Source organism: Ammospiza nelsoni, chromosome 17, assembly GCF_027579445.1.
Source record: "Ammospiza nelsoni isolate bAmmNel1 chromosome 17, bAmmNel1.pri, whole genome shotgun sequence".
Taxonomy (NCBI): Eukaryota; Metazoa; Chordata; class Aves; order Passeriformes; family Passerellidae; genus Ammospiza; species Ammospiza nelsoni.
Window position 1 is genome coordinate 1,566,885 of NC_080649.1, and position 143,728 is coordinate 1,710,612.

Here is a 143,728-nt window from a genome sequence, read left to right on the forward strand (position 1 = left end):
GAAATATTCATGGCTCCCCATAAATCTGCTGGGGCTGCACAGACAGGGCTGGGAGGAAAGGAAGGTCTTGGGGCTTGGTCTGCATCCCCCATCCCAACTAGGGTGTCCCTGGGGCAGGGAGAGCAGATCCATGCCCTGGAACCCCTTGGGGTGCTGCCCTGGGCAGGGAGAGGAGCCTGGAGTCACAGCTGGGCTGGGTGGATGGTCCCAGGTCACTGTTCCCACCAAACCAGGGGGCCCTGAATTGCCCCAGGGATGCAGGGATGGATCCTGGAGATGGAAATGAGAGGAACCAACACTGGAATGAACAGCTCTGACTTTCACCTAACCTTGAGCAACCTCCCCTTAACCCCTTCAGATGTCACAGCCCCTCAGGGTTACTTGAGCTCACCAATTAAAGAAGGACCAAGCGACCTCTTAGAATGGAGTTTTTTCCTCCTTTCCATAGTTCTTTTTTTAGCAGAAGAGGAGGAATTAATGGAAAGCCAGAAGTGCTCCATCTCAAGTGAGAAATGGCAGAAAAAGCCTGCTGGCACTCACCAGCCAAGAAGCAGCTGGTGTTGGATGGGAGCTCAGAGCAAGCTGTGATCCACAGGCTCTCCAGAGGGGAGGAGGGAATCACTCCCACTTTGTCACAGCCACTTTGTCACCCCCTGAGGCTGCTCCACACTCACCTGTGTCCCCTGCAGTGGGATGTCTGCTCTCCCACACATCTGTCCTCAGAGAGCCACAGAACCCTTCCTGCTCCAGGGAAGGCACCACCAGCCCTTGCTCAGCTTCAGCACCTGTTTGGAGCAGCATCCCGAAAAACCCTGGAGAGCTCAGACCTGGCTGAGCTGTAGAAAAAGCAGAAATAAACAAATTCTCCTGGCTACCAACAAAATCCAAGCCATGACAACGACAACAAACAACAGCAAAAAAAGTTCCTTCCTAATTTCAGCTTCTGGTCGTAAAATTTTACTTTCATGGAACAGCGTGAAATCTGCACAGCCTGAGCAGGGGTTTTTCATAAAAGGCAGAGCTGGTGGAATATCCCAGCCAAGGTGTTTTTATAAGCCAGAAGAAGAGAGGCAGAAACACAGAAAGAAAATAATTTTCTTGACTTCCTTCCAGAAAGGAATTTTATTTAGATTTCCTTTAGCCAGGCTGAACCTCTCCTGCCTCTCCTTGCATGGGTTTTATCAGAGCCCTCCCAGCGAATCCAAACCCCTCATTCCTCTTTGCATCTGAGCCCCAATGCCTTTAAAATCTTGGAATTTCCAGGACAGAGTGATTTGCAGTGGGAATTTGGCTTCCTCTTAGCCCAAAACACAAACCAGAGTGTGGAAATTCAGCCCTGCACCCAGGGCAATGCTGCTCTTCCAACACCCCGAGGTTGGGGGAAACACTTCCCACCAGCCAAATCTATGAGGTTTGAGGAGAAAATAATGTCTGCTAAAGGGCCAGAAATGCTCTCACCCGGTGAAAAATGACTTCCAAATGCCCCCTGCTCTGGGGATTTCATGAGGGAAGATGGATCTTTCTATCCCTTTTCCTCTCTTCTTCATTTCTCAGCTCTTGACCCCTGAGCTCGCGGGTGAGAGCCCTCCGCAGAGGAAACGCTTCCTCCAGTTCATTTGTCTCCATCTCTGTGCAGCTGAAGATGCTCCTGTGGCCAAGAGGATGCTGTTCCCAGCCCTGCCCATCCCAAATCTGCAGCTCCAAAGAGAAAACCAAAGTCAGAGCAGTTTTGGCCCCGCTTTGGTGCAGATTGGCAGCCCAGGAGTGGGAGAGGCTGATGTGCTGAAGGAAATCAGAGGGGATGGGGTTTGCCTGGCCATGGAGGGCCAGCTGGGATGGATATTGTTGGGAAGGGGCTCCCAGGTGCCTCAGATCCCAGGAAAGCTGCTCTGGATAACCCCAGCTCAGAGAGTGGCACCAACCACAAATCTCAGGCACAGATTTCAAATCCCTTAAAACCCCTGAGAAACGCCCCCCCAGCTCAAGGTGCAAAGGCAAAATATTGCCCAGTGATTCCAGCATAGAATCCTGGCATAGTTTGGATTGGAAGTGACCTTAAAAATCACCCTGTGCCATGGGCAGGACACTTCCACTGCCCCAGGTTACTCAGCATTCCCAAGGTCATTGGAAAGCACCAGGGATCCAACAGGGAAAGGAGGGTGTGGTTTGAAATTTCCTTTTTAGGGGATAATCCAAGCTGGGGCATTGGGAACCAGAGCCCAGAGGTTGAAAGATGGAGAAATTCCTTTCTGAAAGAAATTTCTGCTTAGCACCTTAATTATAATTAGGGTGGGAATCACCAAAATGGGAGGATTTGTGTCATTCCAACCTCTGGAGATTTTTTGAAGCATCTCAGAGAGCCCCAAACACACATTTCCCTGGATATTGTCCACAGAGCTAGGCTGGAACAGGAAAGAAGGGAGAAAGGAGTGAAAAAGGGAATGCTCAGGTGTCTCCCCAGCCTTTCTTCCCTCTTGGTCTGGACATGGGGTCCTGATTTTCCCTGTGTTTTCAGGGAGAGGCAGAACCCACTGGATTTCAGCCTTTTTCTCTTAGATTTGCTGTCCAGTCAAAAACTAGGACATTCAAATCCCAAATTTCCAAGCTCGGCCTTGATCCTTGGCAAAATAAAACTCAGGAGGAGAATTTTTATAGGACAATTTGCTGCTCACCATGAAGGCTTGAAGAGGCCAAAGAGGCTGGGGAAAAGGATCCTCCTGCCCTCCTCCTCCTCAGCTTCCCTTTGGCTTCCAGCAGCCCGAGATCCAGGGAAAACACAGCAAGGGCCACTGTTATTCTTTATGGAGGCAGGAGAGGAAAAGAGGCAGCATCCAAAGCTCAATGTGAGGTGGAAAAGGCGTCCAAGCTCTGCAGCACTGGATGAAACAAAGCACACACAAACCCAGGGAAATGCTGGGAGATGGATTGCTTGGGAGTGGGAATGGAACTGTCTGTGTTTTCCTTGGAGAAGGGGCAAGGAGCCACAGGGTTTCATCTCAGCAGGTGTTGCTTTTCAGCACAGAGATGTGGAGGGAGGCAAAGCCCTCCAGCCAGACTGTTCCTGTGTCCTGAATCCTCAAATCCCAATTCCCATCCCATCCCATGGCCAAGTGGTGCTCACACAGCTCCTGCCAGGCTGTTCCTGTGTCCCAAATCCTCAGATCCCAATCCCATCCCATGGCCAGGTGATATCCACACACCTCAAACAGATTTTTGCAGGAAGAGAAGGCAAAAAAAAAAAAAAAAAAAATCAAGGCATCAGCATTCCATGAGGTTTTTCCAGACTTTGCTCCATTTCCCCCAAACTGGCTCCTCACTGCCCTGGGCTGGGGGCTTTGATCTGGAAGGAAATTATCCTGGTGGGATGGAGAGCACTGGAGCTGGACAGGAAAGAGCCATTGGAGCATCCTGATATCTCCAGGAGTCCCATAATGGACCAGACCTCAAAGCCCATCCAGTGCCACCCCTGCCATGGACAGGGACACCTTCCACTATCCCAAGCTCTGTCCAGCCTGGCCTTGCACAGTTCCAGGGATCCAGGAGCAGCCACAGCTTCTCTGGGAATCTGTGCCAGGGCCTGCCCACCCTCCAGGGAGGAATTCCTGTATCCCAATATCCCACCCATCCCTCCTCTCCGGCAGTTTAAATCCATTCCCCCTCTGCCTGCTGCTCCATGCTCTTGGAACAGCATCTCCCCATTTTTTTGCAGGTTCCCTTCATGTGGATATCTCAAGGGAACAAATATTCCCGGGCTGAGGGCTCTGCTCTTCCCAGGGCGTTCCTTTGTCTCTGGAACGCTGCAAAAGCAGCTGCAGGGTCTTGGCTGGGGGATTTCCCCTGATGTGGAGGCAACAAGAGGAGTTTTCACCTGACCTGAAACAATGCCATGCACAGAGGGCCACATTGTTCCCCTGCCATTTGGAAGCAATTACCTGCATGTTACGTAAAACTTTTATGAAACGCGGGCAGAAATTCGGTAACGTGTTAATCAGGGGCTGAGTGACATCTGCTCGGTGCCCGAGGTTGGGGAGCTGCGGGAGGAGGGCCCGGCCCTTCCCGGTGATTACCAAAACACATTGCTCCTTTTGGTGGCCTCCCACGTGTTAATTTTTCAGATTTATCCTCGCAGGCTCCCGGTGTTCTCCCTGCACTCAACATCTGCTCCGTCCCTGCCTTCCACAGCTCTGCCCTGCCGACATCCCGAGGCTGCGCCGGCTCAGGGCTCAGGCACTTTGCTGAACTAATCCACAGGACAATTCCCAGGGAAACCTGGCTCGTTTCTGCCATCAAAAGGAATTTGCAGATGGATTCAAAGCTAAAAACTCTGCAGGTTTAGGGAAGAACGCGCTCAGGGCAAGGCTTGGTCAGGCTGGGGGGTGAGAAGTGGGGTGGAAAATGTCCTGCAGAGATGCTCAGGGCATTCCTGTTCCTGCAGAGATGCTCAGGGCATTCCTGTTCCTGCAGAGATGCTCAGGGCATTCCCGTTCCTGCAGAGATGCTCAGGGCATTCCTGCTCCTGCAGAGATGCTCAGGGCATTCCCGTTCCTGGCTGCTCCTGCACACCTGGAGTCACTCCCTGCCCACAGAGAGCCATGAAATCCTCTGGGAATGCTCATCCTCAGGGCAGGGAATGGTGTGGGATGGGAGGGAGCCTGGAGCTCGTCTCATTCCTGCCCCTTCCACTCCCCCAGGCTGCTCCAAGCTGTTTGAACAGCCAGGTGTCTGCTAAGGAAGGCAGGAGCCTCCTGTGAAATGGAAAATGTAAACCCTCTCCCTCCGAATTATTACAATTTTGAAATTAAGGGGCTCTCAGGCAAAGATATGGGAGTAGGAATAACAGTTCTTTACTAGGAAAATTAAAAATGCAAATGCAATAATGCCAGCTGTGGCTCTGCTGCACAAGGGGGGAGTTTTCCTCTGCAGCTCCAGGGCTGCTGCAGATGGGCCTGGGCTCCCTCTGGCCATGCAGGGCAGCACAAAGCTGCTCCTCTGGGAGTGCAGGGGGCAAAGGCTGCTGTGCTGTGCCAGGCTCAGATTGGATCCAGGTAGGAATGTTCCAAACCTCAGATTGTATCCAGGTAGGAATGTTCCAAACCTCAGATTGTATCCAGGTAGGAATGTTCCAAACCTCAGATTGTATCCAGGTAGGAATGTTCCAACCTCAGATTGGATCCAGGTAGGAATGTTCCAAACCTCAGATTGTATCCAGGTAGGAATGTTCCAAACCTCAGATTGTATCCAGGTAGGAATGTTCCAAACCTCAGATTGGATCCAGGGAGGAATGCTTGGCTCCTCCCCTGGGCGGAGCATCTCCCCATGGGATGATGGAATTTGATCAACCATGCAGGGACACTCACTGGCCATGGACAGAAGACAATTATTAATTATCTTCTCTTAATGTTAATTATCTGTTAACAGAATTAATAATGGCCCATTAACAGCAGATGTCTCCTGGGGGAAGGATTGGTTGTGGAAGAGGTAAAGAAAGCTGCCCAATGAACAGAAGATAACTGCCCCACCTCTAACAGGTGGAAATAGAATACACATCCCAATTTCCAGCCTAAGACACAAGCCCTGCCCAGCCTGGCTGCAGGATGGGTTTGGGAGCACTGGGAATGCCCATGGAACCATGACAGAGAATTTCACCCCAAAGTGACTTCCCAGAAAAGCTTCCTGCAGGTAATTCCTGTGCATTTCCCTGGGTTTTACTCCAGGAGAAACTCCCCCCATCCACAAGCCAAAAGCTTTGTGTGCTCCTGTCAGACTCCATTTCTAATTTATGCTTTTTTGATTATTCTGCTCCCTCACCCGTGCTCTGCTCCCCTTTCCCAATAAAAATTACAGCTTCCATTTATCATTTTTCCAAAGGCTGCCATAAATTCTGTTTGTTCCATCCCTCCCTCACCTCACACCAGCTCTGTCCTCCTCCCTCTGGGGTTGTGGCATTGCTGTCACCTCACACATCTCCTTCCTTCCTTTTTGGAGAGGGAGACAGAAACAAAAAATAAAGAAATAAGAAATAAAAAATTAAGAAATAAGAAACAAAAAAACCCAAAAGCAAATACTAGAATCAAACCAAACAAACCAATCCCCCAATCCTGAAATCTTTCCAGGTCATCCACAGAAATAAAACTCGCTGTGTTTTATAGCAGAATTTCCTGATTTTTCCCTTTTTTTCCCCCAGGAATTAGCACCAGTTTGGTTGCCCTCAGAGCCTCAAAGTGGAATTTTTTTTGGGAGTCTCTACTTTAATCTTTCTTTTTTAAACCCAGCCCTTAAAGAAGCTGCTCTGACTCAAACATGATTTGAAAGCACCGAGCTCTGGCTGCACTTCCAGCGCCCAAATGTGTGACCTTGGATGACACCAATCTGCCAGAAAAGCAGAAAAAAGAAAAGGTGTTGCTGATATTTATTTATTTTCTGCTCTGATTCCTCATCCATCATCGGGGAAATTCACTCTTGGCAGCGCCGGCCACTTCCTCAAGCACAGCCAAGGTGACCACGAAAATTAGCATCAAACCCCACAAGGTTTTCCATCATGGACACGTTGTTTTTCACTGGACACAAATCCTGAGGTGTTTCCCTTTTATTCTGCACCCACAGGGATCAGGTTGTTACTCCAGGCATTGCTCCATGCACTGACGGATTCTCCAAATGGGAAAGTGAAATTTTCATGTTTCACCAGAGAAATTCCCCCCCATCCTCCCCAGCTGAACGGCTCAAAACGGCTTCACTGCCCCAGGGCTCAGACACAGAACTTCACTTTCACCCTCCCTCAACAATTTTTTGCTTAATGAAAAGTTCTGGAGGAGCAGATTTCCCTGGGAGAGCCAAGGAACACAAACGTGCAGGCGGGAGCAGCAGTGGGGTCATGGTGTTAGAGCTGCACCCAGGGCCCTGCTGGAGCTCCCAGCTCTGCCATTCCCAGGTGGGGAGTGCAGGGAAGCTCTGGGAAAAGGAGATTTCATCCCAAAATTGCTGAGGTTGGAAAGAACTCCAAGCTGGGCCTGATCCCCACCTTGTCCCCAGCCCAGAGCACTGAGTGCCACCTCCAGGAATTCCTGGGACGCCTCCAGGGTGGGGACTCCAACCCTCCCTGGGCAATTCCAAGGCCTGAGCACCCATCAGGTGAGGAGCCCCTGATGGTCCCTGAGCTGGAAAAGGCACTCAGGATGTGCTCCATAGCTCTGTAGGATCCTCATCCTCCAGGAATAATAATAAAAAATAATATATATATATATATATATATAAATAGATATATAGATATATTATATAATGTATATAATATATATATTATATTATACATTATATGCATATTTTATATATATAATACATAATATATGTTATATTATATATATAAATATATGCATTATATATATAAATATATGCATTATATATATATATAAATATATGCATTATATATATATATAAATATATGCATTATATATATATATTCAAGGAATAAAATAGAATAAAAGTGGGAAAAATCCCAATCAACAACAGGAAGATGGAAATTCCCTGCAGGGATAACCTTGACTGCCCCAACATCCCCAGGCACTGCCTGAATGGTGAATTGGGATGGAATCACAGCCAGAAACCCGAAAAAATTTGGGGATTCGAGCGGTTCCTGTGCCAGGGGCTGGGCAGGGGTGGGGGGCACTAGAGGGCACTGTCGCCCGCAGATCGGGACAGGGAAAGAAATCCCGAGATCCCAGCTCTGCATCCCGACCTCTGGAGTGACAGACTGGGCCAAAAACCCATTTATTAAAAAATAAAAATACAAAAAATTTCTAAAAAATATATTAAATAACAATAATAACGATGATATTAATAGTAACAACAATAATTATTATTTCAATTAATACCTCCTAATATCAGGTATTTAATACCACAGTATCATATATTTAAAAATAAAACTATCTCAGGCTGCTGGGAGATCTGTGGGGGATCTGTGGGTGCAATACAAACCTTTTCTCCCTGAATATTGCAATAAATGGGATTTTTAACATCTTCCAACTCGCTCAGCCTTGGGCCAGCTCCAAAAGTAGCCAGGGAATTTCCTGGGCTGGAGAGGGTCAGACCTTGGCAGGGTGTTTGCCTCTGGGTTCCTCCTTCCAGGAGGGATTTTCTGTGGGATTTTGCACTGGAGCAGTGGGAGGGGAGGAAGGCACAGGGGCTGCCTGTGGAAAAGTCATGGAGCGAGTGCTCACAGGTAAAAATTCACTTATTAAAGTAAAGAAATGAGGGAAAAGGGGAATTCTGCCCCTGCAGCAGATCCTTCCCAGGGCAGGGAGCAGCTCTGATTTCCAGGGTGAAGCTGTGGGGATGTGGAGACAGAACAGAAATTCCTCACCTGGAGTTCAGCCCGGAGCCCAGGACTGGGCAGGATTTGGGGATCCATCATCTCTGCTTGGAGAGGGAAGGGTTAAAGCCTTGAGGGCTCCCATGACATCCCAGGTACAGTGGCTGGAGTTGATTCCAGACTGAAACCAACCACAAGCAGGCACCTTTAGGGAAAAAAAAAGGGGAGGAAAATACTTCCTTTCCCTGAAAGAGCAACTCCTAAATTCCCCTGGTGAGGCTGGAGAGGGCTCTGGGCTCACATTCCTGGGTGACCTCAGGTTTCTGGGTGACCTCACTCCTGCTCCACACCTGCCCAGGAGCAGCCAGGAGTGCCAGAGATGCAGGGAAATTCCTGCTGTGGATCCCAAAGATCCCATCCCATCCCAGCTCCAGCTCTGGATGCAGAGCCCCGGGAGAGCTGGGGGTGTGGGGCAGGCCCTGCATCCATCAGCAGCCCCCATCCTGCTGGAGCCCATCCCAACCTTCCCAGCTTTTGTTCTGCTGGAATCACCTGGCAGGAAATGAGCTCCCCCACCTGGGGCTGCCTTGGGAACGGCTTTTCCCAGGTGAGCAGGAGCACAGGAACAGGTGGGAGCTTCCACAGGCTCCTGCTGCTGCTCTGAGACCCAGGAGAAGTGGGAAAAAGAACTTTATGGGGACCCCCCCGTGCCTGGGTCATCCTGGTGCACCTCCACTCCCCCAGGCAGATCTTATCTCACAGAGATTTATTTCCAGTCTTCTTTTCAAGACATGATGTCAGGATTCTAATAACCTGACTGAGGCAAATCCTGGCTGCAATTCCCGTTGTGTTTATCAATTTCCTCCTCTCTTTTCTTTGCTTGTCTCGGTTAATCATGGAACAGCCCCATGGAAAAGCGCTGTTAGCCCGGCCTCCCAGCCAAGGCAGGCCCGCTCCTGCTCCAGCCAGGTTATTTTTAACAATTCCCCAGGGATCAGGACTGTTGAATCACAGGAGTGAGGAGTGGAGAGGAGCTGTGAGCTCATGGGCTCTGTCTGCTCGTGGGGCCAGGGCAGCTCCCCCAGCCCAGCTCCTCCTTGGGCTCCCTTGGGCCTTTTCCTGCTGGGCACCAGAGCTCACACCCAGCTCTCTGTGGAAGGGAAGGAGAAAGGTCCAGAGCTGGCTGAGGGGTCTGAGGCTGATCTGTGGGATGGGATAAAGGATTGGGAACTGCCCTGCCTGCTCCATGGGGACACAGGACCTGGGGTGCTGCTCCATGAGCCCAGGAATTGCCAGGAAAGGATTTGTTCTGTTCAAACCTCTCATCTTCCCTGACCCAAACCTGTTCCAGCCTTGGGGCTTGTGAGCAAGATGGGCAGCCCAAAAATGGACAGGCTAATTAGCTGTTAATTGAATTTGGGGCAGAAATGTCTCAGATCTCCTGCAGACAGGAACACACGAGTTCCTCCTGGACATCCACAGGGCCCAAACCTGCTCTGCTTCCCCCTGGCACTGTGCAGGGGCTGGGATGGCTGCTGGGGGCTCCCCTGGCCGCTGGCCCTGCCCAGTCAAGGTGCCCAAAGCCTGAGGTGCCCTCGATCCCTGGCAGCGCTCAGCTCTGCCCCAGCCTTATCTGCCTGCAGTAATCACAAATAATTGGTGGCTCCCGAGTGGCCTGATCTAATAGCAGCACGAATAAAGTTATTTTGAACAGTTGTTCATGAGTTCATCTCCTGGAAAGCCTCAGCCCCAGCTGTTGCTGTGCTTTTGATTAAAAATAAAAAAAAAAAAATTAAACTCAAACTGGGGATTAGCGGGGCTAAGCACGTCTCAGCCCTCCCGCCTCCCCGTGTCAGGTGCCCGGCGGGCCATAAACGCCTCTTTGTGTGCGGGGCCTCGGCCCTTTCTGCCGGAGCTGGCACGGGCACCGCGGCGCCTTGGCAGCGATCAGGGCTGCGGGCAGGGAGGGATGGAGGGCAGGGATGGAGGGCAGGGCAGGGATGGAGGGCAGGGATGGTGGGCAGGGATGGAGGGCAGGGCAGGGATGGAGGGCAGGGATGCTGGGCAGGGATGGATGCAGGGCAGGGATGCTGGCAGCGCCAGTGCCCAGCCCGGCTGGCAGCGGTGCCCGGAGCAGCCTCAGCATCCAAGTGGTCGCCCAGGCCTCCGGCCAAGTCCATTTGTTAATGGTCAAGCTCTGGGGAGCTGCGCGGGGAGAGGAGAATCGAATTAGGCACGAGCAGGGAGGAGCGAGGGAGGGCGGCAGCGGGGATGGGGGGGTCTCAGTCCTTAGGAGGGCGGGTGGCACTGCAGGGGCTTGGGGACAGTGCGATGGCCAGGGTCCAGCGGCACAAAGTGTCCCCAAAGTGTCCCCGCGGGCACCGCGCTGCCCCCGGTGTGGAGCGGCCGGACAGGGGAGGGATCCCTGGAATCCCGGCCCCAGCCCGGCCCGGCGATGTCACCGCGCGGGTCACCCCGCACAGGTGCCCGGGGACCTCCCCAGGACATTCCCGGGTCCGGCTGCTGCTCCTGGAGCTGCTCCGGGGGGCGCAGAGCGGCTCAGTCCCGGGGCTGCGGCTCCGCAAGGTCCGGGGGCTCCGGGCTCCGCTTTCCCCTCGCTCCGGTCCCTGCTCGGACCAGCCCGGCAGGGCTCAGGATGGGAATGTCCCCTCCGTCCTGCGAGGTGGCTGCGGACCCGAAAAATCCGCACTGATGTCCCGAAAAACCCGCGCTGATACCCCGAAAAATCCGCGCCGCAGCAGCCGGGCTGAGCCGAGCCGGAGCCGGAGCAGGGCCGATCCAGCTCCCATCCCCAAATCCCAGATTTGGCCCGAGATTTGACCCGGGCTTTGGCCGGGCCCGGCCGCGCTCTGGGCTGGGGGCAGCGGTGCCCTGACCCCCCCTCATGCCCGGCACAGCTGTGGGCACGCGGGGCCAGCGGTGCCGCCACATCTGGCTGCGCTCAGCACGAGGCATCCCCGCAGCTGGACGGGAGCGACGGGGGCAGCTCCGCCCGCACCTGCGGCGCTTTGCGGGGCTCTGGATGCCGGCAAAGCCGTGCCCGGAGCCCTCTGCCCGTCAGGAGGCTCGGGGGAGGGAGCGGGCCCTGCACATTCGGGGATGTAATTAGGGAGAGGATACGGACGATAAGGAGGAGTTTCACACTTAACTTCCCTTGTCCAATCAATTAGGTAGGAACAGAGTCACTCCATCCATCCCTCCTCCCAAGGAGGTGCCCCCTCCTCCTGAATAAAGAGAATTTTAAAAGCAGAGCGATTAACTTGCACCAATAATTACCCAAATATTAGGAAGAATTAGGAGAAATGCAGTGAAAAAAGGGAAAATTGGGTCAAAAAGCAGAAAAAAAAGGATGGCACCAAATCCTTGATACACCCCAGGCTGAACACGCAGAATATTGCCTTAAAGCTCAAGCTGATAAGGAAATTATAACAACTAAATGGACTTAATTAAGATATTATTCCCAATCTCTGAATCCCCTTCTCCAACCCTTTCCCTGTTTCAAAAATAAAGACACAAACCAGCGCAGGTTTCCCTGGGCCAGTTCCACCCAGCATTTCTTGCCCTGCCTCTCATTTCCCTGCTCGTCACAGCCCCCAAACATCTGGGTGGTGATGGAGCTGGGAGCTGGAAGCACCACAATCCAGTGAGAAAGGATGTTTGTGTGCTATTTCCAACCTTCCCAGAACAGAGACCTTCAGAGAGCCCCTCACAAAGGCTGCTTTCTTCCTCCCCACCACTTTGGGAAGCCGGGTGAGATCCTCCCTTATCTGCCCTCTGCAGCCTCGTACGAGACAGAGACGATCAGAAGGGAGGGGGAAGGGGTGGCAGAATCCTCAGCCAACTCTGGCTTTTTTTTTTTTTTTTTTTTTTTTTTTGTGGTTTTGTTTGTTTCTTTTTTAGCTTCTTTCGGTTCAAACTGGAGTTTTGGAGCCCCTCCAGCCTCCTCCGTGCTGGGGGAGGATGTGGGACCACAAAGATTTGCTGGAGACCCCCACTGATTACAATTCTGCTTTCTCCCATATTAATTTAATTTTTGGTGAAATATTGAATCAGAGTAAATTTGGGGGTAAGTTTAAAGAAGCTGCACTGCTGAGCACACCTCATCCGTCCCCATAGGATCCAGCTCCTCACTCCCTCAGTGCTTGGACTGAGCTCCTCATGTCCCCACAGCCTGGGGAAGCCTCCCAGCTGTGTCCCCACCCCACATCTCCTTTGGGGTGCAATCCCCTGTCAGGAGGGCCTGGAAGCACCAGGATTTGTTGTGCTGCAGAGCTGCATCCCTCAGAGCTGCCTGAAGAGCAGAGCAGGAGCCCAGGAGGAAGGGACAACAGGGATGAAGCTGCTCTGGGGGAGCTTCCTGCTCTTCAGAGCATCCTCATGGAAAATCCCACCCCGTGGGACAATCCCTGAGGGGTCAGAACACTGACACATCCCTGGAGAACAGCACAGGGGCTCAGGGAACCCAAACAGGGCGTTTTGGACCCCATTTGGCAGCACCACTGAGTGGGCAGGGACAGGGAATAACCCCAGCCCAGCCCCACACTGAGCTCCCATTCCCAAATCCTGGAAAACCAGGACATCCCTTCCTGCAGCACATCCCTGCTCGCAGGCAGCCTGAGAACATATTTTATCTTCTACATAATCACAAGGAGGAGGAGGAGAAAAAAAAAATTATTAAAAAAAAAAAAAAATCCCCTCGCCTTCGAGATTCCCAGACAGTTCCCTCAGCATCCTCATGCTACTGATGTAATCCTGGAGGAAAATCCCCTGGGCCTGGGGCTGGAGCTGCTCCCAGCCCATTCCTGCTCTGGGGGTGGGCAGCCCCAGAGCCCCCCGAGCTGCAGCACCATGGGCACGTTCCTACGGCCCCATTTGTGCACTTGTTGAGTGCCTGAATTCCCCCTGCCCCCGCGGGGAACATTAATAGCTCAGCAGAGCTCTTTGCTAATTCCATTTTCTGTCCTTTGTGCTCAGCTGCAAGAAGAATTAGCCAGGAATAAAAAATGACCTCATGATAAACAGCACTAAAACCCAGCAGTGCTGGTTCCTGAGCAGGTACTGCCTCCAGCCCCAAAACCTCACCCTGCACTGGAAACAGCCCCAGGGCTGAGGGGGAATGGTGGAGCAGGAGATGAGGCCGTGGCACAGGGCCAGGGGCAGATCTGACCCAAATTGCTCCATCTCCAGCTGGTTGAGTGATTCACTCATGCAGGGCCGGGCCTGGCTGCCAGGTTGGGGCTGCTCTGAGGGAAGGGAGGAGGGAAGGAGGGAAAGGGGGGCTGTGTTCTGTTTGTCCCAGCGCCTGGGTTATCCAGGGCAGCGTGACACACGTGTGGGAGCGCCCGGAGCTGCTGCCCAGCCCCCTGGGACCTCCCTGCTCTGCTCTGACATCAGGCATGGTGGGACCCATAACTCTTGTCTTGATGCCATAAGTCTGTCCTGGTCCCATAACTCTGTCGTGATCCTATAACTCTGACCTGGTCCCATAGCTCTGTCCTAGTCTTGGAGCTCTGTCCTGATCCTTTAACCCTGTCCTGATCCTGTAACTCTGTCCTGATCCCATTGCACTGTTGTGGTCTCCATAACCTTCTCCTGATCCTATAACCCTGTCCTGATCCTATAACCATGTCCTGGTCACCATAACCCAGTCCTGGTCCCAGAGCTCTGTCCTGATCCTATAACTCCGACCTGGATCCCATAGCTCTGTCTAGTCCCCATAACCCTGTCCTGATCCCATAACCCTGTCCTGGTCCCCAGAGCTCCATCCTGGTCCCCATAACCCTGTCCTGATCCCATAACCCTGTCCTGGTCCCCAGAGCTCCATCCTGGTCCCCATAACCCTGTCCTGATCCTATAACCCTGTCCCAGTCCCATAATCCTGCCCAGACCCCAGGTGTGACAGCCAGGGCAGCACCAGGGTTTGCAGGATCCCGAGCCCCCTCCAGCCCAGGGGCTGCTTCCAGGGATGGGTGCAGACCCCAGGAGCAGCAGGAACCCTCCCATGGTTTGGGGCTGTTTGGGCTTTGCCATGACCATGGATATCGGGTGGGGATGGAGGGGATCCAGCCCTGAGTGGGGTTTTCAGGCTGAGCAGGGTTTGAGGAATCAGGAATTATAGAATCAGGGAACCATTCAGGCTGCAGAAGAGCTCTGGCATCACTGAGCCCAGCCATTCCCCGTGGGGCCACCACTGCCCCATGTCCCCAAGTGCCACATCCACAGGGATTTAAACCCCTCCAGGGCTGGGGATCCCTGCCCTGTGCCTGGATTTGTGCCTTTCCACCAAGGAATTCCCCAAATATCCAACTTGGACTTGCCCTGGGGCAGCTGGATGGGCAGAGGGACCCCGGGGACCCTCAGCATCCAGCCCAGCTCCATCCCAGTGATGTTTGGGATGCACACACAAACCCTGCAGGGCTCAGGGCTTGGCCAGACAGCTGCTGGCACAGTGACCTGAAACAAACGCTGAAATAGAAAATGCAACAAATCCTGCAGTTTCCTGTCCCTCCCCACCCGGGTTTTGCTGGGCTAAATCATTCCTGAATCAGCCAGGCTGGGTCAGAAATGTCCTTTCATGGTGCAGCAGGGCTCTGCCATTATTTCCCAAGCTCCAGCAAGGTTTAATCCCTGCCTCTCTAAGCCACACGTGCTTTAAGGAGGATGTTTTCTACTCCCATGTGTGTTGTGCTTTAAAGGCTGTTGCCAGCTCAGTTTAGACCCCCAAAAGTTGGTGGAACTGCAGAGGATTAAAAATAAGCTCAGAGCAGGCCTGAGTCTCCTGCCTTCTCCTAGAAGGGCTGGAGATGTCCCAAAAAATTTGGGAAGGGTCTGGAAACACCCTGGGGGTGATGAGCACCCTCAGCTTCACCCCCAGCCCCAGGGGTGATCCCAGGGCATGCACAGCACCAGGAATGGACTCTGCTCATTAGGCCTGGCTTAACTCTGGGCTCTGTTTGGTCAAACCCGGCCTGGGCTGAGCCAATCTGCAGCAGGGAGGGAGGAAAAGCCCTCGTGGCCTCTCTGCTCTTCCCTGGGACAGCCCCATCGGGGGACATTAAAGGCTTTTGTTTCCAGGAGCTGTCAAAGCCCTCACCTTTCACAAGCACTAAAACAGCCCGGGGAAAAAGAAAAAAAAAAAAAAAGAAAAAAAATATCTGTGAGTGGAATAATAATTCTGGAGCCATAAATCTGAGCCTGTAAATCAGGGATTGACGGGGTGGCTGCTGCAATGCCTTGGGAGTTCAACTTCCAGGGTTTCTTTCACCTGAGGAAAAGGGAAAAAAAAAAATCCCAGAGTCTGTGCCCTGCCACTCCAGGGGTGCTGTAAATCACATTAATGTTCCAGCCTGGCTCTCAAACGGCCCCAAAAGAGCAGAGAGGGAAAGTGGCTGAGTGGAAAAGGAGAAAGGACAGGGAGAGAGCTTTGATTTCATCACAACAACCCCAGGGAGCCTTCACAGCATTCACAGCATTCCCTTCAGAGGCAGAGGGCAAATCCTTCCCTTCCCTTCCCTTCCCTTCCCTTCCCTTCCCTTCCCTTCCCTTCCCTTCCCTTCCCTTCCCTTCCCTTCCCTTCCCTTCCCTTCCCTTCCCTTCCCTTCCCTTCCCTTCCCTTCCCTTCCCTTCCCTTCCCTTCCCTTCCCTTCCCTTCCCTTCCCTTCCCTTCCCTCCCTGAGGCTGAGCCCTGCTGGGCCCAGGGCCTGGGGACACCTTGGGGACACCTTGGGGACAGCCTGGGACAGCCTGGGGACACCCTGGGGACAGCCAGGAGCTCGGAGCTCTTTCAGGAGGATTTTGCACACCGTGTTTCCCCCATCCCTGCCGTGTCTATCCCCGGGATCGGGCAGGGGCACACAGGAGGAGCCCCCAGGGCCGGGTTTTTATTTCAGCATTAGGGACACAAACAGGGCCAGCAGCCAGGCACAGGGACGGGCAGGGCACGCGGAGCATCCCGGCCCAAATCCACACCCCACTGATGGTAAAAGGTTTTAAAAATCATAAAATTCGGGGAGTTAGAAAGAAGTTAAGACTTAGTGAGGCCCTGGAAAAATGGTAAAAATAGATTCTGAAAATGTCAGGCTTTGTGTTTGCCAGATCATGTGAAATTTTACTTGCATGAGCAGTATATGATAAATGATGTAATTGTTGGATGTGATGATTGTTTAGTAATTAAATATAATTATTGTTTAATTGTAAGAAGAATTATGAGAAACCATGTTAGGAGTTTGAGGGGGACCACGAGGAGCCCATGCCTGGGTGAAACCTATGTATACAATAGGACAATATAAATTTAATAATTAACATGAAAGCTATATAATTTTAGAATATAAAAACATGTTCACCCCGAACCCACGTTGGGGTCAGATTTGGGTTTGTACCCTTGACACCTGGAGCTCTTCAATACAAGCACCTGCATGGATTCATTCTGTGATTATGTGTTTGTGACACCGCTGTCAGCAGGGGCTGGGACAGTGACAGTGACAGTGACAGTGGCACAGCCCGAGGGGCTCCGGGTCCACCCCTGCTCTCAGGAGATCCCCAGTGATCCCATCCCCAAAGGGATTCCCGCATTTCCCATATTTCCCACATTTCTGTACAAAAACAACACAGCGTGACCTGAAATCACCGCCCCCAGCTGCAGCTCGGATAAACAACCCCTCACCTCCACACCCCCCAAAACTCCCCTTAAACCCCAAAAAGTGCAGCTGTGGGGCAGCCCCGCGCCCCCATCCCCAGAGCCGCTCATTAAGGCCCGGTGCTGTCTGAGCACCATTATCTGAGCATTCCCTTCCCCACCGGTCACTTCTCCTTATCTGCATATTTTATTGAAAATTAAAATCCCTTCGCGTTTTTCCCAGGGCTGGCGCGGGCAGGATCTTTTCTCGCAGCCCTACTTGACTCCAATTAGTTGGGATAACAAAGCTGCCGCTGTCGGGGGATTATTGACAAATGCTCCAGGGGAAAAATAAAAGAAAAAAAAAGAAAAAAAAAAAGGGAAAAGGGGTAGGAGAACGGTCTGTTAAAATGACAGCTCTTAGGGCTGGAAAATAAAACCTCCGGGCCATGAACAGCGCTGGGGAGGCAAGGAAAATGCCAATTCCTGGGTTTTTTTGGATGGCATTTCCATTGATCAGTCCCCTCGATTTGAGGAATCGACACGAAATCCCCTCCAGGATTTTGTGTCGTGCTTCCCCTGGGTCAGCAGCAGCATCCCCCTGGAACAGCAGGCATGCAGGGAGCTGCGAGGATGAGAATCCATCCCATCCCATCCCATCCCATTATCCCATCCCATCCCATCCCATTATCCCATCCCATCCCATCCCATCCCATCCCATCCCATGGATCCCATCCCATCCCATTATCCCATCCCATGATCCCATCCCAGTTTCCCCGTGCTCCATTCCCAGTTCCCATGGGCGCTCCTGCCCCTCCTGCAGCTGCGCCCCTGCACAAAGGGACTGAGGAGCATTGAGAGCAGCACAACTCCTTCACTGATAACTCCTTCATATTTTTCCCTGACTTTTTTTCCCCCCCCTCTCTTAATTTCAACCAAAAGAATAGAAGGGGTAAAAAATGAAGCACGCTCCTTAAAGGGCAGTGAGTGTTATCCCCGAAAAAAAAAAAAAAAAAAAAAAGGAGAAATCAATAAAAACCGCACAGAGCTTTTTTTCTTCCCTAGGTGGCTCGGACAGCTGGCTCTTTAAATATTAATCAGGGGCTCATTGATATGCAAATGGAGCCAGGGGAATAATGCTGCCGCAGCTGCGCAGCCCCGGCTCCGCGGGATGAATGGGGATGCTGAGGACACAGGTGCAGGGAGCGGGATGGGGCAGCCATGCCCGGAGCCCGAGCGGGGCAATCTTCTCCCTCTCGAGGCTCCCCAGTGCAGAACAAGGTGTTAATCTCGTGATTGTGCCGCTCTGCTCCCTCCTGGCCTTTTGCCCCGACACTTGGCCGCTTCAGCTCGGCCCCGCGCCAGCCCAGGGCCCGGGGATTATTTATTGTTCCCTTCCCAGAACCAGCAGTAAACAGGAAAAATGGAGCATCCCACGGAGCCCTCGGGATGTGCAGTGTCCCCGTCCCCCCTGGCTGTCAGCTCCTTGAGCGGGCGGTGGCACCCGTGGCACCTGCAGGTGTTGGGGTGGCACCTGCTGCTCCTCCTGCCCCATTCCCACCCGGCTGTGGGGCCAGGAGAGCACAGCAAGGGGAGCCCCTGCTGGGTGTCACTGCTGGGTGTCACTGCTGGGTGTCCTGGGCAGGTGGGACAGGTGGGGTGGCCAAGCTGGGGAACCTCGGCCAGCACTGAGTTCCTGCTCTGTGATCCGGCACGCCCGTGGTGGCACCAGGGGGGACAGGGGGAAGGTGGAACAGAGCCCTCAGGTAACCAGGGCGGAGTCAGACACCCCAAAAACACCCAGAAGGCTCCACTGGCACAGGCTGGTGTCCCCTGCCATTTGTCACTGGTCACAGAATTACAGAACCATGGGAAGCCCTCAGCTGATCCACAGGGATCATCCAAATCCTGCCTGGGAAATCCATAAAGACACCAAGAAAGGTCCCTGCACCACCTCCCAACAAACCCCACTGCTGATTTAAACACTCAGCCCTTGGGAAGGGTCACTCCTGTCCCCTGCTGCTCCCATCCCTTGAACCTGGATCATTCCCTGCTCCCTTTCTTTGGAACCTGGATCATTCCCTGCTCCCACTCTTTGGAACCTGGATCATTCCCTGCTCCCTCTCTTTGGAGCCTGGATCATTCCCTGCTCCCACCCTTTGGAACCTGGATCATTCCCTGCTCCCTTTCTTTGGAACCTGGATCATTCCCTGCTCCCACCCTTTGGAGCCTGGATCATTCCCTGCTCCCACTCTTTGGAACCTGGATCATTCCCTGCTCCCTCTCTTTGGAACCTGGATCATTCCCTGCTCCCACTCTTTGGAACCTGGATCATTCCCTGCTCCCACCCTTTGGAACCTGGATCATTCCCTGCTCCCACCCTTTGGAACCTGGATCATTCCCTGCTCCCACCCTTTGGAACCTGGATCATTCCCTGCTCCCACCCCTCCACCCCATGGGCTCATCCTGCCCTTCTCCTCAGATGCTGCACATACAGCCCCAACCCTGCTGTGCCAGAGGATTTCCAAGCTGTGCCCAGCCCCGTGCCCTGGGGGATGGATGGATGGATGGATGGATGGATGGATGGATGGATGGATGGATGGATGGATGGATGGATGGATGGATGGATGAATGAGCCCACAGATACCAGGCACCCACAGCTGCTCCTGGTGGGCAGATGGAGCTCCAGGCACAGCTGCAGCAGCTGGAAATGGCCACAAAGGCACAGAAATCCTCTGGGAGGGTGGGAAGGAGCCAGCCACGGCTCCAGGATGGGCACCAGGGAAAGCTCAGCTGTGCCAGCCTGGCCTGGCTTGGAGGGGCAGGGTGGGATCAAGGCAGGGTTGGCCTTGAAAAGATTCCCAAGCCCATTTTTCCAACCAGGGAATGATGCTCCTCAAGTCCCTTCAGCCCTAAACCGTGGCATGTCCCCACATTTGTCAGTGAGCACCAGAATTTCCTCCTCTATAAAGCTGCAAAAACACCCAGTCTGGGCTGTTCCATGCTCTGTAAGGAGCAACTATTCCTTTCCAAAGCCTGATGAAATCAAAGCCCTTCCCATAATCACCTACTGGATTTTATCAGCGTGTTTGGGTTAGGCTTTGCCCCTTTGGCTAATTCCTAATTGATTCTTTAATCCTGACAAGTTTTTTATTGCCTGATACAAGAGGGATTTAGCCCAGGAGCAGCAGGAAAGCAGCTCCCAAACGCTGGGAGAGGCAGGACACGGGGCAGGGATGACCTCATCCCGAGCCAGGGCTTTATTTGATAATCTATCAGTTATTTATTATTCTAAGTAACCACTTGCAGGTGCTGTGATTTCAGTGGAATTGTCCCAGCACACGGGGAAAGCTCAGCCCTGTGCAACCCTACCCAGAGCTGCTACTGCAGAGGGAGCGGGATCCAGCCTGGGCTGGGGAATGGGGCAAGGTGGGGATGGGCATGGCAAAGAAAACGTGGAAAAATGGGGGAAAATACGTGGAAAAATGGGGAAAAAAAATCTGTGTAAGAATGGGGCAAAATCTGTGGAAAAATGGGGGAAGATCCATGGAAGAACAGGGAAAAATCTGTGGGAAAATGAAGAAAAATCTGTGGAAGAATGGGGAAAAATCTGTGGAAGAATGAGGAAAAATCTGTAGAAAAACGGGGGGAAATATGTGGAAAGATGAGCAGGATCTGTGGAAAAATGGGGAAAAATCTGTGGAAGAATGGGGAAAAATCTGTGGGAAAATGGGGAAAAATCCGTGGAAAAACGAGGCAAAATGGGGAAAAATCAGTAGGAAAAAATGTGGTAAAATCTGTGGGAAAATGGGGGAAAATCTGTGGGAAAATAGGACAGGAGTTTGTCCCTCACACAGGGACAATTCCAGAGCTCAGCTTCCTCCTCCTCACCTGCCTGCCTGGAGAACGTGGCCAAGCTGAGGATCTGGGGCTGTGACGTGGCCGCAGCTGAGAGGAGGTGACAGCAACGAGCCCTGCAGTGACAGCACAGCAAAGGGCTTCCAGCATCAAAGAATCCTGATTTGTCTGCAGACTCTGGAGCTGGAATTCCCCTGGGATTAGGGGCACTGGAATGTTCTCCCAGTGAGCAATAGCTGGGCCGCAGGCAGAGCACAGAAGGTGCCTTCCCAAGTTATCTGCCCCTTGCTGTCTGCCCAAGCAACACCCTGAGGAAAGCTGGAAAATGGGATTTTGAGTGGCAAGACCCCGTCGTGGCTTCAATTTTAACCCCAAGGGGGGGGGGGGGGGGGAAGAATAAAGCAGGGAGTTGGGAGAATAATTTTTTCATTAAAATCAAAATCGATCCATAATGAAAATAGACTTGGAATGGGAAAAGCTGAGTGCAAATGGAAGCTTTTAAAGATTCTTTTGACTGACAATAACCTGAAGACCCTCCAGGAACTCCAGCCTGGAATAATCAGATTAAATGGAAACTAATACATGATCCTGAAATTCATCCCATGCTGCTCTAAACTTGGAGCAGCTGCATAATTTTGCCTACAGGTTTGTGCCTCCTGCCCAGCAGTTCACAAGGAATTGTTTGGCCAAACTCAATCTACCAGGAAGGAAAAAAACAAAAAAGGCTTTTCCCTTTCATATGTGCTAAAGCAAAGCCAGCTTTTCCAAGCAGCTGGGAGCAGGGAATGGATATGACTGCAGGGATTTCCTATGGGAATTCCCAGCCTGGAGTTTGGCTGCTTTAAAAATCAATGCCTCTGATTTATAAAAGATGCAGGAATAAGGAATTCTCTGGGTTGGTGGGGGTAATTTCTGCATGGACACAAACTCATCTCCAGCAGCTCCTCACCACTGACCCCTCCACATTCCCAAAACACAAAGCAAATTCGGGTTATTAGAGGAATGTTTGAAAATGGAACCTGGGTGGACACTGGGGCTTGGAGCACCCTGGGACAGTGGGAGGTGTCCCTGCCATGGCAGGGGTGGGATGGGATGGGATTTCAGGTCCTTTCCAGCCCCTCTGGAATGTCTGGATGCCCCATCCAGCCTCCCACAGCCCCATCCCTTCGCCATGGGATCATCCCTTGCTGCTGGTTCTTCCCAAATTCCCCAAGCACAAATCATCTCCTCATTCCCTACATCCAGGGGATGAGTTAAACCCCTCTGTCCATTCACATTCACCTTCTGCTCTCCTCAGGAACAGACCTGGATGTGGGATTAAAAAAAAAAAAAGGGAGAATTCCTTCTTTTTTAGGGGGGAAATCAGCTGGGATGAGCTGCATCCACCTCACCACAGCCAGTGGCCAATGGGCAGACATGCAAACCCAGCTGGGCTTGTGAAGGGACCTCATGCTTCCAAATGCTGGAATCTTGAGAAAAAAGGGGGAAAATAACTTCTACCTCAGTTACACTAAGTGTAAACACTTGGGGTACCCCAAGGGTCAGTAAATTCCATGTAGGAAAAGAAAATAAAAAAATTAAAATGGATTATTTCTGATTCAGGAACAGCCCTAGGATGTCTCCAGCCATGGTGGAGCTGGAGCTGCTCAGGATGGACATGGGGTGACCACCTGGCCACGTCCTGCCTGTCTCAGCTCTGGAATTTCCCTGGACCTGACAGAGAACCAGGAGGAGGGAGCGGGATGAGATCGGGTTTGGGATTGGGATGAGCCAGGAAGGGCATCACCCCATGGGGCTCAGCCCAACCCTGCCCTCCAGAACCTCTGCAGAGGCTGGTGGCACCTCAGGGACATCAGAGCTGGCAGGAGCAGCTCCCAGGTGGATTTTCCTCCCCTGGTGCTGCTGTAGAATTTGCCTTTCAGTGCTGAACTCTGGGATAAAAATCCTCTCCACAAAACCCTTCCCAGTGAGCAGATAACTGAATGTGGTTCTGATTTCCTCCCACCTCAGAATAATTGTTCCTTTTCTTTTCTAAATTCTTGTCCCAGGTATACATTTCCAATGGAATCTCCTCCTGCCCCTTTGGATGGGTTTTATCTTCCAGGCACTGCTCTGAAACAGAGTGGGGAGCTTGCATTGAAAAAAGAAAAAGGGGAAAAAAAAGCTTAACAAGCAGCAAACAGGAATGGGAATGCTGGTCTGGGATCCATTATCCCTGACCCAGAGGTTGGAAAGCAAAAGAAATTCATTAAATTGGGGAGGGGGAGGCCAGGGCTGGGGTGCCCAGTGCATGGGGGTGCCCGGGGGGTGTCACTGTCACCCATCCCCTGTCACCCCTCTCCCATCCACGGCTGCACCCACTGCAGAAGGAGCAGCTTGGATGGAAAATCCACTGAAACCACGAGGAACCCTGAGCAGAGGCACCCTGGAAGCCAGGGGAGAAGGAGAGGGGGAATTCTCCTCTCCCAGCCCTGGATCCCCAGGATGGGGACAGACATTTGGACACAACACCAAATTTTGGATTCTCCCCAAAACACAAGTCAGGACTCACCTCATTGCTCACCTGCCACCCCACTCCCATGGGAGCTGCCTTGTCCCTTGGGCTCCTTTTTTTCCCTTTTTAGCACTTCCAGGAAATACAAAAACCCAGTGAGGCTCCTGCTGGTTATTCAAGGATTGTTTCTTTAATTCCTTTCCAGGAACACGTTCCCAGTGGTGCCCAATTGGTGTATGTGGTTAAAAAGGTGCAAGAGAACATGGAAAAGGGCCATTCCTGTGCCTGCCTGCACAGCCCACACCACCACAGAGATCCCTCCTGGTTTGTTTTCCCCATTTTTGGTTCAAACCCACATTCAGCTGCTTTTGGCAGCACCAACACGTCCCCCAAAACCAGTCTTGGTTATTTGCTTGCCTTTTCCCAGTTCCAGAGGAATTCCTGAATGGAGCAGCCTGGCAAAAGAAATCACCCACTGAGGTGAGAAAAAAAAGCAGCTTACAAAGCAAGTGGGCAAATTGGCTGGGAATCTTCTGGAAGAATCTTCTGGAAAAGAGCCGTGAACAAGGACACGGATAAAAACCAGAGATGTTTGGAAGGAGCTGCCCATTCTCCATCTTCCCAGCTGGTCCCTCTTGTCCTGGCCATCCTCTTCCCTCAGCCCTGCACGGGATAAGGCCAATTCCTGTCCTCAAAGAACTTCCTGAGGCCCTGCAGGTTGACGGGGGGGAAATAGGGGCCGATCCTTTTCCGGATCCACCACTTCCCATCGCGGGCGTGCTTCCCCCCGGGCTGGCTGAACTTGTACCTGAAGTGTTCCCCCCGGATCCACCTGTGGGAGACAGAACAGCAGCTCAGGCCTTGCCAGGGCTCCTGGGGAGAGGCTTGGACTGTGGTTTGTTCCTTTGGATTGGTGTTTTGGAGCCTTTCTGAATGGAGAAATCGGCTTGAGGGTGCTCAGGGTGGCTCCGCATCCTGGTACTCCATCCTTCCATCCAATTATCCATCCATCCATCCATCCATCCATCCATCCATCCATCCATCCATCCATCCATCCATCATCTATCTGTGCATCCATCCATTATCCCTATATCCATCCCTCATTCATCCATTCATCCCTCATTCATCCATTTATCCGTCCATCCTTGGGATGCCCACAGCCAGCAGCAGTGACTTTGGGAAGGCTTTGGGAAGCTCCCAAGCTCCTCTTGATGCCATTCAGGAATCCAGCTGTGCCTCGGGAATGATGCATGAGCAGAGGAGCTTTAACATCCCTTGCTCTGAGCACTCCCCACACCTTTCCACAGATAAATATGAAATAATGATAATAATAATAATAGTAGTAGCAGGAATAATAAGATTTTTTCCTTTCTCAGAGCCATCCTGGAGTGTTTGTGCCTGGGATATTTGGGAGCAGGGAGTGTGAGCCCCCAGCACGCCCTGCCCAGGCAGCGGCGGCGCGGCTCTGAGCGCATCTGTTCTCCGGCTGCTGTGGGAGCTGACAGCAGAGGACTTTGAAAGCAGTGCAGAAAGGAACATTCATCAGTGTCAGGAAACACCCTGGGAGCTGCCCATGCCGCTGGATCCGGGGGGTTTGTCCCCCTTGATGTAGGACATGCTGACAAGGGCCGCAGCGGCGCCCGCGCCAGGAGCATCGCCGGCGTCGCCGGGCGAGTCCATAAAACACCCACAAAATAAAACTGTCAAAGTCGTGTCAGTGCTCATTTAAACCTGCTCTGCTCCACTAGGAAAATACAGACCCTGCTACTGAGCAGGGCACTGCAGCTGGGGGATCCCTGGAGTGCTGGGAAGGTCCTTCCTGCTGCTGAAATAATGAGGGACGGCTCCGATGGGTTTGCCATCAGCGCTGGGCTTTGGGGAGCAGGGCAGGGTGAGGGGATTTGGGAAAGCTGCACCCAGCCCAGGGGTGGCTCCAAGCCCAACAGCTCTGCTCCAGTCCCGCTGGGACCCAGGAGAGCAGCACAGGAAGGATTCTCCTACGAAACCATGGGAATATGGGATGCACAGGGAGGTTTGGAGTCCCCATCCCTGGAGGCGTCCAAGGAATTCCTGGAGGTGGCACTCAGAGCTCTGGGCTGGGGACAAGGTGGGCAGTGGGCACAGGTGGGGCTTGCTGCACCTAAAGGCCTTTTCCAGCCTCAGTGATCTGGGATTCTGTGTCCATCACACCCATCATGTTTTCCAGAGCAGCTGTGGCTGCCCCTGGATCCCTGGCAGTGCCCAAGGCCAGGCTGGGCAGGGCTGGGAGCACCTGGGACAGCGAAGGTGTCCCGGCCATGGCAGGGGTGGCACTGCGTGGGTTTTAAGGTCCCTTCCATCCCAAACCATTCCATGACTCAATGACTCTGACGATGAAGGAAGATAAACAGGCAAAGGGGCCCTGAGTGGAATTTGGGGAGCACAAACCTGCACCTCACCCCCACAAACCCTGCCCTGCAGCTGCTGCCTTCATTCCAGCCTGGCCCATTCCTCACTCCCTCTCTTCACTCTTTCTGAGGCTGGGAAAAGCCAAACAGGGGCTGGAGCTATTCCCACAGGGTTTCCTTTGCAGGAACAAAAAATTCCTGTTAATAACTGAGTGTTACTGAACAGCCTCATCCCTGAGGGTCCAGGGAGCCCCTCCAGGATGATGGGAGATTTCCAATTGCTGCCTGACTGCTTCCTGGAATTGCCAAACCATCTCCACCTCCAATCCCAGATCCACCTCCCAAAAATGCTTCAGAGCTGATTTTATGGGAATCTCCTGCTCCCAGCATCCTCCACCTGCCCCTCTGATGCTTGGAGGTTTTTCCTTCACTGAGTGGCTGCAGAGCACTTCCCAAGCTGGACCCATCTCCAAATATTCCCAAAATAAATGTGAGAAAACCTGGAGCCAGGAGGGAATATTTCCTAGCCAGGCTCAGGATGTAAAAGCTGCAGTGTTTAATACCCACTGGAGCCCCTCATTTCAGGGCTCACAGAGTTTACAAGCTCTGCCAGTGTTTATAACCTGCCTGGGTGCCTCAATCCTGGAATTATGGGGTTTTCCAGCTCCTCCAGTGCTGGTCCTGCTCCCTCTTCCTGGGATTCAGGGAGGGAAGGTGCTACAAACTCCCATCCTTCCAGAGTTTGTGAAGTTTTGGGGCTTCCAAAAAATCTCCTGGCAGCTGGAAGGGATCCACAGGTCTTGGAGACTGAGCCTGCAGGAGATTCCCTGATTCCTGCTCTGGAGAAACACCCACAGCTTCTGGAAGGTCAGCAAGGAGCTGCCTGACCTCACCAGCGTGTCCCAGGTACTCAGAGAAGGATGAGAAGCACTTGTGGGGATTTACCGAGCAAACACAGGCTGGCAGCTCCTCCTGGATCCCTGGCACCAGCTCCTGTTAGAAATGGCTTTAAACTGAAGGATTTGCTGGGACATTGGGAAGGAATTCCTCCCTGTGAGGGTGGGCAGGCCCTGGCACAGCTCCTCAGGGAAGCTGAGGCTGCTCCACCCTGGAAGTGTCCACGGATGGGGTCTGGTGGATGATATCCCTGCCCATGGCAAGGGCTGGATGGCATTCCAAGGACTCTCCTAGGAGAGGGAAAACCCTCTCTGCTGTGAGAGAACCAAAAGCCTCCTTTGGGCAACTCCTGCTCCAACAGCGGTGCCAGGAGAGCGACAACACCGATAGAGGAGGAGCAACTGAACCACCCGAAAAACCCTTCTGCCACCACCTTTGGGGGCATCCCCAGCAGCCCCTGGCCTCGGGGAGAGGCCAGAACAGCTAAAACTAACCAGAATTATTTTTTACAGCAGTGTTTGCCCTCAGCACATGCCCAGAGCAGCAGCAGCTGCCCCGCAGCACCCTCGGGTATCAGCCCCAGGGGGATGTGTTAAAAATTAGCAGCAATATTGGACTTGCTGGGATGGGGGCCTAAATCTCCCAGACAGCTGTAATTAGTTCCAGAGGGTGCAGCTGTCTCCCTGCAACAGCTGAGGGGTTCCAGGGAAAAAAAAACAAAACCAACAACCCAGTGGTGGTTTCTGTTAGAATTAATGGCCTGCCAAGGCAAGGAGGGGTGGGAGAGGGAAAGCAAGCAAGCAAAACATGGGGTGACTTTTTGGGGATTTTTTAGGGGTGTTTTGTGTTGAGGTTCTCTGCTCTGCTGTAAATCAGGTGGTGGGAAGCCCAAATTCATCAAGGTGATATTGCTCCAGCATTGCTGCTCTTGCCCTGGTGGTGGAGGGAGCAGAAATTAATTATCTTGGCCTAAATTGAGGGAATCAGGGCAGTTTTGGGGTTGTTTTTTAGTGCTGCTGATTCTGGTCTGGTCCCACAGAGATGGAATATCCCATGGGCAGCTGATCCTCAAAATCCCCTTGGGAAGAGGCACAGTGGGGTTTTCCTCTGGTTTTTCCTCTCTGGATGGGGTAGGATGGGTGAGACAACACCAAGGGCAGAGAAAACTGAGTGGAAAAAAAAACCCCAAAAACTGTCTCCAGATGGATCCAAGACTGGAATTCACCCTGCCCTGGATGAGAGATCCCATGGCCACCAGATTTCCCAGCCTGGGGGAAATCCTGCCAGCTTGGGATGAGCTCTGCCTTCCCTGAAATACTGAGGGTTTTTTTCCCCCAAAGAAAACCCCTTAAACTTCCCTTCAGGGCTGTGGGATTTAATTCTGGTAATCGCTGAGGGATTCTTTTCCACCTCATCCCAGTGAGGCCTGGATTTTGCAGGAATTCCCAGTCCCTGCCTGCTCTCAGCACTGCCCCAGAGTCACCTTTATCTCTTTGGGGAAGGTTCAAACCCCAAATTGGCTTCTACAAAATGCAAATACAACCAAGCTCTTCCCATGGCTTGGGCTGATTCCACACATCCCAGCCCAGATAGCAACTCCAGTCACTTTTAAATGGGAAATATAATAAAATCCCATAAAAAAGGATCCCAAATGCCCCATTCCCCTGTGCTCCAAAGCATCCAAAGGGAAGCTCCCTCACAAACACCACCACTGCAAATCCAGCTCTTCACACCCATGGTGGGGCTTTTCCAATGAAGTGCTACTTTAATTGGAATAAAAATCCTGAAGTGACCATGATTTAATATCAGAGACACCAAACAGACCCCAAAACCTGGGTTTTTTTTTCCCCTCCTGTGGGCTAAATCTGATTTTTGTTTCCTTTGATTGTCGCAGCCTTTCCCATGGTGTGTTCAACACTTTGAATTTCTCAGCCCAAGCCCTCCTGCTCAGATTTATGAGGGCTGGGCTTTTATGAACTATCCACTGCCCCAGAATATTTGGGAAATCCGCATTCCCCAAACATCACCAGCCTCGAGGTCCAAGCTTCCCACTCAGCCAGGCCCTCAACAATGCCCTCATTTTTAATCAGTCACCTGTTTCTCATTTGAAGTTTATCACACTTGAAAAAATACTATAATTTCTTGAGTTGTAAAGAACCCTCCAAACTTTGGTCTCCGAAATTTCATTTCGAAGGCATTAACTCATTCTGAAAGTCCCTTGGCTATTGAAGGTGTAGAATTTCCATTAGCAGAACAAACCCCGTGGAGGATGGAGTGCAAGGTTCTTATGGAAAACAGCCCCTTCCCCTAATTATTTAGTCTAGCAGGGAATGAAAATAATTAAGTCTCAGAACTCCCTTTGGAGTGGAGGGAGGGGGGAATAAGGGTAGGAAAATTAGGAGTTTTTTCCACCCAGCTACTGTGGTGGGAATGGAGGGATCCCTAAGGTTGGGCAGCAAATTTTCCCCTCAATTCTGGATAAAAGTGCAGGATCAGGGAATTACATGGTCAGGGATGGTTCGGGATGGAAGGGAGGTTAAAAATCATCCAGTACCATTGCGCCAGGCCACAGAGGGCAGGATTATGGGATTTTGGGAAGGAATTCCTCCCTGGGAGGGTGGCACAGATTCTCAGAGCAGCTGTGGCTGCCCCTGGATCCCTGGAATTGTCCAAGGCCAGGCTGGACAGGGCTTGGAGCACCCTGGGACGGTGGAAGGTGTTGGAGCTAGAACTGGATGAGCTTTAAGCTCCTTCCCAACCCAAACCATTCCAGGATTTGGGGATTTTTACCATCTTGGGCTTTTCAAAGCATCTCAGAGGAACCATTTTGGTAAAAGTGGGAAGTTTTCTGTGCCTCAGCTGGAGAAAGAGTCTCTCTCCTGAGGAGCTTTGGGGATGCAGTGCCCTAAAGCTGGAAAACATCATTGGGATCCAAGGGGAATTTCATTCCACACAGAGCCCTGGACCTGCATCCCTGTTTGCAGTGCATCCTCAGAGCCTCAAATGGAAAACATTAGCAGCAGCATAACATGGCTTGAGTTGATCCAAAATGCCCCAAAAATGTTTTCTCAGCTAAATATAACTCCATCAACAAAACAGATGCTTTTGGGACAAAATTCCTTTTGTGTAAAACCTCAGAGTTTTCCTCTGTGCCTTTCCCTGGCTGATGTTGGCTTTGTCTCTTCCTTGAAAACACAAACAATTCCAAGAGCAGTGTCCACAAACTCAGTAATTCCTGCAGGGCTGTTTTGCCTTTGAAACACCTCAGGAGGTCCATGGAAATGGTGGGGTTTGACAAAGAGAACGTGGCAAAAGCCCCAGAGCTGAGGGGCAGGAAACCACAGCAGGAGGGACCATTCCTGGCCAGGAGCAGCAGCAGCACCGAGCCCTGCATGGATCTGCTGGGAATGGGCTCATCCCAAGGCTCCCTGTGGCCCTTCCAGGAGGGAAATGAGGTGCTGGCAGCACTGTGGTGTCCATCAAAGCCACCCTAAATCCCACACATCCAGGATGGGAACAAAGTGGATCAAGTTCTCCCTTGGGATAACTCCAGGCTCACCTTGGAGGGTCTCTGCCTGCAAAGGGGTTTGTGGCCAGCAGGGACAAGGTCTCCTCCTCCTGGGCCAGCAGCTTCCCAGCCAGGTGGATGATCCATTCGTTCTGCTCGTAGGTCTTGGGAAGGAAGGAGAAATGGAAATGTCAGGAGCTGCTGGGTTATTCCTGGATTAAAGATGGCCTTGGGGAGGGATTTTGGTGGATTTGGGTGGGAAATGGTGAATTTACCAGTGTTTCAGCACATGTCCCGTGGGATCCTTGAGGTCCACACAGAGACTGGCACCCTCAGGGAGCAGGGAGAGCTTCCCTGGGTTTGTCTCATCTGCCAATTCTGCCCCCAAAATATTTGATTTAAATCACTGATTTAGCAGCAAACCCCAGAGGGGAACCATAACAGCACATTTTCTATGGATAACCCATCCACCCTTTTAACCCAGATTGCTTTCCCCTAGGAGAAGGGTTTGGGTTGGCTCCCTTGTGTTATCCAAAGGAAAATAAAGAAAGTGGCTTCTCTATTCCCAGTTCCTGTCTCCTCTACTTCCTGCTGTGTGATCCATCCCCTTTAAACTCCTTCCTCCCAGAGCCCCTTCTGGAGCAGCACAGTGGCAGAGTTTGACTGAATCCAGCTCATCCCGAGGAAGCAGGGATCGGTCTGGATGATCCTTATGGATCCCTTCCAGCTCCAGACATTCCCTGATTGTGTGATTTCCCTCCCTGCAGGAATCCTGCTCTCCTTCAGCCTGCCTAGCAGCATTTCCCCACGGTGATTTTCTGAGATTTTCTGCTTTTTCCTGGGTGGATTCTGGAGCGCAGGCAGTAGGGGACACTGTGGGAAAGGGAAAGGCAGGAGCTGTACCTGCAGGGCTCTCAGCCAGCCCAGCCCCGAGGCAGAGCTGTGCCAGAGCTCCCTCCCCTCCTGGCCCGCTTTGTTATTGCTGTCACCAAGGGAAACGGGAGAGAAACCGTGGAAAACACCCCGGCCCATCGGGGCAGCTCTACCTCGCGGGGTTTCTGACCCCAGCTCATCACGATGGAGAGGAAAACCACAGATATTTCAGCCAAAAAACCTTCTCACAGTGATGGCTCTGCCCCTCCTGCTTCTGTCCTGCTCCTTCCATCTGCTCTCATCCATCCGGGGTGGATGATGGGGGACGGGGATGGAAGATGGGGACAGGGAGGGATGATGGGGACCAAAAGGTGCCACAGCAGGGATCAAACACCACAAGCGACACCTTCAGCATCCTGAGATGTCCCAGTGCTGTGGATGATGTTAAACATCATCTCCAGGAGAGCCTGGGAGGTTTGGGAGCTCCTGTGTGCCAGCTGGGAAGCAGCAGCAGGAGGATGTGAACAGGAACCACCAGAGATCCCCAGCTGGAGCTGGAGGAGGCCCCCAAACCCTGCAAGCCTGACTGGGAACCAGGAGGCTCCAGGAAGGTGGGATCGGCTCCCGTGGCCTCCAAACTGTTAATTAGCAGCTCTGTGCTCAGCAGAGTTGGACTTCTGGTCTGTAAAGTGTTTTTCTTGTAAAATTTACAACATGTCTGGCCCCAGTGAAGTCTGCGGTGAGAAATTTCCAGGCGGTGCAGCCCCCACCCCCCTGCCCGGGCTGTGCTAACGACCCTGCTCAACTCATTACCTGCAAAGTGATAGCCTGGAAAAGGGGGGGAAAGAGTGCAGGGGATGCCCTGGAAAAGGGGGAAAAGAGTGCAGGAGATGCCCTGGAAAAGGGGGGACAAAAAGAGTCCAGGAGATCTGGGCTGCACCCAGGGAAAAGTCACCATGAGGAGTTCCTCTCTCTGTGGATCTAGTGCAATCCAGATGGATCTGCATGGTCACCATAGAGGGATCTGAGTGTGCAACACAGAGCCTGAACCACCCAGGGCATTCATGACAGGAGAAAAAATAATCCAGGATAGAGGCACACAGTGATGGGAGGTGGGCTGGCCTGTTTTGGGGTCAGATTTAGGGTTGGGATCTTCAATGAACAGGAGAAGCAGCCGGGACTGATCCGGCACAGCAATGATCCCTGGGCTGCTCCATCTCCATCCGTCCATCCATCCATCCATGGACCACACCTCCCTCAGCTGCTCCTGCCCTCCCTGGGGCCGCAGAGCCTGGGCTGGATCCATACTGGGCTTACTGGGAGCCAGTGAGTGCACAGCCATGCAGGGAGCACCATCCCTGTCCTGAGCACTCCTGGGGAGCTGCAGCCCCCCGGGGCAGGGACACACTTCCCTTGGACATCTGTGGAGAGTTTTCACTCTGTTCTAGCACAGAAAGCCATGCAGGGAGCTGAGCACACACCAAGCCCATGGCCAACCCCAGCAGAGCCAAAGCCTGTCTGCGTTCATGGACACCCTGTGCAGATCCATGGGGATGTCAGGGGCAGCTCTCCAGCCAGATGAGCTGGGACCAGCACCCAGAACCTCCAAAAATCCTGTTTCAGGTACAACAGAGGAGACTAACCAAGAACTTGGGGCACTTTTTTGCTAAGCTTTGAATTCCTGATAGGTTTCAGCCTCAGGCAGACACTTCCCTCCATCTTTCCATGCCAGTCTCACCCCAAATGCCACTTGGGGAAGGGGTTTGCTCCTTGTCCCAGCCACACCTGAGGAGCTGAGCATCACTGCCCATCTCCCCAGGGGCTGCTGCAGCTGCTGGCCCTCCCTGACCTCCCCACCCCGACACCTTCCCAGGGAATAAACACAATGTTCTCACCTTGAACAATCTCACCTCAATGTTCTCCTGGTGTCCAGGAGAGTTTAATAATGCACGGAACTGAAACCCACAGCTCTGCTAAGGAGCCAGAGCAAAGCAGCCACAGTAGCAACCAAACCCTGCTGATAACAAAGCCAAGGGAACGTTATCATCCCAAAAAAAAACCCCCAAAAAACTCCGGGAGCTACAGGGAACATGTTCCCAACTGAAATAATAATAATAAGGAGGCTTTTCCTTGAGCTTTAATTGGTCATTTAATGAAAAAGGGCTGGGGATTAGTGTGGTGTTTTATGGAATCTCGGGGCTGGCACGGGCACAGGAGGAGGTCAGGATGAGATGCACATGTGGGAACAGCTGGAGACTTGGCACAGGAGCCCAGGGTTATTATTTCACGTGGTTGGGAGCCCTGAGGGCTTTCAGGTCGGAGTCAGTGGCTGCCAGAGGGGCAGGGCAGGTTCCACTTCCCCTGCTGGGTTGTGAGGGGCTGTCTGTGTGTCACAGCTGAGCCACCAGGAATTCCACCATGGAATTCCACCATCCTGGGCATTCCCACCCCATAGCCACCCTGCTGTAGTTAAACACCTCCAGCATTGCTGTTTAGGGAGTGGGAGCTGTCAGGAGGGATAATCCCTGTCAGAAAGGAGCTCACAGCTAATGGCACCCTTTGTTTTATGGAATTCCAGCTCACCATCACTTGTTCCCATCCTGCTGTCCAAGGAAGGTCCCTTCCATCATCTCCAATAACCCCATGGAATGGTTTGGGCTGGAAGGGACCCAAAACCTATCCAGTGCCAACCCCTGCCATGGGGAGACACCTTCCACTAAAGGAAAAAAAGGAAGGAAAAAAAGGAAGGAAAAAAAGGAAGGAAAAAAAGAGGAAGGAAAAAAAGGAAGGAAAAAAAGGAAGGAAAAAAAGGAAGGAAAAAAAGGAAGGAAAAAAAAGGAAGGAAAAAAAGGAAGGAAAAAAGGAAGGAAAAGGAAAGGAAAAAAAAGGGGAAAAAAAAAGGGAGGAGAAGAAGGAGAAGGAAAAAAAGGAAGGAAAAAAAGGAAGGAAAAAAAAGGAAGGAAAAAAAGGAAGGAAAAAAAAGGAAGGAAAAAAAGGAAGGAAAAAAAGGAAGGAAAAAAAGGAAGGAAAAAAAAGGAAGGAAAAAAAGGAAGGAAAAAAAGGAAGGAAAAAAAGGAAGGAAAAAAAGGAAGGAAAAAAAGGAAGGAAAAAAAGGAAGGAAAAAAAAGGAAGGAAAAAAGGAAGGAAAAAAAGGAAGGAAAAAAAGGAAGGAAAAAAAGGAAGGAAAAAAAAGGAAGGAAAAAAAGGAAGGAAAAAAAGGAAGGAAAAAAAGGAAGGAAAAAAAGGAAGGAAAAAAAGGAAGGAAAAAAAAGGAAGGAAAAAAAGGAAGGAAAAAAAGGAAGGAAAAAAAGGAAGGAAAAAAAGGAAGGAAAAAAAGGAAGGAAAAGCTGAGCTGGCTGCAGGGAGCACTGAGGGATGATGGTGACATCCACACCTCCTCCCCCAGGCAGATTTTCCCTCTGAACACATTCTGGCTGCAAGGCTGAGACAACAGCAGGCTCAAATCAAATATCTGACAGGAACATGCACCTGCCTGCTTGGTTACTTTGGGGTTACTTTGCCTCAGCTCTTCCAGCCCATGCATAACCTGAATCCTCCATCACATCCTTTTACCACCCAGAGCACCAGCCCTGCTGCTGGAGGCTCTCTCTGCTCTAAGGAAAGCCGCTGAAGGTTTTTTATAAATATCTTCATCTCTGGAAAACACACATTGCATCCCAAGCTCTGTTCCACTGTGAGTTTTTACATCCCCAGACTTTTGGAGCAGCTTTAAGGAACGATCCAACAAACGCTGGGCTTTAAATCCAATCTGAGGACAGCAATATTTTGTTATTTTGGAGCAGTTATTCTTTGATGAGCACCAAGAGGGTGCCTTTGTGTTGGCCATGCAGTCCCCAAACAGAATAAACACCCCTCATGCCACAAGAAGGAAGGGAAAAGCTTTTCCCTTGGATTTTTCCTTTTCCACTGGTGGACAACAACCCTTTGGAGCAATAAACATCCGACTTCTGTAGAATCCACAACAGCAGCAGAGCCGACCAGCTCAAAGCCCCAGAAGTATGAGCAGTATTTGTTTTCTGGTTGTTATTGATCAGTAATGCTGAATCCAGGAACTGGAATGATTTTTGTGCCAGCCCAGCTCAGTGTTGGGCTATTCCTGAAATTCCACCATAAACCAGAAGTCAAATAATTACAGGAGGGTTGGCACCAGTAGCTGGAGCACAGATAAGCCTTTAACAATAACCCAGCATGTTTGTGCACTAACACATGGAAGTGTCAAGGGGGGGGAGAGTTATTCCTAATGCTTCACCTCAATTTTGTGGGATTAAATAATATTCTGCCATTTCTGAGGGTGGGGATGTGCTGGCACAGGTGCCCAGAGCAGCTCTGGCTGCCCCTGGATCCCTGGCAGTGCCCAAGGCCAGGCTGGAGGCAATTTCCCAGTGAATCCTGCAGGAAGCTCCTGGGGGATCCCGGTGCTGATGAGGTGCAAAGAGGAGCCTGTCAGGAGCAGCACGAGGGATGGGAAATCTCTTTCCCCCAAATCCGGGGCTTTTGCACAGCCTGTCAGAGCTGGGAGCGTCAGCCCTGGTGCAGACAGCCCTGGAGCCAGGGGAGAGCGGTGCCAGAGAAACATCCCAGAACTTCTGGGAATAAATTCAGTCTAATCCAGAGGCTGAACCCGCTCGTCTTTATGGGCTCTGTGAGCTCCCACACGGGTTTTGCACAGCTCCTCTGGTTCACAGGGGCTCCTCCTGGGCTTTCAGCTCCTGCTTCTCCTCCTCTCTGCTGCTCTGGGGGGCTGCAGGTGCAAACAGCACCCGGGGATCTCTGTGCCTGTGCAGGACAGGCAGCCCAGGGAGGCAGCTGGCAGCAGGTCTGCAGCTCCCGGTGCTCCAGCCGAGCTGTGGCCATTCCAAACGGGATTTGCTTCCCTGCTTAAGCAGGTATTTACATGCCTGAGCATCCCAGCTCACTGCCCTGCCCGGGCAACTGCCTTCCCACTGCTTTCCACAACAGTTATCCCCATTTCCCACTGCTTTCCACAACAGTTATCCCCATTTCCACTGCTTTCCACAACAGTTATCCCCATTTCCACTGCTTTCCACAACAGTTATCCCCATTTCCACTGCTTTCCACAACAGTTATCCCCATTCCCACTGTTCTCCACAACAAATTTCTCTATTCCCACTGTATTCCACAAGTTATCCTCATTCCCCGTTTTCCAAAAGTTATCCCCATTCCCACTGATCTCCACAAGAGTTACCCCAATTCCCACTGCTTCCCACAACAATTATCCCCATTCCTCCATTTTCCACAACAATTATCCTCATTCCCCCTTTTTTCCAAAAGTTAACCTCATTCCCACTGCTTTTCACAACAATTTTCTCCATTCCCACTGCTTTCCACTATTTTCTCTATTCCCACTGTTCTCCACAACAGTTATCTCCATTCCCACTCTCCAGCCTGCCACAGCAAAGGGACCTCCAACACTAATTGCTGCTAATTAGCTGCTGTGGAGAGACACACCTGGAGAGACCAACGCTCCCAACAGGTGAATGGGAACACGTGGGGGAAACTTTCAGTGAATTAAACACTAAAAATAATGAATAAATACTAATAATAATGAAATAAACACTAACAATAGTGAATTGCACACTAGTAAGAATGAATTAAGCACTACAAATAATGAATTAAACACTACAAATGATGAATTCAGAATGAATAATATGAAATCTAACAGTAAGGATGCAAACAGGCTGAGTTATTGTGCCTGGGGGAGCTGATTTCTCCCCAAAACACTTCCTGACTTCAGCCCCCAGCTCCATCCACGCCCTGCACCTTTCCCTAATTCCAGGCACCGTTCCTGGCTGCACTTTGGACCTTGGCTGAGCTTTTCCTGAGGGATAAGCAGCCCTAATGCAGATTAAATGAAATTCCAGCACACACAAACCAGCGGGGTAAACATCAAACCACGGCCTGATGTCAGGGCCCAGGAATCCCAAAGGCTCCAGAATGAAAATACCACAGGGACAGCAAACCCAGGGGCTTGAAGATATTCCAGGAGAGGATGCAGGGACAAAGAGAAAAGTTTGGGGTATAATCTGAGATGGGTTTTCCTCGTGCCACTGCTGTCAGTCAGTCCTGGAAACCCCAGCCCATGTCATGTGGGTAAGATTTGCAAAATAAGCTAAACAATAATTAATGTTCAACTTTCCCCCTTATTTAATTTCTGGCTGTCACCTGTTTGCTACTATCACGTGGGGACAATATTTGGAGGGACCAATGTCCATGTGTGGGCAGGTGAGGAATGGGAGCTGCTGTCTCCAACAGGGATTCCTGGAATTGCTAAGAAACCCTTAAAAAAAACCCCATCACATAAAATTGCCAAGAGTTTCATTACAGTAGCACAGTCCTTTAGGAACACAACCTTTGTTCTTGCCTTTTTTTTTTTTTTTTTTTTAACATAATTAACTCAGCCACTGCTTCCAACATTCCCCTGCGATCCCAACACATAGTAAATCCATGTAATTGCTTTTTCCTGGTCAAGGAAGGCCCTTCCAGGCTTCCAGAGGCACCTACCTGGAAGGCAGCAAACCACATGAGCCAGTCGAGGCGATAGTGGTAGGGGGAGATGAGGCAGGGCCTCCTCCTCAGGTCCCCAGGCTTGCACTTGAACTCAAACTCCTCCCAGACTGCTGTGGGGTCATTGGGATCCAGGCTGGAGGTTCCCTGAAGGATCACCTCTGTCCTCTCCTTGGTGATGCTGTGGGGTACAGCAGGATGTTGTTGTTACTTGGCTCAGATAATGGAAAATCAAAAAATCACAGGAAGGTTTGGGTGGGAAAAGCCCATCCAGTTCCAACCCCAACACTTTCCACTGTCCCAAGCTGCTCCAAGCCCTGTCCAGCCTGGCCTTGGGCACTGCCAGGGATGGGAATCTGTGCCAGGAAGAAAGGAGAAGGATTTCTCCCCAGTCTCAGCTAAAAGTTCTGGTCCATGAGAGCCCACATGGAACACTGGCCTGGAGGCACAGTTGGACCCAGAGCTTCTCTGGATCCTGGGACCTTCCTCTCTGCAGCACCAGAGCCAAACTCCATCCTCTTCCCTTTACCAGCTGCAGCTGTCCCAGCCCCAGGGCCAGCTGGGATCCATCAGGATGGTTCCTGCAGTACAGGTGGGGCTGTGGTTCTGGATCAGAGCAGAGCAGCTCATGAGTGGCTCAGCTGCAATCCCAGCACGGAGCACTGGGAATGGCCATGGAAACACCACCCTGGAGTCCTGGATGGAGTGCCAGGGACACCCACCTGCCCCAGGAGCTGCTTTTTATACTGAACACAGAGCCACAGAAACCTGCCTGGCAAAGCTCTGCAGCCACAACACCCTTTGGGTTTTTTTCCTACTTTGATTTTGCCTCCTCCAGCCCAAGAAACTGAAAATTTGGGAACACACAAGCTCCACCTTCCTCCCTGACGGCTCCCAGGGACAGATGCTCCCAACCTAAGGAATGCTGAGCATCTCCTCTTATAATTGTTGCCTCCATTGAGGAGATGTGTGGGTTCTCCAGCCAAGTTCCATTTCATCCCCCGGGCTGAGCTCTGAGCCATGGCCAGCTGCCCAAGGCTCAGGAACACCCTGTAAATCAGGGACACCAAATTACCAATAAAAGCCTGCTCCTACTGTGTGATCCCAAACCTGTCAGCTTTCACATCATCCCACATTCATTATAAGCTGCAATCCTCTTTTTATTGGTTTACATAGGCTGGAATTACCAACATATTACAGCAGCATTTCAGCACATGCTCTGTAGGGTCTGGTAACTGCTCAAACAGAAACCAAGGGCTGGAGAAGAAAAAGGACAACAGCCCAAAGAAAACAATCTCCTGGAGCTTCACCACTCCAGCCTTCAGAGAGCTTCAGGGCTTATTTCTCTCTCTCTAAAAAGGAGGAAATTTTGGCATTTTCCACAAGTGTTGATGTTTTAAATATTATTTTAGGTTTTTTTCTGTCCACAGAAATTTCTGCTATTTGAAAAACTGAGGAAAAATGATGTTAATTTGATGTGTCCTCAGCATCTCCAGTGCTTATGGTGGGACTCGTTCCTCCCCTTCACTGGGGAGGCCAAACCTTTAACAGCCAAACTGCTTCACCTTCTGCAAAATACATTTATATTTATATCTACATTTATATCTACATTTATATCTACATTTATATCTACATTTATATCTACATTTATATTTATATTTATATTTATATTTATATTTATATTTATATTTATATTTATATTTATATTTATATTTATATTTATATTTATATTATGACTTTAGCAAGTCACTCACTGGAAAAATCTGCTACCAAGAGCTGCTATGGATGTTTCCAGGAGGGAGAGCAAAAGAAGTGCAGGAGAAGAGAAGCTCACCAGAAATAAAGAGGGCTGGGGATGGTGAAGATATCCTGGATGAACTCTCCTATGGATATTTTCATCCTGCTCCAATGGATATTTTCATCCTGCTCTTACGTTTGCTATGTCGATGGAATGAGCTGACTCACAGACAGCTCAGAGAAATAAATTCAGTGGGAAAGAAACCTGCTCCTTTTCTACATATTTATCATAAACAGATAATCCATACATTGGAATTCAGTGGGAAAGAAACCTGCACCTTTTCTTCTTATTTCTCATAAACAGATAATCCATAAATTGGAATTTAGTGGGAAAGAAACCTGTTCTTTTTCTCCTTATTTCTAATAAACAGATAATCCATAAATTGGAATTTAGTGGGAAAGAAACCTGCCCCTTTTTTCCACCTCTCTCATAAACAGCTATATCATACACTGTATTTCACAGGGAAAGAAACCTGCTTCTTTTCTCCATCCCTTTCACAATCCAGGCCTGCTGGAAGGGTTTCTCTTTAGGCTGAAGGCACAGAGCAGGTCTGGCTCTGGAATAGCCTGGAGGGAGCTCTGGGATGTGCCAGAAAGGCCCAAAGGTACCTCCCGAAGGCTCCGTAGGTGTTGACGATCCTGAGGGAGTTGAAGGAGGTGTTCATGACCTGTCTGGAGCTGAGCAGGTTCAGCACCACCGGGATGCTCAGGTAGGTGATGAGGAGGCCCAAGGAGACGTTCAGCACGCTGCGGACACAGGAGCCTGTGGGGGACACCAAACCAGGGCACAGGGAGCTGATGCCACTGTTCTGCTCCCATTCCCATCCCCATCCCCGTTCCCCATTTCCCCATTCCCATTCCCAATTTCCCCATCCCCACTGCCATCCCCATTCCCCATTCCCATTCCCATCTCCATTCCCATTCCCCATTCCCATCCCCATTCCCATTCCCAATTTCCCCATTCCCATTCCTATATTCCCATTCCCATATTCCCATTTCACATCCCCATCCCCATTCCCCCTGTTTCCACCCTGCCCTTGCCACAGGCTGCTATCTCTGCTGGCATCTCCCTTTCTCCAAACAGTCTGAGCAAGGGCTAAAAGCAAAAATGTCTGAAATGTGACATCAATCATGGCTTTAATACAGGGGAAAAACCACAGCTGGCACCTGCACCTTGCTGGGGATCAGCCTCCTGCTCTGGGAGCCTGGGGCTGCTCCTGCCTCCTGCTCTCCCCACCCTCAGGGCTTTTCCTTCTGCAAAATCCCAATTCCCAGGGCTCCTGGAGGAGATGAGTGTTGCTGTGCCAGCATCTGGGATGGGGTTTGCAGGAGCAGCAGCACCAGGGGCTGGGCTGGATCCCAGGCCACGATCAGACAAATAAGCAGAGGTGACCCCCGAGGGGCTCCTTCCCTCATGGCCCTTTTCAATTTATTTAACATTAACAGCCAAAGGATCAGATTCAAAGCAATTGTGTGGAGCTTTCCCCTTATCTCTGCAGGAGAGGGATGTTTATTTGAACCTCTCTCAGAAGCTATTAATAATTGTTTAGTCTGAGAACATTTCTGGAGTACTGTTTGAATCAGGCCTTCCCTCACCCCCTGTGCTGCTGGGTACGAGGATTTGGGGCATTTTTGGTTTTTTTTTAGTTGGGTTGAACTTCTTCCCCTGTAATTCAAGAGCTGGTACAGGCACAGAGCCCCCCCTGGCTCCTCAGCACTCTGTGGCCATGCAGGGACTGCTCATCCTTCAGCAGGAGGGATTCTCCTCCTGTCTCCAGGCCCTTGGGAGCCACTCAATCAGAGAGAAAAATGGGTTAATTCAGGGGAAAAAATAACCTAGATGGGGCAAAACGTGGGGATAGGAACCAGTGGGATCTGGATGGGAAGTGGAGACCTCAGTAGGAATCAAACACTTAAAGGATTTCTAACACAATCAGGATATGGCTGAGGGCTCTCCTGTCCTCTGCTCTGGTGCCCAGGACTGGGGGTTCCCCTGAGCCTCTTGGCACCCATCTGTTGCTATATTGGTATTTAATTCCAACACCCATCAGCACCAGCTCAACAGCCCCAGCCTCCTGAGCAGAGAAAACACTCAGGAATTCCAATTGCCATGAATTACAGACACCCCACACCTCCAGAGTGGGATGGACATTCTCCTTGCTTGGACACCCTGCCTCAGCCAGCTTTTCTGGAGAACATCACAGAAAAGGTGCAAGTTCCTCCAAACAGGATCTGCCTCCCCCTCACAGTGACTCCCTCTGGCTTCTCCTCCCAAAAACAAGGTGCAGCCTCGGTGTTGTTAGGGATTGGAGGCGTAAATGGAGTTGGGAGGAAAGTTTGAGACTTTCACAGCCTCTAAAGCAAAGCTCCAGGAGGGGAAAAGCTGATAAAGATTTATCCCAGCAAAATCTGTGAAATAAAAGACAAAACTTAACGAAACTGCATTGCTGGACCTCCCATTTTTGGTTAATGAGCTGCTTCTTGGTAGAAAAGACTGGAGACAGATGCTGCCTCTTGTTGACATTTTTCCTTCCTCTGACAGATGTTTGGGATATTTAACCCCAGCAGCTGTGATTGTTGTTGATATTACAGGCAATTTGTTGCTTATATGCGGTTTATAAAAATGCTGCACACACCACTCTCCATCTGTTCCGCAGCCTCATGAGAAACATCCCAGGGCTGCTTCTCCTGGATCAGGGCAGCTTGGAAAGCGCCTCTGGAAGGGGAAATCAGCCACCTCGAGCCCTTTTCTCCAGTTACAACCCCCCCGTGTTTGTTTTTTCACATCCATGGGATGAGCAGGAGATCTGCTCCTCCCTGGTTTGGGGAATTCTCTCCCCACCACCATGGTGGCCACGCTACCAGTGGTGGCCACCAGCAGCTGCTCCTTCCACCATCCCAGGGTGCTCCAAGCCCTGTCCAGCCTGGCTTTGGACATTTCCAGGGATCGAGGGGCAGCCACAGCTGCTCTGGGAATCCGTGCCAGGGCCTGCCCACCCTCCCAGCCAGGAATTCCTGCCCAATATCCCACCCAGCCCTGGCAGTTTGAAGCCATTCCCTGTGTCCTGTCCCTCCGTCCTTTGTCCCCAGTCCCCCTCCAGCTCTCCCCTTTAGGCCCTGAGAGGGGCTCTGAGCTCTCTCTGGAACCTTCTCTTCACCATGCCCTGAAGGACAGCAAGTGAGGAGAGCAAATGTGAGAGCCAAGCTTCTCACCCCACCTCAAGTCCCACTGGGTGTTTTATCCTTGACTCTAAACAGTCAAAATTTAAAAAAATAATTAAAAAGAAAAAGTAAGTTAAATCATGCAGCTCCACGTTCTTATTTTGAGTTTGAGTCACTGAGGGCAGAGCAAGGATTGACTTAAGAGCTGCAGCTGCCTGGACTTGCTGTGACAATGATCCTGCAGAGGACATGTCCCAGAAATTATGTCCCCATGGCAATGTCCTCAATGTCTCACCTGATACCATCATATTTTCTGAAAAATCCCTTTGCCAGGATTTTCTCCTGGGAGGCTGAGAAGCCTCAGAGAAAAATGAAAACAATAATTATCTGATTTGCTTCTCCTGTGTTTTGCTGCTTTGGAATGTGGTTTGGACATTCTTTACCAGCTGGTGGCTGTTTCATTGGTTTCATGTGAATTGTTTTGACTTAATGACCAATCATGATCCAACTGTGTTGAGGCTCTGGGAAGAGTCACGAGTTTTTCATTATTATCTTTCAGCCTTCTGTCTGTACCCTTTCTGTATCCTTTCTGTATTCTTTAGTATAGTTTAGTAATGTTTTAGGAGATTAATATGAAATAATATGAAATAATATGAAATAATATAATATGAAATAATACGAAATAATATGAAATAATATAATATGAAATAATATAATATAATATGAAATAATATGAAATAATATAATATGAAATAATATAATATAATATAATATAATATGAAATAATATAATATAATATAATATAATATAATATAATATAATATAATATAATATAATATAATTAATATAGACAATGAAATTAAAATAACATTAATATATTGAATAATATTGTTATAGTTATATATAATATTATATAACAATACTATATTATAATAATATATAATATTATATGTAACAAGATTAAAACAATATTAATAAGTATTGATATTAATATAAATTATATAAAATATAATTATATAAATATAATTTTCCTATAATATATATATAAAATTATATAAAATCTATTAATATGATAAAATAATAAATTATCCTTCTTAGAAGGATGGAATCAGATTCATCATTTCCCTCCTGCCATGAGAAACCCCAACAATACCACTACCACCAACCAACCACCAGCGCCACATTGTGAGGTCCAGGCACTCTCTGCCCAGGAGGAGCAGAGCTTTGCTCTGAAGACAAGACCTTTATGGCCAAGCAGACCCAAATCCCGGCGCTCCCCTGTCTGGGGTGACTCACCCAGGGCAGGGCTCTGTCCCTGTGTCCCCGGGCGCTGCAGCCGCGCCGCTCGCTCCCGCAGCCGCGACCCGAAGAGCAGCCCCAGGCTGGCGTCGTCAAAGCAGGCCAGGCTGGGCACCATGGTCAGCCAGTTGAGGAAACTCAGGTTCCCGCTGATGATCAGGAGCACCTGCATGGGGAACAAGGAGGCAGAGAGCGTTGGGTGTCCCGAAATGTCGGCCAAAACGTGAGGTGGGGGATTGGAGCATCCCAGTGAGGACATTCCGGGATGGCAAAGCCGTCCTGGAGCCCAGCCCTAATGGGACCCTGGGGTCAAATGGGAGCTGTGCCTGTGCCTGTGCTTCCAGCAGGAGGGATCAGCCAGGGCACGGAGTGACTCCATTTCCAAAGTGATCTGATTTTCAGAGTGCCTTAATTTAATTTCCAAAGTGCCTTGATTTCCAACGTGACTTGATTCCAAAGTGACTTGATTTCCAAAGTGACTCAATTTCCACAGTACCTTGATTTCCACAGTGACTTGAGTTCTAGTGACTTGATTTCTAAAGTGACTCGATTTCCAAAGTACCTTGGTTTTCAAAGTGACTTGATTCCAAAGTGACTTGGTTTCCAAAGTACCTTTATTTCCAAAGTGACTTGATTTCCATAGTGACTTGATTTCCATAGTGATTTGATTTCCACAGTGATTTGATTTCCACAGTGACTCCATTTCCAAAGTTCCTTGATTTCCAAAGTGCCTTGATTTCCACAGTGCCTTAATTTCCAAAATGACTTGATTTCCACAGTGACTTGATTTCCACAGGACCTCGATTTCCAAAGTGCCTTGATTTCAAGCGCCTTGATTTCCAAAGTGCCTTGATTTCCTATGGGAATCACCCACTTTCTGCTTATTCCAAGGGATCCGTGACAGCAACGCTCCTGAAACCCTTCAGGAGGAAACCTTGGAACTTCTAATTAAAGAGCAGCATCAAATAGAGAAGTGTGCATTTTAAGAGGCGCTATTTTGTTTTAATTTTAGCTTTTATTGGCTGTTTAGGAGAATATCTTGCATGTGGTCTCCCAAAATACCACTCCACAGTATGAACATCAAGAACTCAGGGACAGTTTCAGCCCGAGGACTTTCAGCCACCGTTCTGTTGAAAAAATCCATGTTTTCTCATTAAAAATGACAACAAATAAATGCTAAGAACGTGTGATTTCATATTTTATATGATTGGCACCATGGTTTCTGACATGGTGATTTGCAAGTTACAAGTTTTAAAACCCCAGCAGGACTCTTCAGAAAGTCACAGATTGTTAAAAAAAGGAGAGCTCTGACCAATCACAGCTAGGAACAAAAATCCTAACTATTATTTAGTTAAAAAAATAATAATTTATGCTGACTTGGATAATTATGAGGGGGAAATAAAAGCGATTTCTATCTGAATTCCAGACACATGTTGGGTCCTGGAAGGGAACATGTTACAGCTAAGGTTTGGGGCTTGCTCTGTGACCTGAATGTGATTTAGCTCGATGCATATTAATCAGCCTAGCTCCATTATCACACCTCTCACACTGCTCCTGTTCCGAGGTGATTTTGCCTCGTGCAGTTGCAGTCGTGTTAAGAAAATCCTTCTGTGCTTTGCCACCTCTGGTTCCCAGCTCTGCAGGAGCCCCTGGGTGGTCCATGGAAGGGGTTTTTTTTCAGCAGTGATTCACCTCTCTTTATTGCTTGGAAGTCAGGAGCAGCAGCTCTTATTTCCAGCAGCCCTGAAAAATCAGGGGATTCAAAAATAACACGAGTTTGGCGTTCTCTGGGCTGGGGTGGAACTGCGGAGCCGACACATTTTTAATTTCAGTGCTTCTGGCTGAGGCTCGGAGCTCACACCAGCTCCTGCTCACCCAGGGCTGATGGAACCATGGACCCCTTGGATCTGCAAGGATAAACCTTAAAGGAATCCCTGCTGCAAAGCCGAAAATTGGGATTTGTCAAACGTGCTGAGGGGTGGTGTCCCAGCAAGTGTCTTCGTGGCCATTGAGAGAGTGAGTTTTATGTTATTTCATCATCATCATCATCATCATCATGGAGTGGTGTGGGTGGGAAGGGACCTTAAACTCCTCCAGTTCCATCCCCAACACCTTCCACTGTGCTCCAAATCCCATCCAGCCTGGCCTTGGGCACTGCCAGGGATCCAGGGGCAGCCACAGCTGCTCTGGGAATCTGTGCCACCCTCACAGGGAACAATTCTTTCCCAACATCCCACTAGCCCTGATCTCTGTAATGTGAAGCCATTCCCTGTGTCCTGTCCCTCCATCCCTTGTCTGCAGTCCCTCTGCAGCTCTCCTGGAGCCCCTGGAAGGGCTCTGAGCCCTCCCTGGAGCTTCTCCTCTCCAGGTGAGCACCCCCAGCTCTGCCAGCCTGGCTCCAGCTCTGTGTCCTCCTCTGGATGTGCTGCAGCAGCTCCACCTCCTCATGCTGGTGGCAGTGCTCCAGGTGACAGTCACCAGAGCAGAGGGTCCATGGCACCAAAGGTGAAGCTGAACCCTGGTGTCCCCCAGGATCCCACAGGAGCAGCACCTCCCAGGATTTAGGGATCCACTGCCATCCAAACCCCAGCAGGCAGCACGTGTTTCTCCCCAAATCCTGCCTTTCCTCTGGAGCTCCCATGTGCTGCTCCCTCAGAGCAGAATTGTGCTGGCTCCAGCTGGGATGTTCACTTTAGGATGGATTCCCCAAATCCTGCCTTTCCTCTGCTGCTCCCTCAGAGCAGAACTGTGCTGGCTCCAGCTGGGATGTTCACTTTAGGATGGATTCCTCTTTCAGATTCCCGCTGGAAGAGCACAGGGAGCTCCCCTGATCCTTCATCAGAGGGAGAATTCATCCACACTTCCCCCAGCAATCCCAGCCTCTGGCTCACATCACCTGGACTTTTCCATGCTCCAAAACCACCACCAAACCCAGCTGGATCTCCAGACCTCCATCCTCATCCATCCTCATCCATCCTCAGCCTTGATTTGTGCTCCCGGAGCGTCCTCCCCTTGCTGGACAATATTGAAACTCCCAATTACACCAACCAGATGGGATCAACCCCTGTGGTGACTGGGAGAAATTTTTTATTAAAGCCCAGTATTAATCATGGTAATTGGGGAGGAACTTTGAGGTTATAAAACTACAGCATGTCTAATGAGCGAGCTCCTTCTAGGAGGAACTGAGGGTTTTAATCTAATAATGTCACTTTTATGGATTATGACTGGAGTTTTATGAAGTGTGATATGAAATACAGTGGATTCATGGCTCTCGCTGGATTAATTTGGAAAAGTAGTTTTCCTGGTTCTAGGCCCAAAACCAATTATTGCTCCCATTTCTGTCCCCTGCCCCGTTACCAAACCCCTCTGTCAGAAAATGGGCACCTCCAGCCGTAACTTTTTACAGGTTGGGCTTCTTTGTTTGGCTGGGGTTTGGTTTTTGGTTTTTTTTTTTTTTTTTTTTTTTTTTTTTAAATCCCACATTGTTACAAACATCCAGTAGGCAGAGGAAGCTCAAATTCCATGGCACAGCCTGGATATTTATCCAGGAGAGACAAAAACAAGCTGGCAACTCTTAAACACAGGTGAGGGCTACCTGGAGCATGTCCACATGGTGGGGTCAGGATCACCTCACTGGGGCTCCCTGATATGGAACCATTGGCACAGAAAAGCCAAAACTGGGATGTGTGGAAGGATTATAAATCATTTAAAGGGAAAAGGAAACCTCAAGAACCATGCAGTCCTTGAAGTAGAGTCTAAAAGTAGAGTCTCTGCCCCGAAGTAGAGTCTGAAAGTCAGAGTCTCTGTCTGCACTAGAGTGTATTTCTTAAACTATCCCTAGAAAAATACTCATATTTGTAGTTTTCCCCAAAAATTTATCATAGGCACAGACACAAACATTCCCATGTAGGGAGGCACAGACTGCACCTGGAAAAGTGTCCATGGATGTTTTTTAAGGAGCTTTGGGATCCAGCACCTCGGGAACAGCCAGGGCACATCCGTGGCAAAGACCAACCCTGTGGGAAACCACATGGATGGCAAGAGGGGCTGGGGGATTGTCCCTGTGACCCCCCTGGGGTGGGTGTTCTTTGGAATCATGGAATTATTGAGGTTGGAATCGTGGAATCACTGAGATTGAATCATGGAATCACTGAGGTTGGAATCATGGAGTCATTGAGATTGGAATAATGGAATTATTGAGGTTGGAATCATGGGATTATTAAGGTTGGAATAATGGAATTATTAAGGTTGGAATAATGGAATTATTAAGGTTGAATCATGGAATCACTGAGGTTAGAATCATGGAATCACTGAGATTGCAATCATGGAATCATTCAGGTTGGTATCATGGAATCATTGAAATTGGAATCACAGAATTATTGAGGCTGGAATAATGGAATCACTGAGATTGGAATCATGGAATCATTGAGGTTGGTATCATGGAATAATTGAGATTGGAATCACCGAATCATTGAGGTTGGTATAATGGAATCATTGAGATTGAAATCACAGAATTATTGAGATTGGAATCATGGAATCACTGAGGTTGCAATCATGGAATTATTGAGGTTGGAATAATGGAATTACTGAGGTTGGAATAATGGAATCATTGAGATTGAAATCACAGAATTATTGAGATTGGAATAATGGAATCACTGAGGTTGGAATCATGGAATCACTGATTCTTGGATCATTGAGTATAACTGTTCCCCCACCACAGCCAAGGTCATCACTGATCCCAAGTGTCCCCAAGTGCCACATCCACACGAAATCCCTCCAGGCATGGGGGTTCCACCCTGGACAGCCCTTTCCATAAAGGAATTCCTCCCTGATTTCCAGCCATGTGCAAACCCAAAAAAAAAGCTGAGTGTCACTCACTCCAGCCATGAAATGAGGGCTCTTTAGCTCTAGACAGCGGCCAGGATGAGGAATCCCACAATCCCACCCCAGGCATTCCCAGCACCTTGTCCTTCCCAAAAGGCTCCAGGCATGCAGGTTTTGGAGGGTGGGACCAGCCCTCAGCTCCTTTCCCACCAGCTGCAGCAGGATCAAGGAGCAGCTCTGCGCTTGGTGGAACCACAAACACCATTTTCATTTGCCATTTGTGCCTCAGAGCCAGGATTAGCCCCTAATACCAACACACAGGAAAAGAAGGCTTCAGGAAAAGCATTTTCCAGGCCTGTAGGAATAATGCTGGTTTGAGGTTTAATTACAGCCTGCAATGGGCTGTCAATAGGCACCAATCAATAACTCAGTTACACAGAACTCCCCTGTAATTAATGCTGGATGGTTATTGAGTGATCAGTAATAAAGTGGAACACCACCAAGAGTAGAAAGTGAAAGCCTTTCCCAGAATATCCTCCTCCCTACTAATTAGGACATTTTTAGGAGATATGTGGGTTCAAAATTCCCTCTGTGAGAAATGATGTGAATTAAACCCTGCTCTCAAATCCTGGATCAGCCCAAAGTCACATGGAACTGTTTATATTCCTTGATTGAAGGAATGCTAAAACACTTCTGGCAAAAATGCTTCTATTCCCTTTCACCATCCAGGCACTGCAGGCTCCTTTGAAAATCACTTTTTCTGCAATATTTAGAGGTATTTAACAATTGCCAAAGTCAGAGCAAACCCAATTTTTTGGGAAGGAGAGAAGGAGAACACATCAGAAAAAATCTATGCTGACAGTGAACATCTTCTCTAGTCCAGGTCTTGGTAAAATTTGGATGAAATTGGTATTAAAGACAGAGTATGGGGAAAACAATGTTCTTGGAAATAAATATTGATGGGAATGCTGCGCATGGCCAATGTCAGACAGCCCTGGCACAGGGAAAAGGGATCTGTGTCACAATCCCCTTCCAAAAGAATTCAAATCCAAGGTTTTGGTTTCACCAATTCACAAATGGAGACATCTGCAACAGCTGGATTGGGACTCTGCTCCCCAGATTCAAGCCCAGCACGGATTCAAACCCATCTCTGCCTTCTCAGGCTAAAAGGAAAGGACGTGACCACATCCGCAGGCCCGGGGAAAACGCAAGGAGAAAGTCAAGGATGTCACATCTGATCAGCCTGACACCAGCCTCGAAAGCACTGGTGGCTTCCCTGATTTGGATCTTTCTGCAGCTCCTTTCCTTGCCTCGTTAAATCCATAATTTTGGGTAACTTTAAGCTCTCAGCAACATCTGCAGTGAAATATTTAACTTGGGTTGGCTACTCGGTGTCACTGGAAGCCAAGGCTGGGGGAGTTCCCAGCTCTGGGATGACCTGGATTTTTCCAGCAAACCAAGAGCACATTTTGGGGGGGAACACACGGAGCTGATCCCTGGTCCCTGAGCCCGTGGGCTCCTGAGAGCCCAGCAGAAATGGGAAACAGTTGTGGCTGAAAACACCCCAGGAAAACCCAGCCCCGTGCTGTGTTTGGGGCTGGGCAGCATTTGATTTTAATAAAGGCAGGCTGCAAAAGCCTGGAGGATAAAAAAAAAGTGAAGGACTGGATGTAAAAATTTTATGGAAATGCTAAAAAAAAAGAGGAGAAATGTGAAGGAAGGGCAGAGCAGCCACTGTGCCTTGGCATCTCCATCGGTGCCTCTGCAGCAAGGCTCTGCCCCAAATCCTCCCCTCAGCTCTGCTGGAAATGGCTTCAAACTGGGATAAATATGGAATCAAGGAATATCCTGAGTTTGGGAGGCACCCACAAGGATCACTGAGGTCCTTGGTGAGGATCTGCCACAGCTTTCCCAGAGCTGCTGTGGCTGCTCCATCCCTGGCAGTGCCCAAGGCCAGGCTGGACAGGGCTTGGAGCACCCTGGGACAGGGGAAATGTCCCACCCATGGCAGGGTTGGGAATGATCACGGAGGTCCCTTCCAGCCCAAACCACTCCAGGATTCTGGGATTCTAAGCCCAGCTCCTGGTTGTAACCATGCAGCTCACTGACACATTTAAATTTTATTAAATTTTGTTAAATTTTCTGAGGTCAAAAGAAGAAAAAGCAGAGAAAATAAGCATTTTCCCATTTTCCTTCCATTCCAGATGGCAGCATAGCAATCCCTGAGCTGTCAGAGGTGGGGACTAAATAAATAGCAAATGAAATGTACCCTGGGCAAAACCAGAGATGCTTAAGAAAACACAAAATGTGTTAAAAAACACATTTTTATGCTGCCATCTGCAGCAGTTTCTTTTCAGCCTTACTCATAATTCCAATTACAATGGGAGCGAGGTGTAAATGATGAAATAATTCTTTAAAAAATAGGTTTTTCAGCTCTTTCCTTCCCTGAGCAGTTCGTTCCATGTGGGACAAAACGATGCTGGGATGGAGGCAGGGAGGATCGTGAGAGATGGGGATGCTCATTGCTCCAGCCCTGCTGGGCTGGCTTTTATTTTATCTATATGGATTTATTTACTTGTAGGAAACTGAAAGAAACCTCCAATACAGGGATTGATGGAGTCTGTTCAGCCCTAGAGAAGGCAAAAGAAGCCCAAATTCTGCTTTTAGCTCTGCAGAGGAAGACAAGGTGCTGCAAAGGGATGGGATTTAATAACCCTGGAGCCATTTATCCCTGCACTAATGGCAAAGGAGGATTTCAGGGCTAGCCTGGCTGCTCGTGGGGGCTCTGAAGACCCCAGCCCTGAGGAGATGAGGGCAGTGGGTATTTCCTGGAGGCCTCATCCTGCTTTTCCCAGCCTGGATTTGGCCCGTGGCAGATGGGATCACATGAGCTGTGCATCCCTGAGGATGCTGAGGAGGAAGCAGAAAATGCCACCCACTTGCAAGGTCACAGCTGCAAGATCCCCGCTCAGGCTGCTGCACTGATGGCTTACATATGAGAGGAACCCTTGGAAGAGGAATGAGAATATCCCAGGCTGGATATTCCCCCTCACCACAGGGGGAACGCTGCCCTGCAAACACCCAGGGGCTGCCGGGCTGCTCTCAGGGAGAGCTGCTCCCCTGGAATCCTGGGCTTGAGGCTTTCCAGCCCCAAGGAATCTGCAGCAGAGGATGAAATGCAGCTGCCTGTCTGTGAGGAAGTTCCTGCTCCCCACAGTGACTCATCCCACAAACCCCAAGGGCATCCATCCCCATCAGCCACGGGGCTCGCTTTCAAGGGTTGCTCATTATTCACCCACAAACTGGGTTTGTCAACACAGGGGAAGAGCAAAAATGCATCATTGCCTCATCCTGTGAGTCCAGCAGCCTCATCCAGCAGCGGGGAGAAGGAGCCAGGTGGCAGAGTGACACTGGGACAGAGATGGGAGCGAGACACCAGTGCCAGGCACTGCCTGGTGCTGCTGGAGGAGCACTGGGAAGGGATTGATAAGAAGGAGCAAGGATCTGAATGCTCCCAGGCTGCTGAGCTGGGAAAAGAGGCAGAAAACTCTGGGGGAAAAAATGCAAGGAGCTGGGGAAAGATGTAAAGAACTGAGGAAAAAAAATGCAGGGAGCTGGGAAAAATGAGGGGAACCAGGAGAAGATGCAGGGAGCTGGGGAAAGATGCAGAAATCTTGTCTGTCCCAGTTTTCCTGCACCATCCCCATGGTGCTCAGAGCTTTGGCAATGTGTGCACGGCCAGTGCCAGGTCGGGACATGGATCAGGAGCAGACAGAGGCACCTGGAGAGGTGAGAGTGGATCTGCCCAGGTGTCCTGGATGGATTCTGCAGGGGGAACCTGCTCAGCAGCCCTGGAAGGCCCTGTTGGGTGGGCATCTCCATCCTGGACCTTCAGGCCATGGACTTGGTATGGAGAGTTTCTGTCTGGCTTTGGAGATTAATTCCTCCTGACAGTGAGGAAGGTTTATGCAAACCAAACTGTTTGGGAGCCCAAATCCCTGCCAAAGGCAGGGCTGGGGCCAGAGTAGGCTGGGAGCAGCAATGCCAGAGCTGCAGAATTCCCTGCTGGAGCACAGGCTGTGCCACAAGGCGTTCTTGTCCCACTTGGGCCTGGAAATGCCAGAGCTGTGAGCAGTGAGACAGCACCGAGGGAAGGGAAAGGAGCAGTGAATGACAGCTCTGGGCAGGATTCACCAGGGCAGCCCAGGGAGGTGTCCCCAGCCCTCCCAGCTGTGGTCACTGCTGCTCCTTTCGGGCGTCTTGCAGTGGCAGCGCCGCTGTCACTGTGCTGGAGGAGCTGGTGACATCGGGCACTGCCACCAGGGAACACAAAGGGGACTGGCAGGGGTGCAGTGAGAGCCTCTGGAACCTGCCCAAGGTGTGTCCTGGTCCTGAAGACCTTCCTGTCCTGGATATGGGAATGGTTTGGGAGCGTTGATAGGAGAATTGTGACACTGGCACTTCTCCAGTGCAGGATCACCACGGGCTTTGATGGCAGGAGAGGGACAAGAGGAGCAGCAGGGTGACACAGAGATGGGTCCTGAAGACCCTCCTGGTTTCAGCCTTGTTCTGGACAGGGAATGGCCAGGGAGTGTTGATGAGGGAATTGTGACACTGACGCTTCTCCAGCGCAGGATCACCACGGGCTTTGCCAGCTCAGGATGGCAGGAGAGGGACAGGAAGAGCAGCAGAGTGACACAGAGATGGCAGCAGAGCCACCTGAGCCCCACCAGCCACTCATCTGCAGGCACCTGAGCTTTGGGACAGGGTGAACCCCTGGTTTGGGACACATAACCCCATCACAGAAACCCCTCCACGCCCCCATACACAATCACTGCTCCCAGCTTGCCCACATTTGCAATAGAAGTACAATTTACAATAAAAGTACAGGTTCTTGGCTGGCACACACTGGAGGTTTGCACTCAGAAACTGCTGTGAGGGAGGAGAAGCACCAGGAGAAGCAGCAGAACCACAAGAACATCCCTGAACAAGTTCCAGCCAGGACATCTCCAGCACAGTGTGGCCAAGGGCAGCCCTGGAAGCCACACAAGGACTCTTATCACAGCAGTGGCTGAGTGTGGAGTATTTCATTTGGCACCCTCTGGAGCCCTCATAATCTTTTCCTTTATGATTAATATTAAACAAGTCATATTCCTTATGGAATTTCCTAACCCTGTCTGTTTATATTTTTCTCTACATCAGAGTTAATATTTTAAGATCGCCCCTCTCTTTTTTTTTCTCTTTTATTTCACGTTCATCTGTTTTTCCTCATTTTATAAATCAGGTTTCTTGTTTAGTAGCCATGACAACATCTGCCTGTGGTGGTTACACCACAGCCTGGGGCTTTTTATTTTCTTTTCTCCCCCCAAAGCTGCCTAAGAATAAAAAAAATAAAAAAAATCCTTTAAATAAATAAAAGCACAAAATGAAAGGGGCAAGTTGGGAAGAGCCTCCTCCTCCTTTCCCTCCAATGACCCACTTCAACAAGACTTCCCAGCATGGTGGGTGAGGACTCATTTGGCTTTAATCCTGCAAAGTCTTATCCACTTAGTTCACTTCAATGGGAATACTTGGAGCACATCGAGTCAGGCACATATGAAAGTCTTTAAAACCTTGAGGTCTGGGCCTGAGAGGCACAGAAATGAAAAGCTGGAGCTGCATTTTCCTTCTGGGCGTTGAGCTCTGCACAACAGCACAAGGGCTGGGGTGGGATGGGGATGTGCTGCTCCCAGGGGGAGGATGGGGTCACTTCCAGGAGATGCTGGAGTTCAACATCATCTTCTCAGCATGGACCACCACGAATCCAGCCACCACAGCCACCCCATGGCTTTGGCACCTCCCTTCTCTGGATTCCCAAAAAACCCCAGTGGCTCCTGGAGGCAGCAGGACCCACCTTGACACCCCTATTTCAATGAAACCCTGTCAGGACAACGTGGAGATCAGGCACAGGAATCCCAAAGCAAAGCAGCATCACATCACCAAATGCCTTCCTAGGATCTAGGGAATATTAAGGAATGCATTTTTCCCCTAAATTCAGTCTTTCAGGATGCCTGGAACAAGGAGCTTAGAGGGAATTCAGTAAAGCACAGCCACCCCATGGCTTTGGGCGCCAAAGGGTGTGGAATTAACCCCCCAGCTACTGAACCAGTAGCTTAGAGGGAATTCAGGCTTTTGGAAGAACAGGAGTGAGTTCTGCACAAGCACAGCAAATGGAGCTGTGGCTCTGTGCTTGCCCATGGAAAGCCACCACTCAAACTCCATGGGCTGTTTCACCCAGGGCACCAGGAGATGGCCAGGAACGCTGAGAGCAGCCCTGGATGCAGAGGGGGCAAGGAGGGAGGGAAAGGCCAGGAGCTGAACGAAGCAGATGAACCTTGCAAGCAGCAGAACCTCGGGGAGCCCTGGGACACGGTGTCCAGATGTTCGAGGTCGCTGTAACCTGACTCCGAGAAGGAAGAGGATGTGCTCCTCCAAACTCCCCCTGGTGCCTTAATTCACTGCAGCCTGCCTGAGCCTGCCTGTGGTGATCACAGGTGGGGCTTCACACTGACCAGAAACGTGGAGCTGGGGGCAAAAGACTCCAATCCTTTCAGCTTTGGCTGCCAGGACGGTTGAGGAGCAGATTTCCATGGAAACATCTCCTTTTCCTGGCTTTCAGGGGCCAGAGGAAATCCCTCCAGCAGAGATTCTGCAGCACCAAGGAACCCCTCACTGATGGCCACCAGCACCTGAGACTGCCCACCAGGGCTTTGCTGCTGACCCCTTCCTGCCTGGGTGGTGGAGAAGGGGAATTGGGAAGGAACACAACATTCTGAAGCTCCAGTTCTTATCTGTGGTCACATTTTTTTCCAAATAACCTCAGGAAAATGATCTCTCTCCATCTTCAGGACCCCACTGTCCCTGCAGTGTCTCCAGTGTCTCCATCCCTCTGGCCCTGGAAGCTCAGAGGTGGAGCTGATTTGGGTGCATTGGGGTTTCAGGGTGTCCCCCTGACCCTGTTCCCTTGGCTCTGCTCCCTCTGAGGTTTCTGGCTGCAGGGATGATCCGTGTTGGATGAGGAGAACTGGCAGATTTGCCCCAGAGGGATCTGTGTGGGGAGTACAGCTGCTTTTCAAGGGCTGCCTATGGAATAAATGACATTAATGATGCCATAAACACGATCCCTGCCTCTCCCACTCCCCACTCCTGCCATTCCCAACCCCATCCAAACAACCAATGCTATCTGATTTGGTTTTCCAGAGGAAATTTTGAAATTTCTGTTGACTGAGGCATCCTGAGCTTTCTACAGCTCCTGGATTTTGGCACTTCAGAGGAGCTGGCAGCTTCTCTGAGGGTGACACTGATGTAGAAGCTGGTCCAGTGAGAGGTGTCCCTGCCCAAAATGAGCTTTAAGGTCCTTTCCAACCCAAACCATTCCAGGATTCTACTGAATACCTGTCCCTTTTTTGTTTCTTTGCTCACAAAGTGCAGGGAATCCATCCATGAGCCATCACTGCCACACCACAGTGGCCAAAATTTGGGACAAAACATTCCCAAACTGCTCTCCTGGTGCGTTTTTCTCCCAGACTTCCTCCGCCTTTCCAAAACTGGCCTGATCTGGGATTTCTCCCTGCTTCCAAGTTCTCCTGCCCGGCGCAGGGTGTAAATTCAAAGTGCCCCTTCTGTCCCTGAGCAGCTCCACGTGTGGACACCAAGGCCAGACCAAGCCCACGTGGTTCCTGCAGAGCTTAACCCGGCCCCAGAGGGAGTTTCAGGTGTGGAAAAAGTGACTCAGGAACGTGGAGAAAGCAGCTCCTGGCAGAGATGGAATTAAAATCCAAGAGGAAAGCAGGAGAGGTGAGACCTCGTGCTGCAAACACCTGCCTGGATTGAGGGTTTCTGGGGCTCAGCTCAGGGTTTAGAGCAGCAGCAGAAATCCAGGATGCTCTGCACAATGTCAGCATAAATCATGGGATCTTTCCCATGGACCAGTCAAAACCATGGAATGGTTTGGGTTGGAAGGAAGCTCAAAGCTCATTTCCAGCCCCTTTCCATGGGCAGGGACTCCTTCCACTGTCCCAGGCTGCTCCAACCTGGCCTGGGACACTTCCAGGGATAGGAGGCCACAACCTGCTGGGAAATATCCCCAACAAAAAGGAAAGTGAGATTGGGGTTTGCAAACAATTCTCCAGGGAAGGATCAGCACTGCCCAGAGCCCAGCATCTCCACCCCACAGCCAGGGCAGCACCAAACAAACCCCAGCTGCTCCAGGAGGATCCTGAGTCACAGCTCCCAAATTCCCAGTTTTTATAGGAAGATGAAAGCCATGAGTGACACAGGTTTCCAAGAGGATCCTGCACTCCTCCCTGAGTCACAGCTCCCAAATTCCCAGTTTTTATAGGAAGATGAAAGCCATGAGTGACACAGGTTTCCTGCCATTTCTGGCTGTTGCATCAGCGTGGAGATAAGAGCCCTGCTGGAGCTGGGGCAGGGGATGGTGCAGCTGTGTAAACTGCGTGTGGGCTGGAGCATCCCAGGGCTGCAGCCTCATCCCAGCACTGCCAAAGCAAAATCAAACCTCTCTGGGGGCTGCAGCCTCATCCCAGCACTGCCAAAGCAAAATCCAACCTCTCTGGGGGCTGCAGCCTCATCCCAACATTGCCAGAGCAAAGCCAAACCTCTCTGGGGCTGCAGCCTCATCCCAACACTGCCAAAGCAAAATCCAACCTCTCTGGGGGCTGCAGCCTCACCCCAACGCTCTCAAAGCAAAATCCAACCTCTCTGGGGGCTGCAGCCTCATCCCAACACTGCCAAAACAAAGCCAAACCTCTCTGGGGGCTGCAGCCTCATCCCAACATTGCCAAAACAAAGCCAAACCTCTCTGGGGCTGCAGCCTCATCCCAACACTGCCAAAGCAAAATCCAACCTCTCTGGGGGCTGCAGCCTCACCCCAACGCTCTCAAAGCAAAATCCAACCTCTCTGGGGGCTGCAGCCTCATCCCAACATTGCCAGAGCAAAGCCAAACCTCTCTGGGGCTGCAGCCTCATCCCAATGCTCTCAAAGCAAAGTCAAACCTCTCTGGGGGCAGTGGTGTTTCACAGCAACACTGAACCCACAACAGGCCAAGGAGTTGTGCTCATCAAAGCAGGTAAAGGGAAAATCCACCTTCACCTCCATCCCTGAGCAGCCCAGACACCGAGATCCATCGCTCTGAAATGGTGTGAGGTTTGTTTAAATGGTTTTATTTAATGCTGGCCAGTCATTGTGTGGGGGGGACTGGGGAAAGTGACACCTCTGTCTGGGCATGGTTTCACACATAAAAACACACACACATTTAACTTGACAGGACAGAACTGACTGGAATATGCAAATTGTTAAAAAACCCCCTAAGCTGACCCAGTCACAGGGAAGCTGTGGCTGCTCCATCCCTGCAAGTGCCCAAGACCAGGTCTGGAGCAACCTGGGACAGTGGAAGGTGTTGGGGTTGGAATTGGATGGGCTCTAAAGTCCCTTCCCACCCAAATCATTGCAGGAAAACCCTGCCAGGAACCCACAGAAAAAGCATAATCGAAACTGCTCTGACAGCCAGAGATCCCAGGGGGAAGCTGAGGGAGCAGGGATGGGAAGGAGCCTCTCTGCAGCCAGGAAAGTCACTTCACCAGCAGCAAAATCCTCCCCTCGCTCCAAGAACACCACACCAAAGGCACCATCCCACTGCAGCCCCTTCCACGCCTGGAATGGGCACATTCTGCCTTCACACATCCATCTCTGACACCAATAAATGATTTTCTTCATAATAAATGTATTAAAAATCCTCTTTAAAAGGAGTTTCTCATCTGCCATCTGTTTCCAGTTAGGCCGTTCTGATTTCATCTTCTTTTTATTTTTTTTTTTTTGAAATGGAATAGAAAACATTATTTAAAGGCCCTGTCATCTTGCTGGTGGGAGGAGAGATCCCAAATCCCAAATCCCAACATGTCCCCCTGCCGAACAGCAAAGGCTTGGTGGGAGCCAAGAGCTGGGAAACTGCAAAGGAACCAGTTCAGATAAGGACTAAGGGACAGAAAATGGGATTAAACTTGGGAAACCTTCACCATCTCTTCAAACCATTGCACTGAAACTGGAGAAATTCACAGATATTTAAAGATATTTGACACATTTCAGTGGGCGCAGGAACAGGTTGTGATGGTTTCACTCCTAAACATAAATAAAAAATTATCCCTGGTAATATGGTGCCAGAACACGGTGAAGATCATGTCATGGACACCAGGAGCATCTCTGCTTTGCAGCTGCTCTGGCTCTCACCAGACAGAAATGTTTTATGCCCTCACTCACATGTGCAACCCATCCTTTATCTCCCAGCCTGGAGCTGAATCCTGATCCCATCTGGGAGATGCAGATGTTGGAAGCTCCAGCTTGGATCATTTCAGCATCCTCAGCATCCATTTCCCCCATCCTGCCCCAGCACCTGGAAATTCTGCTGCAGGACCAAAGGCTCTGGAGCACGGAGGGATTCTGAAAATCAGGGGCCAAATCCAAACAGGGAGAAAACCCAAGCACCCTGAGGTGCCCAAGAGCCCAGAGGTGAAGCCTCCCTGCAGCCACATCATTCCAGGAGCTCTGGGAGCTGCTCCTGGGGTGGGGAGAGCAGCACAGGGAGAGGCACCTGAGAGCCCCTGGACAGCTCTAACACGGCCAAAACACCAGAACTGGGTGAGTTCCCACCCCATTTCAGCAAATCTTGCAATTTAAGGATGCAGCTGGTGATTCTGGAGCCAGTGCTCAGCAATATTCCCAAGGATGGCACAGAGGTGACACCAAACTGTGCCACCAGCACTGGGCACAGTTCAGACACGTGGCAGCTTCCAGAATTCTGGAACTCTGCTGGAACTCATCCCTGGATGGCCAAAAAGCTCCTGCTGGCCCCAGACCCAGGAGCCCCAGTGAATGAAAACCAACCCTGACCTTCCTGCTGTGTTTTTCCAGCCATGGCAGCACTGCCCACCCTGGGGTCTCCTGTGTGTGGGGGTGTTCACGGGGGTCCGAGGATGAGGGAAGAGATGAGAATGTTGACTCCATGTTTCAGGAGGCTTGATTTATTATTTTATTACATATATAACATTAAAACTATACTAAAAGAATAGAAGAAAGGATTTCATCAGAAGGCTGGCTAAGAATAGAAAAGGAATGATAATAAAATCTTGTGACTGACCAGAGAGTCTGGACAGCCGACTGTGATTGGCAATTAACTAGAAACAACCACATGAGACCAATCCCAGATGCACCTGTTGCATTCCACAGCAGCAGATAATCAATGTTTACATTTTGTTCCTGAGGCCTCTCAGCTTCTCAGCAGGAAAACTCCTAAGGAAAGGATTTTTCAGAAAATATCATGGCTACACCTGTGCAAGTCTGATCCCATGGCTGGGCATCCAAACTCCCTCTCAGGTTCAGCAGCAGAGCCAGCAAAGCTGAGCTGGCAGGGACAGGGCAAGCAGAGGCACTGCAAACCCTGCTCCATGGGAAAGCAGCTCCTGAGCCCAGCACCAGCACAGACACAGAACCCCAACCCTCCAAAGCCCAGCCAGGGCTGTGGGATGCCCTCCAAGCCCCCGTGGTGCCAGCAGGACGAGGGGTGGCTGCTGCTGCAGTCACTGCTGCTCCCCTCTCCAATTAATCAAGTTCCCATACTGATTAACAGCGTGATTCATGGCTCTCGTTAGGAGCCTTCTGGAACAAACAAGGCTGTATTTCAAGGCCACTGGCTTAATGGTTAAAATAAATACCTTCCAAATTTCTATTTTCAAGTAGCTGAACCTTTTCCACCTTTACAACTAATTCAGACTTCCTTCAAATTATTTTTCTAAGTAATATAACAATTTGTTTTTCATTAGAGCTTGTCAAAGCCGGACTTGGGTTTATTTTGAGAGAAACCAGCGCTCTCCAGAAACTGTTTAGTACAATCTGAACGACGCCCAAAGGGGTTATTGCAGCCACAATCAAAATAGAGTTTACAGCACTGGCTTGGGGTGACACTTTATTTAATGATTTCAAAAAAAAAAAAAAAAAAAAAGAAAAAGAGAAGAGAAAAAAAACCCCAGTGCCCTGAATCAGGAGCTAATTAAATGCACTCCTATGGCTCCCAGGGAGTGTTTCTCAGTGCCTCTGACTACTGCAGAATGCAAGGACTTAACTTGTTGCTAACTAATCCCAGAGCCCATTATGGGAGCAGTGTTATTTACTGGTTTGGGGTGGTATGTGCTGCTATTCCCGTGTCTGGCACAGCAGATCCTATCGAGCTGGATGTGAAATCAAATATCAGAGTGATTAAACAGTTTGGGTTCTGCCTGCTTAACTCACAACGTTTCTTGTTGGGGGGTGCAGAGCTCAAGGTTTAATTTAAGGGGGCTTAAATGTAACAGAAAATCTGCACTCTAAGTGCTTTGATTTCACATTCCTGCTGTTTTGCTGTGGGGAAAGCTGAGCTGGAGCAGTGCCAGGGTGAGGGAGGGGATGTGGCATCCAGGAGGGCCTGAGGGGCAGGGACAGCCCAGGCACCCTCACCTGGACCAGGATGGGTGCACAGGGCTGGGATCGACCTCCATAATCCCAGCCCGAGCTCCAGCATTCCCAAAGAACCTCGGAATCTCTCTGCCTGCACCTTCCATCTCACACCCCACAAGATTTACAAATCCAAAGAGGATTTTTGAACAACTGCACTGCAAAACTCTTTTCCACAGGCCCATTCCTGCAGTCCTGCTCTGTTCATTTTCCTGGGACTCTCTGTTTGTTGTTCCTTTCTAAACCACAACAAAATCAACACGATTTGGACTTTGGGGAAGGCTGAATTTCCTCTGTTCCGGCAGGGGAGCCCAGCCCAGCCCAGGCAGTGACACCCACCCAGAGCTGCAGGGCTGGGGGACCACACTCCCCAGCATCCTTAGGGAGTTATAAAAAAGCAGGAAAGGGATTTTTTTTACAGGGATATGAAGCAATAGAATGAGGGGGAATGGATTTCAACTGAAAGAAAAGAGATTTACAGTGGATATCAGGAAGAAATTCTGTGGCTGTGGCTGCCCCTGGATCCCTGGCAGTGCCCAGGCCAGGCTGGACAGGGCTTGGAGCAGCTGGAACAGTGGGAGGTGTCCCTGCCATGGCAGGGGTGGCACTGGATGGGCTTTAAGGTATTTTCCAACCCAAACCATTCTGGGATTGTGTGAAGGGCAGAACAACTCCTGAATTTTCTGGCTGCTCCATCCTCCACCGCACTGGGCTTTATTCTCACACACATTACCACCAGCATTCTGCACCCACACAGGAAAACACCTCCTCGAGCAGTGCCCGTGCCCGTGGGTGCCCAATTAAAGCCCCAACGAGGGCCCTGATGCTCCTGGCACGAGCCTGGCACCGGGGTCACCCCGCTAATCCTGCTGGAGACACCCCTGATTTACACCAGCCCGGCCACGAGCGCAAAGCCAGCCCGGCTCTGACAAGTGAAAACAAACACTGGATTCAGACACTTTCTGCAGGGAGGGGGGGCTGCTTAATTTCTGTTCCCTCTCTCCAGGCTGCTGCTGTGACCTCTGCTACCTCCTAAGTCAGCAACACAATCTCTTGCAGCTGTGGCACTGCAGCAGCCTGATTTAATTTGTGTGTGTGTGGCTGCAGGGGCAGCTCATCCCTCCAGCATCTCGTGGTGAGGCAGAGGCAGCGCTGGGACAACGGGGGGCTCGGTGCTCCCCTCCCAAAGAAAAAGAGGGGGGAAACCTCCACTTGGCCTCCCCTGCCTTCCTGGAGAGATGGGAACAAAATCAACCAGAGGGAAACGTCCTTTTCCATCAAAATTTTTAAGAGGTTGGGGTTTGGCCAAGCCAAGGAGGAAAAAAAAAAAATAAAAAAGCCAGAAAATATCTGTTCAACAACTGTTTTATGCCTGAAAAGAAAAAAAAAATAGGAGGAAAATGACTTTGCTGCTGCTGTCCTGCCCATGGCCAGCTCCCAGGGGCTGCCTGTCCCTGGTGCAGTGCCCAGCTGGGCAAGGGTGGTGCTGGCAGCTGTTTTCCATAACAGAGCTGGAGATTTCTGCCACATCCCCCTCAGGGTCCCTCTCCCAGCAGGTCCCTCTGTCCCTCTCCAGCTCCCAAAGTCCCCCTGTGCTCCTGGGCTGGATTCTGCCTCCTCTGGGGGCTCCTCTGCAGGGCTCTGAACCTTGAGGGGCCCTGGAGCTTTCACCTCTGCCCTCTGCAGGGCTGGAACTGTGCCTGGCCCCTGGCACTGCCACCCCACTGCCATCCCTGTGCTCCTGGCACTGGCACCCCTGTGCTCTGGAACTGTCACCTCTCTGCTCCTTGGCACTGCCATCCCTCCGCCCCTGGCACTGTCACCCCTGTGCTTCTGGAATTGCCATCCCCGTGCTCCTGGCACTGCCATCCCTCTGCTCCTGACATTGCCACCTCTCTGCTCCTGGCACTGCCATCCCTGTGTGCCTGGCATTGTCACCTCTGTGCTCCTGGCACTGTCACCTCTCTGCCCCTGACATTGTCACCCCTGTGTTCCTGGCATTGTCATCCCTGTGCTCTGAGATGGCTCCTGCTGAAAGCCACCCCAGGACTGCCTCGGTGGGAGCAGGGAGAGCCTCCACCATCCCCCTCAGGATCTGGAGATGTTCCCCAGCCCAGCCCCTCCAGGATCTGGAGATGTTCCTCAGCCCAGCCCCTCCAGGATCTGCAGATGTTCCTCAGCCCAGCTCCTCCAGGATCTGGAGATGTTCCTCAGCCCCTCCAGGAGCTCTGTCCTGGTGTGGGACCAGGGGCTGAGCCCATGCAGGACCCTGCAGTGTGATCCCCGTGCTGGAGGACACGCCAGGAGCCTCCAGGGGCCAGGCAGGGACTCAGCCTGCACAGATCCATCACATCCAAAGGGATCTGAAAGCTTCAAAGCCTCCCCACGTTCCCAGCTCCCCAGACTGGGCCTTTCTGGCTCTGACTGGCAATGAAGCAGTGTCCCTGCCTTTCCAACAGCACCACTCTGCACTTTCCATGCTATTAATTCATTTATGGATTTCACCTTTCTGGTCCTGAAGCTCCTTCCCCACCTGGCACTGCCAAATCCACCCTGGCCCCTGCCCAGCCCCACTGCCAGCTCTGAGGGGCAAGGTGGCTTTTTCCTGCCTCTTTTTCTGGCTTCCCTCTCGCTTCCCCTCATCAGCCCCTCTGCCAAGCTGTGTGATTTTACTGCTTGCCTTCCAAGGAGCCAAGAAATACGTTTGGTGTGAGCTGGGAGTTGGACAGCGTGAAAAACACACGGATCCAGGGCTGGGGGAGGCAGATCCAGGGTTTGAGGAGGGAGATTCAGGGTTTGAGGAGGGAGATTCAGGGTTTGAGGAGGGAAATCCAAGATTTGAGGAGGCAGATCCAGGGTTTGAAGAAGCAGATCCAGGGTTGGAGGAGATTCAGGGTTGGAGAAAGGAGATCCAGAGTTTCAGGAGGCAGATCTGGGGTTTTGAAGAGGTAAATCCAGGGTTTGAGGAGGCAGATCCAGGTTTGACAAGGCAGATCCAGGGTTTGAGGAGGGAGATCCACGTTTGAGGGGGCAGATCCAGGGTTTAAGGAAGGAGATCCAGGTTTGAGGAGGGAGATCCAAGGTTTTTGAGGAGGCAGCTCCAGGGAGCAGTGAAATCCCCACCAAGCTGAAGGATTTGCCTTCCCCAACAGCCCTTCCAACCTCCCACACCCCACAAACTCCTCAGGGAATGGGCAAGCTCTGCCCTGGTACATCTACAGAACCAAGGATAAGAGTCCAAACCTCACCTGGGGTCTCCAAGACCCTCCAAGATATCTTTTGTTCCCCTCCAGGTAATGACAGCCGTGTTTTTAATTTGATTTCTCCTGAATATTGAGGTGTTTCAGGTCCAGGTGTGCATTTCTCAGGCCCACACCCCACCTCTGCTACAAAACCCAATCACTGAATTGTTAAGGTTGGAAAAGCTCTTTAGCATCATCAAATCCACCCATCAACCACCAGATTCACCATAAACCACGTCCTGAAGTGTCACATCCCCGTTTTCTGAACACTCCCAGGGACAATTCATTCCTGGCAGACACAGCTGGCAGCAGTGCCCAGGAGCTCCATGGGAATGGTGGGGTTTGAGCTGAGCTCACAAAGAGAACGTGGCAAAAGCCCCAGAGCTGAGGGGCAGGAAACCACAGCAGGAGGGACCATTCCTGGCCAGGAGCAGCAGCAGCACCGAGCCCTGCATGGATCTGCTGGGAATGGGCTCATCCCAAGGCTCCCTGTGGCCCTTCCAGGAGGGAAATGAGGTGCTGGCAGCACTGTGGTGTCCATCAAAGCCACCCTAAATCCCACCCCAAATCCCACCAAACACAAACCCCAACAGGAGCCTCCTGTGCACATCCAGGATGGGAACAAGGTGGAGCTTCCAGCTCCCTTGGGATAACTCCAGGCTGGAATCCCAACCCCACAGGAATCCCCTGGTGGACACTCATCCATGCTCAGGCTGCTGAGCGCCTCCTCTCTGATGTTTCCACCCTCTCTAAGCTTTTTTCCTTACAAATGTGAAGCAGGCAAGAAGAATAAGTTCACACTTGGAAAAAAACCCCACTTTCCTCTTTTAAAGCCCAACTTTTTTTGGGTTCCTGACAAAGCAATATTCTCCAGGCCAGTTGAAATCTGGAAAAATACACTCAACTCAAGCTCGCCACCATGACTCCAATAACAATTATAAAATGTCCAATAAAACTTGTCTGTAATGTCAATTCAAATCTTGAAAAGCAGAATTAAGTGGTATATCAACATTAAACTTTATTGCTTCCTTTGCAGAGCACAGGGATTGTCAATAAAAGTCATTCTGAATGAAGAAAAAGGGCAGTAAATATTAAATAAACAGGTTTTTGTTGAAATGCTGTAAAGGCACCAGAGCTGCCTCTGACACTGGGACCCTTTCTGGCTGCTCAGACTCCCCTCGTGATCCAAACAAGGCAGTAATTGCCAGCTATCAATAAAGGGCCAATTAAAGGGGGTTGATGCCTGCCCTGCCTGGCTGTCATTAGGACATTTATGGGGTGGGCTCGGCTCTGTCTGAGGTGCCCCAGCCCCCCCAGGGCCCTGCTCCTGGTTAGGGGCCCTGCAGGTTCCTGCTGGGAGTGACAGGGATGGAGCAGCCCCGAGGGGAGCACTGGGCATGGGATGGGCTGGGCTGGGAGGGACCTTAAGGATCACCTTGTTCCAACCCCATTAAAGATCACCTTGTTCCAACCCCTTAAGGATCACCTTGTTCCAACCCCATTAAAAATCACCTTGTTCCAACCCCTTAAGGATCACCTTGTTCCAACCCCCTAAAGATCACCTTGTTCCAACCCCCTAAAGATCACCTTGTTCCAACCCCCTAAAGATCACCTTATTTCATCGCCCTTAAAGATCACCTTGTTCCAACCCTCCTGGGGACACTTTCCACTGTCCCAGGTGCTCCAGCCTGGCCTGGGACACTGCCAGGGATCCAGAGTGCTCTGGGCACCCTGTCACCCTCACAGAGATGAATTTAGTCACCCTCACAGAGATGAATTTAATCTAACCCTGCCTTCCTTCATCCTAACCAGAAGAGATGGTAGGTTTTGCTTTGTGGAGATTTTTTAGGGCTGGGCTGAATAAAATCCTCCAACAACCTCAGGGATGTCACAATCACAGCTGGCACCTCTGGAGTGACACCCCAGGAATTCCCTCTCCCTCCATGTGCCCAAATCCATCCCAACCCAACCAAACTGCCCCAAAAAAGGTAAAAGGTGATGTTCAGTGGCACCAGACACAACAGGAAGGGTTTGGGCAGAAGGAGCCAGGAGGGCACAAACCTGCCAGGGTTTCTGTCAGACCTTTAAAACCTGAGCAGCATTTTTGTGGTTTACCAGGGGGCTTTATGAGCTGTTCTCCAGTTTAATCATCACACGAACTCACAGGAAGCAGTAACAGCTCCTGAATATGAATTTCATGCTGCTGAGATGATGCTGAACAAAGGCAGGGTAGCAGGGGCTGGAAATGGAGGTTCATGAGCTCTTTGAACGCTGCCAGGACAGACAGGAGAGGAATCAGATGGGATCTAGGGAAGTATATATGCAGCAGCTTCTGTCCTCTGGGTTTTGAAGAGGTACAAAAAAAATCCACTCATAAAATCAACTGGAATGTGAATCCATTAAATTTCCAAGCAATTATTTTGATTTTAATCCTCAGCACAGTCAATCTAGTATTTGTGGAGAGCAGCTCAGCAGCTCAACCCTTTCCAGAGATAAAGAACAATCCTCAAATGATAAATACAGAAGAAGAATCTCTTCAGAGAGGGACAGATGTCTATAAAAATTAACTTTTGGGGGAATCACAAGGATTCCCCACAGGGCTTTGCACTGATCCTGGGCTGCCATTCCTCTGGCACACAGAAACCAAAGCTCCAGCAGTGGAAAACACCCAGGAATTCCTGGCTGGGAATCATCCTCACTCCCTGGAGCCTGAATTCCCAGAGCCAGCTTCTCCTGGGAGGAGTGGGGAAGCCCAGGAGAGGAGGGGACCCTCAGGATGATGCCTTGAGGAGGCTGAGCTAGAACAGAGGCTGGACTGAGCTAAAGAATAAAGCAGGGATTTATTAGGAGGCCTCAATGGATCCACCTTGGGCAGCACAAGAGCCCAGCCAGGGCTGCACTCAAGATGAACCACAATGGTCACAAAAATGGATGCCCAGTTATGAGGTATCTCACTTTTATAAGTTCTGCTCCATTTGCATATTGGAGTTCATTGTCCAATTCCAGCTTTAGGTTATGCAGTTCCACCCTGCTTATTTTTCTCTCTCCAGCCCACGTTGTTTGTGCTCTTGGGCCTGAGATTTGGATCATTTGTCCTTGGTCCCCAGCTGGAGGAGGAATTGTTTTATCCCCCTACTCTGTGCAGAGAGCTCACCATCCCATAATGTGAATCTCAGAATTACAGCCTAAAGCAGCAGAGAATGTGAAAATATAAAAGCCAAAACCTGATGCACCGTAACATAAATCTCAGAACTATGGCCTAAAGCAGCAGAGAATTTGAAAACTATAAAAGCCAAAACCTGAGGCGCCATAACCTGAATCTCAGAATCACAGCCTAAAGCAGCACGGGATCTGAAAACTAGAAAAGCCAAAGCCTCAAGGACAGGAATGAGGAGCAGCTCACCTGGAAGAGGATCTGCAGCAGCCCGTGCAGGATGACCATCCTCCTGCCCAGCAGCAGGAAGAAGGGCACCAGCAGCTCGATGAAGTGGTTGACCAAGGTCTCGAAGCGGTGGAACCACCAGGGCGAGCGGTGCATGAAGTACGAGATGGGGTTGGGCACTGGCTGCGTCTGCAATATCAGAGGAAAAAAGGAGTTAATCCCCTCCAAAATCAGAGGAAAAAAGGAATTAATCCCCTCCAAATCTTGGTATGAAGTGCTGCTACAAAGTTCTGGCCTTATTCCTTGTTTCTCTCCCCAAATTTGCCATCCTGCACCTCCGGGAACTTGTTTCATTGCAGACAAAATGACTTCATTCCACGTCTTTAAACAAATTCATGTCTTAAAAACCAAGCTTTTTAATTTTCCCTTTTGTCATCACAACCAAACCCCATCTAAAATTAAGCCCACTATCATTCAACACTGAAATCTTACACTTAGATCAGCACTGAGGGATGTTAAAGCGAGTGAGGATCCTCAGAGCAGATCCAGAAACTGAGCCTAAGATTTGCTTGGGGTCAGGCCTTGGGTCAAACAGAGCCAGGAATGGAAACCAGATTTCAAAACCTCGGAGATCTGCTTTCAAAATGTTTAAAATTCAAATAAATGTGCTGGTGGAGCTGCTTTCCAAGATGGTAATTGGGGAGAGGAAAGTGTAATTCCTCTAAACATGCTCTACTGGTTAAGGTATTTACATACTGGCCTTGGGACAATATTATTCTTTTGTCAGCCTGAAATTTTTTGACACTGAGAGATTTTTCTGTCCAGGACAAGAAAATAGCAAATTTTTCAAAGGCAACCACCCCAAGTTCTGATACGTTAATAAAAGCTACCCTAAGAAATCCCACAACTGGAGCAAAAAATAAATGAGAATTTATCTTAACGTATCTGACAGGCTCAAATTCCCTGGTATTGTTTTAAAACTTCAACAACAACAACAACAAAAGAGAGAGGTCGAAAACACAAATGATAATTGAAGGAGACACAACACATCTTTAAATTATTTGTAGTTAAATCCAAAATACAAACAAAACAGGGCAAATCCTGCAGGATGCATGGCAGCCAAGCACGCTCCCGCTGCCAAATCCCACAACTATTGTAATTCCTTATTAGCAAAGCTGGGATTAATAAAGCCTGGCCTGGGCTGGAGGCCCCTGAGGACAGGAGACCGCATCCTTCCTTCCCGGATGGAGCCGGGCCGGGGTCAGGGAGCTCTGCCAGGGCCTCTCTGGCCAAACTGGGGGGTCAGGGCAGCCCCAGGGGGGTCAGGGCAGCCCCAGGTGTCCCCGGCGTCCCTCCCCTCCACCAGGACCTGCTCCCACTTAATCCCTGATGGGCTCCTCCAGCATTCCCAGCGAGGCTCCCTAAGGGATTGTTTGGTCCCAGATTGCTGGGAAATGGTTTTAGCCTTCCAAACAGGCAGGTTGTTCCTTGGCTCTTTTAAATTTATAATTATATTATATATATATATATATATATATAAATATATATAAAAAATATATAAAATATATATAAAATATATATATAAATATATATAATAATGTTGTTATTCTTATTATAATATTAATTTATTATGATCACAATTATAAACTTATTATTATCATCATAAAAACAAAGTATCACATTAGCACCATTTACTGTTATCATCATTATTACAATAAATATAATGATAATTATTTATTATTTATAATAATGACAAATATTAAATAGTAATAATTACTATTTTATTATTTTAATCCACATTATTATTATTATATATTAAATATAATTATTATAATTATAATATTATTAATTTATTATTATAATCACAATTATAAACTTATTACTATCATTACCACAATTAGTATCACATCACCCTAATTTATTATTATCGTCACTATTACCACAAAAATAATTATCATTATTATTTATTATAATAAATATTAAATAGTAATAATTATTTTTTATTTTCATCCACATTAGTCTTATTGTTATAATTCTTATTATATTATTAATTTATTATCATAATCACAATTATAAACTTATCATTATCATCACCACAATTAGTATCACATTACCACAATTTCTTATTGTTATCATTATTACCACAATAATCATTATTAATTATTTATTATAATTAGAAATGGTAAATAATAATAATAACAACAATAATAATAACAAAACCAACAACAATTGTTGTTGTTGTTGTCATTATTATTATTTTTAAGTGCTTTAACCAACCCTGGCCCAGCTGAGGCACCGATCTAATGGGTCGGAATGTTTGGCACTCATGGATGAGGACCAGGGAGAGCAGGCAGGGTTACCAATGTCACACCTACTTATAATTGTAATTAATACATTAATGTGCATTGTTCCCACTTGTTGCTTGAGCTGGGACTAGAGATTTTGCCATCCCAAATTGTTTAAGGGCAGGAAGAGAAAACTCCAGCCTCAAATCCCACTGCAGTGGAAGTTCCAGGCCAGCTTGGAGGGTGTGAGTGTGGGGAGGTCCCAGACTCCCAGAGCAGCTGTGGCTGCCCCTGGATCCTTGGAATCGTCCCTGGATGGGGTTTGGGGCACCCTGGCACAGTGAAGGTGTCCCTGCCACGGCAGGGGTGGGATGGGATGAGCTTTCAGCTCCTTTCCAGCCCAACCCAGTGTGGGATTTGAGGATCAAGCACAGCCCAGTGACAGCACAGTGATTCACACGTCCCAGAAATCCTTTAAAAGCTGCTGGGGGAGGAGATGTGTGTGTGTGTGTGTGTTCCTGCAATGCCTTCCAGATGCTGCACAGCACAGGTTCCCCAGGAAGGGAGCTGAGTTCCTTGGGATGGGGCAGGAGGCAGGAGCAGCCTGGGAATCACCAGGAGCTTGGATGCTGGAAAACCTCCTGGATTCTTTTTGGGCCTGAGCCCACCAGAGGTACCCACAGCTGGGGAAAGCACCCTTCTTTTGTCAGCCTGACATTTTTTGACACTGGTAGATTTTTCCATCCAGGACAAGAAAACGGCAAAATTTTCAAAGGGAACAACCCCAAATTCTGATATGTTAATAAGAAATCCTTAAGAAATCCCACAACTGGAGAAATCTTCCTTTGGAGAGGGAAGATTTCCTTCCTTCCTTTGCCCCACACCTGCTGTTCCAGAGAAATGCTAATCCCATGGGGACATCCCAGTGGTGTTGGTGTCAGAGAGGATGGAAAAGCTTTCCAGGCTCTCTTGTTCCTGGGATTTGGAGCTTTGCACTTTGCTTTGTGGCTGTGCTGTGAGGAAATTATGGAACCCCAGAATGGTTTGGCTTGGAAAGAACCTGGAGGATTATTTAATTTCCATCCCCTTCCACAATCCCAGGCTGCATCCAGCCTGGCCTTGGGCACTGCCAGGGATCCAGGAGCAGCCACAGCTTCTCTGAGCACCCTGTGCCAGGGCCTCCCACCCTCCCAGGAAAGGATTTTATCCCAATATTCCCCCTTATTCCATCTTCCATCATAAACCCGCTCTTTTACAGTTTGAGACCATTCCCCCATGTCCCATCACCACACTGCCTGATGAAAATTCCCTCTCCATCTCTTTATCCTGGGAGCAGCTGGGAGTTCTCCTGCACCCAGAACTGTGATGTCCCGACACACAGACAGAGGAATTGCAGCTCCAGGGCAGATGGAGCTCAGCAAACCCAAGGTGGATGCACACAGAGAGGGAGCAGAGCCCTGGGCTTGGAGCAGCCCCCTTTCTGGGCACCTCTGTGAGACTGAAAATGTTTTTAAATTATAAAAAAAAAACAATTAGCAAACGCTGGCTTTGTGTGTCAGCACAACATCATAACCCTGGTGCCTCCCTCTCCCCGCCAGCAGCCGGGGAGGAACGGCTGCTGCAAACGCCTTTGGAAATGGGAGCAGGAAAATGAATCCTGTAATTCACAGGGCAGATTTGTAAGGTGTGAGTGCTGCTGCAGGAATTCTGGGTCGCCAGCTCGGGCCTGTTCCCTGGCTTGAATCGAGCAGCTTTTATGAGGGCTGGTAACACAGTCTAAAAATACGCACAATAAACTGGTTTTTTTCTCCCTACGGGGTCTATGGTTTAATTATGTTCTTAGTGAGAACCATTAAAGTGCTAAGTACCTGAAGACTCCTAATTTACTAAACTGCACCCCACTAAAAGCCAACAGAAGGCCATTATACAGAGGAGTGAAGGCTCTTCTTGGGGGCTGTGAATGCCCATGGTCCCTCCTCCCAGCCCCGTTATTGCCACAACTTCCCAGAAACTCCAAGGGAGGATTTAATCCCGGCCTTGGAGAGCCCAGCCCAGCCCAGTCCAGCCCAGCCCAGCCCAGCCTGGGGAAAGCTCCAGGCTCTCCTACAGGGAAACAAATCCCACATTGTCCTCAAACAACCCAGTGCTCAGACAGGGCTGGGACTGGGCAGACTGGGATGGGGAAGGTGTCCCAGCCCATGGGATGGGATGGGCTTTAAGGTCCATCCAACCCAAACCTGCCTGGGATTCTTTACTGGGCTCACAGCACTGCTGCCATGCAAGGAGCTGAGCAGGGGAGTGTGGAGAAAAGGAATCAGGGGATCATGGAATGGTTTAGGTTGGGAAAGGCCTCTTAGATCAACAAATCCAACCAAGTGCACTCCATGGCAGAGAAAGCCTGAAAAACAGAAGGAAAGAGAATAACAGCAAATAGGAATAAATAATGAGAAAGAAACAACTGTTTGGTCAAAAAAAGCAGAATTCCAGAATGAGCTGGGCTGGAAGGGATCTGAAATCTCATCCAGTGCCACCCCCTGCCATGGGCAGGAACACTTTCCACTATCCCAGACTAATCCAAGCCTGGCCTTGGACACTTCCAGGGATCCAGGGGCAGCCCCAGCTGCTCTGGGCACCCTGTGCCAGTGTCCCACCATCCCCACAGGGAACAATTCCTCCCCAGTATCCCATCCAACCCTTCCCCCTGGCAGTCTGAAGCCATTCCTTGTCCTGTGGAATGATGGACAATCCTCCACGCTGACCCCACAGAGGTACAGTGAACACGTCAGGAGCAGCTCTGCAAGCTCCCACAGCCAGGAGAGAGGGAAAGCCTTTGGCACAGCCAGCCGAGCGTGAGGAGCAGCAGTGCCCTGGAAAAGCAGCCTGAGAGCTTTATTAAATGCTTTCTGGAGAGCTGTGGAAGATCCAGATGAACTGCAAAGCTCGGCTCTCCAGCTTCCCAAGCACTCAGGCATGAACTCATCTCCTCGGCTTCAAAGCAACAGCCCTCACTTCTCTTGTGCTTTGGACCAAAAAATAAAAAGGATTCTCCATAGTGGAGCCTAATTGGATCAGTGTGGTCCAACAGGCTGCTCCCTGCCAGTCCATCCTGCCTCAGATGCTGACCTGGCTCCTCAGGCATCTGCAGATCAAAGCTCCACGCTCCCAGGGCTGGTGGGAACTTCTCCCCAGCCCCGTGCCAGGAGGCAGAGAGAGGAGACGAGAGCAGGGAGGTCACTCCCAGCTGCTGGGAAGTGTGGGCAGATGAGGGTCCTGCCCCAAGTCAGCCTGTCTCGGGTTCTGCAGCATCCAAGGATTCCTAAAAACCACCCTGCTTGGAGCAGGGGGAGATCCCAGAGCTTCCTCACCGTGGAAAGGCTCCACTCGAGCAGAGACCTTGAGTGATGAGCAGCAGAGGGATTTTGCACAAGGATTCTCATGTTGGGAAGGAAATGGAGCAGGGAACTGCTCAGGCTGGGTTTAAACCCAGCAGCACCTTGTGCTGGGTGTATTTATCTGTATACACTCAAAGCTCCACGTCCACGCTACTGAAATACTCCCGACAGCTAAGCGGTTAAAAATAGCCCCTTCAAAACTTTCCAGTTATTAATAAGATTCCAATCCAAATAAAATCAGAAGGGAAAGAAAAAAAAAATAAAAAGGAAAAAGCTGGATCTGGCTTGAAATGCACACTGCTCTGACATCCAGTGGGTCACAAGGGGTCGGCTCTTCAGCAGCGCAATATCAAAATAATCAAGGCTCGATAAAGTAATAAAAAGAGAAGTTGCCTGTAGGTTCTTGCTGGGCAGAGCTCTCCTCGCCCAGTCAATAGGAATATTCAGTCCATAGAAAAACAGACTGGAATCTGCCTGTTTAAGACAGCAGAGCAAGCCAAGGAGATGTGTGTTTGACACGGTGCCAGCACGGCCATAAAATGTTGGCAATTTAGTAGAGACGTGGTGCCGCGCCACTCTCCCAAAGGACCTAAATAAACTTCAGATGGAGAACATATATTTTTACTTTTTATATATATAAAAATCTGCTGGTTCATTTTTAACTCCTTTCCCCAGCCAGCCCGTGCTCGGGGGTTTTTCAGAGCTCCAGCAGGTCCCTGCTCCTCCCAGCCGAGCCAAGGAAAAGTTAAAAGCCTCAAAAATCCCAGCAGTGCTTCACGTCTGGAGGTTGGGTTTCTGAGGGAATGGTGGCTGCAGCTGCCAGAGGGGAAAGGGGGCTTGGGGAGAAGATTCTGCTCTGCAATTTCATGCCTCAGCACTGTAAAATATCCCGGGGAATTTGTTGTTTTCCTGTTGACAACGCTGTAAAGTCGCGGGTGGAGGTGAAACCTCCCTGCTACGTTCAGTTCTGGTCAGGGTGAATCACCCCAGGAGGATCTGGGGGACACTGAATGGTGGGGGCTGGAATCCCAACCACCTGGGTGGGGGCAGAAGGCTCCTTTCTGTTTGCTTTTCCAGCCTGCACCCAGCTCCTGGTCTGAGCCTTCCCCCTCCAGGAACAGAGCCCACATTTCCAGGGCCCACAGCATCCCTGTTTATTGACACTGCTCCTCCGTAACGCGCTCCGAGCTGCTCCCGGAATATCCACTTAATTGGGGATGGATTGCAGATTCACCTATTTATTCTGGACATTCTTGGAGAGGTCCTGAGCTAAAATTACACAAGGAACCACTGAGCTGTTGAGGCTATTTATTTGTTCAAAAACCCGTTCAAATAGCTGGCGGGGCCTGGGGCAGACATTTGGGCTCTGGTGGGGCCAGCAGGAGCTGGTGGAACCAGCTGTGGGTCCTTTGGGGTTTGTCAAGAGCAGCAGAGATGGGGCAAATTGGGTTTAGGTAATGGAAGGTCCATCCATAAGAATGAGAGAGTGGGAAGAACCTCCAGGATGGTCAAATCCAACATTTGACCCAACACCATCATATAGTGAAGAAAAACCAAGATTTACGGGAAACACAAGAAGGTTTCGTCGCAAAGGCAAGGGGGGAGCTGAAATCCCTCTCCAGGTTTGCTGTTTCCATCAGATGGTGCTGTTCTGTCTCACACTCCAGGATTTTCCAACTCAGGTCCCTGGCCTGGAGCTCCCTTTCCCCACGGATCACTCACCAATATTTTAAATTGCCATTTAAGAGCATATTGCAAATGTGATCCTTTAATTGGTCACTGTTATGACTCTCTATTAGAGAAGACAAGTTTTTCCACACAAGGTAAGCCCTGAAAATGTTTAAAAACAACCCAGAGCTGATGTATTTATTATGCATTTCTCCATATATAAATAATTCCATGAAAAGGGGACGTAGTGAGTGGAAACTCCATTTAAAATGTGATCCCAGATGGTGGCAAAGCTCTAAAATTGCAAGGCAACATGTAAAGAAAGATTAACGACCTCAAACAGGCCCAAATTTATGAGGTGAAAGCCCCTGTAATCCTGGAGAAAAATGATACCAAACCTTCGACCAGACAGCCAGAAAATACCTCTGCTTACTCCATGTGCCCTCTGCCATTTTACATTTTCCTTTAATACTCATTATTTGGGGTTCAGTTGGTGTTTTCTCCTGCAGGCCAGAGGTTTTGCTTGGGTTCATGAGCACGGTGAGGGATTTGCCAGCTCCCACCAGGCCCCACTGATAAATCAAGGAACAGGAAAGTGATGGGAATGAGCAGTGGAAAGGGGGAAAAACAGAGCCAGGACATCACAAGAAGCCTTGAGCATCACAGCAGGACCCAGAGCTCCCCCATGGAGTGGAATGAGGGGACAGAGCTTAACAATTCCAACATTAACCCCTTGTTGCGCCCAAGTGGGAAACGTTCCAAAGGGAAGGATGTCAACATTTCTTCCCAAGGAACGTGGGTCACCCCAGGCCAGCAGCATCTTCTGTGCTCTGAACTCCACCAGGAGCAGACTGGCTGGCGCAGCCCATTGCCCTGGGCACCTCCAGCATCCCCTGACCAGGCTCCTGCTCAGCCCCCTCGCCATTCCCACCTCAGCAAGGTCACCTGGGCTATTTTACTACAACATTTTTCAAGAATTTTCCAACTTTCTCCACAGAGTTCCTTGCACACTCTGATGCCTTGAAGGGCAAACCTATGGCTTTGGAGAGTGGAAGAACATCTTCCTGAACATCTTTCTGAACATCCTTCTGAACATCTTCCTGAACATCTTTCTGAATATCTTTCCAATGGCTTCACTCAGAGGACCCAGAGCTTTACCCTTCCACTCACAACCCCAAAACCACCCCATGGCTGCTCTCCCACAGCCCCTCATTCCCTCATTTTTTTCCCCTTTAAAATGCCCAGTGCTAAACCCAGGCCCAGACTCCTTCAGAGGGCTTTTTTTTGGTGTGTGCTCATAAACACGAGCTCAGCACCAGGCCAAGGAACACACGGAGCCCCGGCTCGTGCCTGTGTTTGGATTAGGCCGCTCCGTGGCCTGGACGTTTACAGTTGGGTTGGGTTTTTTTTTTTCTCTCCCCCCCTCCACAACTCGAGACAAACAGTGAGAGCTTTCATAAAATGTGCTCACAAAGGGTAAATTGTGCCACGAGGAGCCGACTACCTGGTTGGTCACTGGAATTCTCCGAACTGGAACGCCACCGCACTCCGAGCCAAAGCCAGCGCCGGCGGCGGGAGGGGGAACTCGTTTAACTCTGCCACTGCCCAGGAGACAGAGCACACCCAGCACAGAACTGCACAATCAGCCAGCTTTAGACACCTCTGAGATCATTGAGTCCATGGCCACCACCAACCCATGTCCCCATGTGTCACATCCACATGGTTTTAAATCCAGAGCTGGCTCCACAGGAACCATCGTGCCTGATCCAGCTCTGAACCTCCCGTCCATCCATTTCTAGAGCAGGATGGGATAAGAATAAGACAAGAGGAAAATCCATGTTGCTGTCCCAAAGATGGAGACAAAAGCTTGGGAGAGTTTGTTTCTGTTTTAGGCTTTCTTCTGAGTAACAAAGGATGGAGCTGGGAAGAATTTAGGACAAGCAAAACAAGGCACAAGAAAACTCTTGGCCATGAGGAGCTGATCTCCAAACTCTGTTGGGTGAATCCAGCAGCCAATTCTGCTCCTCCTCAGCAAAGAACGAGGGCCTGGAGTGGCAGGACAGGGGGGAACAGCTTCAAACTGAAAGAAGGGGGAATTAAATTGGGGATTAGGGACAAATCCTTCCCTGTGAGGGTGGGCAGGCCCTGGCACAGGGTGCCCAGAGAAGCTGTGGCTGTCTCTGGATCCCTGGAAGTGTCCAAGGCCAGGGTGGATGGGGATTGGAGGAACCTGGGACAGTGGAAGGTGTTGGAGTTGGAACTGGATGGGTTTTAAGATCCTTCCCAACCCAAACCCAAGTGATTGTGTGATTCCACAAGCTGCACCTCTCCAGCAGTGACAAAGGCACTGCATCTCCTCCTGTGGCCATCATTCCAACAATCTTCTTTTAAACAATTCAGGGGTTAAATTAGTGACTTCTTACAAAAACATAACAATACTGCAGGACATAATACACACAAAGATATAAAACTTTAAATCCTACTAATGTTAGGAAACAGGCTCGGGCATCTTTGGACTCCTGAACACAAACCGCGCTTGTTAGAAATATCCTCGTCCCCCTAAAGGCCTTCCTTGGGTAAAACCAATAATTAACTACATTTTAAAGGACACAGTTTCAGGGAAGTTCTCCAGCACACCCTTAACAACTCCACTGGTTTCCCTTCTGACACAAAAACGTGACGGATTTCAAGCAGCACGTGCCAGAGTTGTGCTGCTATCCAGGAGGGAAGAAGCCTCTCCTAGCAGCACCAAAGTCCAAATCCTCTTGCCTCGAGCTCTGGCAAGTTCTGCCCTTGTGTAATCGCTTGTTTTGTAAGTGTTGCTTTTCTTATAAAAAGAAATCAAGAAATTCTCCAGGCAGATAAATTCCACCCAATAAATGTGTCACTCCTCTACCCCCGTGGACATAATAATGCCCTCACTCTTGTCCCAACTTGGAGCACTCACAAATCACCATTATAAATAAATCTGCTAATCTAAGGCAAGCAGCTCATTTTTAATAAAGCCTTTTACCTCCTTTCCTAATGCCAGACAAGATCCTGGAGCAGCTCAGTGCCCGAGGGATGGCAGCTCCCATCCTCTGCGCCAGCCCATCCTGATGCTGCCATGGGGCTCCTGCCCTGTGTTATCCTGGGACAGGTTTGGGGCTGGATTTCTCCATCCTGCTGCTGTAATAACAGGGCTGATGCCTTGTCTTTACCTGGGATCAGTTTTGGGCTGGATTTCTTCATTCCAGTGCTGCTGTGGGGTTCACGTCCTCTGTTTACCTGAGATGTGTTTTGGGCTGGATTTCTTGGTCCTGGTGCCACCCTGGGGTTGTGCCTTGTATTTTCCTGGGATATATTTGGGGCTGGATTTCTCAGTCCCAATGTCACTGTGGGGTTTGTGCCTTGTCTTTTCCCAGGATCAGTTTTGGGCTGGATTTCATCATCCCGGTGCTGCCATGGGACTCATGTCCTCAGTTTACCTGGGATATATTTGGGGCTGTATTTCTCCATCCCAGCGCTGTCACAGGGCTGGTTTGTGCCTTGTTTTCCTGGGATATGTTTGAGGCTGGATTTCTTGGTGCCGCTGTTGCTGCGAGTCTCGCACCCTGCGTTTCCTGGCACAGCTTTTGGGCTGCATTTCTCAGTCCTGGTGCCACCCTGGGGCTCATGCCCTGTGTTTACCCAGGCTGTGTTTTGGGCTGGACTTCTCCCACCTCCCACACCCCACCACCCCTGGGAGCAGGTCCCAAACACTGCTCCCATTGATGCTGCAGGGCCGGGGCGATGCCGGGGCGGGTTTGGGGGGGGGGGTTTGCTGCCGAAATTCGGTTCTGGCTGGGTGTTTAATATTCCCCATCATGCTGGGCTGTTTCTGCTCGCTGCTGCCTGTCAGTTAAGCCCGGGGATGTTTATTTTAACGGCCACTTGTGGTCAAGGCTGGTGCCAGTTGTACGGCATCGGTTACGCAGATTTAGCGCTGGGGACTCGGCCCCGGCTCCCCGAGCACGGAAGGCAGCCAGGGCTGCCCAGCCTAATGTGAAACAACTGAACTCTTCCAGCAGTCCCTGCTCCACATTTAACCCTTGCTGAGCAGGAGCTGGCTGATTCCACAGCTCAGCCTTCCCACATCATCCCATATCCTGGCCCTTGTCCCATCTGCTGCTTCCCAAACTCCCCCGGCAGCAAAACGTCTCGGGGTGATGATCTGAGAGCACCACGAGGAGCAGGGAATGTCCTCCCTTGTTTAAGGAAGCAGTTTTTAGGGGAAGGAGAGGATTTTTAAGGATTTATCATTACTCCAAGCACACTACTAGGGGTGATCACAAATTAATTGAATTAATTGGAAAAGCTCTCCAAGATCATCGAGTCCAAGCTGTGACTGATCAGCACCTGATCAACCAGACCAGAGCACTGAGTGCTAAAGGATGCTCCACATCCCTGCCTGGTGGGCTGACCTGTGCTTGGGACACAAAGCCAGGCCAGCCCAGCTCCCTGACAGGAGCCTGGCCTTGGCACTGCCCCCTCCCCAACCCCAACCCTGTGCAGAGCAATCAGGCAAGCCCCTGCTGCTGCTCCAGAGCCGGGCCAGGCTCAAATGTGCAATAACCCAGGGCCTGCAGCAGAACTGTGCATCATTTCTGATCTCCTGGACGGGCTCCAAGATGCTAATCAGCCCCAGATTAAGTCATCAAGCAAACTGATGAGCAATCACATTCTGTCAGTGCAGCTGCACGGCATTACCCGGCGGATCCGAGGGAAGGGGGCAGGAGGGCTTGGAGGGGCTGGGCTGAGCTGCCACGGCTCCTGGCCCTATTTCTGCTCCCAAAATCTGCCAAAATCACGCCAAGATGATCAGTGTGGCCATGCCCAGCCTGATTTGGTGGCACACAGCTGCTCCCATAGCATCCCAGGGTTTTCCTGGATCAGCTCTGTTTTCCATGGAGAAACCCTGTGGAAGTGCTTGAACTGGACCATCAAAGATGCTGCTAATGAGGGACAATAATTAACAGAAACCTGTTAATGGTGAAGCACATGGAAAATTGATGCTCAAATCCCAACTCCATTTGGTGGGAATCTGTGAGGAGATTCCAGGCTTGCTCCCAACATAACCCCACTAGGTTTGCAGAGTTCTCACCCAGAGAGAGAGCTTCTTCCTAAAACATGCCCAGGAAATAAATCAAAACAGGAGGAGAAGCAGCCTGAATGTCCAATAAAGAGATGCAAGAAAAACCTCTGGAAGTATCAGCATAAAATACTAATTCTGAATTTTTCTGTTCTAAAAGGAAACCTGATAAAAATAGATAAATGCTGGCAATATTATTAAGAGAATGGTTTCTACTCATATTTTAACACTGCTTGAGAGGAAATTAATTAACTGGAGTTGCTATCAGGGAATTGACTCTTTTTACAGATCTTGGACATGGATACACAGCACCACAGCTCCAGTCAACCCTTCCCTGTGGTTTTATCATCACTTTTTTCGGCTCCATTGGGAGCTCCCCTCCTAAGATGATTACCTGGATGTGAACACCTGGAAAGTCACAGAATGGAGGGGTCAGGCTGAAGGACCCACAATGGGAATATTCTCCCACCTCCCTGCTCAAGCAGGGTCATCCCAGAGCACATGATTGTGCCCAGACAGCTCTGGAATATCTCCAGTGAGGGAGATTCCACAACCTCTCTGCAGGCACACAGGGAAGGGGAATAATGACATTTAAACCAGGACAATGACCCACAGCCTCTAAAAATAAAAATTAAAAATAAAAAATAATTTTAAAAATAAAAACGAAAGAAAAGAGAAGAAACTCTGCATTTCAGGGCAGGTGATGGAGATGCAACCAGGACACAACGTCAGACCCTTCATAGTAAAACCCTGGGAATAGCAAGGCCAAGCTGCACCGTGTTAAAATTCAAGGCTAATTTAAAATCTTGTTCCTTAGTGCAAAAGCTGGAAAGACGCCCAAGCAGAGGGAGGAGGGAAAAAATAATAACCAAGCCAATTGTATATTTCTCCTAGAAATTCCATGTCAGGAGGTACCTCAGGACTGCACCCGCGGGCTCCAATTTCAATAAATCAACACAGCGTGCGGGGCAACGGTAGCACAAAGTCCTGCTCTCCCTGCAGCAGCCAGCCAGGTAAAATCACCAGGAACAAAATGCCCATTCTTCCTGCTCCTTGGCAAGGGGACAAATTACTTTCTGCACCTCTCTGTGCTGAAGGAGTGGTTATTAAATGCAGTCGGGGCTGCCTCTCCAGCTGAAACCCGGGGCGGAACGGAGCGAGCGCCACCGGCCGCGAGGGATCCAGGGAGCAGCGAGGGATGAGGCCACCCCCGTGTGCATCCCTGCCCATCCATGGTTTACATAATTCAGATTTGGGGTCAGGATGGAGCTGGATGTGCGGTGGGCTATGGGTTTTGGTGATAATTTATGGATTATCCCGACGGTCGCAGCCTGGCCGGGAGAGAGCAAACGGGGAGGTGAGAGCAGCTCTGAGCTCCCCTGCTCATCCCAAATGTGTCTGCACACAACGAATCCTGGTGGCTTTGGTTGAACAGCAGCTTGCCCATGTCTGGGACACAGTTATGTGAGAACTGTGAAAATTGCAAGGAAGGGAGGGATCAGAAAGAGTTATGGGAGGGAAGGAGAAAAAAATAAAGGGCCTAAAACCCAACATTAAATCAGAAATTTGAAGAGGAGTGTCTCCATATCTTGATTCACCACCTCCACTGTCCCCCCACAAGGACATTTCACACCATTTCTACTACAAATCATTTCACATTTCCTTTACGATCAACCTCTCTCTCTTTGTTACTGGATGGGACAAGGAGCTCCAACTCCAGACATTATCCCAAAGGATAATGGGAATAGCCAGGGGTTGGAGCACTTCTAACTCAGTGCTGAGAAGGAAACAGTTGGTGGGAACAGAAAAAAAATATATACAGAGATTTCTATAAGAGATTTACCTTTTTTTACCCCTGAAATTTGAATTTTCACTGAGTCTCCCAGCATGTGGGATGTTGGAATGTTCTGATTGAGAGAAATGGGATTTATTCCAGTCACAACCAGCACGTCCAAGCAGTCACTGGGTCCAACCCCTCCTGGAAGCCACAGGCCAGTGGGAGATGTCCCACAGCCTGAGTGCTCCAGAAACGCAGCAGGGAAAAGTAAAGCCCTCAGGATCCAATAATTCCATAAAAAACCAGTCAGCCCAAATATAGCCACGGGCTCATCCTTCAGGAAATCACTGCACGTGGCACTCAGTGTCCAGCTCGGTGACAAGCTGATGCTCCAGGCTCCAAAGTTGGATTGATGATCTTGGATTCTGGGATTCAGTGATTTTGGGGAGCAACAGAATTCAATTCATAAGAAGTTTGGGTTTTCTGTGCAGACACAAACTCTCCCTGGATAACCCCTCAGCTGTTTTGTTGGGATTAAATTCCATCTTCAGCTTGCCACGTAAAACACCTCAGAGATTTTGTGCCCTCCATAAAATATTCCAAAAAGCAGCTTCTCTCCCACACAGCCTTCAAAGTGCATCCCAACCCCAAAAGAGAGCTGCTAGAACCTCTCTAGTAGTGATTAACTTGTTTCCAAGTCCATGCATTAATTAAAATAAAATTAACACGCCGGGAAATAAAACTCCTGAACAGAACTGGCCATTAAAACATGTTTAGTTCAGCACAGCCAGCAATTTCCTCCTATTTTTAGGGAAAAAATAGTTATGGGGCTGACCATTGCTTCGTGTTAACAGCAACATTCCCAAATTTGGCCTTTGCTCCCAAATTTACCCTAAACCAAGATAAATACAGAACAAAATGACAAATTTGGGAAGCCCCTTGGGGTTGGATGGGCAGGAGAGTCTGTGGCTTCTCCCTGGATGGAGGAGCCAGTGCAGAAAACCATGGAGAGGGATAATTTTAATGGGATTTAAGAACTACCTCAGCTGCCTGAAATGCAGATCTCAGGAATGCCACCCAGAGCCGACGAAGCAGTAATTTTTTCCCAAAACCAAGGAACATTGGGAATGCTGGTGTGAGGGGCTGCTGGAGAGCAAGGCCAAAGGCACAGAACCCCTCTTTGCTTTGTCCAACTGCAATTCTGAACATCATCCCTCATGGCTTCAACCTAAAACCACAGCTCACGTGGAAAACAGCAGCTGATGAAGGGGAGGAGGAATTGCTGCAAGGAATTCAGGAGAAGTTGCCATGGTCAGTGGAGAGGGAAGTGCCCAGAGCGTGGAATCTATTGGTTTGTGATCAATAAAAAATACCCCACAATGATTCTGTCCCACTGCACCAAAACAGCTTTTCCTAATATCGCTGGTGGAAAATTTTAACCATAAATTTTAGGCTGAAATCCTCAAAAATCATCACACTGAACACTGAATTCTAAAAAGTGACAACTTGGATGATTTAAAAAATTTTTTTAAACAAAACCTTCCTGCTGTGTTTTACCCAGGAACTCCCAAAAAGAGAGAGAATTCCTCAGGGATCACTGCCATGAATAAAACAGTGTACAAATATTGATCATTCCCTCCCAGCCAGCAGGGGAAGGGTTAACCCTGGGAACACTGGAGCTTTATGGTGTGCACGGCCCAGAATGAGCTCCCAGCCCAAAATGAAACACTGCCAAAGCTGTCCTGCATTAAGGGCACTGGAACTCCATAATAATTTATGAACTGGACTCTGGTTTTTTACACCCCTGCAAACAATGGCGAGGCAGGAGGTCTGAGGAAGCCGAGGGTTAAAGGTGATTTTGTAGTACCTGAATTCCCTTCAATAACTCAACACATGACCATTAGCCTGCTTTATCTGCCTCTATTAGGAAGAGCTGATGAAAACTTTTAATCTGCTTCCCAATGGCTCCAAGCACTGGGGGGACAGGAGATTGTTTTGTTGGGAGCATGGGGATATAAAAATAAAATTAAAATACATGTGGGGAGTGGGGTTGGCCTGGCCTAGGCCAGGGAAGGATGGGATATCAGGGAGGAATTAATCCCTGGGAGGGTGGGCAGGCCCTGGCCCAGGGTGCCCAGAGAAGCTGTGGCTGCCCCTGGATCCATGGAGTGTCCAAGACTTGGAGCCCCCTGGGACAGTGGAAGGTGTCCCTGCCCAGCACTGAATGATCCCTAAATTCCCTTCCAACCCAACCCATTCCAAGATTTCTGGCAGAAAACACCAATCACAAATCACCACTGACTCACTAGAGGTGATAAATCACATTTTCCCCTACATCAGGATGATTTCCTGAACATTCATTTATTTATTTATTCATTTGGAAGTGGATTATTTATTTATTTATTTATTTATTTATCTATCTATCCATTCATTTGGAAGTGGATTATTTATTTATAAGTGGATTATTCATTTATTTATTTATCTATCCATTAATTTGGATGTGGATTATTCATTTATTTATTTATTTGGAAGTGGATTATTTATTTATTTATTTGGAGGTGGATTATTTATTTATTTAGTTAGTTATCCATTCGTTTGGAAGTGGATTATTTATTTATCTATTTATTTATCCATCCATTTGGAAGTGGATAATTTATTTATCTATTTATTCATTTGGACGTAGATCATTTATTTATTTTGAGGTGGATCATTCATTTATTTATTCACTCATTTGGAAGTGGGTTATTCATTTATTTGCAGAGCCAAGCCAGAGGCATCTACTGCCTTAAAGCCTCTGCAGACTTGAGCCACTGCTTAAGGAGAACAAATTGGGGATGATTCCAATAAACAGCACAGGCCCAGAGCAGAGGGAAAACACTGAGCAATCCCCAAAACCTGTCCAGGCCAAGGTGACAAATGCAAGGACACCCAGAGCACATGGCCAGGCTGTCCTGGAGGTGATTTCCCTCTGCAGGAACATCCATCACCCCCTGGCACCCCCAGCCAACATCTGGGGCTGGGTTTGGGGAGAGCAGAGGCAAGGCTGCCTCATCCAGGGGGAGATGGATATCTGGGATTTACCCTCAAGATTAAAGATCATCCTTAAATCCCACCCAGTGCCACCCCTGCCATGGCAGGGACACCTCCACTGTCCCAGCTGCTCCCAGCCCTGCCCAGCCTGGCCTGGGACATTCCCATGGATGGGGCACCCACGGCTGCTCTGGGCACCCTGTGCCATTTATATTCTTATTTCAGCTGAAATATTCTTATTCTGTGCCATTTATATTCTTATTTCAGCTGAAACCAGAGAATCCTGGAGTGGTTTGGGCTGGGAGGGACTTTTAAAGGCCAGATTACTTTTTGTTTTAATGATGGACAGGAATTCCTGCCCAATCTCCCATCCATCCCTGATCTCTGTTAATGTGAAGCCATTCCCTGTGTCCTGTCCCTCCATCCCTTGTCCCCAGTCCCTCTCCAGCTCTCCTGGAGCCCCTTTAGGTCCTGGAAGGGCTCTGAGCTCTCCCTGGAGCTTTCCCTTCTCCAGGTGAACAATTCCAGCTCGCCCAGAGCAGAGGGGAGGAGCAGCCCCCACACCCAGAATGGCAATGCCAGCCTGGGACAAGCAGAATCCACTAAAAACAAACAATCAGGAATAAACCAATTATTTCATTGGCCATTTCTCCTGCCCCTGTAACCTTCACAGACAGAAAGAGGAACTGCAAGTTGACCAGTTTGGGGTTTTAAATCCCCAAGGAGTCAAACCCAGCCCTTTCTCTCCCTCCTTCCCTAAAGCCCCGTGGAATCTCCAAGCAGGTAAGAAAGTAAAAGCCCAATTAGAGCTACTGTAACTCCCCACTTGTTTAGACATAATTGTCTAAATAAAATAAAGGGCTTAATTAGCAAGATCATCAACATAAAGGCAGATTTGAATAAACATTCACTTCGTCAGTCAGAAGCAATTAAGGTTTCTCTTGATAAGAGCAATCTCAGCTGGATGCAGATGTTTTTAATAATGCAAATATTTTCCCTACTTGGAATAATTAAGCCCAGTATTTTTTAAAAGAAACTCTGCAAAGGTTGGTGCTGGGAATAATCAATATTTCCCTTTCTCCCCCAAGAACCACATCATGAATGCTTGATAAGGGAATTTTCAACAGCAAGGGAAGTGTCCTCACACTGAGGATTTACAAGAAATACTTTTGTGTCCCACTTCAGTCAAACAAAAAATATCTGGCCTTTAAAAGTCCCTCCCAGCCCAAACCATTCCAGGATTCTCTGATTTCAGCTGAAATAAGAATATAAATGGAAGCAACTTCTAGCCAGTGAGAGTGGGTTTCTATGCATTAATACAAATGGAAAACACCCAGTGGGATATTTTTAGGGGCAGATGAAGGAAGGACTGACAGAAACAACCTCCTGTGACAGATCTGATGGAGCTCCAACCCAGCTGAATGCTCCTGGCCCTGCAGAGACCCCAGAATGGAAAGTTCTGATTGAGAGAAATGGGATTTATTTCCACTCCCTGAGCCCTGTCCCAAGGCTGAGCTCCATCATCTTGGGGGTCCTTCCCAACCTGAATGATTCCATCCCTGCCTCTGTCCCAGCCAGGACAGGTTTGGGAGATTTCACCCACTCAGGAATATGAAAACCCACTAATTCAATGCCCTCAGAATGGGCTTTGCTCCTTGCTGGAGATCAAGGGGAAGAACTCAATGGTAAAAATAAATAAATCACCCCACAAGTTAATGCTGGTGGTGTCCAGGGCAGCTCCTGTCAGTGCTGAATTCCTCCTCCTGTGCCTGATCCATCTGCACACGCTGCTAATCAGCTCAGGCCTCCCTCCCCTCTGCCTCAAATTGCATTTAAAACACAAATAATAATAATAAAACATCATAAAAACGTCACCAGACAAAGCAAATACACCAGAACCCCGAACCTGCTCTCGCTCATATTTTGTCCCAGCCCCTATAAAATTAACTTTTACAACTTTTACTGGCAACTCCAACCTGGGTCGAAATTATTCTCTGATTACTGTGCCCATATATCTCAGGGCAGGCAGTGACCCTCATCCAATTACCTTCAGGAACACTTTGCACACACCCAGGCTCCACAATTAAATCTGGGATAACACACACCCTGCTCCTGGGGTGGAAAAGTCTCCCTGGATGATTTGAAATGTGGCAAAAATGGAAAAAAAAAAGAAAATTTAAAAAAAATTGCTATTTTAATCCCAAAATCAATCATGCACAAACTTTAACAGCCTGGGAGGGTTGCGAGGGGTTTTTTTTTTTTGTTGTTTTTCAAACACAAAAACCAAATAAAAGCCCCCTCAGCATGCACGGTGCTGGCTTTAATTTCCTTGAGTGAACAGTGTGTTTGCAGGGAAGAGGAATACCTGGAATTTGGGCTCGTTACTGCCCCATGAAATATGTCCCCAATGGTTGGGGGATGGATTTAAGCCTGGCTTAGTGCAGTTCCTCCAGCCCAAGTGCCAGGAGGTGCAGTTTAATTAGCCAGGGCTGTGCTGGGCACTGGAATCAGGCTCTGCTCACACTGAGCACCTCTGGCTTCCAGGGCCCCAAAAGCACCAAAAGGGAAGGAGGGAGAGGAATGGGGTGGGAATTCCAACTGGAGCAGATCAGAGACAGCTCCCAGATTGCTCCAGGTTTGGGGGGATGGCTCCCATTGGATTTATCCCACTAAATTTATCCCACTGGATTTATCCTATTGGATTTATCCCACTGGATTTATCCCACTAGATTTATCCCACTGAATTTATCCCATTGGATTTACCCTACAGGATTTATCCCATTGGATTTACCCCACTAGATTTATCCCATTGGATTTACCCCACTAGATTTATCCCACTAGATTTATCACACTGGATTTATCACACTGGATTTATCCCATTGGATTTATCACAAAAGGCCTGGAATCTGCTGCTGATTATTTGAAATTCCAATTTAAAGATATGAATTGCAATATAAATGCTCTAATTCTGTATACAAAAATATGAATTGCAATATAAGTTCTCTAATTCTGTATACAAAAATATGAATTGCAATATAAATGCTCTAATTCTATTTTTGTATATAATTTTATATACAAAAATATGAATTGCAGTATAAATTCTCTAATTCTGTATACAAAAATATGAATTGCAATATAAATGCTCTAATTCTGTATACAAAAATATAAATTGCAATATAAATTCTCTAATTATATATAAATAAATATGAATTGCAATATAAATTCTCTTAATTCTATATACAAAAATATGAATTGCAATATAAATTCTCTAATTCTATATAACAAAATATGAATTGCAATATCAATGTTCTAATTCTATATACAAAAATATAAATTGCAATATAAATTCTCTAATTCTATATACAAAAATATGAATTGCAGTATAAATTCTATATACTACTGTGTGTAACAGCCACTGTCTGTAAGCTTGAATTTGCCATGCAAAAAAACCAAAAAAAATGGAAGACACTCAATGATAAAAAGGCAGAAAATCCCAACTCTAGGGACATCCAGAGCTGCTCCAGCAGCACCCCAAAGGCCGGAGCTCAGTCAGCAGATAAAGAGAAGAACAATATAAATCCTTACAGAAAAAAGGACTGAACTGACTACAAAAAACAAATCTAAAGAAAAACCAATAAACCCCAAATTAAGCAGCACAAGAGAGAAGCACAAACATAATCCTAAAATCTCCTGAGCTGGAAGGAACCCACGAGAATCATCAAATGCAGGTGCGGGTCCTGCCCAGGACAATGCCAACGATGCCACCCTGTGCTGGGAGCACCCAGCTCCACCTGAGCCTGCCAAAAACCTTTTTTTGGCACATCCCTGGAGTTCAAACCCTACAAGAGGTGACCCCAGCACTGGGGAGGGCTGGGAGGGAGCTGGAGAGGAAGCCAGGCTGAAAAGAGCTGTCAGGAAATCCTGACAAAGCCAGAGAATCTGAAAGGACAGGCAGGGGATGGGGAGGAGGAGTGTGAAAAGGAGAGGGAGGAGAAGGCCCCGCGATGCCCTCAGGTACTCCATGTGCAGCTCCTGCCTTTGCCTGGGATGCACAAAGGGCTCCTTCTTCCGAGGGAGAGGGAGCCATGCAGAACATTCACCATGGCTAATTAATTTCGGCCCCTCAATTACCAGGGGGATCTCGTGACACAGCTTTATTTGTAGCCTCTCTCTTTTTTTTCTTTTTTTTTTTCTTTTTTATTTTTAATAAACAAAAAGCAGATAAGAAGCGTGACACCTTTAATGGCTTTACAATGGCTTTACAATGGCTTTACAACGGCTTTACAATGGCTTTCCTGCCAGCTCAGCCCACGTGGAAAGGCTTGTCCTGCCTTTGGGAGTCCCAGCACTGATCCCTAATCGGATCATCCCTGTGCCAGCCACAGGGACATCACACAAACCATGGCATGGTTGGGTTGGACTGGTTAAAGCTCATCCCACTCCAACCCCCTTCCACACTTTCCACTGGAATATCCATCCAAATCCTCCAGGCAACGGAAATGCAAGTGGAAAATGGAAAAGCGCTAAAAATGGAGTTAATTCAGATAACAAAGCAGAAAAAATCCTGTTTTATTACAAAAGATTTGCTGCCTCAGCCGCTGCATTTGGGCAGGAGATGCCCAGAGTTCCTGGACAAAAACCACAGAAATAAACAACACTGTGGGTTGTCTCTTTTTTTAACTGGAAAGGGAAAAGCTGTTGTTTCTACACCCCAACAGAGATTTGCACATGAAAATAATTCACCAAACCCACTATGGCCAGAGCTGCTGCCAGCCTGCCCATGGGGAGCTGGGGACTGTCACAGCAGAGCCAAACTCCCCAAAAATGTGACAGCACCTCGGTAACTTTGGGGTGAAGGCCTCGTTCCCTCCTCCTCCTGTCCCTGCAAAGGACAGGGAGCAGCCAGAGGGCCAGGGAATAATGGGGACATTCTTCCACCCACCCCAAACCTCCCACGGCAGGGCCCAGGGCCTGCCACAGAAACGGCCCCATTTAATTTAAAGGAACAAAGGACATTCCCTGAGCACCCTGGGGCTGGAAATCAACCCTAAAGGCAAGAGTTTGTGTCCACAGCTTTTATATCCAGGGAGTGGTGTCTAAAAGACCAGGATCAAGCATGTTGGATAATATAACATAAATTCACGGTTTGAGTTGCCGGAGCAGAGTTTATCTCTCACAAACCAATTCCGGCAATCCAGAAGATATTTGCAAGGAGAAGACCAACGTGAAGCCTCCAAAGAAACTGAGAAGCAGCCAGTTTTCCACAAATCCCTGGTTTAGCTGAACAAAAGCCAGCAGAGGCCTGTCCCTGTCCCAGAGGGAGGGTTTGGGTGCTCCAGGGCTGGGATGGCTCCGCTGCAGCTCCAGGCTCAGAAAGTGCAAACAGCAGGGAATGGAGGAGAGCAGTCTGGGAGGGTGGGACTGCACAACCTGGGCTGGAACTGGACAATGAACCCAACATGGAAATGGACCAAAACTTATCAAAGTGTGAAAACTCCTGACCCATTGTCCATCTTGGGTGTAGCCACAGCCAGGCCCTTGCACTGCCCAAGGTGAATCCTTTGAGGCCTTTTAATAAATCCCTGCTTTATTCCTTAACACTGCCCAGACTCAGTTCCAGGCAGCCTCTCAAGGCATCAAGGATCCTCTGGGATCTGATCCCACCCAGGAGGAGCTCCTGGGGCAGCTCCTGAAGGCTCTGACAGCCCCAAAACCTTCCCAGCTCTCTCTCCCTCATTGACACACCGTGCCAAAGCCACGAGAGATGAAATTCCTGGTTCCTCCAGCTCTGTATCCTCATCCTCTTCCTCATCCCACATCACCATCCTTGCCCCACCATGAGAGATGGAATTCCTGGTTCCTCCAGCTCTGCATCCTCCTCCTCATCCCACATCACCATCCTTGCCCCACCCTGCTTCCATTGGCACCACAGCATTTCTGGGGTTTCAGCCACCCCACAGCCCCTCCAAGCCCTGTCCTCTCCCTCCTGTGCCAGGTTTTCCCTCTCCAGCAGCACAGATTTTGTTTTAACCTCACGATCCTGAGATTTTGTGCACCAACATCCACAAAACCCCTGTCCTGGACTGTCACAGCTCTCCCACATGGGAGGGTTTATGGCACCAGAGCTGCAGATGGAATTCCTGTCACTGGAAAAGGGGGAATACCCCAAACCCACTGCAGAGCAGAGGGAATGCTCAGCTGGGAACCACAAAGAGCCTCAAAATTCTTTTATTCCCATAAAGATAAGCCTTGGATCCCCATGGAATGAGCAGATCCTGCTGCAAGCTCAGCCTGGAATTTGGGGAGAGGAGCAATTCCTGATGGTTTTGAGCTCTCCAAAAGCTGCTTTAAACGAAAACTGGAAAAGGAGAGGCCTCTCCTGCCAGACAACTCAACATAAAGCACATTTTTGGGCAAACTTCAAAAGTTTAAACCATCCTGCAACTCGGGCACGGAGCAACTTCAATTTGGCAAAAGATCAGCCGTGCTTGGAACCCCAAATCCAGCCAGAGGAATGCTGGGCCTGGGAGGGATGCTTCACAAGGAGATAAAGTATTAAATTTCTGCTAAATCTCAAGCAATAAAATCAAATTTGAGCTTGGAGGGAAGGGAAGGGAATGAAAAGGCTGATGTGGAATTGCTTGGTGAAATTTGTGTTTCTTTTACTTGAGAGGGACATTTTGGAGTTTATCAAAACCAGCTGCTGTCACAGCCCCACATCCGTGGTCCTGGAACATGGATGTGATTTATCCCAAGAAATCTGTAAACCAAACAGGACAAAGCTCTCAATATCTTCTACAATAAATTCTTTCAACAGGTAAAGCCAATCCTGCAGCAAGTTTTCCTAATGGGTTACGATGACAAAAATCAGGAATCCAGGAGCTCTGGGTGTTTTCTAATTTTTAGTGGTTTTGGGCTCTCCAAAGCCATAAAACCATTAAAAATATGGAATATTAAATGATTAATTAATTACTGCCCACTGACACCTGTAACTCTGACACACCCATGGCATGCTCAGGACTGGGATGAAGAAAATCCCCAGCAAGGAATTCTTCCCAACATGTTTTTAGGAGTGCAAATTTTGGCTAAAAGTCAAATATTTGGATAAAAATCCGATATTCCCATGGGCTGGCTCCTTCATGACCACATTAGGCATTGTGGAAACTCCTGGTTCCACATCCAACACCAGCTCCTGGAATTTGATTTTATTTATTCCCCTTGCCCAAGCCATGGCACAAACTGCAGGGCAGAAACCCAAGGTCAGGCATCACCTTGGGCTCAAATCTGCCAGCTGGAAAAATGGGGATCATCTTCAGAAAACCAGGACTTGGGAAGTGGCAACAAGATCCATGAATGAAGGAAGGACCAGAGTAAGAGAAGGAGGAGATCTAAAAAAGTCAATTCTCTGTTTTTTGGGATCAAAGGCAGCTCTTTGTTACAGCAGGAGAAACAAATAATTTCATCCACTACAAAAATTCCTGCCTGGAATCTCCAGCACGCTCTAAATAAGGAGGTGAACTAAAAATCTCCAGGGAAATACATCAGAGTATGGATAAATAGGGGTTTAGTCTGGGAATGTCACAGCACACCCTACAAAGGGCTCTCCTGCCACAAAAACCACAGGGATTGGTGCCAAAAATGCAATAAAAGGCTCCTGGATGTGCCAAGGAGCTCCTGGGACAACTCAGGGAAAGGCAAGCCTAAAATTCTCCATGAGGATCTGGCTGAATTTGAATTAAAAACCGAAGGGATTTCACCCTGTTTTGGTCACCGCCTTTAACCAGCAGCACCAAAAATTCCTGAATCTGGTACAGGGATGTGAGTGAAGATCAGCAGTGAGAGGTTCTATGGAAATGGAGAATCCATGCAGCCTCCGGAGCAGGGGCAGAGCTGCTGGCACAGCCCCGGGGCAGCAGTGACCCCCTGACCCCACTGCAGCCACATTCCTGGGATTTATCACCCCATTTATCCCTGTTTCCAGTATTTCAGGAGTTTTTGTCCTGTTTTATTGCAATGTTTTCCCTAAAATGTGAAACGGATCCTTAAATGCACCCCAAAATTCCCCTGTCTGCAGCATCACCTCCCAACCTTTATCCATGTAAAGGCAGCCCTTTGTTCCTCCGTGGAGGAGAGTGTGAAACCCATCCTGTCCTATCCTAAAGGGAATTTTTCCTTCAGTCCAGGGTGCAAATGGAACCAAAGTGCCAGAGGAACAGCCAGGAATTCCAGAGGGCTCCCCCAGAAACCTCCAGCCCTGTGTAGGTGACAGGTAAATCCTGGAGGGGAGGAAACATCAGACAGCCAGGAGAAGTCAGGAACATCCTGACTGGAAGTTAAACCCACTCCATGGGTGATGTTGAGGCAATTCCAATAAAATCCTGAATTCTTGCCCAAAATAGGGCTCTGGGGGGGAGATGCTGCAGCCTGGCAGGAGCACAGAACAGGAAACCTGGATTCATCCCTGGAGGATAAACAGGAGATGGAGCAGAGCCAGGAGTGAAAGGAATCCCTGCTCCTCTGGGTCACTCTTCAGCTCTTCCAGCTTGGAAGGAGAGCGAGACCCAAAAATTCCTACAGGATACAAATACAGACACCAAACAGGGCAAAGCCAGGGATAAATGGGTTTAACCTTCCAGAGGGCAGGGATGGGTGGGATATTGGGCAGGAATTGCTGGCTGGGACGGTGGGCAGGCCCTGGCACAGGGTGCCCAGAGCAGCTGTGGCTGCCCCTGGATCCCTGGCACTGCCCAGGGCCAGGCTGGATGGGGCTTGGAGCCACCTGGGGACAGCGGAGGGTGTCCCTGAATGTGGGGTGCAGGAGTCTGGAGAGGCACCAGCACCTGAACTTTAATCCCTGCACATCCCAAATCCAGTTCCTGTCTGCAGCACAACCCCAAAGTTTCATGAGGAAAGTCAGGTTTGACCAGCTCTGAGACCTGCCTTTGATGGCTGTGCCTGAATTCCCCTTCCCCTTCTCCTGGCACAGCACAGAGTTCCTGGAGCTCCCCTGTCAGTCCCTGTGCACTCAGGGAGTTCAGGTTCAGTGCTCAAAGGGAGGGAAGTGTCCATCAGCCCTGTTTACCAACACAAGAGCTGAGGGAGAGGGGAGGGAAGGCACCTGGAGAGCTCAGGATCCACCCTACTCCCTGCCCACGGGGAACTCCTGCTGGAAAAACCCTTTGTGATGATTTTTAGCAACTTAAAAGTGTGGCACCTACACTACAAATCTTTAAAGAGCAACACAAAGAGCCCAGAAACATTCCCAGGCCGTTCCTGCTGCTGTTGGATTCCCACATCTGTGCTGCTGTTCCCAATCCTTCAGCTGAGATCAGAGCAGGACGGGGTCTCACATCACGTGCCAAGCTCCCACAGGCTGCTCAAATTGTAATTAACTCCTGCAATTAAAATATTCCCCTCTTTGCCTCGGGGCCAAGGATAACACATCCCATGATTTCCACTGTGGGCTGCTCACAAACTGCTCGTGGCAACTCCTGCCCTAAGGATTTACCAACCCTGAGGGATCCCACGTGGAGCGGGGCCACCTCCATGGGGTGGCCTGACACCCTCGAGTTATAAAAGCAGAAATATTCCTGAGGGAGAAGAGGGGTGGAGAAGGGATTTTGGTCCCAACTCCCCAGCAGTGTGGAATATTGCACTGGGAAAAGAGCAGAACCAGCAGCAGGACCCCAGGAATTCTCTTTTCTTAGGGAAGGGGAGCTCATGGAACATAATGGCTCTGGGATAAGAAATCCTGCTCCCACCAAGTCCCACCAAGCTTTAATTCCAAGTCTCACCAAGCTTTAACTCCAAATCCCACCAAGCTTTAATTCCAAGTCTCACCAAGCTTTAACTCCAAATCCCACCAAGCTTTGATTCCCTGCCCTCAGCAGCTGATGGGAAGCCCCAGCACGGCCCAGGGCAGCTCTGGGGAAAGATGGGCACTCCCTCACCTCATCCCAGAACCCACAAATCCATGGATGGACTGCAGACCCTGCCCAGGTGTGCTCCAGCAGAGGGACACACCATGGCAGTGGGAAGTCCAGTCTTGTCCTGCTGAGGCCAGAAAAGCCCTTCCACTGAGACAGAGAGGGAACAGGAATGATCTGATCCTTGGAAAACACAGATCAGTGAATTCCTGTGCAGGAGGAAGACAAATGCCATTTTTAATAGAGATATTTCCACGATCTTGGCAAGGGCAGCAAGTCACAATCCCTATTTTCCGTGTAAATTGGTCAAGAGGGAAAAGCCTCTGGAGAGAGCTTGGAGGAGTCAAAGATTTTCCCCTGGAATGGGGAATGACAGCAGGGTTAGGAAAAAGTTTCATTTCTTTGTCTTGAGCTATCTGGAGGCAGACTAGAAAACTTGCTTATAAAATTCCATAACTAGAAATCCCAGGAAGTGGAAGAAATTGGTCTGAAAATGGGAATACTCCTAAGGCTGGGAAGAGAAACCAATGTGACTCCACACAGGGATTTCTTAGATTCAAAATAATTAAAAAATCCAAATTAAAAAAACAAAACAAAACCAAACCAGGAAAGGGTGTCCTGTTTTAAGCTGGTAGGAAAAGGCTCCCTCCTCTTTTATGTGAATTTTATCCCCAGAGTGGCTGGGTTTTGTTGCAGCACAAATGACATCATACAGGAGATGACTGGATGGCTCCACACACGATTTTACTGATCTGGGGAGTTTTTAGGCCTGAAAGAGCTAATCCACCCTGAGATCCCTCCCATCTTTTCTGGAGAATGCATTCCAAAAACGATAAGCAAATTATCTGACATTATATCTAATTACAGAAGCTCCTAATTACACATCCCTGTTTGGAGGCAGCGGAGCAATCGCTGCGCTTCCCAGAACAGCAATTCCTGCAGTGCACAGTAAATCAGCTTGTGCTTGCCACTGATTTGAAACTTTAACCTATAAATTAAATTAATAAGAGACAAAGGCTTCTTTTGTGCATTCGCAAGCCTGTAGGATTTTAGAAATAATAGGACTGGAAAGTGATTTATATTCCAAGATTAAAGGTCAGTTTGGCGCACACGACTTTGGAGCAAAACACCACGGCAGAGACTTCAAATTAACTCATTCCTGCACCTCCCAGCCCTGGACTGTTCTTTTTCCAGAGCTACAAGGGCTTGCTGTGAGAGCTGGAGTACTCAGAAGATGGAAAAAAACTGGAGAAATGTGGAATTCTTGCTGATCTCTGGGAAGGAAGGAGACATGCCTGGGAATTGGCTCAGGCCATCTGAGCTGATCACTGAAGTGGCACAAGCTGTGAGCTGCACTTCCAGTCAATGTATATCCAACATGGAGAGGCTGAAACCACAGGGAATTGTATGGAGAAATATGGGAATTGTGTGGCAGAAATCACCTGGAAATTGGAGCCAGGCAAATAAAGGGAAGGGCTCAGCTAAAAAACTCATTTTTAAAGTTCTGCCCATGGTGGGATTTTCTCCTGGCCTGGCTCTGTTTTATTCTGGGGGAATAAAAATTCCAGCTGAGCTTAAAACCTTTGATGAACAACAAAAAATATTATCATGGAATGGTTTGGGCTGGAAGGGGCCTTAAATTCATCCATTTCCAACCCCAACACCTTCCACTATCCCAGGCTGTTCCAAGCTCCAGCCAGCCTGGCCTTGGACACTTCCAAGGATGGGACAGCCACAAATTCTCTGGAATCTGTGCCAGGAATGTTACCCAGAGAACTGGGATTAGTCATCACATTTACTCCCAAAAGAAAATCCCCCAAAAAAAAAAAGACTGGAGGAGGAAAAGGAGGGATGTGCACCCCTGCCCACCACTGGGAATGCAGCTCCTCCAGCAGAACTGAGGCCAGGGACCTGGGATGGGGGAAAATTCCCTACAAACACTGAGAAAGGTGAGAATGGATGGGAAAAACAACTTTCCTTAAACTGCAGCTGCTGAGGAGGAGACCAGGAAAGAGACTATTTAATATCCCTAAAGAGATTATCTAATGTCCCTAAGTGCCAGGAAGAATGAGGGGAAATGACTCTACTCATGGGGCTTAGTTCTGTCCATTGGGAGAATCCAGAGGTGGATCCAGAGGTTCTCCTTGGGAGAAACAGGATGAGGGCTCTGGGCAAGGTCTTGGAGGTCCCAAGGCTCCAGACTGGAGGATGAGGACCAAGACACCTTTGTAGACATCAAGGAGCTGCCAACACCACCCAAGGAGGCCCCTGGGCCTTTCTGCTCCTTAAAGCACCAGGAAAACCAGACCTGGTGAAAAGCCCTTCCCTGAGAGGGCGGGGAGATCCCAGATTCCCAGAGAAGCTGTGGCTGCCCCTGGCAGTGTCCAAGGCCAGGTTGGAGCACCCTGGGATGGTGGAAGGGGTTTGGAACTGAATGGGCTTTAATGTCCCTTCCAACCCAAACCATTCCATGTTACTTCTAAAGACTGGAAATTGCTCTTCTGCCACTTCCCCCTCTCATTTCTGCCTTCCAGAAAGCATCAAAATTTGTCACCTTCCTTCTCTCTGTGCATTTCTTAAAACACCCCATTAACAGGCTCAGAAATCCATCATTTAAATAATTACCAGAGCCTTGCCTGTGTTATCTTCTGAGCTGCCAAACCCCCTGGGCCCTGCACGTTCCAGGAGCAGTGCACTATTCCCCACAGGCTGGGAGCTCAGGGATGTGATGGGATCCAACATTCCAACCCCTGGAGGAGCCCAGGGAGCCAGGAGCCACTGCAGGGGCAGAGCTGCTGGAGTGGCTGCGGTGAGGATTAATCTGATTAGGATTGAATGAGACCAAATGCGTGGAGGGGGGAGGAAAAAGGAATATTTAAGGGAAGCGAGGAGGGTCCTGGGTGGTCTGCAAACGAGTTGGGAACAGTGGGAGAGTGTGAGGAAGAGATGAAATCCAATAGGTGTACAGGAAGCTTTCACCAGGCTTAAAACAAATCCGTAAGAAAAACAGCAAAGAATCCAGGAAGAGGAATTGTGTTACTGCTGGAAAGGGGATTGGCATATTCCCAATGCAGGGTGACTGACAGCTCTGCTGCTGATCCCACACCCCAAACCCTCCCCACACAAACATCCCCAGGGGGGAAATGTCCATGAAACCTTCCCTGGTTTATCCCGGCATTGCTGGGAATTGTGGAGAGTTGAGGGAACCAGGGGCAGATGCCACCCACCTGCTCCAGTGGCAAAGGGGGGAACCCAGAAGGTGTTTTTGGGTAAATACAGATACTTTTGGTGAAGAATCACAGGGAGAAAAGCAGATCTGAAGTTCAGCAAAGAGAGAAATGAAATCCTGCCCAAATCCTGGTGCTCTACTGCCCGTGGAAGCCGTGTCTGGGTGGGATCATCACTGGAACTTAGAACTGACTTGGAATTCTGGAATAGTTTGGGTTGGAAGGGACCTTAAAGCTCCTCCAATGCCACCCCTGCCATGGCAGGGGCACCTTCCACTGTCCCAGGGTGCTCCAGTCTGGCCTGGGACACTCCAAGGATGCAGGGGCAGCCACAGCTTCTCAGGGAATCCCATGCCAGCTCCTCCTGACCCTCACAGCCAGGAATTCCTTCCCAATTTCCATCCAGCCCTGCCCTCTGGCAGTGGGCAGCCATTCCCTGTGCCCTGGCACTCCATGTAGAAGTTCCTGCATGATTTTCCTTTGGGAAGTTTCTCTCCCTCAGCACTGCCTCTATCCCATCTCCTCCAGCAGGCCGTGGCCTCCTCAATCCGGAGAATCTGGGGCTGTTTTCTGATGCTGATTGGCAGCTCCACCTTTAATTTTGATAATTCCCTGACCAGACACTCCTCCCCCTTTCTCCTGAACTCCCTGCCAGGATCCTGGTCCCCCTGGCCACAGAACTGATGCTGATTTTGGGGTGTTGGGACTCCACTTCCCACCTGTGTGCCACATTCAGACCACGAGGCAGATCCTGCTCCAGCCCTGCCTGCCAGCAAAGCCCTGCTCCCACCAGGACCTGCCTCTGGAAAGCTGCTCCCTGCCTGCTCTGCTGGGAATAAAACATCCCCCAGCACATCCCTGCATCAATCTGCTTTTGTTCTGCCTCAGGCCAGGGTTGTAAATCACCTTCATCCTTCCAGCACATCCTGTGAGGGCACAAACCCCGGAATTCCTTCCCACTTTTTAAGCGTGCCCTAACTGGGCATCACTGTCGGTGTTTATCATTCTGTCTCCTCAGACTGCAGCTCCACCAGGATGGTTTCACTTCTGGGAGTTCAGGGCTCGGAGAGCTCAGCCCTCGTTTTCTGCAGCACTTTCAAACCCTGGGAATCCAGGGCTCCTTCCCAGAAGGGCTCAGCTGGAAGTGAATTCCCTGAATCTCTGCCAGCAAACCCAACCTGTGCAAACCCAGCAAGGCAGATCCTGCAAGCCAGGCCCAAACCCCACTCCTAAAGCATTTGCTCCCCGTTTTTTCAAGTGATGGGCACCTCCAGGAGAGCAGAGCCAGCCCAGCCTTGGGAATAACAAACCTTTCCAAACTGCACTCAAAGATCCCTTGAACCCATGTCAGAGACCTGGGACTCATCTGGAAAGCTCTCTGAGATCAAGCTCTCCTTGCAGAGCCCATACAAAGTCCAGACACAGCCTAATAAGCTTTTGATGTCCTGCTGACATTTATCTGCCAATATTATTGCTCCAAGCACTTACCCTATGATGGATCTCATTATTTCCTTGATCCCAGGCCAGCTCAGCCCTTAGCCCTTCCTCCAACCTCATGGAACTCCCCAAAACCCAGCAGAGAGCCCCAAATCCTCAGCTTCCAATCCCCCCAGAGCAGCCCTTTGAGACATGGGAATAAAGACAAGTGGTTTTGCAATTCTGCCTCTGGAAAGGTCAGTTCTCAAAACTGCTGACCAAATGGGAAGGGAAAAAATAAACCAGCCGAGCACCAGAGTGTTCTTCCTTTGGTATCAGTCACCTGGACTCAAAGAGCAGTTTGCTTTCACCCCAGGAGATGGAAATAAATTGCATTTACAGCCACCCATGGGCAGAGCTCTGTTCCCTCCTTGCTCTCCTTACCCAGAACTCATCAACAGCAGCTTTGGTTCCTGCACAGAGCTGTCCCACGAGGGCACAGATGGAGCACAGCTCATCTCCCTCCTGTTTTCATGGAAACACAGCTTCCAGAGGATGAATTTTCCTGTTCCAGGCTCCAAACCCCAGGGTCAGTTCTCAGAAGTGGCCCTGAGCTCACCCTGAGCCCTGCAGAACCTCCACAAACCCTTCAAATCACTTCTGGGGAAATCTGGGAAATCTCCTCACATCCAGGCTGCCTCCTGTGCCAGATCAGACACAGCCCTGGGCTGGAACCAGCAAAATCCACCAGCAAACCCTCCAAGTTCACACCCTGCGCAAGGCAAGGAGCAGACACAAATTATTCTGCATTTAATTACATTTAGGAAGGAATCCTTCCCTCTGAGGGTGCTGAGGCCCTGGCACAGATCCAAGCACCGTAAACTTAGGATGCTCCATAAATATTTCATAATATAATTATTAATGTCACCAACAAAAAGGATCCCCAAAATTATTTACACGGTGACTTCCTTTAATAATTACTGTTTTCTGTTTCATTCAGCACCACTTCCCTCGTCTGAATTCGCAACTTTAGGATTTCCAGCACGAAATCTGAGCACCTGCTCTCCCTGCTAGGAACATTTTCCCTTCCAGCCATGCAAACTGTTGGAACGAAGCCCACCCCGAGCCATCCGGGCTCATAAAAGCAGCTCATTTTCTGATTCATCCCAACAGATTGCTAAATATTATTTACTTTTCGTTTCATAATGGCTCGGAAAAAAAGCTGGATGAAAAGCTTAACGAGTTCTAATCCAGGGGAGAGGAGGGAGAAAAGGAATGAAGAGGCAGTTAAGGAGCAGTTTGAGCTTCCTTATCGCCCTTATCAGCTCAGCTATCAGTCAGCAAGGGCTAATTAGGCACAAAAGCCATTGTGCTCCATCCAGAGCTGCTCCAGGAGCTGGGGCTGGAGCTCTGCCTGACAGCCTCTGCTTGGAACAGCACTTCCACAGCAATTAGGGACAATTTGTCCTGTCAGGAGCGGCCTCTGTGGCTGTGCAGGGTCCTGGGGACAGAGTGAAGCAGCAGTGACACTTTTGGAGCTAAACTGGGCTGGGATTCAGCAGAGTTCAGTGAAACCCTCCAGACTTTGCTGCTCTGAGGTGACCAACCCATCCCGAGCTCCTGCAGGGATGCAAATCCTGGATCTCACTTCAAGCTCTGACCAGGATTTGATGCTCCATGAGTGGGGTTTAGTTTAGTTCCCCTTTATCCTTTTGCCTCAACATCAATTCAGGTTGGAAAGACCTTTAAGGAAATCAAGTCCAACCATTCCCAGCAGCACCAGAGTCACCACTGGCCCATGTGCCCAAGTGCCACATCCACGTGGGTTTGGTCACCTCCAGCTGCATTTTCCCCAAGTGCTGCCAGGTGCCTGCAAAGGGGATAATTTACTGCAGCCACCCCATGCTCAGGATGACAAGGAGAGCACTGAAGGGTTTTTTTATCCCAGGTTTTGCTGGGCGTGAAGGTGGATCCTTGGTGCTGTGGGAGAGCCAAGGAGCAGCAGCTTTGGGACAGGCCCAGCCCCACAGTGAGGGAAAACCCCAGTGAAAGTAAATGAGAGAGACACAGAAAAGGAGATTTAAAGCAAACAAGAGCTTTTTGGACCTGCAAAATCTTATTTCATAAAGTCATGGGATTGTTACAGTTGGGAAAGTCCTTTGAGATCATCAACAACAGCGACACCAGCCATGCTCATCACCATGTCCTCAAGTGCCACATCCATGTGGGTTTTGGTCACCTCCAGGGATGGAAACTCCATCTCTCCCCTGAGCAGCCCTTCCAATGCCTGACCACCCTTTTAGGGAAGGAATTTTCCCTAAATATCCAATCTAAACTTTCCCTTAGGCCATTCCCTCTGCTCCTGTCCCTGTTCCCTGGGAGCACAGCCTGATCCCCCTGGCTGTCCCCTCCTGTCAGGGACTTGTGCAGAGCCAAATATTCCCCTTGATCCCCCATTTCTCCAGGCTGAGCCCCTTCCTGGGGGTGCATTCCCCTCCCTGGCCAGGCTCCAGCCCCTCCATGTCCCCCTTTCCCTGGCCAGGTCAGTGAGGTCCCTCAGGAGGGACCATGGCTGTGTCCAGCACTTGCCCTGGATTCGGTGCCCAGCAGGGCTCCTGCCCCAGCAGCTGCTCCCACAGCTGTTCCCTCCAGTTGGTGGCTGAATTTTCCAAGATATCTGTCTGGAATTAAAAAGCAGCAGCAGCAGTTTGGCAGCCAGCAGGAAAAATGCATCAGTGGATTGCATCCCAACCTGACACATCCATGCTGGGACAGGAGAGAGCAGACCATGCAGGACCTGCCCGGCCCAAAATCCCTGTGATTATCAGAACTGCTCTGCCAAACGCTCCACCAGCATCCAGAGGCTTCTTCTGGAGTGTTTTGGATTGGAAATGTCCATGTTTGGTGTTCTGAGCTGCTCTGTGCCAGGAGATCTGGGCACAGGGGGCTCTGCAGGGCTCTGGGATTTTCCAGCCTGGGATTTGCTCTGCTGTGCCTGTGCCAGGCTGCACTCCCAGATAAATCCTGGAACAAGGCAATGCTGAGGCCATGGGTGCTCCCCATCCCCATCCCAACCCTGGCTCAGACCTGGTGCCTCCTGAGGGAAAACTGCTTTTTCCTGGCATTCCTTGCAGGGCAAAGAGTCCTCCAATCACAGTGAAACAACAGCAACCCCAAAAAGGGATAAATAAACCCATGGATGGCAGATTCCAGGACTTCTCCTGCCAGGTGCCACCCAGGTGTGTCCATTTGGATGTGGTGATGTGGACACAGGAAGCTCCAGGACACCACAGGGATTGGGATCCCATCCCACAGCCACTCCAAGTGCAACCCAGGTGCTCACCTTGGCCTGGACAGCACAGAAATCAAGGAGGAGGAGCTGAAATTCCCTGTTTGTGGTGTCTTGCCAAGCTGGGATTAGAGTTTGGGGCTCCTGGCACCCACAGGCACCATTAATCCTCAGCCCAGAGAGAACCCAGAATTGCTGGAGCCCATCTCCCCCTGAGGGGCCCAGGAGGGTCAGGCTGGTAGGAAAATCCCTCTCCTGCACCAAGCATGCCATTGCCCTCTCCAAATCTCACAGAGAGCTCCAGCAAGGCTGGGATGGAGGCCCTGCACACCAGAAGGGAAGGAGGAAGGGAAAATGTCCCATTTAACCATAACACCACTGGGCTGTCCCATCCACAGCTCCTGACAAAAGTGGAAATGTTCTTTTCCACGGGCAGAGCTGCAGGTCCTACTACAAATAAACAGTCCAGGCGGGGATGGAGGCCATGTGTTTCCATTAATTCTCTTGGCACAGGAGCCCATGTAGATCTTGGATGCAGCTTGTGCTGGAGCAGGAGAGCTGGGGTGGCCAACATACATCTCAGCACAACCCATCTGGCCCAAATCCATCCCCAGCCTGCTCCAATCCCCACTTTTATCATCCTAATTATGAGCAGATTCCCAGCTCCCTCCCTCCCTCTTCACTGCCCCCTTTTCTCCCTCCCTCTGGCAGGAATGAGCAGGTGAATCCCAGCTTTAGGTATTTTTGTTCCATTATTGCTGGTGGACAAAGTTTGGCCTCTTTCATTTTCCTTTTCTCGCAGCCTCTTTTGTGGGGATTAAAATAATTGATATTGATAACGAGATCTGCCCCCTGCCCCTGGTCCCAATTACTCGCACAGGCTGGGGATCCTGCCTTATGGATCTGATAGGAATGGTCTCAATTATCCCTCTGGGCTCCAGGACTGATGCTGGGATTGATTTGGGATTATTGGGGCTGATTGTTGTGGGTTGGGGTCAGTGCTGGAGCTGGCCCGGGCTGGCTCAGAGCTGCATTTTCCCCAAGTGCTGCCAGGTGCCTGCAAAGGGGATAATTTACTGCAGCCACGCATGCTCAGGATGACAAGGAGAGCACTGAAGGGGTTTTTCATCCCAGGTTTTGCTGGGGGTGAAGGTGGATCCTTGGTGCTGTGGGAGAGCCAAGGAGCAGCAGCTTTGGGACAGGCCCAGCCCCACAGTGAGGGAAAACCCCAGTGAAAGTAAATGAGAGAGACACAGAAAAGGAGATTTAAAGCTGAGAAGGCAAACAAGAGCTTTTTGGGCATGCAAAATCTTATTTCATAAAGTCATGGGATTGTTACAGTTGGGAAAGTCCTTTGAGATCATCAACAACAGCAACACCAGCCATGCTCATCACCATGTCCTCAAGTGCCACATCCATGTGGGTTTTGGTCACCTCCAGGGATGGAAACTCCATCTCTGCCCTGGGCAGCCCTTCCAATGCCTGACCACCCTTTTAGGGAAGGAATTTTCCCTAAATACCCAATCTAAACTTTCCCTTAGGCCATTCCCTCTGCTCCTGTCCCTGTTCCCTGGGAGCACAGCCCAACATCCCTGGCTGCCCCTGGCTATCAGGGACTGTGCAGAGCCAGAAATTCCTCCTGATCCCCCTTTTCTCCAGGCTGAGCCCCTTCCCAGCTCCTCCTCATCAGACTTGTATTCCCAAATATTTGATGGCCACAGATTCCAGGGCAGAGACATTATAACTGCAGTGGCTGTGAGGTGAATCCAGGGAAGGAAATATTCCTTCAGGATTATTCCCTTCACCAACCCAGAGCTTCTCACCCTGGGATCATCACTGGATGCAGCATTTTCCTCTTTACCACCATTTATATAAAACTCAAATGCAAAAACAGAGGTGAGGAGAGAAGAGGAGCCAATTTTGCCTCTGGAACCAGAGAGGAGACGAACCCAGAGCCAGCAAAAAGCCCCAATTTATAATCAAAATGCAACATAATCACTGCAACAGATGTCAAAAAGATAAACCCACAGAGTTCTGAACTGCCAAGGATCTGCTGTGCATGTTGGAGAGCACAGGGATGCTCTGATTCTGTCAGATGGCCACTTTTTGGGGGTGCAAGCACAAACAGCACCACAAAAACCTCCTCTCTTCTCCTTTCCCTGCCCTGCAGCAGATTTACAGTGCAAGTTCTCAGAAAATCTCAGGTTTGCTCCTGGATCCACGATGGGGAGGGGAGGGAAGGAGAGAAATTGGTCTTTTAGGAGTGTGGTTGGGAAAAAACAGCATCACCCAGCTGGCACAGGGACATGGCCTGAGTGCCAGAGGCTGGGATAAAGAGGGAAAACACGGAGGGCTGCCTGGCAGGAGAGGAAAGGTTGGGGGAAATGATTTTACAAAAGCAAAGCAGACAAGAGAAATGAGGTTTTGTGTGCACATCACTCACCTCGTAGTGATAATCCATGCAAGTTAACTCTCTCCAGCAGCGATCTCCTCGGATTTTAATCAGCCCCTGAGGGAAAAAAGGGCAAAAATATTGTCACAATTAGTTTATTTTATTTTTCTTTGTGTCTCAAGGTGCCAACTTCTGTGGTTAAACTGCAGGGGTTGAATGAGACCCACGGCACATCCACAGCCTGGGTCCAGTTGTGGTTCCCAAGGGAACACAATGACTCTGACTCATTCCACTGCCTGGTTACTGAAAATCTGACATAAATCCTTATGGAATATGCCAAATTCCCCTTCCAGGAAGAAGCCTCAGCTACAGCTGAGCCTTTGCTCAGGTCTGAGCAGCCCAGGGCTCCTGGCATCGCTCCCAGCATCCCTGGGAAGCAGCAATAGGAAAAACCAGGCTCTGTCCCTGGGATAACACACAAAAGCCAGCAAGATTCACAATTTGAACATCCAAACCCAACAGCTTCCCTCGGGCAAAGCCACCTCTGCTGCCTGTGGAAAAGGGAGCAGAGCCACCGAGCTGGAGATGGAGACACAGAGATGCAATTAAAATAATTAGAGAGACAAAAGAGGAGCAGGGGAAGGAAGCTGCCAGCCCCAAACACAGCTGGCTGCAGTGCTGACAGCTCTGCCCCACCTCAGGTTAGAGGCTGGGCCAGCAGGTATCCCCTGCCCTGGGACCTCAGAACAACGAGAGGGGACATTTCCAAATCACTGGGTCCATTCCAGGGCTGGCAGCAATATTGGGATTGAATTTCTCTGCCTCGGAGATGAAGAGCAGAAAGGAATCAGTGGGCCAGAGCAGGAAAGACACCTGGGCAGGGATGGGCTGGAGCAGGAAGCCGAGCAATCACGGCTGGCTTTGATGTCCGGGAGAGGTCCCTGATTAGGATCACAATATCCCAAATTGAGGAAAGCTTCACTAGTCAAAAGGCCGAAGCAGCTCTGTCATCTGCATACAATTAGGGGGTATTTGCCTGCCTCTGACATTGCCCTGATTGTGATGGTCCTGCCTTCCCCAGGAGGAAAACCCTGGGAGATTCTGGGAGCATCCTGAGGCTTCCTGGCATTTGCAGCAGGGAAGGGATCAGTGACCTTCCAGAGACAAAATCTGAGCTCAGAGGAGGAGATTCCAGCATTTATGAATTCCATCTAAATGCCCAGAACTGGAACAGGTTGGAAGAGACCACAGTGGCTCCTCTGCTCCAACCTCCCTGCTCACGCTAAAACAAATCTTCACTTGCAGCATTAAACAAAGTTTAACACATTTGCAGCTCAAAATAAATTCAAAATTCCAATTAAAGACCCTCCAAAACTGTCCAGACCTTGGAAATATCCAGGAATATCCAGTCCCCAGGGCTGCATATCTGTCTGTCTGTCTGTCTGACAGCTGAAAGCACCGGGCGGAGCTGAGTTTCTGAACTCCTGCCTGGCAGAAAAGGGATGCAAAGCGAGATCACCCAGGATTTCAAGGATGGCAAAGCAGTTCTGTCTCCAGGGATTTACTCAGCAAGTAAATCTGAAGCAGGGACAAGACACCCTGACTGTCAGCAGCCACTCCATCCTCCCCTCCCCAGGCTGTCCTGCCCTCCCAGCTTTTCTAAAATTACAGGATCTGGCGATAGCATCTCCCAGGATGTGCTGCAGCTCCAGCCCTGGCAGGGCCAGCACACACTGAGGAAGCTCTGTGCAGGAATGTTCCAATATTAAAACAGGACAGTTATCTTGATGACCTTCCCTCCTCCTCCCTTCCCCGGGCTGTTATCAAACTCTATTATCCAGCAGGGATAATTAAAACTCCAATTAAAACAAGGATGGGGAAAAGCAGCGCTCTGAAAATCCTGATTTTCCCTGCAATGACTCACTCAGGCAGTTCATCCCTTTTTGTTTACTAGAAAGCTTTCAAACAGGAAAGTATTCATATCAAAGATGTTTTGCAGCATAAAAAACTCCCACTCTCATCATGAAGGGGCTTCAAGTCAGCTTTACCCCGAGCTGTCTTCGAGGCCCCTTCACTCCCACACTGGCACCTGAGTTTTCCAGCTTTCCCAACGATTTGGACCAAGAAATTGCACAGAAAAACCTCTGTGTGCTGAGGCTTCAGCTCTGCTGAGGAGAGGCAGGAAAGGAGCAGGAGAATCACAGAACCCTCGAGCTGCAAGGCAGCTCTGCCCATCCCGGGGCTGCCGGAAATCGGGAAGTTTTCAGGAATACAAATTAAATCCGAGCTCAAGGCAAGCGACCAGGTGGCCAAGTGAACCAGCAGAGGCCCTTTCACCTCTGTGGCCTCGCCCTGAATCCAGGATTATTAAATTCCCACTGCTGGTGGTGGCTGCAGGGACACGGGGTCGGGCACTGGTGGCACTCCTCGGGATAATGAGAGCTCCTGGCCTGGGGAGGGGAATTGGGGTCCCTGTCACAGGAATTTACAGCAGGAGCAGTATAAAATGTTGCCCCTGGATTGAATTAAGGTCCAGAATGAATTATGGGCTCAATTCCTCCTGCCCTGCCAGGTTTGGTCCCTGCAGGGCATGGCCAAGGAGCACGGGGCAGGCTGGAGATGCAGCACCTGCTTGGACCTGGAAAACCCCAAACTCCCCTAATTAATTAAAGGCAATTAAATCCAGCAGCATTTCTCAGAGGGCAAGGAAAATTACAGTTAGGATTTTTTTTTTTAGATTTACCTTAATGGTGGATAATAAAATCCCTGGCTTTAATCACTTTGCCCCCACACCAGCCCTGCTCTGAAGATGAAATAAAACATTCCCAAAGGAGGGGAAATGTTCCCATATTTACAGGATGCCAGCAAACAGGATCCAGGGGGATCCATCAGAGATCCAGGAGGATCCAGCGCCCACCTGAGGGGAGGGAAGGGCTCAGCTCCAACACCAAATCCCCAAATCCTGCCCTTCCATCCTCCCCTGATGGCTGTGCCCAACTGTGCCCCTTCCAGCCTGCTGTACTTGGGTGATTCAAAGCAAAAAAAAAAAAGCCAGAATAATTAAAATGTCATTCAAGCCCTAAGCCCATATGAGTCACTGTTCCAAAAAATATCTGAAAAATTCCTTCAGGAGTGGGGGATAATTATATTCCTCCCTATCTATTGATTTTTCTCTACAATGCAGATGTCAGATTTTCCACGGCTTTTTTTTTTCCTTTTTCTCCTCTTTTTTTTTTTCTTTTTTTTTCCTTTTTTCCCTGGAGTGAGTGTCAAGGAGGAACAAAGCACTTCTTTGAGACTTTTTCAGCCCAAAATTAATTCTGAAAAAAATGGTACAGACAGGCCAATAGCACGGGAAGCTGAGCAAAAGCTTGGTGACTCAAGCTATGTCTGCAAAATTCCCTATTGATCCCAGCTCCAGAGGGAAGGGTGGGGAATGGGGCACCCACGTTACAAATTTAGAGTCAATTTAAAGACCTTTCTGTGTCTTTGCTGTAGAAAAGATGGGCAAAAACCCACCCAAAGTTCCCAACTAAATTCTAGATTTTCATTTTGCTCCTGCTATAAATAAGGGAAGCTTCCAGGGAAAATCCCAGCTCCGTGCACTTCCCACCTCTGCTACCCACAGGAAAAGTGGTTTCACCATCTCTGTGAAAGCCAAACCCTCACCAGGGTATTCTGAGACAAATTTAGACCCCAGTGTGCGGGAGAGGAAGGAGCTTCCCAAGGTGACATCTAAAAATAAAACCATTTCAGGATTATAGGCTGGGCTGGAAGAGGCTCCTGGAGAACTTAAATCTGAGGAATCCAATGAGACCAACTTCAGCTGGGGGTCTAAAGCCCCTCAGAGCCCCAGACCTTCCCCATCTCCCTCCCTGCTGATGGATCAGGGTCTATGGTACAGGAAGGATGAGCTGGATCCCAGGTGTTCTGCTCTGCAGGGAATGTCCCACAGGGAACAGGTGACACAGGTACAGCCTCTGCTGTGACAGCAGCAAGCCAAAGGTGAGCACCAGAGCAGCACCTGATGTTCCCACCAACCTCACTGAACTCAGGTTCCTGCTGCTCCCTCCATGAGGAGAGAGGAATAACGGGATGCTCCATGCCTGGAAGGGTTTGAGGCCAGGCTGGATGGGCTGGGAGCAGTCTGGGATGGTGGGAGGTGTCCCTGCCCACGGCAGGACGGGCTTTAGGGTCTGTTCCAACCCAAACCACCCCATGCTTTACAATTCCTCCACCAGCTGTGTGCTCCTCAGCTGGTTCTGCTCTGCACCTTGCCCAGCCCTGTTCAGCTCCAAGCCTGGCACCTCCACACCATCCTGAGAACGTTGTGAGTGTCCAAGGCCAGGCTGGATGGAGCTTGGAGTAACCTGGGACAGCAGGAGGTGTCCCTGGCCATGAGGGACCTTTCCAGGATCCTGCCATGATCCAGGTGAGCAAACCCCACCTGCCTGCTCCCTCCTGCACACAGGGGCTCTGAGTGGCCCCAGGAGCTCAGGAGAACCTGAAGGAGCTCAGGAGAGCCTGCAGGAGCTCAGGAGAACCTGCAGGAGCTCAGGAGAACCTGAAAGAGCACAGGAGAACCTGCCCAGAGCCAAACCAGAGCCACCACAACCACAAAGCCCCGCATGGGCGGAAACCTCGCAGGAGAACTCCCTGGGGCTGACTTTGCCTCCTTTGATTTGCTGCTGTTTCCCTCCATCAAATCCCCCCAAAAGCCCCTCCGAGAAGCCCCCAGCAGCATCTGGGGGGCTCTGGTGGCAGCGCTGGGTGAAAGGGATCCTGCAAAACCCTTGGCACCGGCGGCTCCTGCCTTTTCCAGCCACCAAGGAACAACAAGTCCCGCTGCCAAGGGCTATTACAGACGAGTGGAGAGAGATCAGAGGCACAAAGGAGGTTGCTAAGGAGTCAAGTGTGGGATCCCTGCAGAGAGGAGGAGGCTGCAGCTGGGACGGCAAAGGTCAGAACATTGCAGACATCATTTTCCAAAAATTCCCATGAAGGGCCGGCGCGGGAGCCGGGAGCTGGCCCCGCCGTGCTCGCCCAGGAATAATGAGCGAGGCAGCGAAGAAAGCTCCCTTTCTTCCCTCCTACCCACGCTAATGTAATAAAACAAATTAGAATAATTATTCTCCATTGCAGGGCCATAATGCCCGGGATCAGGGCACGCCTGTCACCGAGCTGACATCTACATCCGCTGGGTTCTGCTGCTGCTCCCCCCTCTGCACCTCGGGATCGCCCCAATTTCATCTTTTATTCGATTCCATTTTCCTGCAGGCATCCAGATTCTGTTTGCTTCAAAGTCTTCCTTATTTTTGCCAGAAAGTTCATCTCCCTTCTTAGCTAATCACAGCCCCACCCTTTCCAGTAACCTTTCAAATGCCACCCACGTCCTGACACTTTTAACAGGCTCCAAGCAAAAACAAAACAAGGAACACCAAGAGTTTCACACGAACCGCGAGGTTCTGAAAGGATTTGCTGCAGTGGGTTAAAAGAAAGATTTTTTAACAGCAAAGAAAATTCAGAACTGTTTAAAAATATATTAAATATCAAGTGATGTATAAATTATCTAGAAGGAATTGATCCTTTTTCTGTGAAAAGACATCTCGGAGAAAGATGGACAAATCCACAGGAAAAAACTGATAATTTAAGGGGGAAAAAATTGATTATTGTAATTCTTTTTGTACTATTTTTTCCCCAAAACTGTCACTTTAAATGATCTTTTATCCTCCTGCAAAAGGGGAAAATATCTCTTGTGCACATGAGAAACAGCAAAGGACTGAAATTATTTTCTAAGTCTCTGCCTGCCAAAAGCTGCTCCCAATCCTCTGTTCTGCAGCCGAGGATGTTCCTGAACAGCTCAAGGGGGCTGAGCCTGGATTTGGGAAGGGGGGGCCATCCTGACAGAAAGGGAAATCTGGGAAGTGGGGAAAAAAAAACAGAGAGAAATTTTGTTTACAGGAAGCAAAGCAAGGGGAGGCACGGCCAAGGCACAAATCCCAAGTGGAAAAGATGCTCTTGGGTTTCCCAAAAAATCCCTAAATTCCCCTAAACTGCCCCTAAATTCTTCCTCAGGACCTCGCATATGACATGAGGAGGAGCTCCTGGGATGGGCTCTCCAAACTGGGAGGATAAAAGGGGGAAGAAAATCATTCCTGAGGGACCCATCCCAGATCCTGCAACACTTTAAAGGGCATCACACTGAGAAGGTGTCCAGGGCACTGCACACAGGGCAGGTAATTAAAAAAAATACATTTCTGTTATAAAGAATAGATTTATCACAGAACACACCTATTAAAGGATCTCATTCCTGGGACAAACCCAAAGTTTGGGATTGGCCTCATGGCCCCAGGACCCATCTGGACACAGACCCCAGAGTCCTCCCAGCCCCAACACCTGCAGCAGCCAGGCAGAGATTGGCAGCTTAAATCTGAATTTCCTTGCTTTGGGCACTTTTAAATTAAAGTGGTAATGTGCTTTAAATCCCGTTTCCCTGGTTTTTCACTCCGCTCTTCAATCCTTTCCTGCAGAAAGTAATCAAGATGTCTCAGCCTCACACTCACTGCTCCAGCCACCTTCCCTGGTAACTCATTCCATATGGCTGGGATCCTCTGTGAGGCACAGCTCCACCTCCATTCCCTGCTCATTCCCATTTTCCAGCCTGCTGTTACACCCCTGATGCTCAAAGCCCCTCCATCTCCTCCATGCATCCTCAGCAGGGAGAATTTTTCCTTGTTTTCCCTGTTTCCTGTGGCTGCCCCATCCCTGGGAGGGTCCAAGGCCAGGTTGGATCACCTGTGACAGCGGAAGGTGCTGGGGTTGGAACTGGATGAGTTTTAAGATCCTTGGATGAGTTTTAAGATCCTTTGGATGAGCTGGATGAGCTTTAGGATCCTTTCCAAGCCAGACCATTCCAGGGTGATATTCCTTGTACAGAACATCATCAAGAGGCCACGAGGGACCCAGGAATGCTTTGGATGATGGGCACATCCCAGCAGGGCTGAGAGATGCAGGGAAGTGCTGCTGGACACCAACCCAGCACCCTGATCTCCCAGCCCAGGGGATGCAGCTCCTGCAGCCAGGAACAGCCCAGGGCAGAGATATCAGGAGAAGCCCCCCAGCACTGTCCCCTCAGCCACTGCAGGGCTGGAGGATGAACCTGCTGCTCCAGGGCTCCTCCCAAAGCCCCTGAGATCCCATTCCGTGCTCCTGCAGCTTCCAGGTGTGCTCAGTGCTGCTGCAGTTGCAGGCAGGTGTTGATGACAGCCAAATTCTCACATTTCTGAGCTCCCTCAGCCCCTGCCCTGATGAAGAAACAGAAACTCTCTTTTATGGTTTGCTTTAACAATCCCTGGTGACTTCCAGGGCACAAGGAGCGACTCCAGGTTTTCCTCAGGATGTTGTTGGCAATTCATGAGCTCCAGCCCAGCCCTGGGCAGGAATTTGGGCTCCCCCAGCACGTGGCTCTCACCTGCAGCAGGAATTCCCCAGAATGTATGGACTCCGTGAAGCTGTCACCTACTCTCAGGCCTTGCAGCAAAAACCCAGGACTAATATTTGCCCAATGGGGTTTTAGCCACAAGATGTATTTGATGGAGAGTTCCTGAGCAAGGCTGCTGCCCATAAAACCCCAAAACAACCTAAAAATGAAGCAGAAACTCTTCCACCTGGGAGAGTTTGGGAGCACAGGATGGGGGTTCAATCAGAATCCTCCCAAAAAGCTCCAGGCAGAGCTGGCACCAGTGGGAGCCCATGAGACTCAGGGAGATGCTGGTGCAGGGAACCCAGCTCCAACCAATCCCTTATTTTTTGGGAATCAGGGATTATTAAACCCTGCACTTTGGGAAAAGGGCTGCCAGGAGCTCCCTCAGGACCCCCAGCCTGCAATGAGGGGCTGGGAGAAGGGGCTTACACCCCCCAAACCCACCCAGCACCGAGGGAATGGAGCAGCTGGAAAAGCAACTCTGCCTGCTGGATCAGATATTTGTGTTCCTGGAGAGAGGGACAGCAGAGTCCCCAGGCAGCTGCAGGTGACAAAACACCTCAGTGCCACCATGCCAAGGACCCTGCTGGCAGCGGGGCTGCTCCTCCTGGGAAGTCCCTGTGGCTTGGTGAGCACAGAATGTGTTGTGTGGTTGGAATCACAGAATTATCGGGGCTGGAAGAGACCTCCAGGACCACCCAGTGCCAACACATCCAATGTCTCAAACACTTCCATGGTGACTTCACCACCTCCCTGGGCAACTCATTCCAGTGCTGACCATTCCTTCAGAGAAAAATTAAATAATTCTAGTATTTAATCTGACCCTCCTGGTGCAAGGTGAGGCTGTGTCCTCTCATGCCTTCACCTGAGGATTGGCAGAAATCTCAGCACACACCTCTGCCTCCCACCTCGTGACTCTGATGGCATCACAAACCCACACTCTGCATCTTCCAAGCCTCAGGAAATCCGAGTGACAGAGAGTCACAAACAAAATGACGAAGCCATCAAACCACCCAGCTCTTCTGAGGGAAAGCAGCCCCGCAAATGTGTGTTTGCATCACTCACTGCCTAACGAGCTGCTGGCTCACACAAAGAGCCCCTATTCTGTGGCATGTTCCTGGGAAGCATCCCTCTTTACATCCTGCTCTAATGGGTGATTAGGAACATCAAACATATAGATTGAATCACGTAATTATGCCTTTTAAAAAGGCAGCAATATTTGAGCTCAGCCCAGCACTGGCTGCCAATCAAACCCAGCAGCAGCAGCAGCGCCTGCCTGGGCTCCTCGCCTCCCACCACAGCTGGGATTATCCCACTTCTCCCTAAACAAGCCCAGCCAGCTCCTGTGCACAACACAGCAAGGTCTGGACGTGATTTTTGGGGAGGAGGTTTAGCCAGGAAACAGCAAAACTCCCTGATCATGAAATGGTTTGCGTTGGAAGAGACCTTGAAGATGGTCTCGTTCCAACCCTTCCTCCAACATCCTCCTCCAAACCAGAGCAGCTCTGCTCAGTGCAAAGTCCCAGCTTGTCAGAGCTCCACGTGGAGAAAGATCCCAGATATGAGACACTGAGTGGAGGGAAAAGGGCTGAAAGTGAAATCAGCCCTGTGGTTCAGGAAGGGACCATGGAAAACAGGAGAGCACTGGGATGGAGACACCACCTCGCCCGCCCAAGGAACATTCCCAAAACGCTCTCCTAACACCCAGCACACGGTGAGGAAAGCCCAGCTGCCCCCAGGGAATGTTTCTTGCTTGGAGGATTTCCCAAGGAAAGCCCCACCCCAACCAGCCCAGAGAATCCCAGGAGAACCAGGTGGGAAAGCTGAAATTCCTGCAGAAAACACCAACCCTGCCAATCCCACTGGGGAAACTCCTGCTGCACGTGCTGAGCTCCTGGCCAGCTCAGGAGGAAACCAAAGATGCACTGGGAGCAGGTGCACCTGGGCTCCAGGAGGATCCTTCTCCTTCCCATTGCCTGCTGAGCCGCTCCCCCAGCCCAGGAGAAATCCTACACGACTTCAGGCCCCAAAACATTAAAGATCCCATCAATCACTCGCTTGTGGGGGTCTCCATTTAATGACCTTTCCATGTTTTCCTCTCCTGTGGCTGTCAGTGATATATCAGTGTTCAGGCACACAGGGACATGTCTCTTCCCAAACATATCAGGAGTTATTGCTCTCCTGGCAAAGCGGAGAGCAGCACGGGGATAATGGGAACAGAGATGTTTGGGAAGCAGAGTTTTCCTTCATACCCAGCCTGCCCCATAATTCAGAATTTATGAGACACATCTGCAGGAAAAAATCTCAGGCAGATCCCAGTTTAGAAGGAAAGCAAATTGGTGATCAGATCAATTTTTAAGGAAATTGGGGATGTTTGGCTATGCCTGGTGTCAATTCACTCAACAATCACATCATGGCTGAGAACCACAGAATCCTGGGATCACTGAGGCTGGAAAAGAACTACAAAATCATCATCCCATGACCAATCCCCACAGTGCCAACCAGAGCAGAGCTCTGAGTGCCCCATCCAGGCAATCCCTGAATCCAAAGAAGCATCAGGATCCTGGGATCCAGCCTGCATCCCTCAGGATGTGCTGACGTTTGGTTCAGATCCCATTGGTGAAAAATGCCCCAAATAAAACCTTCACCCTGAGATCCCTGAAAAAAATTCCAAGGCAAAATTCTAAAAAAACCCAACCACTCCTCCTACAGTGATGATCTTCAGCTTTCAAGTTTTGGGATGTTCTGGAAGGTCCAAGCAGATGGAGCTGATGGGAGAACACTCCTGCCACACCTTGATTTTAATTTTAATGGGATGTGTCAGGTCCTGATGGATTCCCTTAAAGCTGCTTGGGAATTCCCTCTGGCACCAGGACAGTTCTGCAGCAATTGCTCAGTTTGGAAGTACAGAGCAGAGAGTGACAGCTCAGGAAAGCAAAAACAAAGGAGAAGAAATCTGAGGAAAGCTGGGAATTACCCACAGGATTCCAACAGTCTTGTGGAAAAGCCACAACGCCCAAATTCCCTTTAATTCCTTTGGAAGAGCCCCTCAAGTGCAGCACCAACACATCCACACAGATCATTCCCTCCTCCTCAAAACAAAACCAGGAGAGAGCTGAAGCATCCTGAGGACCAGAGCAGGAAGCTTTTCCTGGTTAGTGGGAAAACTGCCAAACCAGTATACCCTGAGGCACTGGATTGGGAAACTCCCAGCTGGGATGGGACATTTGGGATGGGACATTCCTGCTGCTGGCATCTCCAAGAAGCCAAAGGGAAATTCCCACTCACGGCTCAGAGCATGATCCTGAAAATGGGAAAAACTCCCAAACCAATGGATCCCGAGGTGCTGGATTGGGAAACTCCCAGCTGGGATGGGACATTTGGGATGGGACATTTGGGATGGGACGTTCCTGCTGCTGGCACCTGCAAGGAGCCCCAGGAGAATCCCCACTCACCGCTCCCAGCATGATCCTGAAGATGAGCCAGCGGAAGCTCCAGATGACAATCCTGGAGGGAGGAGAGCCCTGGGGCAGGCGGGACAGGCTCCAGAGGGGGCACAGGAATATTCCCAGGAATCCTGTCTCCAGGAGCTGTGATTCCCATCCTGCAGAGACAACGAGAAGTGAAGAAGGAAGTAATTATGGTGAGAGTGCTGGGAGTTGTCCTGGAATTAAATTTAAATGGAAGGACTGAAAAAAACAACACCTTGAATGGTTTTTAAAGTTAATTTGGGGGAAATCTGGCACCAGCTGCCCTAAAATAGACATCCCACACAGGGGGGATTAATTTTTCTGCTATAAACCAGAAAAAATGAGATTTAGGTACCCTGGGAAGTGGCACGGGAACTGCAAGCAGTGCCACTGATTCCTCCAGTCATGGACGGATGCAGCAGTGCCATGGACTGGGCTGGATTTTTGCCAAATTAGGGCAGTTTTAGCTTCAAAAAATAGCAATTAAGATCCCATTAGATCTTGTCACCATCAACATTCAGTGCAATGAGAAGCTCGGAATTTTAATTGCAAAAAAAATCAAAATAGTACCAAAATTGTCCATTAGGCCACTTTTACCAAGTGCTGGATTTTACCCATCCCTGGATTTAACCAAATTACCCTGGACTGAGCTCAAAGCAGAGCCTTGGGATCCCACCATGAATCCATTCCCTGGGTCCCCTGGAGCAGACAGACTCCACCTGATCCACGCAAATCTGTATTTTGCATTTTCTCCTCCATCCCAGCCTACAAATATTGCAATGATTATTCCAAGAGAAGCAGAACACACAGCTCTGTTTTGACAGGTGAAGTCCAACCCTCGCCACGTCTGGAAGCACCAAATTATCCCTGCCAAAACTAAATCGCTGCAGCTTTGTCCCACCTCCAATTGTTCTGATTCTCAGATATTTCTGTGTGACAGAATTGTTCTCTGAAACCATTTTAAAAAAAGACATTAAATGGCACATTGGTGAGGAGAATTCCTGAAAATTCCTTGGTGGAGCCATTAAGGCACTGAAATTCTCAGCTATGTCAATTGAATCAGGCAGTGCCCATGGCTCCAGTTCATTCCCAAGGTTTCTCCAGGCACCTCACCAGTTTGATCCATAACAATTCCCTTCATCCAGCCCAAAGAAAACACATTCTAAACATATTCCAAACCCATTCCAGCTTCAGCCTGAGCCCCCTGATCCCCTACCCCAAGATTTTTCCAGCCCGATTTGATGTTGTCACACAAGAAAAACCACTTTCAATTTGCTCGAAAATATTTCCAATAACAGTCGTGAAACCTCCTTTTTTTTAAATCTTAATGTGCAAAAACCCCTTAAATCAAAATGCAATTTTAAAAACTCAGATTATTGCACATCAAAGCCATTTAAAACTCCCCCTCCTCCCTGCCCACAGCACAGCCCCCCCAGATGTCCAAATTAATGGTTCTGGAAGGAGAAGTGAGGAATATTGTCCCAAAAAGCAGCTGCAGCAGGAAAGCACCGGCTCATCCCAAAAGTGAAAGGTTAATTGTGCCTGAACCCAGCTCTGGGGCTGACTGGCACCAAAAGGGTCGTAGATCTCCCTCATTCCTGCCAGCACAAGAATCCCACTGTTATCCCTGTTTTCATATGGAAATCACCACCCTGCCCTGCTGGGGATGGGTGTCGGGGTGGGATCCAGACTCCTGCATCCCTGTGCATGCATTCCCTCGGAGAGCAGCACTGCCCTCACCCAGCAGGGCACAGCAGCAGCGTTCCCTGCTCTGTTTTTCACCCCAGTTCCCAGCCAGGGGCACAGAAGGACGCTGGCATCCTGCAGGACAATTCCCGCACATCCAGGAGGACGCTCCCAGCACCGAGCCAAGCCAAGCCTTCCTGGCATGGCCTCGACCACGAGTTCAGCCCTGCACCTGTGCTTTTATCCCAAAGGGATGCCAGGGCTGGAATCCTGGCACCAGCTGGCACAGCAGGATGGAGCCGTGCCGGGCGCAGCATGGAGTAAACAGCGCTGCCAGCTGCCGGGCACAGCCCTGGCACCCCCAGCTGCTCTGCAGCTAAACCGGCCCCAAGCTGGGCTTAACTGCCCCTGCAGACAAGGACAGACTCTGCTCGCAGGCTGGGACAGCAGGCTGAGCCCCAAAATTCACCCAGTGTGGGGTTAAATGCTGCCCAGCTCTGGCTGCTCCCCGGTGAGGGCATGTGGGGCTCTGCTCCTGCCTCAAGGTCCTGCTAAAACCAGGTTCAGGGCAGATGAGCTGGGAGAGGCTCTGATTTATTCATAAACCCCTTCCTGAGGGATGGAGCCTTCACAGCTGCCCATGTGGGATCAGTTTTCCAGGATCCATCACCCACTGTGCTTCTTCCCAGCCTCCATCCATCCATCCATCCATCCATCCATCCATCCATCCATCCATCCATCCATCCATCCATCCATCCATCCATCCATCCATCCATCCATCCATCCATCCTCACACCCTGGACCTCTCCTGGCCTCTTCCTTCCCCATCCAGCACAGACTCATCCTGACCATAATTTGTCATTCCTAGAAAAATGTTAAGCTTGGAGAAGGCCTCCAAGACCCCCAAGCCCACTCCTCTCTCAGGCTTCATCTCGTGCAAACAAACTGCTGCTGGATGCTGCTCCATGGCCATTGGAAGTGCTGGGATTATCCCATACGCTCCTGTGCTGTGGTTTCTATAAAAATTCCAGCTCAATTGGGAAGATTTGAGGAGATGAACATGTTGAACAGCACAAGTGAATCCACAGCTCAGTGCACGAGGGGGGAGCTGGGCTCAGCTCACCCTCACTGGGCTGTAAGATGACACCAGGCCCAAGATTACCAAATCCATCAGCAGAACCTCCCGTTCCTCCCCGCTGACTCACACACAGTTGTTCACATCTGCCCTGAAAGCCTCAGACTCCAAATCCTTCAGATTCTTAGACAGCTCTGAGGCTGGAGCCAGTCCTGCTGAGGTTTGAGGGTTGTCACCTCTGAACACCACTCAGGGGTTCACAGAGCCCAAACACACTGGGACACCTGAAGGGATCAGCCAGGTCACCCCACCTGAGGGGCAGCTGGTTCCTCACTGACCTTCCCAGGTCAGTAATTCCAGGATTTCTCCAGGGTTCCTCACTGACCCTCCCACATCACTAACTCCAGGATTCCTCTCCTGGTTTTTGGGATAATTTGGGTTGGAAGGGACCTTAAAGCCCACCCAGTGCCACCCCTGCCAGGGCAGGGACACCTTCCACTGTCCCAGGCTGCTCCAAGCCCTGTCCAGCCTGGCCCCACTTTGGGACTGTGGGATGGGAAGGCAGATATTGGAGCTTGAGGAGCATCCACATGGAAGCCACGGAGCATCCCAAAACCAGTGAACAATCTGGGAATGAAGGGAGCACAATCTCCAGTAACATTCCCCAATCCTGGAGTTTGGGGGGTGAAACCCATCCCATAAACAGCAGCAAACCCCATCAGGGCTCTCTCCAAGAGACAATTCCCATCCTCCAAGCCCAACCAACACATCCTTATTCCAGGGCTCACTGATACTGCTGGGAACGAAAGGGTCACGTTGTTGACCCACCTGCTCCTGTTTTCCTCACTTGGATCTCGTCAAATTTCAGCAGCTGCAGGGCAGCACAAAGCCCCCCATTGTTATCTCTGGCGCAGCCGGAGAGGGAGCCACGGGCTGGGTTTTTTTTGGGGGGGAAAAAAAGGGAATAAAACCAACGTCCGATGGCGGCTGCGCCCGCCCCACACGCGCTCCGAGGGCTCGGGACACGCTCGGAACTCGGCGTGGCAAAATCCATGGTCTGGGATTTTCCAGAGGTCCCTGCTGGGGCAGGGGAGGAGCAGGAGCAGGAGGAGGTGCCAGAGGGGAGGAGGGAAGGGAAGAAGCAAACCCCAAACCTAAATACGCTTTTCCCTATTCCTTTTAGGGTTTTCAAGTGTTTTGCCTCTTCCAAACGCTCCAGCCCCTCGTGCAATGGAGGGTTTGTATTTGTAGCTGGACATCAAGTGATGTCCAATTTTCACCTTTATTATTTGCCATAAATAAATTCACCATCCCAAGTTAGCACAGCCTGGCCATGGCTGCAGAGGAGGCAGCACAGTCCTTTCTCCCAATCTCCTCATCCCAAACCTTTTGTTGGACAATCAGGGAGAAAGCAGTGAGGGAGGGAAGGGCTGAAAGCCTTCAGAAGATAAAAACTAGGCACAAGAATAATGAATTTTCTTATTTTCTGACTCAAAAATATCACCTGGCCAAAACAATCCTCATACCTGGCTATGCTAGAAAGAGCTCACGTAATTAATTCTTATTAATTCCCCTTCCTAAAACACAGGATAAGGTGCAAACAGCCAATTGCTTCTCTTTGTACAGCAACAGCCACACATCAGATTTACCCAGAGCACGTCTGCACGGCACAGACAAATGCTGCTCCAACAGATCCAGATTTCCCAGCTCCCAGTGCAGCTGTCTCCCTATGGATATTGTGTGTCAGACAGCCCAGCAGCCAAGGGGAGGCAGATATCCAATCCAGACTGATTTCCCTGGAATCAGACCTGCTCCCGAGCCCACCTCCCTGAAACCCAGCGTGGTTTATTTGGTTTCAGCTCGAGCCTAAAGCACCTGTTGGGAATATCTGAGCAGTGCTGCAGGACCAGGGATTTATCCCTGCTCCAGGGGCTGGATCACTCCTGGTTTGGGGGTGATTTTAAATCCCAAATGACATTTTGGGATTGAACCTCTCCAGGTTGCAGCACCCACAGCCCTCCAGCCCAACCCCAGGACACCACAACCCCAAAATCTGACCCAGATTCCCACATCCTCAACCACCATTATTAAATATTTCCTGTTTCTTGTTTAAAGTCACCTCAGCCTGGGGATACTTCACATTTCTGCAGCCACCAGAAAAAAGTTCTGGCTGTTGTTGGAAGATTTGGGAGAACGTTAGCAGGAACTTTTGTACTTAAAGTATAAACTACCCAGAAAAAAAAAAATTTAGCATAAAAACTTTTAAAAGCTTCCAAGTGCTCTCCAGGGTAGTCATTAGGAACTACTTAGGTAACAGGAGGGTGATAACTGGGAGTTAATGCAGCGTTAAATTAGCCCTCCTTCCATGCAGAACTTTAAGTGACAGAGGAATCAGTTGGGAGGATTTTTATTTTATTTTTTAAATAATGAAGTTAATGGATTTCCTGTTTTTAGCTCTGTGGGCGGCTGTCAATTTGAGGGATCTGTACATACTGGATTTAATTACTCTGTCTTCAAGGAAGGAAAATAAGTTCAGCCCTGTTCCTAGGAACAAGCAGGAGCTCTCCAGCTTGGCCTCAAGGTGAGGAGAAGGTGCCCACACTGGCCAGGGAGGGTGAGATGCCCCTGGAGATGGGAAACAGCATTCCCTGAAATCCTCCTGCCCAGAGAATTTGTGGCTGCTCCATCCCTGGAAGTGCCCAAGGCCAGGGTGGACGGGGCTTGGAGCACCCTGGGACAGTGGAAGGCGTTGGGGTTGGAACTGGATGGGCTTTAAGGTCCTCCCCAACCCAAACCATTCCAGGATTCTCAACATCTCAGCCATCTCAGGAAACCCTCACAAGGAAAATGAGCTGTGCCTCAGACCCCAGGGAGTGAGGGGAGGGAGCCCAGGAATGGCTCAGAGCCCAGACAGGCCAGAGCATTCCTGGGTTCCCCCTGATTTAGGGGCTGGCCAAAGAAAGGGGCAGGATCCCAGCATGATTTAAGCTGGAAAAGCCTCCAAGGTCATCAAGTCCAACACCAGACACTTCCCATCTAACTCAGGCCACGTTTTCCCAAATTGTGGGAGACCAGGATCCATGGAAACAAATGTTGGAGACGATTCCAATGAACTTGGCAACACTTCAATCTGAGCCTTAGTGCAGGAGAGCTCCAGCCCTGACAGTCACCCAGGCCTGTTCACCTTTCCTGATGGAAATCATGGAATGCCAGGATCACAAAAGTTGGGATCACCAGGATCACCAGGCCCATTTTTGGAGAAAGATCACAAAATCCCATGATCACTGAGGTTGGGAAAGCCCTCCAGGACCACTGAGTCCCAGCTATGCCTGATCCCCACCTTGTCCCCATCCCAGAGCACTCAGTGCCACCTCCAGGAATTCCTTGGGCACTTCCAGGGATGGGCACTCCAAACCTCCCTGGGCAGCCCCTTCCAAAGCCTGGGGAAATTCCTGCTGGTGTCCAGCCTGAAGAAAAGCAGAGCTTGTGAACACACAGCCCACACGTCTCAGAGAGAAATGGGAAAGGCTGGAAGGGCCTGGCTGAGAAATGGGAACAGCCAGGCAGGAGAGGCCAGGGACAAGTGACACCAGCAGGAGCAGGTGATCACAGCTACAAATACACGAAAAATAGAAAAACTGAAATCCTAAGGCATCTTTTCAGCACCACACAAGGACACAGCAGCTCATCCCCAGCTTTTTGCACAACCTGCCACTCTCATCCCATCTGTTCCTGAATCGGGCCCCGTGCCATGTGCCCATGGAGCTGAGCTGCTCCAAACAGGTGTCTGCTGGCTGTTCAATCTTTCTTCTCTTCTGGCAGCTTCAGAACCAATGAGCAGCTGTTCCCCCTGATGCCTTCAGTTTGAACTTTGCTATTTCCCAGATTCTGGAAGGCACTGGTATATTATAACTGTGAACTCCACAGAAAGTGTCAGCAGTTCTCCTCACAGCTCAGGCACACAGAGCAATCCTTGTCCAGCCCCAGAACCAAGGACACCGCTGCAGCTCCAGCCCAAAAAGTGCAAACAACAGGGAATGGAGGAGAGAAAAACAGGAAGGATGGAACTTCATGACCTAAAGCTGTAATTGGACAATTAACCCCAATATGGAAATGGAGCAGAACTTATAAAAATGGGTGTAGCCACAGCCAGGCCCTTGTACTGCCCAAGGTGAATCCTTTGAGGCTTTTTAATAAATCCCTGCTTTATTCCTTTAACCTTTTTATTCTTTTAATTTTATTTCCTTCCTGTCCAGCCTCTGCTCCAGGCAGCCTCTCAAGGCATCACCCCAACCCCACCTGCTCTCCTCCCCATCCCAAACTGCCATTCCCCACTCACACCAACAAATTAAACCCAACACTATGAAGGCACCTGGCAAGCAGACAGCAAGCCAGCCTCAAATTAAAAAGCAAATTAAACAAATTTCTCCTGCTGTGTCACATGAGGCCCCCACATGAGGCCCCCACTGCCCTGCACAGATTCAGTTTTATCCTCATGCAAGCACAGGTTTCACCCTGAGTGTCTGCAGGAGACAAATCCAGGCCAGGGGATGCTTTTCCCCATGGATTTGAAGTGAATCTCTCATGGAATATCATCTCTGCCTCCCAGATTTTTTTTTTTCCTGAATGGTGCTTTTAAAGCACAGCCTGCATACAGAATAGGGTAAAAATGGTTGGGTAATTGATTAACCCCAAGGCAGATGTCCCTGTCCAACACCCAAGAGACACAAAGGGTGGGATCTCAAAGGTCTATGTGAGAATGATGGAATTTTTAAGGTTGGAAAACATCTCTTAAATCATCAAGTCTAGTGATCAATCCAGAGCCACCATGCTCACCCGTGTCCCCTGGTGGTTTTTGAGCAATTCCAGGGATGGCAATTCCACCACTGCCCTGGGCTTGACAACTCTTCCCATGAAAATACTTTTTCACTAAATTCTAAGAGAAGACCATGAGTGGTTTCTGATGGAATTTACCAGGGCAGAAGGAATTTTTTCATGGAAAGGGTTTCAGGCATTGGAAGTGCCCAGGGAGCTTTGGAGTCCCCATCCCTGGAGGGGTTCAAGGAATTCCTGGAGGTGGCACTCAGAGCTCTGGGCTGGGGACAAGGTGAGGACTTTAAATAGTCCTGGAGGTTTTTTCCAATCTGAATGATTCCAGAACTCCTGCAACATCTTTTACACCCAAAACCTTAAAAAAAAAATTCCAAACCAACCAAACAATAAAAAAAAGATGCTATTTAAACAAGAGACCATGACAGAACCACTCCAGTACCTATAAATATGATTTTTCTGATTCTAAAAGGGGATTTGCTCTGTCCACACTCCAGGCTATTTTTCAGGATTACAGTTAAATAAGAAAATGGGCATTGCCAGGTCCTTTTGGACATCCCTCCATCCCAAGAAAAGCAAACAGGAGTCTCCATTCAGCCCCAACCAGCTCCAGGGAAGCTTTGGGGCTGAAAATCTGCTGTGCTGCAGGGCTGCTTCCATCCAGGCCTTTTGCAACACCATGAGCTCAGAAGTGACCCCAACACCCACAGGCTGAACCTCCAGGAACCTCCAGGAACAAAGGGAGCGGGACCAAGAGGGAGGAGACCAAATGTGCATCTCGGGAAATCAAAAAGCTGCTTTCAAAAGCTGGTTTTGAAGAGATCTGAGCAGATGGAGGAGGGAGCAGCAGTGCTTTGGTGATTGTGGGACAAATGGCAAAAAAGTCAGCTGGGTTAGGAAGTTGTTCTCTCCCTGCACAGTGCAAAGAGGAGCACACACACACACACAGAGGTGGAAATGCTGATGGTCAGACACCTGAATTAGGAGCCAAGGCTGAAAATCTGCCTGGTGACCCAAAACAAAAACAAAAAAAAAAAAACAAAAAACCCTAAAACCCCCCCAAAAAACAACAGCAACAAAAAAACCCACAAAAAAAAACTCCAAAAAAAACCCCACCAAAAAACAAAACTCAAACAAAAAAAAAACCAACCCAAAACCCCCTAAACCACCTAAAAAAAACCTCAAAAAAATAAAAAAGAAAAAAAAAAGAAAATAAGAACCAGTTTAGTATCATTTCATAAAGTAACACAGAGTGCAGTGAGAATTCTAAGTCAGAGAATCCTGGGATGGTTTGGGTGGGAAGGATTTTCAAGCTCAGCCCATTCCACCCCCTTTCCATGGGCAGGGACACCTTTGTCTGTCCCAGGGTGCTCCAAGCCTCACCCAGCCTGGCTTTGGGCACGTCCAGGGACCCAAGGCAGCCACAGCTCCTCTGGAAATCTGGGAATCTGTGCCAGGGCCTCTCCTGCCTGATTTTCATGGCTCCTGGAGGAAGTCACAAGGTTGGATAATCCAGCAAAAATCCACCAAGGGCAGCTCCAAACATCCCCTGCTCCAGCCCCATTGCAAACACCACAGAGCCTTGCTGGTAAAGGGACCAGAGGAGCAGAAAAATCAGCGTTTTCCCCCAAAATTCCCAATTCCCTGGGTGCTGCTGCCAGCTGGACGGAGCCAGCCGCTCCATGATAACGCAAGCTGAGATTTTCCTGTGCTGCTGGCAGCCTGGGTGGTGGCTGTGCCACGTGAGTGACATCACGGCCACTTGTGAGCGCATTCCCCGCCATATAATTAAGGATTTTTGCTTCTCATTTGGAGCAGCAGCTTTTTACATTTCGCTGGAAACCGCCGGAATCGACCACATGAAAACAACAATCAGCCAGGGCAGTGACAAGTGATATTAAACAGCTCCTCACAGATGTCCCAGCACCACAAAACTTGTTCCCCCTGTAAGGAATCCAAATGACTTCAGTGCCTAAAATGAACCAGATGAATGATTTCAGTCCTCACTCTGCACTTATTAAATCAGGCTGAGAAATCCTACAATGCTGTGGGGTGGGAGGGACTGGCCAGATCATCGTGTACATGCCCCAGAACAGAAGGATCCAGCAAAAATAAAAGCAGTTTTTAAAGTGTTCAGCAACACAAAACTAACGTGGAATTGTAAAACTGTAAAAATAGCTCAGGGATTTTCCAGACAAATAATCATCCATACCCTAAAAGCTGGGAAAATATCCTGCCTTAATCCTGCAGTTCCAAGTGGATGGCAGCACCTCTTGCTCCAAGAATGAATTCAATTTCTGGGCAGAAATCACTGCCCAGGCTTTGATGCAAATGCTCAATCACTGATGGGGAGCTTTTCAGGGGGGCTGGGGTTCCCTAACTGGATCCATGTGGGAAGGCAGCTGGAACACCAGCACTGCTTATCCTGGTGATTTATCAACCACCTGAGGCCACGTGTGGCACCCAGTGACGCCCTGGCTGCAGCAGGAGGGACAAATGTTCTGGTTAAAAATCATTTCAAATGAGAAAAGGGAACCAAATCCAAATTGAAAGTATCTGTTATTTGTTAAAATAATTATTAAGCAGCCAGTGTTTAAATGGCATTGGGTTTTATACATTAAAAAAAATTCTGTTTTTCTTTTATAGAATCACAATTATTTGGGCTGGGAGGGACCTTAAAAATAGTCTAATTGTAAATTCTCAGTTGGGTTAGAAAAGGATTTAAGAGATTAACCCTTTATAAAGTGAGAGTGCGCCACTCTAAGTGACCACAAAAGCACAGATGTTAAAGATAAATTATTTTTTCAAGTATCTAAAAATGGGGAAATAAAGAGAAGAGAGCACAGCAAAGCTTCCCAAAGGAAGGAAACTGCATTTCCAAAGGAGAGCCCAGATCCTCTCCCTGATGCATCTGCAGAGAGGGGAGGTTTTAGCATCCATGGCATCCCAGGACTCAAAAATGCAATCAAACCCTCCAAGATGTTCCTGTACAGGATAATTCTCCAAAGAGAAAGTGCCGACCCTTATAGAGCAGCACGTGTTGGGAGCTGCTTTAAACTTTAAAGCCTCACCAAGGAGAAGTTCAAAATGCCGTTTGTAACTGAGTCAGAGTTAAAAGGTACTCAATAAAAACCTTCACTGATTTCTCCTGGCCATAAATCCAAAAGGTAAGATTGTGCAACACCAGTCCTTCATATTTAATAATAACAAACAGATGGGAAAATATTCTAATAAATTATTTGAACTGTCCAAGCTGTGTGCCAGAAAGTCCTGGCCAGATTCCCCTGCTCAACCATCTCTGGAGCATTTTCCCTGCAGATCTCTGAGCTCTCCTTGTTCCTGGAGGGGGAAATATCAGCAACCAGTGACTTTCCCTTAAAATAAATTTTAAAAGGGATGAAATCACCACTGGAGCTACGTTCTAGGGCTGACACAGCACAGCCAAACACGAGGAAGGGATTTCCATGGCAGAGAAGGAGCCACAGCATGGCTCAAGCACCCAGGATGGGGATTTACCCCTGCTCCAGGGTCTGGGTAACTCCTGATTTGGGGGGTGACTTTAATCCCAAATGACATTTTGGGATTGAACCTTTCCAGGCTCCAGAGCTTCCAGCTCCCACCCTGAGAGTCCGACAGAAAACACCTGGGGATCCTGGAGCCCTGGGGACAAAGCTGCTGTGCTGTGCCCAGGGGTGGGCAGGAGAGTGGGGATGGCCCTCGGGCACAGCCAGGGCACAAATGATGCCTCAGGTTTTGGCTTTTCTATTTTTCACATTCTGTGCTGCTTTAGTGTGCAGTTCTGAACTTCACATCAGGGGATGGTGAGCTCTGTGCAGCAGGGAGACAAAACAATTCCTGCTCCAGCTGGGGACCAAGGACAAATGATCCAAATCTCAACCCAAGAGCACAAACAACGTGGGCTGGAGAGAGAAAAACAAGGATGGGACTGCATAACCTAAAGCTGTAATTGGACAATGAACTCCAGTATGTAAATAGACCAAAATTTCTAAAAATGTGAGACCTCATCTATTTTGGGCCCATTTTGGCTCATCTGGGGTGTAGCCCTGGCTGGGCTCTTGTGCTGCCCAAGGTGGATCCATTGAGGAGATCCTTTTAATAAATCCCTGCTTTATTCTTTAACCCTGTCCTGCCTCTGTTCTAGCTCAGCCATTCCCAAACCATCAATCCCATGCAACATCAATCCCAGAGCTGGATTTGCTGCAGCTCCCATTAAAATGTTCGATTCCAAACCACCAAATCTTGACTTTCAAGTGTTCTCCTCCTCTTCCTGGCCACTGCCTGTTTGAAAAGCTGAATGAGCCAGAATAATGTAATTAGGAATGTTATTAGGAATATTAAGCAGCCATGTAAATGAGAATGGAAAATATTTACATTACACGTTGTGATAAAGGGGACAGAAAGTGGGATTTTAAAGCTTAGCAAAGGACAGATGGGAAGAGCCAGAGCTCTCATTATCCCCTCAGCCACCTCCCTGGCATTCCCCTCCATCCCTCTGGGGATTTCTGTCCCTGCAGGCTGTGCCTCCCCTGGCTGAGATACCCAGCACAGCTGGGCCAGCCCAAGTGCACTGACCCTGCCCCACATTTACACCTGGGATTTCTCCTGCTGCCACCCAACCTGCATTTAATGAGTAAAAAGCTCCCGGCAGGGTCTGCCCTGGTGACAATCTGTGACAAAGGGCTGTGCTGTCACTCTGGCAGACACATCACAGGGATTGTCCCTTCCAAAACATCATCATTCCCTCAGGAACCCAAACCAAGGGACAAAAACCATTTCCCTGGAGGTTTCTGCCCCTCGTCCTTCACCTTTTCCATGGCTCCTTCCCCCAAAGGATCCTTTCACACCTCCTCCCACTCTAAGCCACCACATAAGCACTGATACCAAAGAGAAATTATTTCTGAAGTTTCTAAAAATGTGGAAATAAAGAGAAGAAAGCACTGCAAAGCTCCATGTTTCTTGTGGCTCCTTCAGGTGCCAAAATCCCCAATTAGATCACCCTGGAGCCTTCTCTCCTCCAGGCTATACCAAGGACAGGTAATTTTGGGATGCATCCAGGCCCACCCTTCAAAAAGAACAGGAAAACATCAGAGAGTTGCCATAAAACTTGGAGTCACTCTGAGTCCAGGCACGGGAGCTGAGGTGCAGCAGAGATTTCAGCTGGAATTTGCTTTGAAATCCGGACACTTATCTGCTTGGAGTAACAGCAAATATGTACCTTGGCTCCCTCCAGCTTCCCAGGGATGGCTGGGAGCAGGATGGCTTAACGCTGCGGTTTCACCCGGCCTGGGATGGAAAAAGAGCCCATGAGAAAATGATTTCCCTGGCCTTAAAGTAAATAAATGAATCCCATTTCTTGAGGAGTTGCAGGGATGCAGTGAGGGGGTGGCCAGAAATATTTGGCTAGGTAGCACTGTCCTGAAATCAGGAATGGGAACATGAGTCTGGGACACCCCAGGGCTGGGGGAACTGCTCAGGAAATCGAGGCAGCCCACACAGGGCTCAGCAGGAAGCAGCCTTGTGTGCAAAGATGCCACAAATGACAAAAAAACCACCAAATATTTCAGCTCCCAGGAAATTCCTGTCAACAAACAAACCTTGGGGACAGCAGCAGAAGTGGCAGCTCCATTCCTGAGCGCGCGGCTCAAGCACTTTGTGCTCTTTCCCTTCAGGTTTTGCACATTTGATCTTGGACTGATTTAACCCCAAATCAGGAGTTCAGATGATGCAGTGAAACCCCTAAAGTCCCTTCCAAACCTGATTTTTAATGATGCTTAGTCATTAATGAGCTCCTGCTCCCATTTAAAGGAAGGAGAGGCAGAGGAATACAGAAATTCTGGTTGCTAAGAGTTCTTCACATGCACAACCTCACTAAAACCACACAATTTCTGTTACCACTGAAGTCTAAATTTGTATTTATCTCTCAACTACAACACGTCTTCTCCCTAATTTAAAGATGGAAAGGCAAAAAGAACTGCAGCAATTCCAAAAATCCCAACTTTTCCTTTTGTTGGTCCAGAAATCTGCTCAACCCCAGCTCATTCCCACAAATCATACCAAGGAAATATTTTTGGCCAAAGGGACTTCAAGAAGAAATCCACAGACAGCTCCATTGATGGAGTTTGTTTCCTGCTCCAGGCAGATCAAGGAGTCTGGATTTAGAGGAAGATCAAACCTGACCTCTGGCTCTCACTTCCACCAGTTTTGATGCATGAAGAGAACACAGAAAATGCAATAAACCTCAAAATAGAGACTTGTGAAGAATCCCAGAGAATTCCAAAAAGGGGCTCTGCCAGCATAAATACAATTAAACAATATTTAACCTTCAGTAGCATCAAGCTGTCAAATAAATATCCCTAAGAGAAGACAACTTGAAAGAAGGGGGAAAAACAATCCTTCTCCTCCTTCCTGCAGGAAAAAAGGGATAAGAATAGATAAGAACACAGGACAAATGTCCTGGAAAAAAGCCTTAATTTTATTGCTCAAACCAATGGATTTTTAATCTGTGGCCAAAAGAAAATACCAGATAGGAATGGGCAGGAAAACAGAAATTGTTTTTCCATTTTTATTGCAATGCTGTGGCTGCTTCCAGCTGGGATCCTGTAGGGAGATGGAGAAGGTGCTCCAGACCAAAAGTTTTTCCAAACCTCTCACTGATTAATAAAAGACAGAAAAGTCAATCATTTAACCTGACCCAGACTTCTTCTCTGCTCATCAAATATTCCTGATGGAAAGCAACCAAAATCCACAGACTTCCACCCAAACTTCCACACCCCAGATCAATTAAAAGGATGGAGAATATCCCAAGAGTTGGATTCCTTAAAAAGGGTCCAATCTCCCTCTGAGCTCCCCACACAACTCCCAGCTGTCCTGAGGCGTCCAATGCCAAGATCTCAACCCTTTAATTAATAATTCTTCCACAGAAGAACATCCACCAGGATCCATCACCCCCAAGAAAAATGGAGCTCCAAAACTCCATGGCAAGAGCCGGAATCACCCTCGCCAATCACTGCCAGAAAATTTTTATGTAGATCAGGGCAGAAGAAAGGCATGGAATGGGAAGGAGCCACAGATAAACCAGAAGTTGGAAGTGACAGTGGATAACGGAAAAGAAAAACTCCAGCAGCTCCTTGGATGCCCTTTGGTTTATTGTGATTATCCAGGGGTTACTCTGCACATCAAGGTTTATTTAACTTCAGGAAAACACAAAAATAAAAATCAAACTTCTCCCCCAGTGCCAGACCTGAACTTTGGATGGAAGCAAGCCCTGAATGCAGCTCTGCCCAACTCCGATCCTGCCTCCATCAAAAGCCTGGAGACAGCACAGGGAATTCAGACAGCTCCATGCTGAGAGCTGTCAGCCCGTGGGAGCCAGCCCTGATCCTCTGTTTGCACTGCAGCCTCCCCAGCTGGTCCTTCTCACTAAAAATCAGGAGAAAAACTTCCTATCTCCCACTGCTGAGGAGGGTTCTGGGCTCACAGAACATTCCCTAGAGATGGTTGTTCCCAGGTGAAGCCAAGCAGGTGGGTTGTCCCCAGAGTTTGGGACTCTGTGTCCCTGCAGTGTTTGCCAGAGTGCCAGAACTGCTGGGCATCTCAAGGTCCTTCAGGCACAAAGGTTTAAAACCCAGCAGAATTCCATAAATCAGGTGGAGGCCAGGCTGGACAGGGCTTGGAGCAACCTGGGATAGTGGAGGGTGTCCCTGCCCATGGAACAAGACGAGCTTTGAGGTCCCTTCCAACCCAAATCACTCCATGATTCCATAAAATAAAGCCAATGTCCTCCGCAGCTGCTGCCACACCTGCCAAAAATCCTCTTTAAAATGCTTGTTTGGGTTTGGTTTTTTTTAAAAAATAGAGCAAAAGGCTGAAAATAATACCACAACACAACATTTACAGAAGCACTTTGTGGGGTACTGCAGGTCAGCCTTGCTGGGGGACTTTGCTCTGGTTTTCCAGAGGGAAACTCATCCTTTGTAATGAAATGGGAACAACCAGAAGAGGGAGAAGCAACAATCTCCAGGATATTTGTGACCACAGCTGGAGCAGGCTCAGAGCAGCCCCACATCCTTGATTTTCTTTTCCAAATCCCTCTGTGCCACAGAAGAACCCTGCAGGTGACAGTGGCCGTGCCACACCTCCCAAATCCCATTCCAGCCCAGGTGGGGCTCAGCTTTTCTGAAGGATGCACAAAATTAGGATTGTATCCTTGGGATCATTTAAATTCCCACTCCCTGAAGGAATGGGGGAATAAATCACCCCCTTCCAGCCTCATTCCAGCTGGGGAATTCCATAGGATCTCCTCAAACCCCAAAGAAATGGGAGCTGTGTCCACCCTGAGCACTGTCCCCAGGCATTGTCACACCAGCTGAACTCCAGCCCAAAGTGGTGGCAGCAGTTTGGGGCTGGGCAGCACTTCCCTGGCTTATAATCACTTTGGAACAAGTTTTTCTTGTTAAAAAATCCCTTTTTTAGCACAAACAGGGAGCAATCAGCCTGAATTGGGATGTCTGGACATCAAATCCTCCTCAAAACGCTGGGAAAAGGCTGCTGTAAGATTTTGATGTTTTTTTTAAGAACTGAGCTGGCACTTCCCTGAAGCCCAGGCTTGTTCCTGCTCCTGCACAGAAGGGAACTGGGAGCAGGCAGAAAGCCTGGGGTTTAATGGGAGGCTTAACACAAATCCAGGGAAAGCTCAGGAGAGATAACAGAGAGGCTCCTGCGAGATAAGAACAAGTGCTGGCTTGATAAGGAGTTCAGGAGAGCTCAGGGCCAGGATCAAACTCTGCAGGTGAACCTGAGAACAGGTTCAGTCCTACACACCAAGAGCAATTACACCTAATTAAACTAATTGCCTTTTTCCTAGTGTGGATTCATGAATGGTTTGGGTTGGAAGGGATCCTAAAGCCCATCCAGTTCCAATCTCCACCATCCCAGGGTGCTCCAGCCTGGCCTTGGACATTTCCAGGGATGCAGGGGCATCCACAGCTTATCTGGGAATTCCATCCCAGCCCCTCCCCACCCTCACAGGGAGGAATTCCTCCCCAATATTCCATCTATCCCTGCCCTCTGCAGTTTAAAACCACTGCTCCCTGTCCTGTCATGATCTGCCCTTACAAAAAGTCCCTCTCCCTCTTTTTTGACCCAGTCCAAAATCACCCATCAGCTCTGTTCCAACAGCCAAATCCTGAGCTGAAACACCAGACAGGAACAGGAGAGAATTCCCTCAGCCACATCCAACAGCAGACACTTCCCATCTAACTCAGGCCATGTTTTCCCAAATTGTGAGAGACCAGGATCCAACTCCCTGCTTTGAAACAAACATTGGTGACAATTCCAATGAACTTGGCAACGCTTCAGTCTGAGTCTTAATGTCTACCCCGACAGTCACCCAGGCCTGTTCACCTTTCCTGATGGAAATCATGGAATGCCAGGATCACAAAAGCTGGGAAAGACCTCCAGGATCACCAGGTCAATTTTTGGAGAAAGATCACAAACCCCATAAAACCCAAGGTTGGGAAAGCCCTCCAGGACCATCAGCCTGTGGGAGCCAGCCCTGATCACTGTTTGCACTGGAGCCTCCCCAGCTTGTCTTTCTCACTAAAAATCAGGAGAAACCCTTCCTATCTCCCACTGCTGAGGTGGGTTCTGCTCTTAGGCGAGTTCAGGGTTCACAAAACATTCCCTAGAGCTGGTTGTTTCCAGGTGAAGCCAAGTTGTGGCTTGGTGAGTCCAAGCTGTGCCTGATCCCCACCTTGTCCCCAGCCCAGAGTCCTGAGTGCCACCTCCAGGAATTCCTTGGACACCTCCAGGGATGGGAACTCCAAACCTCTCTGAGCAGCCCCTTCCAAAGCCTGACCACTGAATTCTCCCCGAATTTCTCCCAAGCACACAACCCCAGGCTGCCAAAGGCATTTCTGTTTGTTTCCTTTTCGTCGAGGCCGGGCCAAAAGCCGGTCACAAGAGCAGAGCAGGAACAATCTGCTCAGGGAAAGGCTTTCCCCCTTTCTGCAAGGCCAGCGTTCCCATTCCACCCACTTACATTCCTGGATTAAGGGAAAATAAAATCACATCCGCAGGCCGGCCAGCAGTGACACAGGTCGAGATCCATGGCAAAGGGCTGGAAGAGAATTCCAGGCATGGAGAGCTCTTTGGAGAAGTTCTGCACTCCCTCCAGCACCACCATTTCCATCAGGCCTCGTTAAGGAGCATTTTATCCCTTCAGCTCATTTGCATAATTGCCGCAATCAAAGGCACTACTTTGCAGTAATAACTTTAATGGCAGATTTTTCCTCAAACATTCTTTTTTAAATGCACCGAGGTGAGGGTGGTGCAGCCATGTGCCAGCAGGAATCCAGGCAGGAGGTGACCCTGGGGGAGTGTGGGGTGTGGAGAGGGACCAGTTGTTTTCAGTTTTGGGATTGTTTCTGCTTTATCATGCTCAAGGTGCATCCCAGAACTGAAATATTTGTCAATTAAACAGCAGACTGGTTGGTACACTGAGAATTTCCTGCTTTTTTTCCCCATTAATTTTGCTACTATTGTCTTATTAGGACGGAATCTGGCTTGTTTCCAGGCTAAAACCAGGTTTTGGGAGGGAGAGTCCCAATCTCAGCCTTTGGTTTGGCTTTACAGAACCCTGGATGGTTGGGCTGGAAGGGACCTTAAAGCCCATCCCATTCCAACCCCTGCCATGGGACACCTTCCACTGGAGGTTTCTCCTGAAAATTTGGAGCTCTGGCCTGTATCCCTCAAATCCATGGAGATAAGAACATGGAGATAACATCTCCAAAGCTTCAGCAGCCTTGTAAGGTTTATTTTGAAGTCAGGCAAGAACCACTGGCCTAATTTTTAACAAAAAACACTGACTTAGAGAAAACAAGCTGAGATCCAACTGGGAGCTGACAGCAGAAGTCAGCTGGGATTTCCACCCTGCAGCTCCTGTGTCCTCCAGAAAACCCAATTTCATCTCAAACGCCAGCTGCTCCACCAGTGCATCTCCAGCTCCATGGTGCTGGGATGTTCCTCATGGAAAGCTTCTCCAGGACCATGGAAGCATCTTGCCCAAGCAGGCTCCACACCTCCTCCCTGGGCCAACAGAAGATTTGGGGGAATATTTCCCCTGTATAGGGGGAAGTAATGGTGTTTTCCTCACTCTGAGCCTGACATCTTTACTTTTTCCCCTGGAAATATTTCTCAGCCCCACTTGACAGGCCCTGAACCCAAATCTTGTTTCCAGTTCTGCTGGGAACAGCTGGTTAGCACACAAGGGAAAGGGCAGCAGCTCTCCATGGCAAACAGGGAATCTTCTGGGAAGAAATGAGGAATTAAAGAGAGGTTGTGTGGCTTGTGGCCCTGCTGATTCAAGCTCATGCAGCCTGGCTGTAGCAGGTTTCTGATAGCAGATATCAACCACCAGGCTCCCAAACAAGCCTGGCTCAAGCCAAGGCCCCGCTGCCCTTTAATGCAGGCCTAACAACATTAAACCCAAGCCCAGGGTGAGGCTGGGCAGGGAATCAGACAAGGCATAAATTAAAGCAGAGGATATGAATTCCGTGCAGGCTGCAGCACCGGGGTTAACGTGGGTCTGGAAGCAGTTTAGGGAAAACCTGGAGTGGCTAAGGGCCAGCTCTGAGCTGAGCTGCTCGGGCCTAATCGTTTCCTTCAGGCAGGCTACTCCAGCTCACTAATAGGTTTTAATAAAAACTTCCAATTGGGCCAGTAAACCCCTCATTAAGCTGTTTTTAAAGCATGAATTTAAGAGGGCCGGGGGTAAAAGGTCAGGGGGAGTTTTTAATTCAGACCGGCTGGCAAAAGGTGCTGTTGTGATTGAAAACACCAGAGTTCAAGTGTCCAGGGCCACATAAACATCCGACTCTGTCACTAGACCTGCTTAAGTGACAGCTTGAAAAATAGATTTAATAAGACAGAGAGAAAAGTTTCCCACTCTTACAGCAGCAATAGGAACAGCAGATCCCAATATTAGGCAGGAATGGTTGGGAAGCAGCTCCAGCCCTCCCATCCTGGTGTGGGGGTGAATAAAGAGCAGCCCGTGGCCAGCTGGGGGTGCAGCCATTGCCAGGGGCTCCGAGATCCAGGGTGTCCTGCTGGGAATGCAGCAGAGTTCTCTGGGAATAACATGGAAAAGCCCAAACCCATGTCCTGCTGCCAGGGTCCCCCCACACAACCAGAGCTTGGGGATCCTGTGCTGCCACGTGGAATGTCACAGGATCCCACACTGGAATTGGCTGGAAGGGAGCTTTAGGCTTTCCCACTATCCCAGGTCTGCTCCAGCCTGGCCTTGGACTCTCCCAGGGCTGGAGCAGCCACAAAAACCCTTCAAAATAAGGGAATTCACCTGGGCAGCCTCCCCCTCTGCAGAGGGGTCTGCAGCAATGTCCAGCTCAGCCCATTCCCACCAAACTTCAGGACCTGCACCCCTGAAGTTTGACCTCAGTTGTTTCATTTTCCTCTAGTTTTCCTCCATGACCACAGAGCTGCTCTCCAGGCTGGAGCAGCTAAAGGAAAACTTCCCCCCTTCCCTGGGAACACTCACAGAGCAGCAACATCTCCTCCATCTCACCCAGAACCCCAGCTGTGCACTCCAACATTTAATTTTATGTCAATGCACATCTAAAATTCGAGATCCCTGAAGACCTTTTAAAAGAACATCCTCCTTGGAACAATTTGCATTGAAGCAAAGAGTGAGGATTTAACAAGTGATGGAGAATTACAAATACTCGGCTCTCAACTTTTTATTCTACTTCTAATCAAAACACACTTCAGCTCAAATTCTGAGCTAATAGATGCAATATCAAATTGGGGGACATTTTGGGTAGGAACTCAGTTATTTGCTCATTCCATGTTTACAGATAATGGGGAAAAAAACCTCCAGAGTTTGTTCTGGGATTGTCTTTTCTCCACACCAAAATTAACAAGGAAGTTTGCTGGGGGAGGGAGGGGGAAAAAAAAAATTTCTGCTTTTAAAATGTGCTTCTAATTCTGGCCTGCAAGGAGAGCAGGAGCCAGGCGCTCTGGAATGATCCCTAAGGAAACATTTGCTTTGGCTCCACACAGGACACTCCGGAGCATCAGGAGTCAAATGGGATCAGCTGCTGCTCCATCCCTTCTGTTTAATGATCCCATTGATAGCCACGAGGGCAGCAGAGCCATTCCTGCCCTTCCTGCCTGCTCCTTGCTGGGAACAGGGATCCAAAACCACTGGGACAATTCAGGATCTCTCTGGACAGTGACCTCATTTTCCCTGGGTTTTCCCTCTACACAGATCCACTACAACTCACTCCATCCTTGCAGCTTTCCTGCTTTTAACTCCCCAGTGCCACCTTTTTTTAGCCAAGACAGACTCAGAACCCTCAAAGCCTCTTCTGAATATCTGAGCGTTCCTTAAAACCAGAAGGCAGAGCAGAAAAAAAGAGGAAAAAGAAATCCTGGAAAAGAGCAGCACCTTTTCCAAACCTCTGCTAGAGCAGGGATAATAAATCCCTACATGGAATCAGACTTTCACTGGGAAAAAAAGGAGTCCTCGGGGGTGTCTCAGGCAGAAGCTTCCTCCTGCTCTAGGAGAGAACCCAGGGAAAACCAGAATCAGCAAAGGTGGCACCACCACAGACCTGCTGAGGCAGTTCTGGTCTCATTCCAAGCCAGGATAACACAGCTCCTGAATTTTCAGGAAGGATAAAGCAGCAATTTCTAATCCCAGCAGCACAGGGGAACCTGGAGAGAGGCAGAGCTGAGCCAGGCTACCAGGACAGGGGTTCCACCAGGGAGAACACGAGGGAAAAGCCTTGGAACAGCAAAACTCCAGGAGGAGATTGAGGCTGAGGATGGAGAAGCCAGGAATGCTCTGGAAAAGCAGCCTGGTCCTGCAGCTGTGCTGCAGTGAGGGCAGGCAGCACATCCAGCCATTCATGGATCCATCCATCCATCCATCTCATCCCAAAAATCCAGCAGGAACAGCCTCTCCAGAACTGTGTCCTTCCAAAAATAAGGAGGAAAAGTGCCCCTGGATCTGTGCCCATCTACAGGAAAGGTCCCAGGTGCCCTCACCAGCCCACTAGCTCCAAAGCCAGGTTTACATCACAGTAACAATAAACTCAGCCTAAAGTGGTCCCAGCTCAGCTGATTCCAGGCCTGGCTGATGCTCACTCCAGCATCTCCATCCCTGAGCAGCTCCTCAGCTTCCAGGGATGAACAGCCCAGCCTGGGGCTCTGCACTCCTGGTTCTCAGCTCCTTCCCTCCAGTGAGGAGGATTTTTAATCCCTTTTCCCCAACCAGGACTAAGAGCAAAGAGTAAAACCTGTGGCAATACCAGTTGATCCCACAGCTTGTTGTTATTTCCAGGCTCTGGAGTTCTTTAAAATTCACAGGGACAGCCTGGAGATGGAATAGAGGCTACCAAAATCCATCCTGAGATGTAGCAAAAAAGAAAAAAAACCCTCACTTCCTGGAGGGAGATAGGAAACAGTCAGCACTTACAAAGAACTCTCCAGGAATTTCTTTTTTTTAAAGGATCTTGCTTTGAAGTAGATGCTCCCAAAGAATGAGGCTTCCAGAGCTCAGCAATATTTAATGTACTGCCCCAGCAATGGATGACAATGCTGTTGTTTCAGCTATATTATAACAAAAATATTGTGGTTTTCCTGTATTCTGACAAAAGGAACTGCAGATTTACATCTCCTTCATCTCATTCCGAAGGAGCCCTCATGCCAAAAACGGGGAAGGGAGAGACCCCACTGGGTACAAAGGGCTCCTTGGAGGGGGATCTCCACTTGGGACACAAGGAAAAGCCAAAAAAATATGAAACACCACTTGAAAAACAACACAAACAAACCATTTCTCTACACCCATCAGCAGCACACCCAGAGGATGAGCAGCTCCAGTCCAATCCTCTGGGTTTGTGCTGTCCTGGATTAAATATCCACATTTAACAGGGAAGAATTATCTGGAATGCTTTATGGAGCAGAATGGAGAATTCTCCATATTCTGGTCTCCACATCAGCATTCCCAGAAACCCTCAGACAGTTCAAGGAGCAACCTGAATTTCAGAACATTCCATGAGGAGACAGCTGCAATGCCCAGAAGGAAAAGGGATTAAACCTCCCTGGAACACACAAATGGAATTTGACCATTCTTGTGCCTCCTTTCTGAATAACCAGATTCAGAAAACAAATCCCATTTCCAGCCATCATCCAGAGTCCTTCTCCACCCACCCATGCCATTCCTGAAGCGAGAAAACACAGCCAAAAAGGCTGATTTAAGGTGTTATTCCATGGCAGCAACACCCAGAAAATCAGTTTTCCTAATATTTCCACAGAGAGGAATGCTTCCAGAAGGATTTGTAATCTTCCATTTAAGAATGGGTTGGAAAACTGCAAAAAAATCCAACTGGGGAAAAAAAAAAAAAAAAATCAGACCTCCAAGAGAGCAACACCGGCAGCTCAGCCCAGGAAAAAGCCCATGACAGGAATAAGAGGTTCCTGATATCCAAATCACCTTGGAAATGGAATTTGGGAGCAAGAGATTCCCTCCCAGGAATGTCCTTCATTCCCTTCATCTCAAACATCAACTTTCCATCAACTCCCCTCATCCTCAATTTACAGAATTTTCTCTTTAAGGGCACGTGGGCAGAAAGAAATGCAGTGAAATTTAATCAAAAGCTTAATAAAAAATAATCTTAATAAAAACCACCCTTAAATTAAAAAACCCACTACATTTAAATACACCAGGTGAAAGAGAAAAAGAAAAAATTTAAACATGCCAGAGGAAGAGCAAGACAAGCTGGAAAAATGAAAAAGCTACATACCCACAATGTATCAACAAAACATTACTGCAGCTTTTGGCCCATTTTTAGTCACTTACCAAAGGAATACCTGCAAAACAAAATGAAGAGAAAGCAAAATAATTAAAATTGGGGTGGATAAATTCAAGGGAACGATGTCTTGTGTTGGTTTTGTTCCTCACTTCCAATATTTGGAGTTCCAAAACGCTGGCAGGGAGTACAGAAAAGTCCTGAATTGCATAAAATGTACCAAAAATGGGAAAATGCTGCTGCATGGAAATGGAAGAGGAGAAAATTCCTGAATTTTTGGGCTGCTCAGCACTCCAAGGAATTGCTCCCTTTCTTTGGGACACAGAGGGGCTGCTCCTGCTTCTCCCACTGCAATTCCCTTCAGCCTCAGCTGCACCACAGTGATTTTCTGTAAAATTCTCAATCCCAAAGCTGAGCAAGTTTTAAGATGCTGTTCTTCAAATTGTGTTTATTCCCAGTATGGCTTCAATCCCACAACAGGAATTTGTATTTATTTATATGCATTTGTATTTATTTGTACTTATTTATTTTTATATATTTGTAACTACTTATATGTATGTGTATTTGTTTATTTCTGCATATTTGTAGTTTATTTATAGGTATTTGTTTTGTTTTTATATATTCGTATTTATGTTTGTATTTGCATTTATTTATATGTATTTGTAGCATATTAAACTAAACCAAAAAAACCCACCCCAATACTAAGAAACACACCAGGTTTCAAAGATTTTTAGAAGGATTTGCAATGACTGAAAATATGCTGAATAAATTGCATTTTATACTCATCATTGATAGTTTTTTGAACCAATCAACCTCAATATTTTACACCATATTTAACAACAATTTCCTACAGATTTACTGATGTATAAAGAGAAAAAAAAGGCAGGATAATTTGTAATTTAATGAATAATAAAAGCAGCTTTTTATGAAGTTATTCGTCATTAAGGGAACCTCACTTTGCTGATCTCCACCAACACCAACTCACAGGAACCATTCTCATTTCTTGGCACAAGCTAAGAACCCCCTGAGGCTCATTTAAAACACCCCCCCCCCAAATGAGGAATTAATAAAATATTGTATTTTGCTGAGCCACATGAAGTTTTCTGACGTGTGTCTGGTGCTGATTACATCAATCCAGGCTCCCGGCCCCGTCATGTGATGACAGGCAAACACTTGTGGATTTATTTCTCTGAAGAAGCCTGCGAGACAAATGCCAAGGAAACCAAACCAAATGGCCCACTCTGAATCCATAAAAGCAGCAGGAATTCTTGCAGGGATTTCTTAGATTTTAATAGGTACAAGCAGGGCAGGTACCCAATTGCCACAGATTTCAGGCTGGGGGTTTAGAATTTAATCACCACTTTTCCTTTTCAAGGTGGCTATAATGAGTTAACAGAAGTATTTATTAAAAATGTGTTTGGTTTTTTTCCCCCACATTTTGGTATTTGAAACATTCCCAACAGATAATGAGGAAAAACATGGATTTGAGATCACAGGCGTGGGGGTAAATTTCACCAGCAGAACTTCTGATCTGCACGTTGTCAAATGCAGAAATTCTGCTGATTCAAAGTATATTGCACGTGGATTGCATAAAGGCCATTAAAAAATGATGTCAGGGCTGTTTTCTGCTGGAAGAGACAACATTTTCAGCCCTGACTTGTCAGGGGAGGAAAACCCATGTCCCACTTAGCCTGGATCAACTGGGAATCATAAACATCATTTATTATTTGAGTGAAATTGTTTTCACCACCTTGTCCTGATGATTAATTCTGGCTTCAGTGTATTCCTGGAAAGTAAAAACTGAGAGCAAAACCTGCTTTGAACCCCATTATTCCCAAGGAAAGCACTCCCTGCTGTCAGGGGTTTGAGGATACAGCTCTCCAAAACCTTCCAGGGAGCAGGAATTCCCCACCCAACACAAAATTCCACCTTTTCCAGAGAATTCCTCTTTTCCTGCATGCAAAGCAGGGGAGATGAGGGGTTTTATTTGCTGGAGGAGGAGCTCACCAGCCAGACTTGCCCCAGAAATTCACATTTCCTTCTCCACTCAGCTGCCCCAGAGCTGCTCAGGTTATTTAATGCAGGGGTTGCTGGGGACAGGGGTTTCTAAACCTGTAAAACATTCCCAAAATAACATTCCAAATAGAGTCCATTAAAAATAAGATAAACTAGGCAGGTTTTACCTTTACATCTATAAACTCTGGTTTACATCTATAAATTCTGGATGTTCTGAGGAAAACCCAGCTGAACTTGTAATAAAAAGAGTAAAACCAGCTCCACCCCAGCAGTGCCAACACCACCAGCTCCTTCCAGCTGAATTCCCAGAGGCAGGAGAATTCCCTGCTCATCCCTAAATCTGCCGCTGGTGTTAACAGCTCACACTGCTGCTCCCCACAGAGAACATCCCCATGGAAAGTGATCCCAGATGGCAACTTGGATATTCCATCACAAATCCCTCTCCTTCCCTGGGCTCCGGAGCTTGGGATGTGGGAAAAGTTATGGGTACAGGCATGTTTTCTATTCCCCACCAGGATTTGGTTCCCAAAAGGTTTCCAGGAGGTCTCCACAAGGTGGGAGCTCCACTGTGAGTTGGGAAGGTTGGGAATGTGGCTTTTTAACTCTGCAGGTCTCCCCTCTGGCAGGGAGGGATGGATCTCCATCCCCATCCCAGGGTAACATCTGCCCTGGAGCAGCCTCAGGTCACAGCAGGCAACCAAAGGGAGCTTCCTTCCCAAATTGGAAGGATTTGATATCACAGGCCTGGGGTAAATTTCACCAGCAGAACTTTTGATCTGCAAGTTGTCAAATGCAGAAATTCTGCTGATTCAAAGTATATTGCACTTGGATTGCACAAGGACAGGGAAAGCTGCATGAGCCACCTGCCACAGGTCCAGCAGGGTGTTAAAGGGTTAAGACACGGAAGTACAGAAAATGTGGGAAATGTACCTGTCACAGGATAGGATTGTGAGAGAATCACCTCAGCCAGAGGCCTGGCAAGGCAGAAATTGAGATTTCCCCTCCCTGTCCAGGCGCCCAGCCTGGGATTATTCCACATGGACATTTAGGAGGCTTTTCCTTAAACATGACCTGGATCTGCCCTCCCAGCACACAAACCAGCAGCTCCTGGTCCTGTCCCCAGGGACACAGGACAGAGAACAGAACCTGGCATGGTTTGGGTCGGAAAGAGCCCAAATCCCACCCAGTGCCACCCCTGCCATGGCAGGGCCATCTCCCACTGTCCCCAAACCCTGTCCAGGGACACCTCCAGGGATGGCTCCACAACCCCTCTGTGCCAGGTGCCAGGGTTCCAACCTCTCTGTTCTTTCACACACCTTTGCTCTGTCTCCTTTTCCTCAGCTAATTACTTAAATTAGCTTATTAAATTTTCCCTCAGCTAATCCAATTCAGCTCCTTCAGCTTTTGCCCCTGTGCCAAGGCTGGAGCCTCTGCTGTGCCCACAGCCACCTCCAGAGCAAGGGGACACCCAGACACTGCCACTTCCCTGGCTCTGAGCAGTGGAAAAGCTCATCCACAGCTTCCAAAAGTTACTGAAAGCTCGTGGAAAACCACAATATACCAACCAAATTAAAGCTGTAAACACTAAGGGTGGAAAAACACCCCCTTTTTTTCTTTTTCCTTGGACGTGGGGATTCACTTCCCCAGCCCAGTTGGGAAACATCCCTGGCAAAATCCATCCAAATGAGATCCAGGATTAGCCTGGTGCACCATTAATTTCAGAATATCATTAACTTAAAAGTGTGGGGGTAAGAAACCTTTTTGACAGCTGGTTTTGGTCCCTGCCAAGCCTTCAGCACTGCACAGCCATGGTGGGGGGAGGAAATCAGCTTGAATGGGAGCAAATGAAACCAGTCTGGTTTCTAGATTCACTTTCTTGTGGTCACAGAGCTCTAAAAGCTGGGATTCTGTGCTCTGTAATTACAACATCCACACTGAAATGGGAGGAATGGGGCTAGCATTAAAAATAAAGGAGGAGGCTGGCTCCTCGTGATGGGAAAGGTACCTGGGTGTCACAGACATCTTTTCATGAAAATCCTTTCCTTAGGATTTTTTCCTGCT

General features: G+C 49.3%; 1 protein-coding gene across 1 annotated transcript; it reads right to left on the bottom strand.

Annotated features, from left to right (window-relative positions):
- Nucleotides 1-23,477: 23,477 nt before the first annotated feature.
- LOC132081003 (lipase maturation factor 1-like) lies at nt 23,478-116,341 on the bottom strand. Its single transcript, XM_059484466.1, has 8 exons — nt 116,198-116,341; nt 105,311-105,376; nt 67,769-67,936; nt 43,756-43,924; nt 39,907-40,060; nt 37,498-37,681; nt 30,133-30,245; nt 23,478-24,121 (listed from the first exon to the last, which is right to left on the bottom strand). Exons 1-8 carry the CDS (start codon nt 116,207-116,209, stop codon nt 23,947-23,949), a joined length of 1,041 nt encoding a protein of 346 aa, XP_059340449.1. The 5' UTR covers nt 116,210-116,341; the 3' UTR covers nt 23,478-23,946.
- Nucleotides 116,342-143,728: the final 27,387 nt, after the last annotated feature.

What these genes read in the sequence shown, in the direction of transcription:
- LOC132081003 (XM_059484466.1), bottom strand. An exon ending in GGGACAGAGCCCTGCCCTGG is followed by an intron (nt 40,061 to 43,755) that starts GTGAGTCACCCC and finishes TGTCCCCCACAG; the next exon opens with GCTCCTGTGTCCGCAGCGTG. An exon ending in TGTGGTTTGCTGCCTTCCAG is followed by an intron (nt 30,246 to 37,497) that starts GTAGGTGCCTCT and finishes TTCCTTCCCAAG; the next exon opens with ACCTACGAGCAGAACGAATG.